The sequence below is a fragment of the Oncorhynchus mykiss genome, chromosome 29, assembly GCF_057628025.1.
Source record: "Oncorhynchus mykiss isolate SJ-2025 chromosome 29, ASM5762802v1, whole genome shotgun sequence".
In the NCBI taxonomy this organism is placed as follows: Eukaryota; Metazoa; Chordata; class Actinopteri; order Salmoniformes; family Salmonidae; genus Oncorhynchus; species Oncorhynchus mykiss.
In genome coordinates this window covers 29,067,902-29,212,080 of record NC_143050.1, presented here as the reverse complement: position 1 = coordinate 29,212,080, position 144,179 = coordinate 29,067,902, and the positions used below count along the sequence as shown (strand labels likewise).

General features: G+C 43.5%; 2 protein-coding genes across 13 annotated transcripts; one reads left to right on the top strand and one right to left on the bottom strand.

The window, feature by feature from the left end:
• The first annotated feature begins 23,367 nt into the window (after positions 1-23,367).
• Positions 23,368-122,303, top strand: LOC110509751 (uncharacterized). 12 transcript variants are annotated; one of them, XM_090226972.1, is made up of 43 exons: positions 23,368-24,002; positions 81,820-81,921; positions 83,920-84,018; positions 86,141-86,239; positions 89,129-89,227; positions 89,645-89,830; positions 90,223-90,321; positions 90,476-90,574; positions 90,685-90,783; positions 91,176-91,373; positions 91,644-91,742; positions 91,924-92,022; positions 92,320-92,418; positions 93,045-93,242; positions 93,469-93,567; positions 93,860-93,958; positions 94,124-94,321; positions 94,809-94,907; positions 95,202-95,300; positions 95,812-95,910; positions 96,098-96,190; positions 96,345-96,417; positions 96,607-96,627; positions 97,871-97,994; positions 98,133-98,196; positions 98,298-98,410; positions 98,839-99,063; positions 99,307-99,461; positions 99,653-99,864; positions 100,730-100,934; positions 101,899-101,995; positions 102,280-102,508; positions 102,661-102,789; positions 104,003-104,122; positions 109,274-109,358; positions 110,907-110,981; positions 112,757-112,888; positions 113,000-113,155; positions 117,162-117,234; positions 117,466-117,622; positions 117,983-118,069; positions 118,228-118,319; positions 118,743-122,303. In XM_090226972.1, exons 1-42 carry the CDS (start codon positions 23,877-23,879, stop codon positions 118,294-118,296), a joined length of 5,088 nt encoding a protein of 1,695 aa, XP_090083098.1. In that variant the 5' UTR covers positions 23,368-23,876; the 3' UTR covers positions 118,297-118,319; positions 118,743-122,303. The 12 variants fall into 12 exon arrangements, with proteins under 12 accessions (XP_090083098.1, XP_090083094.1, XP_090083097.1 ...); XM_090226968.1 differs by having other exon boundaries at positions 116,583-117,234; XM_090226971.1 differs by having other exon boundaries at positions 93,857-93,958.
• Positions 122,304-125,437: 3,134 nt separating this feature from the next.
• On the bottom strand, positions 125,438-126,605 carry LOC110509752 (nodal homolog). The gene is made up of 2 exons (XM_021590836.3): positions 125,833-126,605; positions 125,438-125,692 (listed from the first exon to the last, which is right to left on the bottom strand). The coding sequence occupies exons 1-2, from the start codon at positions 126,580-126,582 to the stop codon at positions 125,540-125,542; spliced, it is 903 nt and encodes a 300-aa protein (XP_021446511.3). The 5' UTR covers positions 126,583-126,605; the 3' UTR covers positions 125,438-125,539.
• Between the last annotated feature and the right edge of the window lie 17,574 nt (positions 126,606-144,179).

Genomic DNA, 144,179 nt, shown 5'->3' with positions numbered 1-144,179 from the left:
TGGCTAAAATGTTATAGTCAACATTTAGCAGGCTAATTGGACGATATTATACACAGTCAAGAGGGTCTTTGTTTTTTTTAAGAATAAGACAAATGGTTGCCTGAGTGAGAGTCTGTACATTTACAAATGCTTCATTATACATTTAAATTAGAATAAGGGCTATTTTGGATATAAAATTTATATAAAACTCTGCCGAATAGCCGTCAGGCCCTGAGCTTCTCCCAGATTGAAGGGATTTGAGTGCATTAGACAATTCTTCAACAGTGATCGGCTGCTCTAATTCTTTAAACAAAATCCCGGCTGACTGAAGGCACAGCAAGTGAGAGGAAGAAATCATCCAATTCCAATGTATCCGCTTTACTTTCAGAAGTATATAGAGACTGGTAAAATCTCTTGAACTCATCATTGATCCCCCTAAGGTCTAATGATATCCCAGACGATGTACGAATTTTAGGAATCTGAAATGATGTTGATAGTTGACGTAATTTGTGAGCTAATAATTTACTGGCTTTATCCCCTTGTTCATTGTAAGTGCTCCTAGACTTGACAAGCAGTTCAGTAACCTGTTCTGTTAATAATGTTAATAATGTTAATAATGTTAATAATGTGTCAAATTCCTTATAAATATCCGGGGATGGTGAAATGGCATAAATGTCATCTAATTGGTCAATACAGCGTGTTGCAGTGTGTACAGCCTATCCCTTTTCAGTTTGTTCTCATGTGCGGTGTAGGAAATATTTTCACCTCTGATATAAGCTTTCAAAGTTTCCCAGAGAGCAGACGCAGAGATGTTTGGGGTTCTGGTTGTAATCATGAAAAAGTTGATTTGACTCAAAACAAAATTGACAAAGTGTTCATTACTGAGCAGTTGAGTATTTAGCCACCAAGGCGGTCGCAGATTGTCAACATTTTGAAAGGCTACTTCCATAGTAACAGGGGCGTGGTCAGATACAACAATTGGATTATATGAACATGAAGATATGGAATGGAGGATCCATAGTAACAGGGGCGTGGTCAGATACAAAAATTGGATTATATGAACATGAAGATATGGAATGGAGGAGCCTGGCATCTACATGGAAGTAGTCTATACGCGTAAAAGTGTGGTGAACCGATGAGAAAAAAAAGAGTATGCTTTTCCAGGTGGATTAAACATTCTCCAAGGATCTGAGACTTTATTCAGACATAAAAGTTCGGACAATTCTAGCTGAGGTTGATAAGGTGGTCGGTTTAGTGGAGGATCGATCCAAATGTGGGTCTAACCAACAGTTAAAGTCACCACCTACGATCAACATATGGGAAGACATATCTGGGAGTGTAGAGAAAAAAACTATTTGAAAAAAATCCACATTGCCCCAATTAGGAGCATAATTATTAACAAGAAGTACCTTCATATTGAGCATCCTATCACTGACAGTGATGTATCTACCATGGAGATCTGCGATCACATTAGAACATGTAAAAGGTACCGATCTGTGAAGTAAGATAGCCACCCCTCTTACCTTACTCCGAAATGAGGAATGGAACACCTGACCCACCCATCTGCACCTAAGACTTGAGTGTTGTGATACCTTCAGATGAGTTTCTTGGAGAAAAAATGATGTGAGCTTTCAATTAATGAAGGTGGTGTAGCACCTTACTACGTTTAACTGGGTAATTTATGCTCCTGCAATTCCAAGTAAGAAAATGAAAACCATTCCCTCCAGTAGGATGGGCTACACTAGTCATGTCTTAAAGGACAAGGTACAATGTAAACTAAAGATCTTAGTTGAACCTAAAAGAGCAAATGTAAAAAATAAAGACAAGCGACGAAGCACAAAAAACACATAAAAACTATATACAAATAAAGAGGGAAAAACACCTCCCCTCACAACCTCCCTTGCTGAAGCATCTCCCCAACTGAGATGCAAGCAAAACCCTAAATACAAAAAAAGTTTAGAGCAAAACATGATAACTCCTACTCTGTGCTACCTGAGATTTGTGACCATTTAACCAGAGTAAACCAAACCAGCAGAGTCTAAGAAAAACTAACCTCGGTTAAGAGAGGTTTAACTGCAATACAGATGGTAAAACCACGACTGAACCATGAAAACAGACAGATATTGGCATTAGAGGTGGCAACCTGGGTTGGAAAATGAAAAAAGAAAAAAAAGAATGACATTCAAATGTTGATGAACCCAGCAAAGTTGGCTTTGCTAGCTAACCAGTCGGCCTGCTAAGAAGACCAGCTAACCAACCATTTGTTCCACACCATGCTGTACAACAACCACTTTAACGTTTTTGTTGATGAAATCGTCCGCTAAAGCTGGGTCCTCGAATCTGTGCGTTGAGCCGTCCGGTAAAGACAGTCTCAGAACCGCAGTCAGAACGATCTTCTTAACCTTAATCAGTCAATCTTCAAGACAGGTCACTCAACCGAGACTTCTCTTTTCTGTGTCATGGAGGCTCTCCGCACTGCCAAAGCTGACTCTCTCCTCTGTTCTTATCCTCCTAGATCTATCCGCGGCCTTCGACACCGTGAACCATTAGATCCTTCTCTCCACGCTCTCAGGCTAGGTGTCTCAGGCTGCACACTCCCTGTATCCTAACTGGCAGTTCGCTCCTACCAAGTGACGTGGAGAGGATCTTTATCTGCACCACGTACTCTCACTACTGGTTTCCCCCAGGGTTCTAGGCCCTCTCCTCTTCTCTCTATACACCAAATCACTCGGCTCTGTCATATCCTCACATGGTCTCTCCTATCATTGCTATGCAGATGACACTCAACTACTTTTATCATTCGCCCCTTCTGTTACCCAGGTGCTGTCATGTATCTCTGCGTGCCTGGCAGATATCTCAACTTGAATGTCAGACCGCCACCTCATGCTCAACCTCGATAAGACGGAACTGCTCTTCCTCCCTCAAAGACCTCTCCATCCTGGTTGACAACTCCATAGTGTCGCCCTCCCAGAGTGCAAAGAACCTTGGTGTGACCCTGGAAAACACCCTGTCGTTCTCTGCAAACATCAAAGCAATAACCCACTCCTACAGGGTCATGCTCTACAACATCCATAGAGTACGACCCTACCTCACACATGTAGCAGCGCAGATCCTAATCCAGGCCCATGTCCTCTCCCGTCTGGACTACTGCAACTCGCTGCCTGCCTGGTTTTTAACCTTCCCAAGTTCTCTCATGTCACCCTGCTCCTCCGCACACTCCGCTGGCTTCCAGTCGAAGCTCGCATCCACTACAAGACCATGGAGCTTACCTACAGAACAGCAAGAGGAACTGCCCCCCCCCCCCCCCCCCCCCCCCCCTACCTTCAGGCTATGCTCAAACCCTACACCCCAACCCGAGCACTCAATTCTGTCACTTCAGATCTATTGGCGCGCCCACCCGTATGGGAGGGCAGCTCCCACTCAGCACAGTCCAAGCTCTTTTCTGTCCTGGCACCCTCATTCTGGAGCTGAAGCTAGGACAACAGAGTCCCTGCCCATGTTCTGAAAACATCTAAAACCCTACCTCTTCAAACAGTATCTTAAATAATCCTCCTTCTCACCTCAACCTCAGCACTTGCATTTCACCCCTCCCCCCTACTGTACATTGAACCTTTATCTCATTTGAAACAGATGCAAATGCTTCATCATGTCAACAAGGCAGTCGGAATGTGGGGATGAGGCGAGTTGGGACTGTGTATGATTGACTATGTCAATGACGTGTCAGTGCTGGGTGGTACTAGTTCAAGTGTGTCTGTACTTCCACCTGTTGTTGAACTTCCTCCACATAATGTATCTGTTTCCTGATTTACATAACTGCCACTCTGCTCTTCCTGTAGCCTGATGGCATCTGTTCCTCTCAGATGAATGGTGTAATGTCTTACTGGGCAAGAAACAGATGTGCAAAGGGTTAAAGATATGATCAATTTACATTCAGGTATCCCTGATAATTGTGTAGATTAGTTTGAACATGTTCCTATTCTGTGCAGTTTTTAATATATAATAATGTTTTTGAATATATCAAATAAATGTATTATATTACAGCATTACCATTTTATGCTGGTGTGTGGTTCTGTGCAGGTTACATCATTCCAGCTATCAGGCAGTTGAGAGGCTTTTTTGGGGGGATATGGAGGAAGAAATAGGCACAACCACAAGGGATCACTGTATTACTGAGTTGTTGGGCAACATCATTGTTTGATTGTCGGTACCTTTTTTGCCCAGTTGATGTGGATAAATGATTGTATGAGCAAGAGAAGCAACAAATAAAAAAGCATTGTTTTTATTGTCCCCCACAGAGCATAGGTGCAGTGAAGTGTGTTGTTTTACACGGTCAGCCATAGTAGTACAGCAGGGTTAAGTGCCTTGCACAAGGGCACACCGGCAGATGTTTCACCTTGTTGGCTCAGATATTCAAACCAGCCACCTTTTGGTTACTGGTCCAACGCTCTGAACGCTAGGCTATCTGCACACAGGTAGATGTCTCACACAGGTTCAGTAGAAAATGGAGAAGGGTAATGGTAACGACAGGGGTGTTCTCTAACAACTAGTTTGGGATCTGAAACACAGTATAGTTAATTAAACTGTCTGATGTCTCATGACACCTGTGTGTTTGTGCTTATTCTGTTCGTCATGTAGAAGTGACCACAGGGGATGTACTGATCTTTCACTCACACTTGTGTATTTCCAGAGTCGAACAAAGAAACGTAAACAGTTTTTTTTGCTTAACCACAATTAAACCCCAAAAAGCTTTCAGCACATCTCATATGAAGCACATCTCTGACAAAAGACTTCTCCGAAAAATTGTCTGCAGGATGTTTCTTGCAGAAGTGTGAGTGCAGTGTGGTTGTGGTCAAGAGCTAGAGCAGGCCAAGAATAGCTACAAGGCTGTGACTGGTGGGCCTTCCCAGAAATTCTGGTCTTCCCATGAACCGTTATACCTGTTAATGGTATGTGTAATTACTTTTTTAACACATTCATTTGGTGTTAAATCACCTATCACCATAGAATGAATGCTTTATATCACTCAGTTATCTCAATTTGCAAATCTCATACCTACTTCTTCACATTTCAACCCACCACTTTCTTTCTTCTATATTTTCAGTAAACAGTAATGAGGCTGGTATAAAGGGGCCTTCAAGGACCAGATAGGCCTACCTCCAAACTAGTTAACCCAAATCAAATATACCCAGATAGAGACCCATTTCTTAAAATGTCCATAGATAACCATAGACAACCACAGACAACAATATATTGTATAGACGATAGGTCTGCCCCTCTACCAGCGGTTTCTGGCAGTTTATACGTATTTCATTTTGTCCAATGAGAAGGGGTTTATTAGGTCTATGAGTCCATGTATTGATTTTGAGATCCTGATTTTCAAATGATGGCCGCTGAAATTAGCATTGTATCATTGTTGTTTAGGTTCCTGGAAATTACAGGGCCCCTAAATGTGGAAACTGAAATGTTAGGTGGAACATCAAGACTTGGGAACTCATTTGTTCAACTGCTGAATAAATCCACAATGGTAAAGGTTGCCTAGAAATATTCTTGGTCTCCCCCAACAGTGATCAATCAATTGTCTCTTTTCGATATACATTAGCCACCTGAATGTGTCAAACCAAGAGGTTGAATGCAATAAATCATCTTTGACAAGTTAAAGTGCCTCCTCCATCTATCACTTTACTGTTCGTCTATAGTTTTCATAAGCCGTATTGAGGGTTCATTGCATGGGCAGCAATTTAGTGGATAATGAAAAAAGAAATGTTATTCAATGTGACTTCAGACCTGCCCAGAGTCACCATATCCTCTTTGGGCTGTCCTGTGTCCTAAGCACAGATCTGCTCTCAAGTTAGAATCTCAATAGTTGATGGCAGAAAGTGGAAAATATGTCTCCGTTATTTATTTCCATCAATATATTAAGAGTGCATAGTGTCTATTTTATGTTGACATGTTAACTGAAATGCTTTGTTTAAGATATCGTCCTGTTTTCCATGTTAAAGTTATGGTCAGTGTTGCAGTTAGAAAATGCTATGCAGGAATGTATTACATCATGTCAAACAACATTAGTTGTGGAATGATATTGGAGATATCTTTCATACACCGTTTCTTTCATACACAATTTGTCATAACAGGAGTTTGGACCTCAGGACCGGTCCATGCCGTTCTGCCGACCTAGGCAAGACCAAATAATTGTGGCCCCGCAAAAATAGAGTAGTTCCAGGAAGCAAAAAGACTCTGAAAAGAGGTCTAAAATATGTACAGTGCATTCGGAAAGTGTTCAGACGCCTTCACTTTTTCCACATTTTCTTAAGTTACAGCCTCATTCTAAAATTGATTTAAAAAAAATCCTCATCAATCTTGCAAATGTATTAAATAGAAGAATAGAAACTCCTTATAAGTATTCAGACCCTTTCTAATGAGACTCGAAATTGAGCTCAGGTTCATCCTGTTTCCATTGAGCATCCTTGAGATGTTTCTACAACTTGATTTGAGTCCACCTATGGTAAATTCAATTGATAGGGCATGATTTGGAAAGGCACACACCTCTCTACATATGGTCTCACAGTTGACAATGCCTGACAAAGCCATGAGGTCGAAGGAATTGTCCATAGAGATCCGAGGCAGGATTGTTTCGAGGCACTGATCTGGGGAAAACTACTACAAAAATGTCTGCAGCATTGAAGGTACCCAAAGAACACAGCAGCCTCCAACATTCTTAAATGGAAGAAGTCTGGAACCACCAAGACTCCTCCTAGAGCTAAACACCAGCCAAACTGAGCAATCGGGGGAGAAGGGCATTGGTCAGGGAGGTGACCAAGAACCCAATGGTCAATCTGACAGAGCTCCAGAGTTCGTCTGTGGAGATCGGAGGACTTTCCAGAAGGACAACCATCTCTGCAGCACTCCACCAATCAGGCCTTTATAGTAGAGTGGCCAGACGGAAGCCACTCCTCAGTAAAAGGCTCATGACAGCCCGCTTGGAGTTTGCCAAAGGCACCTAAAGGACTCTCAGACCATGAGTAACAAGATTCTCTGGTCTGATGAAACCAAGATTGAACTCTTTGGTCTGAATGCCAAGCGTCACGTCTAGAGGAATCCTGACACCATCCCTACGATGAAGCATGGTGGTGGCAGCATCATGTTGTTAGGATGTTTTTCAGTGGCATGGACTGGGAGACTAGTCAGGATCGAGGCAAAGAACAGAACAGAACAGAGCAAAGTACAGAGAGATCTTTGATGAAAAGCTGCTCCAGAGCGCTCAGGACCTCAGACTAGGTCGAAGGTTCAATTTCCAACAGGACAACGACCCTAAGCACACAGCCAAGACAATGCAGGAGTGGCTTCGGACAAGTCTCTGAATGTCCTTGAGAGGCCCAGCCAGATCCTGGACTCAAGTCTGAACATCTCTGGAGAGACCTGATAGAGCTCCCCAAATACAGGTGTGCCAAGCTTGTAGCATCATACCCAAGACGACTTGAGGCTGAAATGGCTGCCAAAAGTGCTTCCTCAAAGCACCGAGTAAAGGGTCTGAATACCTTTTTATGCCATTGAGTTATTGTGTGTAGATTGATGAGGGAAAAAAGTTTGAATCCATTTTATAATAAGGCTGTAACGTAACAAAATGTATAGAAAGTCAAGGGGTCTAAACACTTTCCGAATGCACTGTAGCTATGCCTGCCTGTTGTAGTATGCTGTGAGTCAAAAGAAGGCACTGTAGCTATGCCTGCCTGCTGTGGTATGCTGTGAGTCAAAAGAAGGCACTGTAGCTATGCCTGCCTGCTGTGGTATGCTGTGAGTCAAAAGAAGGCACTGTAGCTATGCCTGCCTGCTGTGGTATGCTGTGAGTCAAAAGAAGGCACTGTAGCTATGCCTGCCTGCTGTAGTATGCTGTGAGTCAAAAGAAGGCACTGTAGCTATGCCTGTAGCTATGCCTGCCTGTTGTGTAGTATGCTGTGAGTCAAAATAAGGCACTGTAGCTATGCCTGTAGCTATGCCTGCCTGCTGTGGTATGCTGTGAGTCAAATGAAGGCACTGTAGCTATGCCTGTAGCTATGCCTGCCTGTTGTGTAGTATGCTGTGAGTCAAAATAAGGCACTGTAGCTATGCCTGTAGCTATGCCTGCCTGCTGTGGTATGCTGTGAGTCAAATGAAGGCACTGTAGCTATGCCTGCCTGTTGTAGTATGTTGTGAGTCAAATGAAGGCACTGAGTGCGACTTCTACAAAGACCACCACACCTTATAAAGAAAGTCTGTTCCAGTGTTTGCCAATTCACATTGTTCTGGTATGAGTTCAAGAAGTGGAACAATACTGAAGTAGATCTGAGATGTGCTATTCTACAGAATGGATAAAGAGACAATCTTCTTAAAAAATAGTGATTCTCAAAGACAATGTGAGCAGTGAGTGACTGTTTTACTGTACTCCAAAGCACTTGTTTAGTTAGCATTACACAGACTGCACCTTTTCCCTAGGATTTCATTCATTGACTTCATATTACCTTCACAGTTCACAAACAGATCTCCTTGGCAAACCGAGTCTGTGCAAAAGGAAGGGAAATACCTCACTCTTTGATGTGAGGCCAAACATGGCAACTTTTACCTGAACAATGATGCCTCACACTTTATAAAACACTCCTACAGTACACACACAATGTCTGTATGGGGAGAGTGGTGTAAGAGGAGCTGTTGATGAAGAGGAGCAGTACTGGAGATATCTTCATCACATGTGCTGTAGAGATGGTAGTAAAGGATGAAGATATTGTGACCGCACAGCCTCAGTTTACCCATAGATGTTGAGGAGGACTAGATCCTATAAATTGCTCAGACATTTTAACACGACAATACTCTGTTAGTCTGTTACTGTATTACAAGAGTGATAAATTACTAATGGACATATTTCAATATTTTATTTATTTCAGTTGTAAATCCTCCTGGAACCACCATTCCCTCCCCAGCTTTCAGTTCTATCCCTCCTGGAGAGGAGATGACAGTCAGCAATACAACAACCCACGCAGAAGGTGAGCAACATTAGTTTACAGTGTATGATTCTGTTGCTAGTTAATGTACAGGTATTGATTAGTTGCTAAAATATCTCAACTCCTTAACTCTTCGTATTTTGATGGTCACTCTCAGTAAGGGCTACTTGCATGAACATTCTAGCTACAGTATCATTCAGTAACCATCTTTCAGTCTGCGTCCTTTTACTCATTCCGCTATCTGGGTCTGTGCTGTGTGTCCTCCGAAGCAAGCGTGGTGCCTTCAGACAGGCCTACTCATATCCCACTGATATTTTGTTCCAAGGGCTACTTTAAATTGCCAAATTCTCTCTCTCTATCTCTCGAAGGGTTTCAAGGCTGGCCTGCAAATACTGGTTAAGAATTGTATCTTTATTTTAAACTACCATTATGTTTCCAATATTTATGCACATCAATAAAACTGAGTGTACAAAACCTTAGGAACACCTTCCTAATATTGAGTTGCATCCCCCTTTTGTCCTCAGAACAGCCTCAATTCGTCGGGGCATGGATTCTACGAGGTGTCGAAAGCGTTCCACAGGGTTGCTGGCCCATGTTGACTCCAATGCCTCCCATAGTTGTGTCAAGTTGGCTGGTACTGGATCTTTACCCCGAATGGCTCGTTCCATCACAATCCCACAGATAATCAATTGGATTGAGATCTGGTGACTGGGCAGGCCACAGCAGTAAGCTGAATTCACTGTCATGTTTGTGGGACCATTGCTGGACAATCCTTGCCTTGTGGCATGGGGGATTATAGCCTTGTGGCATGGGGCATTATCCTGTTGAAATATTCATTTGCAGATGGATACACTGCTGCCATGAAGGGATGCACCTGATTGGAAATAATGTTCAGACATCCTGTGGCATTCAAACGTTGCTCCACCTTTATCAAGGTGCCCAATGTGTGCCATAATAAACACACCCCAAACCATCACACCACCAGCAGCCAGCAATGTTGACACACAGCATGATGAAGGAATGCATGTACTCATGTGGTTTTCTCCCAGTAGTGTGAAGCAGGAACCGGGATTCATCAGACCAGACAATGTTTTTCCAAATCTCCTGTGTCCAGTGTTTTTGTTCCTTAGCCCACTGCAATGGCAGATTCTTGTTGTTTTTTTTTGCTGAAAGAAGTGATTCTCTCTAAGGTCATCGGCTGTCATACCCCATTACTGTCAAGCTACAACGAGTTGTGCATTCTTTTATGGGACTTTGGGCACCAATGTTGTACTGGACTGTCAGTTGACTAACTGTAGCCCGTCTGTTGCTCTGCACAATTCGTGTCAGGCTCCTTTGTCCTCTTTCATCAATGACCTGTTTTAACCACTGAGCTGCCATTGGCCGGATGTCCTTTGGGTAGTAGACCCTTCTTGATACACATAGGAAACTGTTGAGTGTGTAGAACCCAGCAGCGTTGCAGTTCTTGACACACACAACCTAGTGTGCCTGGCACCTACTACCATACACCGTTCAAAGGCACTTCAATATTTTGTCTTGCCCATTCACCCTCTGAATGGCACACATACACAATCCATGTCTCAAGGCTTAAAAAAGATTATTTAAGCTGTCTCCTCCCCTTCATCTACACATCAGTAAGGGATCATAGCCTTCACCTGGATTCACCTGCTCAGTCTACAGTATGTCATGGAAATAAAGTTTTGTACGCTCAGTGTCTATCCGTCTGAATGCACTGCATTGTCTCGACAGAAGCCCACCTGTGCAGGAAGACAACACCCCAACTTGTGTCTGTGAGTATGAGGGCTGACTAAACCACTTTTCTTTGATCAGTGTTTTATATTCAATCATTCTCTCATTTGAAACAGATTCTGTCAACACAAGACCAAGGGACAGAGGTGGAAAAAGTACTCAAAAGTCATACTTCAACGTAAAGATACCTTCATGGAAAATGATACAGGTAAAAGTGAAAGTCACCCAGTAAAATACTACTTGAGTAAAAGTTGAAAAGTATTTGGTTTTAAATGTACTTAAGCATCAACAGTAAATAGAACTGATAAAATGTACTTAAGTATCAAAAGTAAAAGTAAAAGTATGAATAATTTCAAATTATATTATGCCAACCAGACAGCATAACTTCCTTATTTTTTGTTTTTTATTTATGAATAGCCAGGGGTACACTACAACCATCTGACATTAATTTACAAACAAAGCATGTGTTTAGTGAGTCTGCCAGATCAGAGGCAGTAGGGATGACCTGGGATGTTCTCTTAATAAGCGTGTGAATTGGACCATTTTCCTGTCAAAATCTAACAAGTATTTTTGGGTGTCAAGGAAAATGTATGAAGTAAAAAGTACATTATTTTCTTTAGGAATGTAGTGAAATAAAAATAAAAGTTGTCAAAAATATAAATAGGAAAGTACAGATACTCCCAAAAACGACTTAAGTAGTACTTTAAAGTATTTTTACTTAAGTACTTTACACCACTGCCAAGGGATGAGGTGAGTTGGATTGAATAAGTGCAGTGTGAAGTAGGCTAATATGCACTTGACTTCCACTTTCAATAATACGGTTTGAACTTTGAATTTTACTCCCCATGCCACATACATTGATCAGATCACAAAATCTAGCAATATACTGCCAATGTCAACCCCAGCTGCACATAGCTCAAAGTGACTTGCGTTCTCTCTTACAGGAAGAGGACACTAGTCTGCAATATGCTACAGCGACATCTACCAGTGACCGAGCAAGTCTGCATTGTACTACTGTGACATTTACCGGTAACCAAGCTGGACCTGGGCGCCCCAAGATCAAGTTTGCAATGACTGGAGACTACGCCCTCTTAGCAGAATAATAGAAGAAAGACAGTCTGTCTTGTAGAAAAGTTTTGTTTTTCTCATAGTTAACTTACAGTATGTGTCTTACCTTCCACCCGTTGATGCACTTAAAAAAAATAATCACCCTGCTTGATTTACATATCTTCTGCTCTGTGGACACCATGTCTTCCTGTAGTCTGTTAACATCAGTTCCTCTCAGATTCTCTTACTGGGCTATAAATAGATGTGCAGAGGTTTTAGGATAAGATTAATTTCAACAGGTATACTTGATAAATGTGTAAATGAACAGCTTTCTTGATTTATAAGTCAATATGTCATTTATAAGTTGTGTGTGTAAAATGAGATAAAACTACAGAGATGAAAATGTTTTAAAAATATATTGATTCCGTTTCTCTCTTAATAAACTCTTAATAAACCACTTCACTAACTGTTAGAGGAAAGCAATACAAAAGGACTCTTGATTTGCAAGCTAACATGGAGGTTCTGTTTGGAACTCGTTCTTCACCTATGCATTTTCCCATCATTTATGTGCAAAGCTTTAACTAGAGGCAAATTAAACCCAAATTAGAATTGCATTAATGCAATCACATTTCAAGTAGATCATTCACATTGGAATCCTTTCAAAATAATTTCCAATTACAAATGGTTTCTGCTAGTTACAGTAGGCCTGATTCGGCCCAAAGTAATCTCAGAAACACAGAACCAAATGTCACATTTACATAACTCTCATATCCCATATGCTCCTGACAGACGTATCATTTTTTGTCACAGACTTTAGGAGAGACTATGTCACACCCTGATCTGTTTCACCTTGTGCTTGTCTCCACTCCCCTCCAGGTGTCGCCCATTTTCCCCATTATCCCATGTGCATTTATACCTGTGTTTTCTGTCTGTCTGTTACCAGCTTGTCTTATCATGCCTACTAGTGTGTTTCCCCCCGTGCGCCTGTTGCTCTCTAGCCCTTGTTTTTCTAGGTTTTCCGGTTTTGACCACCCTGCCTGCCATTCTGTACCTGTCTGACTCTGCCCTGGATTACGGACCTCTGCCTGCCCCCTGCCCTCGACCTGTCTTTTACCTGCCCCCTGTTTGGTCAATAAACATCTGTGATTCCAACTGTCTGCATCTGGGTCTTACCCCGAGTTGTGATAGACTAGGCCCAACCAGATCAGTCTTTGTCTAAACCTGCACTTGGACCATGTTACAGCTATAGGTATGATAGTTTTATATGAAATGAAGCACCATCACAAGAGGGTGATAGGTGGGAGCTATTGTTTTACCATTAAAGGAGACACAATACATTTGATCAGTGTTTCACCCTTGTACTACTGTGGCGTTGTCTGAGTCAGCCAAATGCTCTTGGGTATATTTATTAATAAAAGCATGTTTGAGAGCATGTCTCACATTCGTCCTGAAAGCATCTCTCATTTCCATATATCCTGTTTCACTTCTCTCTCTGAGTTATTTATAACAGGTGACAGGTTTGGAACCTTAAAACAACTCTTAACCATGATCCAATTAATGTGCTTGTGCCTTGTGTTAGCTATGTATTATCAGTAATAATAACATTATCGTACCCTATAATCAAATGTCAAATCATTTACTTTCACAACTATTTATTTGATTGTACTTTTGGCTGGAATAACAATGATCTATAGTATCTCTTGAACTACAATTAAACAGATGCAGGTACAGTATGTTTCTCTTGAATATTCTTTCTCTTCGTTGTTTTGTCTTTAAGCATTAGGAATGCTTTCTGTGTGATTTGAATAGGCTACAGTAATAAAAGACTGAGATGAGTATTAAGCACAAAAGAATGGAAATAATAGATTTATACTATACTTTACTCAGTACTTTGTTGAAGCCCCTTTGGCAGCGATTACACCCTCAAGTCTTCTTGGGTATGACGCTACAAACTTGGCACACCTTTATTTGGGGAGTGTCTCCCATTATTCTCTGCATATTCTCTCAAGCTCTGTCAGGTTGGATGGGGAGCGTCACTGCACAGCTATTTTCAGGTCTCTCCAGAGATGGTCGATCCGGGTTCAAGTTCAGGCTCTGGCTGGGCCACTGAAGGACTTTCAGAGACTTGTCCCGAAGCCACTCCTGCGTTTTCTTGGCTGTGTGCTTGGAGTCGTTGTCCTGTTGGAAAGGGAACCTTCACCCCAGTCTGAGGTCCAGAGTGCTCTGTAGCAGGTTTTCATTGAGGACCTCTCTGTACTTTGCTCAGTTCATCTTTCCCTCGATCCTGACTACTGCCGCTGAAAACCATCCCCACAGCATGATGCTGCCACCCTTCCCCAGATCTGTTTCTCAACACAATCCTGTCTCGGAGGTCTACGGACAATTCCTTCGACCTCATGGCTTGGTTTTTGCTCTGACATGCACTGTCAACAGTGGGACCTTATTTAGACAGGTGTGTGTCTTTCCAAATCAAGTTGTAGAAACATTTCAAGGATGAGAAATGGAAACAGGATGCACTTGAGCTCAATTTCAAATATCATAGCAAATAAGGTATTTATGTTTTTATTTTTTATAAATTTGAAAACATTTCTAAAAACCTGTTTTCCCTTTGTCCTTATGAGGTATTGTGTGTAGATTTATTTTATTTATTTAACTTGGCAAGTCAGTTAAGAACAAATTCTTATTTACAATGACGGCCTTGGAACAGTGGGTTAACTGCCTTGTTCAGGGGCAGAACGACAGATTTTTACCTTGGCAGTTCGGGGATTTGATTTAGCAACCTTTCGGTTGCTGGCCCAATGCTCTAACAACTAGGCTACCTGCCGCCCCAATGAGGATAATTTCTTATTTAATCAATTTTAGAATAAGACTGTAACATAAGTAAAAAGTCAAGGGGTCTGAATACTTTCCGAATGCACAGTATACGTGTTTGGTCCCATATTTCTGGCTCGCAATCACTTCATCAAGCTAGTGACTATAATATTGTTGGATGCATTTGCTGTTTGTTCTGGTTGTGTTTCAGATTAATAGAAATGTATGGTAAATAATGTTGTGTAATTGTGTCATTTTGTAGTCACTTTCATTGTAAATAAGAATAGAATGTGTCAAAACCCTTCTACATTAATGTGGATGCTACTATGATTATGGATAATCCTGAAAGAATTGTGAATAATCATGAGTGAGAAAGTTACAGACGCACAAATATCATACCGCCAAGACATGCTAACCTCTCACCATTACAATGACAGGGTAGGTTAGCCTTTATGTGTCTGTAACTTTCTCACTCATCATTATTCATGATTGATTTAGGATTATCCAAAAAGTATAAAGGCAAAAGAAGACAAACGCTTCACTGTCCCAATAATTATGGAGCGCACTGTATATGGTGAGATGTTTACCACAATCCATGTTAACATAAAATGTATATGATTCTGTCTTTACAGCCAGTGACACAACAAATCCTGCAGAATCTCAACAGGAAAAGAGGACAGTAGAGGTAAACCAAAACCACGCTGCCTTGCGCTCTCCATCTACTTTGCCACTATCTAGTGATGTTTCGGTTTTCTGCGCGTTGCGTATACAGTACAGGGAGCTGGCACACAACACACACAGTGTACAAAACATTAAGAACACCTTCCTAATTATTGAGTTGCATCTCCCCCTTTTTCCCTCAGAAGAGCCTCAATTCATCGGGGCATGGACTCTACAAGGTGTCGAAAGCATTCCACAGGGATGCTGGCTCATGTTAACTCCAATGCTTCCAACAGTTGTGTCAAGTTGGCTGGATGTTCTTTGAGTGGTGGACAATTCTTGAGACACACGGGAAACGGTTGACCATGAAAAGCCCAGCAGCGTTGCAGTTCTTGACACAAATCGGTGTGCCTGTCACCTACTACCATACCCCCCCATTCAAAGGCAATTAAATATTTTGTCTTGCCCATTCACCCTCTGAATGGCACACATACACAATCCATGTCTTAATTGTATTTCACCTTGATTCACCTGGAGAGTCCATGTCATGGAAAGAGCAGGTGTCTTTAATGTTTTGTGCAGTCAGTGTATAACTACATTATAAATTGAAGGCAGTAAGAATTGTGCTTTCTTGCAAGAATCTGATTATTTGATGTTTCCATTTCAATTATGATGTGCCTTCTTCCCTATGTTTCAAAAATGGAAAAGTGAAGATGAATTGTGCTATGCCACTGTGTCCCATGCTGGTGCTCCTTCATCCCACTTGGTCAAGTTTGAGCAAGGACATGATGAGTATGCCACAGTAGTCATACACTGACCAGCACATGCCTTCCTAAACAGACATGAAATGATATATTGTTCAATGGATAGATGGTTTATATTTTTTAAACATCCCTATTTTCTTCCCAAGTAATATGTCACATGAATACATTTCTAATGGTCTTGTGATCAGCCAATTTGTCATAATAAAGTCGTTGTGTTCCACCATCTGCTTAATTGCTGTTTGTGTTGTGCGAACCTGTCAGTCCCAGACTACATGCGGGAAACTAACATACTGTGGCGCAAAACACTTCTTGCTGCCCAAGCAGGCACTCACCTTTTTCCTACCTGCGGAATGCTTGAAAGGTAAGCCATTTAACAATAATAAAATAATGGAAGGCAATTTACTCTCTCGTATCTTAACACATTTTTAAATAACTAAATTAAAGAAGCATGTTGCAGCTGAGTTTATCATCGTCACGAGTTTAGGTCTACAGAACTCCATGTGCACGGTCAGTGGGTAAAATGGCAACGTTTGTTTTCTGTGTGGCTGTTACAAACTTTATTATCTCGGCTTATAAGTAGAAGACACTTTTATACCACTGGATGGCAATGGTGAATCATGTTTTGGAACAATTGTAAGAGCTCCTCGTGCGTTGATTTTTCTGCAATAATCGTGATTTGAAGGCTACCTATGCCATTTTGATTTGGATTCCACCTGCCAGCCAGCGGTTTGGTGTAGCTGGCCTGGCCTTATCTTGTGTTTTTACTGAAAGTTTTATTGTGGACTACATATTCAGCGAGGACGGCGTCTATTCGTTCTGTTTTCACTCAGTCAGACCTACTATAGTTTTTGTCACGGAGATCTGTAAACATGTTCTTTGTCTGCAGTCTGCGCTAATGAAGTAGCTTGAAAATTCAGTAGTCTTATTGTCTTCGATTAAAATGCATCATGTCATCATCAAAAACAATTGATATAGCATTCACCAACATTTCAGTAGGTGGCAGTATTATACATAACGTATTTTAGAAAACCAGGTACAGTATTTGCAAATATATTATACATTCACATAGTGGTATTGACATGTTTAACACATGGGGGGAAACAACATTAATTGTAACCTGTCCAATCAGTAACAATGGAATATTGTCTACATAGGTCTATGTGCTTTGTTTGTAATTTCCCATTTATGCCATTTAGTAGACACTTTTAATTTATACAATCCAGTCCCCCCCAGTGGGATTCAAACCCACAGCCCTTGACATTGCAAATGCAATGCTCCACAGACTGAGCCCACAGGACTTGGCATTTGAAATAAACATGGAATAATGCCCATATATTCCTGGGGCGATCAAAACCATATTGAAGGATGGACTATTTTTTTGTGTGTTTAATGCCTCCAGTTGAAGAGGGACCATTACCATCAGTCAAAACAAAGCTGTCAATCACGCCAAAGCAATTTCCCTTCCCTATTCAGTGCCAGTAGTGGCAGGTGGAGTTGGTACTGTTTTGATTGACACATGAAGAAGTGATACACATACACTCCCTTACGTATTGATTTGGACAGTGAAGCTACATTTTTTTATTTGGCTCTATACTCCAGCATTTTGGATCAGACAGCCAAAATCAGGTGACAGTATGAGGCGACAGTATATAATGTCACCTTTTATTTGAGGGTTTTTTCATACATATGTGTTTTACTGTTTAGAAATTAAAGCACTTTATGTATCTAGTCCCCCAATTTCAAGTCAAATCAAATTGAATTGGCCACATACACGTGGTTAGCAGATGTTAATGCAAGTGTAGCAAAATGCTTGTGCTTCTAGTTCCGACCGTGCAGTAAAATCACACAAGTGTAAAGGAATGAATAAGAATATGTACATATAAATATATGGATGAGGTCCCCTTGAACTTTGCGACCTTTTGCCACATTTCAGGCTTCAAACATAAAGATATAAAACTGTATTTTTTTGTGAAGAATCAACAACAAGTGGGACACAATCATGAAGTGGAACGACATTTATTGGATATTTCAAACTTTTTTAACAAATCAAAAATGGAAAAATTGGGCGTGCAAAATTATTCAGCCCCTTTACTTTCAGTGCAGCAAACTCTCTCTAGAAGTTCAGTGAGGATCTCTGAATGATCCAATGTTGACCTAAATGACTAATGATGATAAATACAATCCACCTGTGTGTAATCAAGTCTCCGTATGAATGCACCTGCACTGTGATAGTCTCAGAGGTCCGTTAAAAGCGCAGAGAGCATCATGAAGAACAAGGAACACACCAGGCAGGTCCGAGATACTGTTGTGAAGAAGTTTAAAGCCGGATTTGGATACAAAAAGATTTCCCAAGCTTTAAGCATCCCAAGGTGCACTGTGCAAGCGATAATATTGAAATGGAAGGAGTATCAGACCACTGCAAATCTACCAAGACCTGGCCGTCCCTCTAAACTTTCAGCTCATACAAGGAGAAGACTGATCAGAGATGCAGCCAAGAGGCCCATGATCACTCTGGATGAACTGCAGAGATCTACAGCTGAGGTGGGAGACTCTGTCCATAGGACAACAATCATATATTGCACAAATCTGGCCTTTATGGAAGAGTGGCAAGAAGAAAGCCATTTCTTAAAGATATCCATAAAAAGTGTTGTTTAAAGTTTGCCACAAGCCACCTGGGAGACACACCAAACATGTGGAAGAAGGTGCTCTGGTCAGATGAAACCAAAATTGAACTTTTTGGCAACAATGCAAAACGTTATGTTTGGCGTAAAAGCAACACAGCTCATCACCCTGAACATACCATCCCCACTGTCAAACATGGTGGTGGCAGCATCATGGTTTGGGCCTGCTTTTCTTCAGCAGGGAGAGGGAAGATGGTTAAAATTGATGGGAAGATGGATGGAGCCAAATACAGGACCATTCTGGAAGAAAACCTGATGGAGTCTGCAAAAGACCTGAGACTGGGACGGAGATTTGTCTTCCAACAAGACAATGATCCAAAACACATAAAGCAAAATCTACAATGGAATGGTTCAAAAATAAACATATCCAGGTGTTAGAATGGCCAAGTCAAAGTCCAGACCTGAATCCAATCGAGAATCTGTGGAAAGAACTGAAAACTGCTGTTCACAAATGCTCTCCATCCAACCTCACTGAGCTCAAGCTGTTTTGCAAGGGGGAATGGGAAAAAATGTCAGTCTCTCGATGTGCAAAACTGATAGAGACATACCCCAAGCGACTTACAGCTGTAATCGCAGCAAAAGGTGGCGCTACAAAGTATTAACTTAAGGGGGCTGAATAATTTTGCACGCCCAATTTTTCAGTTTTTGATTTGTTAAAAAAGTTTGAAAAATCCAATAAATGTCGTTCCGCTTCATGATTGTGTCCCACTTGTTGTTGATTCTTCACAAAAAAATACAGTTTTATATCTTTATGTTTGAAGCCTGAAATGTGGCAAAAGGTCGCAAAGTTCAAGGGGGCCGAATACTTTCGCAAGGCACTGTATTTACTAATCAGAATACTATTATGTTGCTGTATATGTATGAGTTTTCTTTCTTGATCCTAGTACTGAATATGTGTGTGAATGTGGTCAAGAGTTAGAACAATGACTGTCTGTTCCTTGGTAGAAATGAATGAACGATATCTTCAGACTGGCTAGAATGCTTATTTACACGAGAAGACCTTGGCTCGTAAATTATATTAAATTGGTAGGGAGACGGATGTGGGAAGGCTTGAGATACAGCCTTTGTACTGGAACGGAGATGGCATGGGTTGGTGCTGAAACTAATGACGTCATTTTCAGTTTATAACCTGTGGTAAACTGTATCGTATTCAGTACTCTCGTGAATAAACTCTGCTGATTGACTTTAAGACAGGGCTCTGTCCATTATTATAGAATAAGGGTCTTACAAATCCTTATGAATTGACAGAGTGTTTAATTTTAATTGGGTATTAAAACATAGAGCAATTTAATTCCTGTAACATACCCCCAATGTTACACACTGTTAAAGTTACAGAGGGGAATGATATTGCATTTGGAAAGTATTCAGACCCCTTGACTTTTTCCATATTTTGTTACGTTACAGCCCATTTCTAAAATTGATTAAATCGTTTTTTTCCCCTTATCAATCTACACACAATACTTCATAATGGCAAAGCAAAAACAGTTTTTTTTTAAATTTTGGCAAATGTATTCAAACTAAAAATCTTAAATATCAATTTACCTAAGTATTCAGACCCTTTACTCAGTACTTTGTTGAAGCACCTTTGCCAGTGATTACAGCCTTGGGTCTTCTTGGGTATGATGCTAAAAGCTAGGCACACCTGTATTTGGGGAGTTTCTCCCATGCTTCTCTGCAGATCCTCTCAAGCTCTGTCCGATTGGATGGGGAGCGTCGCTGCACAGCTATTCTCAGGTCTCTCCAGCGATGTTTGATCGGGTTCAAGTCCGGGCTCTGGCTGGGCCACTGAAGGACATTCAGAGACCTGTCCCGATGCCACTAATGGTTTATCTTGGCTGTGTGCTTAGGGTAATTGTCCTGTTGGAAGGTGAACCTTCGCCCAAGTCTGAGGTCCTGAGCGCTCTGGAGCAGGTTTTCATCAATGATCTCTCTGTACTTTCTTCTGTTCATCTTTGCCTCGGTCCTGACTAGTCCCCCAGTCCCTGCCGCTGAAGAATATCCCCACAGCAATATGTTACCAATATGCTACCACCACCGTGCCAGGTTTCCTCCAGGCGTGATGCTTGGAATTCAGGCCAAAGAGTTCAATCTGGGTTTAAAAAGATCAAATAATATTTTTTTCTCATGGTCTGAGAGTCTTTAGGTGCCTTTCGGGCAGACTCTAAGCGAACTGTCATGTGCCTTTTACTGAGGAGTGGCTTCCGTCTGGCCAGTCAACAATAAAGGCCTGATTGGTGGAGTGCTGCAGAGATGGTTGTCCTTCTGGAAGGTTCTCCCATCTCCACAGAGCATCTCTGGAGTTCTGTCAGAGTGACCATCGGGTTCTTGGTCACCCCCCTGATGCCCTTCTCCCCCGATTGCTCAGTTTGACTGGGCGGCCAGCTCTAGGAAGAGTCTTTGGTTGTTCCAAACTTCTTACTTTTAAGAATGATGGCCACTGTGTTTTTAGGGACCTTCAAAGCTGCATAACTTTTTCGGAAGCCTTCCCCAGATTTGTGCCTTGAAACAATCCTGTCTCGGAGCTCTATGGACTATTCCTTCGACTTCATGACTTGGTTTTTGATCTGACATGCATTGTCAACTGTGGGACGTTATATAGACAGGTATGTGCCTTTCCAAATCACGTCCAATCAATTTAATTTACCACAGGTGGACTCCAATCAAGTTGTAGAAACATCTCAAGGATGGTCAATGGAAACAGGACGTACCTGAGCTCAATTTCGAGTCTCATAGCAAAGGGTCTGAATACTTATGTAAATTAGGTATCTCTTTTTTTATTTTTAACACATTTGCTAAATTTTCTAACCTGTTTTTGCTTTGTCATTATGGGGTATTGTGTGGAGAGTGATGAGGAAAAATATGTATTTAATATGTTTTAGAATAAGGCTGCTTTCCGGATGCACTGTCTTGGCTCATGGCAACCGTAAATAAATATGACTGATGCGTTTCTAGTCACGTGGCTGCTGTCTTAAGGCTACATACCTTGCACTACAAAATCACATTTCTGTAGGAATGGTAGAGAGACACACCTATCATTATGTCAGTGTAATTCCTTCCTCTATGTCTCTGACATTGAGAAGGATCCCACTTATATGGCTGAGATGAAGTGACTAAAATAGAATTTAATGGAGCGACTAGAATACTCCTGTCATATCCATTTTTGCCCTTCCTCTCTTTTCCCTCGATGCTTGTGTGTGGATCTTATATGTTTTGGAGTGATTCAGCATTTGTTCTACAGTGAAAAGGAGCGGGAGAAGACAGGGAGGCATGATAGGAGGTAGATCTAACAGGATATCTCCTTTGTCATTTGCGGAGGGAATGAGAGAATGAGAGACAGAAAGATACACTACATGAACATCTCATTCCAAAATCATGCCCACTAAAATGGAGTTGGTCCGCCCTTTGCTGCTGTAACAGCCTCCACTATTCTATGATGGCTTTCCATTAGATGTTGGAAGATTGCTGAGGGGACTTGCTTCCATTTAGCCACAAGAGCATTAGTGAGGTTGGGCACTGATGTTGGGCGATTGGGCCTGGCTCGAAGTCGGTGTTCCAATACATCCCGAAGGTGTTCAATAGAGTTGAAGTCAGGGCTCTGTGCCATTTCTGTAAAGCCCGGGGGTATTGTCATGGTGAAACAGGAAAGGAACTTCCCTAAACTGCTGCCACAAATTTGAAAGCACAGAATCATCTTGAATGTCATTGTATGCTGTAGTGCTAAGGGGCCTAGCTAGAACCATGAAAAGCAGCCCCAGACCATTCATCCTCCTCCACCAAACATTACGGTTGGCACTATGCATTGGGACAGGTAGTGTTCTCCTTTCATCCGCCAAACCCAGATTTGTCTGTCAGACTGCCAGATGGTGAAGCGTGATTCATCACTCCAGAGAACGTGTTTCCACTGCTCCAGAATCCAATGATGGCGAGCTTTCCACCACTCCAGCCGACGGTTGGCATTGCGCACGATGATCTTAGGCTTGTGTGCGGCTGCTCGGCCATGGAAACCCATTTCATGAAGCTACAGTTCTTGTGCTGACGTTGCAACCGAGGTCAGGCGATTTTTACGCACTACTAGCTTCAGCAGTCGGCGATCCCGTTCAGTGAGCTTGTGTGGCCTACCACTTCACGGCTGAACCGTAGTTGCTCCTAGACATTTCCACTTCACAATAACAACACTTGCAGTTGACCGGAGCAGCTCTAGCAGGGCAGAAATTTTATGAACTGACTTGTTGGAAAGGTGACATCCTGTGACGGTGCCACGTTGAAAGTCACTGAGCTCTTCAGTAAGGCCATTCTACGGCCAATGTTTTCTATTGAGATTTCATGGCTGTGTGCTCGATGTTATACACCCGTCAGCAACGGGTGTGGCTGAAGAAGCCAAATCCACTAATTTGAAGGGGTGTCCACATACCTTTGGCCGTGTAGTGTAGAAGGGAGAGACACCTATTGCAGTGAGCAGGTGTGGTTGGTTGCTTGTTTCTTTTTCTCTCTGTCTCTCTCTCTCTCGCTCTTTCTCACTCTCCTCCTTTCTCATGCTCTGTTGCTTTTAGATCTACTGGGAAAGATGGAGGGAATCATGCATGTTTTTGATGCATTTCAGTCTTGTCTGTTGCTGACTGTAAAAAAATTATAGAGCCAGATGATTTATCTATGGTGAATACAGCCTCATCTCACTGCTTGTGTACTAGTTAATGTCAATAAATCACTGAGAGAAATGCAGAGAAAAGATTGTCATCATATTGAATACTCCAAGATATATATATATACATATAGAATAGCCTAAAGAGCAATACAAATCTGTACATACAGTATATGTAGAATTACTCAATGTCTGCTCTATAGCAGACATGCTGTCCTTTGCCTTTGAGGGAATTGTGGAATCGTGGAAGTGGCAAAAAGAAGCAAGATGTGACAAAGAATAATTTGAAGGAATCTGCAGCTTGTGCGGGGGGAGGGGAGGCAGCTCAGTGCAACACAGCCTGACTGGATGAGTAGCAACAGCAGCAGCAGCAATAGCACTAGCAGCATCTCCTTTGTGGCTTTCTGGGGGGCTCGGTCACTAGAGCACCGCGCTCCCGCTCACAGACACACAGGCGCTCCCAGCGCCACCGTCACACACACGTAGTGGCAGTGGCAGTCGTCGTCAGAGCCGGGGCAGGGACAGGGACTGCTACCTTGACGACTGGAGCTACGGCGACAGCAGCTGCGGCACCATGGCGCAAGCCGCCAAGCAGCTCCGTAAGAACAAGGACCTAGCGGAGCTCGCCGCTCAGGAGCTGAAGGATAAGGAGGAGGAGAAGAACAAGAAGAGGAATCGATCGAGGGACCGCAGACGCAAGGTATGGCTGTTTGAGGATGGTGTCGATTTCTCTCCGTCCCTGTTTCTGTTGTCTCTGTCTCTCTATATCATTTTCTCATTCTCTGGACCTGTCTCCTTCCCTCCTTTGTGCAGGAATGGGTTTGGGATGCTTAACGCATGTACAATTACACACACAGTCACAGGCACAGCCGCCGCGTGTTAACCAGTTATGCACAGATGCTCATACACAGGTTGTGTTCGTTCAGTCAGACAATTAGCTGTGGGGGATGGAGGGTGGTATTGCTGGTCGTGTAGATGAGTGTGGGGGTGGTTGGGGGTCTGGTCTAAAAGGAGCCACTGATTAACCTGCCCTGCCCGCTTCTCCTGGGGAGAGTGTTATGCTCTTTACTCTGGTCTTTTCCCCATTTCTCTTAATAAGAGGAGGGAGTCACAGAGTGGCGGGGGCAGTTTGGGGAGGCAGGCAGTCAGGCATCCTCTCCTCCATCTCCCTCCACCCCTCCCTTCTCCTAATCTCCTGTCTGTGTCGTTAAGTGTCCGGCTGCTGCTGGCTGGGTTTAATCGGCTGCCCTTTCAGGCTCTATTGTTTTCCCTTCCTGTGGACCTGCTGTAGTACGTGCCACACATCTCTGAGAGGCTGGCTTTTGCAGTCACTCTACTAGATGAGTGTGGGAGACAGTGTTCATCAATCATCTGCTGCAAGGGAGTTAGTGATCTCTGCTCTCCTTCCCCTATGGGCTAAACTCAATATTCCTGCTATAGAGAACAGCCTGTTTTAATGTTAGCCTCTCAGCTCTACCTGTGGGATTGAGGGTTAAAGGAATGTTCTCCAGTAGGGTGCAGTGCAGCTGCCTGTATCTCTTGAGTGTTCTGTGCTGTAGGCTACAGTGGTATTTCCACCTGCTCCTTGCATTTCCATGGCTCATTCGGTTCATTTCCTTGGGTAATGAAGGTGACATGACACCTCCCTGTCGATGGCTTGTGTCTATCATAAGACAACGTGTGGGTCCATGTGTAGAGTGGTGGTGGTGGTGGTGGGGGGGGGGGGGGGGGGGATCTTGGTGCAGTCAGAGGACGGTGAGAGAATGAGACGGAACAGAGAGAGAGAAATGGAGGAAGGGAGAGATGGCATAAGGAGAGGAGAGAGCCCCGTAGCTCCATGTGACTGTTGTTATCACCGTGGCAAACAGGCTCAGTAATGTCAGGGGTGGCCATGGCGTCTCACGGGAAGGATATCCTGTTCACAACATCTGTCATATGCCAGCTTTTTATCTCTGACCTCCGTATCAACACCATCGGAATGAGAGACAGAGAGAGAGGGAGAGAGTGTGAGACAGAGAATGAGGATGCATCTGCAATACCAATTAACAGCAACTGTTGGCTGCTCTCATTTCAATGCCACACACACATTTGAAAACATCATGTTGCTTGCTGTATGCCAAGGTTGGCATTGGAATAAGGTTGAGACAGCGGCGTAATGAATGAATGATTGTCCTTCCATATTGTGATGAACTCCCCTGTCAGTAGTTGGTATGTGTAAAGAAAAGGTATCTGCGCTACAATATCTTCATGCATATCTTTCTAATCACAATTTAGTGCTTTATAAATGTGAGTGAGGGTTTGAGCTTGGCTCAGAATAGTGGTGAAGATATGATCAAGTACTGTTTCATCGATGATAATGGGCCAGATGCATTTCCATAAGTTGCGTCAAGCAACTGCTTTTCTGCTCCAGCGCTTCTTAGACATATTACACTGTCTCTTCTCTCCCATTCCGTTGGACTGAGGCTTTCCATGCCATTGTGTGAAGCCTGCTATCAAGAGGGAGAGAGGGCCATAATGTTCCTTAAATGTTTATTGGTTTCATTGGATATAAATCATGCCCAGCTGCCCAGCGTGTCCTTACTCCCCTCGTGTCCTAAGAAAAAGGTCACGTACTACACTATATTTGGTTTTATTTTTAAAAACTAGCATCAATCCTGTAACATACGCCTACTATATTTGTAATGATCTTTGATATGATTTTATACTGTCCATAAACATGAATGAATTTGATATATCCTATAAAATTGCATGATACAGAAAAATGATAATCTATGTTTTTATACTAGGGATGCTGTGTGTGTGTGTGTGTGTGTGTGTGTGTGTCCGTACATGAAATTATATGGCTTCAGGGTATCTCGTTCCTCTTTTGTGTAACCTCCTAGTTGCAGACCTCTAATGATAAAACCATTACAATGTGAGCTCAGAGGCATTCACTTTCTCTAGTATTGCCTTGAGGATGAGCTCTTCTGTCATAGGTGGAGGCACGAATACAAATGACCAAATGAATGATTCAGTGGTCAGGGATGTGCATATATGTCTTAGACTTGTGAGTGGGATTCCAAACATCATTTTTAGAAGCCTCGCTGAAACTGCTATGAACTGCTTGCATTCGACTGTGCTATATCTGCGTGTACCAATTAGCCTTTGGGCTGTAGCATGGGGCGCTGATAAAAGAAGTGTATCACTCACTACAGAGCTGGTAGTTGTAATCCACAAGGCTCACTTACTAATAACCACGCATTGGGCTATTTAACCTAGACCGGTTGGTACTGCAGAGGCTGTGTGTAAAAACGCTGCCCTAGATTCGGTCTTCCTGCTGAGATGAGGTATTGAAAGAGTGGCAACGTATGTACGTGAGTATGTTTACTTGCGCCTACGTATGTGTGGGGCGCAAACAGAAGTGTCCCAGATTCCGAGGGACCTGTATGTGCATGTGTTTGCTTGCGTGCGTGTTGTGCGCTCGCGCATGCGTGTCCGTGCGTCTCAGAGGAGCAGGCAGGAGGAGGCGAGGTCGGGCTGACGTGTAAGCACTCTCATCCCAGCCACCATTCTCTAAGCCATGAGTTTCACTGCACCAGAGCCATGCTGGAGGAACGTTCTGGAACAGGAACATGTACAGTCTGCTGTCGTTATGGCAGGTACCTGCTGTGTGAAGCAGATGCCACTAGAGGCAGCAGTCAGAGAGAGAGAGAGAGAGAGCTAGGGCTGAAATGAGAGTTCAGAGGGTTGTATGAAATATTACAACAAGAGGTTATTCTCAGTGCAGGCTTCTGATAGTAATATAACTAGTCTCATGACTCGTTTAGTACCAGCCAATGCATTGCCGAAAATTAAATTACGATCTTAAGTACCAGTTTGTTAAAAGGCATCTGGGCCTTAACATGGCCTAACATGTCACTGAACACAGACCATTGTTCTCAATGTGGCGTAAGGACCTATTCCATCTCATCTATCATACCTTTACCTGCAACCCTCATGGTAGAGGAAGATGATGTTTACTGGGATCTGGGGCCAAATCTATCAAACACAACAGATCTTGTTCTGCTGACAGAGGGCTAGGCTAATTTCCAGCTGCAGTCAGAATTATTTTTGCTCTAATTGTTGTTGTGAAGAGTGACATTTAAAGATATGAAAAAACATAGCTGACAAAAAAAAAAGATTCTAGATTGCACTACTGTTTTTGGGCCAATGTATGTGTATCGATGTGCATGGGTCTGTGTGACTGTGTGTTGTTGTGTACTGTATGTCCGTACTGCATGTGCGTGAGTTTGTACTTGCACACAAACAGTAGCTGGCCCAGAATCCCTGATGTCAGGCCTTGGATGTGGTTCCCCATGGCAACTGACGGTGGTGTTGTTTGCGATACCAGAATTTTGACTTCGATACCTACCGGATTTAATCGATGATCTGTAGATCGTCAGGCTGGATATATGCCTTCCCAAAACCAATTTTGTTGGGGGGGGGGGGGTGTGTTACAGGCTGCCCAATCAGAAAGAATTCTATGAAGGTCTCGAAATTGTGTTGTCAAACTGTAATGATTCCTTGGTGAAGGAAATAATTTTCAATACTGATTTCTGCAAACCCACGTGCTCTGACGCCAAATGATTAAAGATCCCTCCTGGGTATGTGAAACAGTGCAAAATACGGTTGACTTAATATTGGTGTCTGATAAATCTATAATATCGCAAAGTGTAGTGATAGTCTCAGCGATCATTTTATTACATTTTGCACAAGGAGGGTTGTTAAATATATATTTAACCTTCAAAAAACTGTTAGAATCAGAGGACAAAAAAATACTTTGTAGAAATATTTAGGGAGCAAGTGGTTCAAATTGACTGGTCACCTGTGTTCAACAGTGTAGGGGTAGACAGTGCCTGGGAAGCCTTTCAATTTATATTCCATGATGTGGTGAATGTGATGGCTCCCATTAGAAGGGTCAGAGTAAAGCAGAGATCTAGCCCTTGGTTTAATCATGAGATTCTAGAATCTTCAGTATTAAAAACAAGGAATAAGGCCTTTAAGAAATGTTAAGAACTCTCAAGCGCAGCCTGATTTTCTCCTATATAAACGTCACAGAAATGAAGCACAGAGCAGGATGGATGAAGCTAAGAGTGGTTAATTTGCTGATAAAATCACTGAGAACAAAAATGACCCTAAAAAGCTTTGGAAATCATTTAAGGAAATAGGCTGGTTTTTGGAACAAAACTACTTCCATGAATTTGTTATGGTTACCTTTAGACTAGTCCCGTGACACTTGTGGGGATTGTAGAGCAAAACGGAGAACACCATCATGTCCGCGAGATTCTCCCCTTTCCATAGCAATCGACAATTTCGTGGGAAGACCGATTTTCTGCATATGTCATAGTCTGACAAACACCGCTATAGCTCGGTCAGCTTCCACCGCAAATGCGGAAGGCCGACATAGGCGGATGAGGTGGATTGGGACACAGCCCATATCTTTATCTTAAACTGACAGATTTTGATGGGGATTTTTTATTATGTTACTTAGATTGACACACGGTCAATAGACTCCAAGGATTATTAAGAAAGTAATGACATCATTCACAAGGCAGAACTTGGCTGTGTAATCGGACTTTGTGTGGCTATGGAATCTTGTTTAAACCAGACGGGAGGCGAGGAAGACAAAGAAGTGAATGAGTTTTTGGTGACGAGGGAGATGAAGTGAATTAAGAACATTTTTGGTGTCAGTCAAATCAAATCAAATTGATTTATATAGCTCTTCGTACATCAGCTGATATCTCAAAGTGCTGTACAGAAACCCAGCCTAAAACCCCAAACAGCAAGCAATGCAGGTGCAGAAGCACGGTGGCTAGGAAAAACTCCCTAGAAAGGCCAAATTCTAGGAAGAAACCTAGAGGAACCAGGCTATGAGGGGTGGCCAGTCCTCTTCTGGCTGTGCCGGGTGGAGATTATAACAGAACATGGCCAAGATGTTCAAATGTTCATAAATGACCAGCATGGTCAAATAATAATAATCACAGTAGTTGTTGCAGCAAGTCAGCACTTCAGGAGTAAATGTCAGTTGGCTTTTCATAGCCGATCATTAAGAGTATCTCTACCACTCCTGCTGTCTCTAGAGAGTTGAAAACAGCAGGTCTGGGACAGGTAGCACGTCCGGTGAACAGGTCAGGATTCCATAGCCGCAGGCAGAGCAGTTGTAACTGGAGCAGCAGCACGGCCAGGTGGACTGGGGACAGCAAGGAGTCATCAGGCCAGGTAGTCCTGAGGCATGGTCCTAGGGCTCAGGTCCTCCGAGAGAGAGAAAGAAAGAGAGAATTAGAGAGAGCATACTTAAATTCACACAGGACACCGGATAAGACGGGAGAAGTACTCCAGATATAACAAACTGACCCTAGCCCCCCGACACATAAACTACTGCAGCATAAATACTGGAGGTTGAGACAGGAGGGGTCAGGAGACACTGTGGCCCCATCCGATGATACCCCCGGACAGGGCCAAACAGGAAGGACATAACTCCACCCACTTTGCCAAAGCACAGCCCCCACACCATTAGAGGGATATCTTCAACCACCAACTTACCATCCTGAGACAAGGCCGAGTATAGCCCACAAAGATCTCCGCCACAGCACAACCCAAGGGGGGGCGCCAACCCAGACAAGAAGATCACATCAGTGATCCAACCCACTCAAGTGACGCACCCCTCCTAGGGACGGCATGAAAGAGCACCAGTAAGCCAGTGACTCAGCCCCTTTTTAATAGGGTTAGAGGCAGAGAATCCCAGTGGAAAGAGGGGAACCGGCCAGGCAGAGACAGCAAGGGCGGTTCGTTGCTCCAGAGCATTTACGTTCACCTTCACACTCCTGGGCCAGACTACACGCAATCATATGACCCACTGAAGAGATGAGTCTTCAGTAAAGACTTAAAGGTTGAGACAGAGTTTGCATCTCTCACGTGGGTAGGCAGACCATTCCATAAAAATTGAGCTCTGTATGAGAAAGCCCTGCCTCCAGCTGTTTGCTTAGAAATTCTAGGGACAATTAGGAGGCCTGCGTCTTGTGTACGTGTAGGTATGTACGTTAGGACCAAATCAGAGACATAGGTAGGAGCAAGCCCATGTAATGCTTTGTAGGTTAGCAGTAAAACCTTGAAATCACCCCTTGCCTTGACAGGAAGCCAGCGTAGGAAGGCTAGCACTGGAGTAATATAGTCAGGATTCTAGCAGCCGTATTTAGCACTAACTGAAGTTTATTTAGTGCTTTATCCGGGTAGCCGGAAAGTAGAGCATTGCAGTAGTCTAACCTAGAAGTAACAAAAGCATGGATGAATTTTTCTGCATCATTTTTGGACAGAAAGTTTCAGATTTTTTGCAATGTTACGTAGAAAAAGCTGTCCTTGAAATGGTCTTGATATGTTCGTCAAAAGAGAGATCTGGGCCCAGAGTAACATTGAGGTCCTACACAGTTTTATTTGAGACAACTGTACAACCCTTAAGATTAATTGTCAGATTCAACAGAAGATCTCTTTGTTTCTTGGGACCTAGAACAAGCATATCTGTTTTGTCCGAGTTTAAAAGTAGAACGTGCAACCATCCACTTCCTTATGTCTGAAACACAGGCTTCTAGCGAGGGCAATTTGGGGTCTTCACCATGTTTCATTGAAATGTACAGCTGTGTGTCATCCGCATAGCAGTGAAAGTTAACATTATGTTTTCGAATGACATCCCCAAGAGGTAAAATATATAGTGATGACAATAGTGGTCCTAAAACGGAACCTTGAGGAACACCGAAAATTACAGTTGATTTGTCAGAGGACGAACAATTCACAGAGACAAACTGATATCTTTCTGACAGCTAAGATCTAAACCAGGCAAGAACTTGTCCGTGTAGAACAATTTGGGTTTCCAATCTCTCCAAAAGAATGTGGTGATCGATGGTATCAAAATTAGCACTAAGAGTCATCTAGGAAGACGAGGACAGATGCAGAGCCTCGGTCTGATGCCATTAAAAGGTCATTTACCACCTTCACAAGTGCAGTCTCAGTGCTATGATGGGGTCTAAAACCAGACTGAAGCATTTCGTATACATTGTTTGTCTTCAGGGCGGCAGTGAGTTGCTGCGCAACAGCCTTTTCTAAATTTTTTGAGAGGAATGGAAGATTCGATATAGGCCAATAGTTTTTTATATTTTCTGGGTCAAGGTTTGGCTTTTTCAAGAGAGGCTTTATTACTGCCACTTTTAGTGAGTTTAGTACACATCCGGTGGATAGAGAGCCGTTTATTATGTTCAACATAGGAGGGCCAAGCACAGGAAGCAGCTCTTTCAGTAGTTTAGTTGGAATAGGGTCCAGTATGCAGCTTGACGGTTTAGAGGCCATGATTATTTTCATCATTGTGTCAAGAGATAAGTGTTTTAGTACTATGAGTGTCTCTCTTGATCCTTGGTCCTGGCAGAGTTGTGCAGACTCAGGAAAACTGAGCTTTGAAGGAATAAGACGATTTAAAAAGGAGTCCGTAATTTGCTTTCTAATAAATTTGATATTTTCCTTAAAGTAGTTCATGACTTTATTATTGCTGAAGTGTAAGCCATCCTCACTTGGGGAATGCTGCTTTTTAGTTAGCTTTGCGACAGTATCAAAAATACATTTTGGATTGTTGTTATTTTCCTCAATTAAGTTGGAAAAATAGGATGATCGAGCAGCAGTGAGGGCTCTTCGATACTGCACGGTACTGTCTTTCCAAGCTAGTCGGAGGACTTCCAGTTTGGTGTGGCGCCATTTCCGTTCCAATTTTCTGGAAGCTTGCTTCAGAGCTCGGGTATTTTCCGTATACCAGGGTATTGCGCAAGGTTAAATTGAGTTCCTCAGTTAGGTGGTTAACTGAGTTTTGTCCTCTGACGTCCTTGGGTAGGCAGAGGGAGTCTGGAAGGGCATCAAGGAATCTTTGTGTTGTCTGTGAATTTATAGCACGACTTTTGATGCTCCTTGGATGGGGTCTGAGCAGATTATTTGTTGCAATTGCAAACATAATAAAATGGTGGTCCGATAGTCCAGGATTATGAGGAAAAACATTAAGATCCACAACATTTATTCCATGGGACAAAACTAGGTCCAGAGTATGACTGTGACAGTGAGTAGGTCCAGAGACATGTTGGACAAAACCCACTGAGTCGAGGATGTCTCTGGAAGCCTTTTGGAGTGGGTCTGTGGACTTTTCCATGCGAATATTAAAGTCACCAAAAATTAGAACATTATCTGCTATGACTACAAGGTCCGATAGGAATTCAGGGAATTCAATGAGGAACACTGTATATGGCACAGGAGGCCTGTAAACAGTAGCTATAAAAAGTGATTGAGTAGGCTGCATAGATTTCATGACTAGAAGCTCAAAAGACGAAAACGTCTTTTTTTTTTTGTAAATTGAAATTTGCTCTCGTAAATGTTAGCAACACCTCCTCCGCCTTTGTGGGATGCACGGGGGAGATGGTCTTTTTGAAATCAGAATATTTTTATTTAAGCTTAGCATATTATCACAAACAAAGTGCTAAGGTAATGAATTTGAAATTTGCTTCAGTTGTAAGCTGTATGCCGGTAGCTTCCAGTTTGAATTCCAGCAATTCAAACTGGATGCTACCAGCATCATCTTGCATTGTAACAGTGTTCTAGCCTGTATTGACATTGTTTTTCATTTCAATATTTCTACATGCCGTTTTGCATTATTCAAGTGTGTTAACTTCTGTGCAGCATGAGTGGGGAGCTAACAATGCAGCCCAGACAGCTGTACCAATGATTGAGTAAGTGGAGCATGCAATTTGCTCTTTCCACTATAAAGGGGCTGCGCTGATAGACAGACTTCATCTTCTCAATCTCATGAGACACATTTGACAGAAGTACCGAACGTAAAAAAAAAAAATGTTTATCGAAAAATCACCAAAGTTTCAGTTTTGGGTATTCCGTGCAACTGTGTTATTGACTTGTTTATTGTTTACTCCATGTGTAATTCTGTGTTGTTGTCTGTTCACACTGCTATGCTTTATCTTGGCCAGGTCGCAGTTGTAAATGAGAACTTGTTCTCAACTAGCCTACCTGGTTAAATAAAGGTGAAATAAAATTAAAATAAAAATAAAAAACACTAACTGAAGGTGTGAAGGGCAGATAGAAACAGAGGATTGATCTGCCAAGTCTTGCTGGGCAGGTTGTAGCGCTACTGAATTCTTTTGAACTTAACAACATTATTTGGGGTATTAAAAGTGCTATAGAGAAAATTTTACAGAACAAGGCTGTGTCAGGAACAAACTGTTGACAGAAATGCACCTAGTCCCAAGCTCACGATGTGTATAAATTAATCGAATGGAATATAAACTACTGGTCTGGTAGCAGATCAATTAGCAAGTTAGCTAAATTCTCTGTTGTGTTCGTTGTCATGGTAAATATTATGTACGGCTTGACAACGTGTAAAAATGATTGGCTAAAGCACATACAGATCTGCAAACAGATCTGCTAATAAACTATTGCATGTCAAATTAACGGATAGTACAATGTTAATTTTTACAAAATACATTTACATTTGATGCACCGTAAAGTCAGTATTTTTGGTGTTTTCCTGCCACATACGGTAGAAGTGGGTGGGCTAAAGGATGACATCTTTTACATCTCCTTAGGTATACAGTTACCATAACACTTCAACTGGAGAGCCATGATTATGAGGTCTTAGAGGGTCCTCTTTACCTTCAGGAAGTGCCAAGAGCTTAACTGGCTGGATTAGTAATAAAGTAAAGGAGGGGGGGCCCTTTATGAAAGAGCACTTTTAAGAAGCTGAAAACTGAAGCTGTACTTCTGATCACGGCACTGTGACTCAGCTGAAAAAGTAGGTTGTCTTGATTGTGCTATATCTGTGCTGTCCTCTGAAAGGCATACTCAACATACTGTATGTGGCGTAGGTAAGAATTCATGTGATCCCGAAATATACTGATTTACACAAGTTACTGTGGAGAGGGAGACGTAGAGAGGGAGAAAGGGGGATGGTGGGGGGAGTGGTGTGGAGGGCAGATGAGAGGTGAGAAGGGTGGATGCCCAGCCTAGGGACCTCTTCCACATGTTTTCATCTTCAGCTGGACTCACAGCTGTCGCAACCCCAGGGTTCTCACTGCATAGAGTGTGCGTGTGTGCGTGTGTGTGTGTGAATCTCAAAACATGTCTGTCTACATGATGTGTGTCTGTTTGTAGTGACATAACATTGTGTTTTTGCGCGTATTGTCTGGAATGGTTCCTATGTGTCTGGGACCAGTCCTGTTTTGGATAGACGTCATGTCTCTGACTTGTCTCAGTGCAGGGTAATTGGATGAAGTGACGAAAGGAGATCCACTGCAGCTCCTAAATAAAGACCAAAGCACTCTGTATTGGCTCATCAAAAATCAATAGCTTCATTAGAACTTCAGGAACTTTGTCTGAGCAAATGTTATACCTCAGCCCAAAGTGTGGCCCGCTGCCAGCAGACACACTGCCAACCCGAGGCCCAGATGTAAGGGGGTGAGGCTGGGGAAGGGGGGCTGGTGTCCTCCACAGCATCTGTTTGTCTCTAAGGTTTCCTCTCCCCACTCACCTCCACCTCACTGTAGTATTTTAGGGACTATTGGCTTCTCTGTGGCCATCTCTCCAGCCCACTGGTCTGAAAGGGACTGGATGGAGTGAGAGCACTGGGATGGGAAATATGTACCTGTAGGACGGACGGAGAGGAGAATACCAGGGACGTGGGCCCTAGCTCTTGTGTTTTCCATGTGTGAAATCAGGGAGCCAATCTGCCAATGTCACTCAGATAAATATTTTCCTATCGGATAACCCACCAATCAAACAGCTCTTCTATCAGCCCGCCCGTTAATCAGAACATCGCCTCTCTAGAGGAACAAGCCAATCAGAGCCACTCTAGTGCAGGGGAGGAGTAATGGCAGTAAATTTTATCTGCACATTCTATTTTGACCTTGGGTCAAGAGGCAGGCATCTGAAGTGACTTATGTGCTCTCACCCGCCTGACGTATCGGGGTGGGGAGGGGGTGGGGGGAGGGGGTGATGAAGACACATGATGACATAACATGTGACACATCAAGACACAAATGCTACGCACCAACCATGCAGAGATTGGGTGCAGACAGTTTGCACAAAAACACACAGCGGCTACAACTGGTGACAGCGGCTCCATAGTCTTTTAATTGACTTTAATTTCTTCTAACATACTGCTACTACAAGATAAATGAGCTCCTCACAGATTGGGGTTGTTTTCATCTGATCACACACAGTGTTTGTCTCAATTACCATTCCCCCAGTCTGCTGCAGGAGCTGGCCATTAGACCTAAGGCTGGAAATGTACCAGGGACCTCACGATACCATATTATCACGATACTTTGGTCCCGATATGATATGTATTGCCATTCTCACAATCCTATATGTATTGTGATTCGATGCTGTGATTTTATTTCGATTCAATGTTCCAAATGTCATGATTTTAGCCTGAGGGGGAGGTTTGTGACCCCCATACATATCTTTCCCCTTTTTCCTCTCTCTACTCTACCGATGTGACTATTGAAAATCCCTTTGTTAACATTGAGAGAGAGTCTGGTGACATCAAAAGATGAGAAACGGAACCATATTTCGGTAATCCAACCAGTTGAAAATATGCTTTGGTACACATGAATATGAGTATGATCTCAGATCAGTTGTTGTCTGAGACATTATTACTAATGACAGGTTGACACAAACTGTAGCTTGGAAAGTCGACACATTCTAATCAGATTCACATGGAATTGTTGTGCAATTTAAATGTTTAAATATTAAACTATTTGTGAACAAATTAAATGTAATTTTAGCTTCTTAAATGAGAGAATGGTTTGTCATAGAGAAACTCTGCTCACTCAGAGGCCCCGTCCAAGTGAACAGACGTTGGTTGTAAAACTATGAAACACGGCCTTCTTTCACCACTATATAAACTCGTTGTCGAAAATGTAACTTCCTGTTCCAAGGACGTGAGGACTTACCATCCCCACGTTGAAAGGACAAAAACCACCTACAGAACTAAGCCAACCTCAGCAAGAACCTAACGAAATTGGCATCGAATTTCAATGTGAAGGTGACGACCTACACTCCGGAAGGATGAATTTCGACTATACCAGCCAGAATATAGCATGAGCTTAAAGTATGGCAACTTGGTATGAACTTTGAACTCTTATTCATTCCAGAAGAGATACCTCCTAGCCTTTGAGTTAGCAGCAGTCGCTGTAAACGTGGGCTAGGAAAGGACGGACAACGTATACAGTCTAACACACACAACGATACTACAAAGTATCCGTCCTACCACCAGACATTCTTCAAAGGACAACCCGACCTCCCATCTACGACCAACCGATCGAAGCGCAGCTCAGAGTAAATATTTATTGCATTTCCCCTAACCCTTCCCAAATAGTCGGTTATTTAGAATGCATAATACTCTGTATTTACGATATAGTAGCTGCCTACGGCCCGATAGAGACATAGCTTCTCCCTTTGTTCATCAGTCTTCCTGCTCTTTCATTCAAAACCCCACCCACTTTCCTTGTGTAACCAGCCTTCATATCTGTTCCGTCCGCTAGGGACGTTTTCCTTTGACATAAAGTGTAATCAATGTATAATACATTCTGTGTATATGTAATTCTGTGTGATTATTTAGGTATTTAGTAAATAAATAATTCAACCACATTTTGTATTGCTGATTCAACTTGTTAGACAGAGTTCGTGAAGATACCCAAGAATTTACAACTTTCAGATGAGACTGAGAATAAAGTGACGATTAAATATGGACTGCTATTGATGTAAAAGATGACGAGGTCTTTAAGAGTTTATTCGGAAGATAACAGCTCTATAAACATTATTTCGTGGTGCCCTGACTTTCTAGTTAGTTACATTTGCCTGATTAGGTTAATCAGGTAATGTTATTTACAGAGAAATTATTTTATAGAATAGCATGTCATATCACTTAATCCGGCATAGCCCAAGACACAACACAAACATATTGCTCTCCATATGTCTGCTGCAGAGGGACAAGAGAGAGGCATGCGAAAAATGAGTTATCAGTCATAGAATCAAAAGTTATCCAAAAAAATGGTCTACCTATTTAAAAAGAAGACGGAGAACAACCTATGACAGAAAAATACTGGACTTTTGGTGCCAGTACAGCCAACTAGTGCAAAAATAATATTGCAATATTGTCAAAACGATATGTTACAATATATCGTCAAAAAGAGTTGGGAACTATTGCCCTTGGGAGGAGGATTCAATTGGTATCCTTAGAAAGGGCCTATACATTGGGGAAGATCGTTGAGAGGAGATGGCTGCTCTAGCAGGAAATATTGTTGAGGGGCAAAACATACTGTAGCAAAGGCATATGGGAGATGGTTTAGGCTGATACACTGTAGCAATGTTGAAGTGGAGATAATAGCTGAGGGATAGAGGTGTGTGTATACAGTAATGTCCTTGCAGTGATAGTAGAGGGTATGTGTGCAGTGCACTTTAAGTGATCATGTCTGCATCGCTGTGCTGCTCTGTAGTGTTGCTGCTGTGTTATTGATTGATGTGTTTGATCAGGGTGAGGCAGATCCATCAGCTGGCTCCGTGTTAGAGCAGGGCCCAGGGACGAGTTTTACAAGCACGTGCCCACACCTGCACACAACTCTCTGTCGGTCCTTGTCTCCCATCTGTCACTCGCTCCTTTCATTCCCTGCCCTCCTCATCCTTATTGCCCAACCCTCTAACATCCCTCTCTTCCCTTACCCTCTTCTGCCAACCAACTCTCCATCCCTCTCTTCCCTTACCCTCTTCTGCCAACCAACTCTCCATCCCTCTCTTCCCTTACCCTCTTCTGCCAACCAACTCTCCATCCCTCTCTTCCCTTACCCTCTTCTGCCAACCAACTCTCCATCCCTCTCTTCCCTTACCGTCTTCTGCCAACCAACTCTCCATCCTTCTCTTCCCTTACCCTCTTCTGCCAACCAACTCTCCATCCCTCTCTCCTTCCTCCTTCCGCATCATTCCCTCTTCAATTTCTCACATGAATTTCCTCTCCTCGCTTCTCCCTCAACCTCTTCTCCTCTCCAGCCTCTTTTCCTCAATCCCCTCTCTCCCATTCCTCTCTCCTCCCCATGACCCTAGCTCTGCACTCTGGCTAAGAGTACTGTGATTAGGGCCCTATAAAATCAGTGTTCACTCCAATGATGTTAAGTATTTGGTTGTAATATCATCACCTCTTGAAGAGCATAGTCAGAACTACACATTTCAGATTATTCCATGCAAAATAATTGTCAAATTTACCTCTATCATCAGAGTTATACAACAAGTAACAGCTTTCATGATCAGTAAACGTCTACTGATCATGTCATTTGAGATATGTGAGGGTAGCCTGACGATATCTCTCAATATTGGCCACCATTAATTGGACATTTGATCTATCCTCTAATGGAGTTACAGGGACTCCTGCAGGCACCTCTCTTGCACACCTAGCAACACACACACACACACACACACACACAGCTGCCTGGCACCTCTGGTAAATACAGAAAAGCCCCATCTGTGTGTTCCAGTCTTTTGCAATCAAAGTAGGTCAGTGTCAATACCATTCAAATGAACTGCAATTAAGCACAGGGATATAAACAGGCATATGAACATACATTATGGTAATCAATGACCTAATGGTGGAGTCAACAACAACACAATAAGCATTTATAGCGATAGTCAAGCTAAAGTATCAAATGTTATCCCTCACTCCTCCACGTCCATCAGCGAGAGTGAGAGAGAAAAATGGAGGATAATGGAGAAAGGGGTGAGAGGATAATGGAGAAAGGGGTGAGAGGATAATGGAGAAAGGGGTGAAAGGATGATGGAAGCACAGCCCCTCGGTCTGCTTTTCGTTTTTCCCTTCCCTTCCACTGTTTCAAATTCAATTAGGGATGAAGTATTTATATGGGTGCAGTGTGCATTTTTCAGTCCTCTAAACAGCTGAGAGAGAGAGAGAGAGACAGAGAGGAAGAGGGAATGAGAGAGGAAGAGGGAATGAGAGAGGAAGAGGGAACGAGAGAGAGAGCAGGGGTTGACAGTGACATATCTGGGATGTAGAACAGTTGGTTGCTCTCTTTTCATTCTTTGTTTATGTGCTACAGGCACAATAACACACAAGCGCACAGATTGGAAACACTCATAGGCACAGAGAAAAAGAGAGGGAGAGAAACAAAAGAGGGGAAGGAAGTGAGAAATGAGTGAGACTATGGATAGACTGATAGGCGGGTCTGTCTCCCCAGCAGCGTACCTTTGCCATTCCAGTTCAGGTACCTGTGGGGAATGCTGATTAACACTCTACCGTGCCAGCCAACGGGATGTGAGATGATAACTATGTAACAATTGCCATGCTTGGTTGGAACTAAACTCAACAAAAAAAGAAACGTCCTCTCACTGTCAACCGTTTATTTTTCAGCAAACTTAACATGTGTAAATATTTGTATGAACATAACTAGATTCAACAGCTGAGACATAAACTGAACCAGTTCCACAGACATGTGACTAACACAAATTGAATAATGTGTCCCTGAACAACGGGGGGAGTCAAAATCAAAAGTAACATTCTGCAAGTTCCCAGACATTTCACATGGAGGAAAATGGCCCTAGCCCTCACCCTCTGATCCAACAGGTCCCAGACGTGCTCAATTGGATTAAGATCCGGGCTCTTCGAAGGCCATGGCAGAACACTGACATTCCTGTCTTGCAAGAAATCGCGCACAGAACGAGCAGTATGGCTGGTGGCATTGTCATGCTGGAGGGTCATGTCAGGATGAGCCTGCAGGAAGGGTACCACATGAGGGAGGAGGATGTCTTCCCTGTAACACACACTGCAATGACAACAAGCTCAGTCCGTTGATGCTGTGACACACCGCCTCAGACCATGATGGACCCTCCACCTCCAAATCGATCCCGCTCCAGAGTACAGGCCTCAGTGTAACGCTCATTCCTTCGACGATAAACGCAAATCCGACCATCACCCCTGGTGAGACAAAACCACAACTCGTCAGTGAAGAGCACTTTTACCAGTCCTGTCTGGTCCAGCGACGGTGGGTTTGTGCCCATAGGCGGCGTTGTTGCCGGTGGTGGTTGGTGAGGATATCTGCCTTACAACAGGCCTACAAACCCTCAGTCCAGCCTCTCTCAGCCTATTGCGGACAGTCTGAGCACTGATGAAGGGATTGTGCCTTCCTGGTGTAACTCGGGCAGTTGTTGTTGCCATCCTGTACCTGTCCCGCAGGTGTGATGTTCGGATGTACCGATCCTGTGCAGGTGTTGTTACACGTGGTCTGCCACTGCGAGAACGATCAGCTGTCCGTCCTGTCTCCCTGTAGCGCTGTCTTAGGCGACTCACAGTACGGACATTGCAATTTGTTGCCCTGGCCACATCTGCAGTCCTCATGCCTCCTTGCAGCATGCCTAAGGCACATTCACGCAGATGAGCAGAGACTTTGGGCATCTTCCTTTTGGTGTTTTTCAGAGTCCATAGAAAGGCCTCTTTAGTGTCCTAAGGTGACTGTGACCTAATTGCTTAAGCTGTTAGTGTCTTAATGATCGTTCCACAAGTGAATGTTCATCAATTGTTTATGGTTCATTGAACAAGCATGGGAAACAGTGTTTAAACCCTTTACAATGAAGATCTGTGGAGTTATTTGTATTTTTACGAATTATCTTTGAAAGAGTTTATATGCTGAGTTTATATGTAAATCAAGTTGGCACTCCTCTGGCAGGAAGCTGGGTCTTCTCCACCATTTGCTTGGCTTGACCCAAAAATTTTATTTATTTATATAAAATGAATTAAACTGTCATCAATCTACACACAATACCCCATAATGACAAAGCAAAACAGGTTTTTTGAAATGATTGGAAATGTACAAAAACATAACTTTTACATAAGTATTTAGACCCTTTACTCAGTACTTTGTTCAAGCACCTTTGGCAGCGAGTACATCCTTGAGCCTTCTTGGGTATGACGCTAAAAGCTTGGCACACCTGTATTTGCGGAGTTTATCACATGATTCTCTGCAGATCCTCTCAAGCTCTGTCAGGTTAGATGGGGAGTGTCGCTGCACAGCTATTTTAGGTATTTCCAGAGATGTCCGATCGGGTTCATGTCCGGAATCTGTCTGGGCCTCTCAAGGACATTCGGAGACTTGTTCCGAAGCCACTCCTGCATTATCTTGGCTGTGTGCTTAGGGTTGTTGTCCTGTGGAAAGGTGAACCTTCGCCCCAGTCTGAGGTCCTGAGTGCTCTGGAGCGGGTTTTTATCAAGGAGCTCTCTGTACTTTGCTCCGTTCATCTTTCCCTCGATCCTGACTAGTCTCCCAGTCCCTGCCATTGAAAAACATCTCCACAGCATGATGCTGCTACCACCATGCTTTACCGTAGGGATGGTGCCTGGTTTCCTCCAGACCTGACGCTTGACATTCAGGCCAAAGAGTTCAATCTTGGTTTCATCAGACCAGAGAATTTTGCACCTTTAGGTGCCCTTTGGAAAATGCCAAGCGGGCTGTCAGGTGCCTTTTAATGAGGAGTGGCTTACATCTGGATACTCTACCATAAAGGCCTGATTGGTAGAGTGCTGCAGAGATGGTTGTCCTTCTGGAAGGTTCTCCAATCTCCACAGAGGAACTCTGGAGCTCTGTCAGAGTGACCATCGAGTTCTTGGTCACCTCACTGACCAAGGCACTTCTCCCCCGATTGCTCAGTTTTGCCGGGTGGCTAGCTCTAGGAAGAGTCTTAGTTGTTCCTGTCACGATCGTTGGAATGAATGAATCGCCGGGGACTCCGGACCGTAGATTGTCGCAGAAGGCTCCGGACTGGGAACCCCCCCTGGAGGCTCCGGACTGGGAACCCTCACAAGAGGCCCTGGACTAGGGGTCGTCGCAGGAAGCCTGGTACGTGGGGCCGGCACTGGTGGTACCGGACTGGTGACACGCACTTCAGGGCGAGTGCGAGGAGCTAGCACAGGACGTACTGGGCTGTGGAGGCGTACATCAGGGCGAGTGCGGGGAGCAGGCACAGGACGTACCGGACTGGGGACACGTACTTCAGGGCAAGTACGAGGAGGAGACACAGGACGTACCGGACTGGGGAGGCGCACTGGAAGCCTGATGTGTGGGACAGGCACAGATTGCACCGGACTGGTAACACGCTCCTCCAAACGCCTATGTTGCCGCATACTCCTCACCATCTCCATTCTCCGGTATCCCCCCTCGCACTGTTCTATTGACTCCCATGCGGGCTCTGGCACTCTCTCGGGGTCAACCGACCACCTCTCTACCTCCTCCCAGGTTGTCTCTGGTTCACACCTCGGCACCGCCGACCACCCCGTGTGCCACCCCCCAAAAAAATATTGGGGCTGTCATTGTGGCCGCGAACCCCGGCGTCGTCGCTGTTGCTCCTTCGCTGCTTCCACCAGCTTCCATGGCAGGCTTCTGTCTCCTGCCATGATTTCGTCCCACGTTCAGTGTGTCCTCCACTCCTGGCTTTCCTCCCAGTCCCAGGATCCCTGCTCCTCCTGGGCACGCTGCTTGGTCCGTGGGTGGTGGGATCTTCTGTCACGATCGTCGATGGAAGGATCGGACCAAGGCGCAGCGCACTTAGAGTTCCACATGTTTAATAAATATGCAACTCACCAAAAACAATACAGAAGAAAACGAAACGTGACATTCTGGGCTGCTCACAGGCAGCTACACAAAAACAAGATCCCACAAACAACAGGTGGGAAAAGGCTGCCTAAGTATGATCCCCAATCAGATACAACGATAGACAGCTGTCTTTGATTGGGAACCATACCCGACCAACAAAGAAATAGGAAACATAGATTACCCACCCTAGTCACACCGTGACCTAATCAAATAGAGAATTAAAAGGATCTTTAAGGTCAGGGCGTGACAGTTCCAAACCTCTTCCATTTAAGAATGATGGCGGCCACTGTGTTCTTGGGGACCTTCAATGTTGCAGAAATGTTTTTTTACACTTCCCCAGATCTGTGCCTCGACACAATCCTGTCTCGAAGCTCTATGGACAATCACTTCGACCTCATGGCTTGGTTTTTGATCTGACATGCACTGCGAACTATCAGACCTTTTATAGACAGGTGTGTACCTTTCCAAATCATGTCCAATTAATTGAATTTGACACAGGTTGACTCCAATCAAGTTGTAGAAACATCTCAAGGATGATAAATGGAAATAGGCTGCAACTGAGCTCAATTTCGAGTCTCATAGCAAAGAATCTGAATACTTATGTAAATAAGGTACTTCTGTTTTTATATTTGATACATTTGCAAAAATTTCTTAACCTGTTTTCGCTTTGTCATTATGGGGTATTATGTGTAGATTGAAGAGGATTTTTTTGTATTTAATTAATGTTAGTATAAGGCTGTATCCTAACAAAATGTGGAAAAAGTAAAGGGGTCTTAATACTTTCCGTATGCACTGTATAGGTCTAAAAAGGGCCTAAATTGGCCACTTTCAACATGGTTTAAAAAAATGGTTTGCCATACAAATGTAAAAAGCATGTAAAACATCCTTCCTCCCAATAAAGTTTGAGCGATTCCCAATGCAAATGTAGGAAGACAGTCTGACCATGGATGTCGATATTGCCAGGGGGTTGCTGTGTGTGTGTGTGTGTGTGTAGGCTATTGTAATTGTGTGTGACTCTGAGGTTGTGCCAATGTGCTGTTATCAACTGGTTAAGTTGTACGCGTGCACTGCACTGTACCAAATGTTAATGTCAGCGTGGTGTGCACATTCTGCATCATTAACTGATCTGGACATGTTTCTCAGTGGAAAGGCTAAGTATGCTACCTCTACCCTCCCCTGCCTCTGCTCCTGCATTTGATAATGACATCGACTGTCGTCCAAGGTTATCGTTTACCTCATTTGCTGGTCATTCTCAGGACCATCATCTTTTGAACGAGGTGTATCTGATTTGAACCAAAGGGACTTGACGCTAGTGAGTCAAGCGACCTTCCCATGCACCGTGAGTGTATCCCCATTCATCAGTCTTTCCTTGCACATGCCCATGCCTATCTGCTGTCTGAGAGAGACACAGCAGCTGGTGAGGGAGAATGGGAGAGGCAGAGGGAAAGAGAGGGCTGGGTTTTGTATAGGGTAAAGATGATAAGAAGTGAGATGGATCCTTTTTTGAGTCACATTAACAGTAGTGTCTGGATCTCTGAGGGGATAGTAAAAACGAGTGAGTCAGCGGGCTAGAGGGGGTTGAATTTAGGGGTGGTAGAAATGCAAAATCTGAAAACTTGGTAGTGTGAAGTGTAGGGGAGGTTGGGTCAGGGAAGAGACCGTGTGAAGGAGGAGAGGGGAAGGTACTGGGGGTTTCGGAGGTGGAGGGGTTGTATATCACAGGCTGTCAGTGTTGATGTGCCATCCCTTCCCACTAAGGTGAACGTCTCCTCTTTCATGTGACTCTGTGATTTCAACCATCTCAGTTCCTCACCATCTCCCTCCCTCTGTATCTCGCTTTCTCTGCCTCTCTCTCCTCCCCCGCCCTCGGCATCTCCATCTCATTCTTCTCTCTCCCTGTCTCACTGCTGTGTGTATTAATCATTGTTAATGTGTGTGGCAGACTCTGTCATGCAGTGTGACTAACAGTGGGAACACACTCCCTGTCCCAGCTGCCCCAGCCCTCTCTCAGCTCTCATCTCCCTCAGCGGGCTGTTTACTGATGGGACCTGGGTTAGCCACCCTGCTCCAGGCCACAGAGGACCAACAGTCCCCACACCATAGAGTCCCCACACCATAGAGTCCCCACATCTTAGAGTCCTCATACAGCCCATACAGCCCATACAGCCCATACTCATAGGCTCATAGGGCAGCATCTCATGACAACTATCTGCCTCAGCTCCCCCTCTCTCTATGTTAACATCACGCTCGCGTAGCCCAAGAAGGACCTTGCCTGGGAACTCGTCTCGTTACAGGCATTATGACAAAACAACTGGAAGATTCTGGCTCTTGCTCAATTTCAATGTTTTTCCCACAAACACATGTGGACGCACATTAATTGAATTTCGTAGATGGACACATACTGTAATAGTGAATCGTGGTATCTGACTCAGTTGGTTTGGGTCAGTGACAGGGCAGTGCTGGCCTGGCACCAGTAGCCCTTGTGGAGGTGGGAGCAAGGTGAGGTCCTTTCCCAACATGACACCACACCTGTCCATTGACTAGCAGTGACCGCCGGCTAGCAGTGCATGAGAGCAAACGAACTGACAGGAAAGATATGATTCTACACGTTTTAAGTGTAGTTTCAGCATCTGCAAATCACAAAAATATGTTTAATTCTGTACAGGATATCAGATCAGTATCAGTAGCTGGTTGATGTATTCAATGATTTATGGTGACTGAATGAGAAGGATACATTTTGCGGCATGATATGTCAGCTTGTCTATCTGGCCTATATTCTTTGGACTGAGTATCCAGTTTGTTACAGCATTTTATTTATCTGTTATTTTACCAGGTAAGTTGACTGAGAACACATTCTCATTTGCAGCAACGACCTGGGGAATAGTTAAAGGGGATGAATGAGCCAATTATAAACTGGGGATTATTAGATGACCGTGATGGTTTGAGGGCCAGATTGGGAATTTAGCCAGGACACCGGGGTTAACACCGCTACTCTTACGATAAGTGCCATGGGATCTTTAATGACCTCAGAGAGTCAGGACACCAATTTAACGTCCCATCCGAAAGACGGCACCCTACACAGGGCAGTGTCCCCAATCACTGGCCTGGGGCATTGGGATATTTTTTAGACCAGAGGAAAGAGTGCCTCCTACTGGCCCTCCAACAGCATCTGGTCTCCCATCCAGGAACTGACCAGGACCAACCCTGCTTAGAAGCAAGCCAGCAGTGGAATGCCGGGTGGTATGCTGCTAACATATGCAGCATGTGTCATGGAGGGTGGGGGTGCTGAGCTCTCAACATGTCATCAAATGATACTTTTTATGTCACAATGCTGTTGCTCTTGTTAAATGAGTTGCATGATTTTTGTCATGCACAAATATTACCGATGTCTTGGCTGTGATTCTGTGTTTGCTATACTGCAGTCTACAGCGAGAGACGAGCTGGATTACCATAAACATTTTTGTCTGGATTATAATAATCTGCGTGTCACTGTGATTGTCTCAGTGGCTGGTTAGGCCTGGGGGTGTTTGGCTGCTTTAAACACTAGTTTAATGAGTTTAGATCAAACCCCTTATTTAGTATTCCACAGTGCCTCTCTGACTCACTGCTGCTAGGCCACGTTTATGGAAATTGCCCCATTCAGCCCCAGAGAAAGGCCACTAGTGATATTTTACGGCAGTTTAGAAAAGCGACGCAGAGTATATGAATTACCCTTTGGGCCTTGAGGCTCATCGCTGACCCTGTCATCAGCAATCTATCTGATGGATGTGACCATAAACACCCCACCCCCCCCCCCCCCCATACCTGACAATAATGCTGACTCAGAGCGGCTATCGACGGGCACGGGCAACTTATTGAAAGTCTGCTGGAATCCACACAAAGCAGGAGGGATTTGGACTGTAGATAAGACATCATTCTACGTGGAAAGTGACATGGTCTACTTACTGGTTTGTGTGCTCTTTTGTAGTGTCATTTGGGAGGGGGTTGCAGATTGTGGGGGTGGGGTGGAGGTTGGCTTGCTGCACTGATCTTGTCCTCTGCCCCACCTTGCGGTCTCCCCCGGTCTCCCCACTCCTTCACCCTAACCCCTACCTCCCCTTTCCCTCTTTCAGCATGACCGTGAGCTGTAAGACGACACCCACTGAGTGATTAGCAATGACTGCTGTCACAAACACAGACAGATGTAGTGTGTTACACACACACACACAAGCCACAGGCATATTCCCAGGAGGGCTCCAGTCTCTTGCTGTCATATGTGATCAAAGCTTTAAGAGCCTTGGTCTCAGTGAGTGAATATTCACTGTGCAGGGTTCTCATTCCACATCTGTCACTCCCTAGCTCCTTCTCTCCCTCTCACCCTCTTCTCATTCCACCCCCTGGCTCTTATTCCTCTCTTTAATATGACACTGTGTTTCTCTCTATACCCAGCAGGTTGGCCAACTCATTGCCCTGCACTTCTTTTCCTCTCCTCTGTCTTTTCCACACTCCCTCACTCCTCCTGCTCTGCCCCCATTTGTGCTCCATCGATCACGCCTCCCTGCGATCCCTTCTTCCACCTGGTTTGTGAAGGCGTTAACAAGGCTATTCCTCCTCCTGGGCCCTGCAGCAAGAGCAGGGCTGCAAAGGCTTCAGGAAGATGGGGGTTAAGGGAGGGGGAAAGACTATGTGTGTAGAGGAAGGGAGGATGGGTAGTGTGTACTTTGTGTGCGTGATGCGCCTATAAGCGATTGTGTGAGCGATTTGTTGTATGTGGTATATGTGTATTGCGTTGTATAGGTCTAGTGTTGGTGGTGGGATGACACGTGTGTGCAGGTGTGTGATTGGAAGTCTGTATTTCCTGCAGTGAAGAACATGTGTCATGTCTTGGGAGTGCCTGGTGGCAACAGGGCTAAGATGGTGTGTGTGTGTGTGTGTGTGTATTTTGTGGGTGTGTGTGTGTCTGTCAGCCTTAGAGCACTCTGCAGTCTTGACTTCTGACTGGGATGATTTGGTACTCAGTCAGTCAACGTCAGAACAGGACAGTACAGAAGCGCGTGCCCCACTGTTCTGCCTCTTTCCCCTCGACTTGTACCGAAATGACATATGACATGTAACATCCCACAGTGACCTTACCAAACAAAGTACAGTATTTCAAACACCTTGACTTTTTCCACATTTTGTTATTTTACAGCCTTATTGTAAAATGGATAAAAAATATAAAAACTCCTCATTAATCTACACACAATACCCCCATAATCACAAAGCGAAAAGTTTTTTTGAATTTTTTGCAAATGTATTTAAAAAAACAACTGATACCTTATTTACATAGGTATTCAGACCCTTTGATATGAGACACGGATTTGAGCTCAGGTGCATCCTGTTTCCATTTCTCTTCCTTGAGATGTTTGTACAACTTGATTGGAGTCCGCCTCTGTTAAATTCAATTGATTGGACATGATTTGAAAAGGCACACACCTGTCCATATAAGGTCCCACAGTTCACAGTGCATGTCAGAGCAAAAACCAAGCCATGTGATCAAAGTAATTGCCCGTAGAGCTCTGAGACAGGATTGTGTTGAGTCACAGATCTGGGGAAGTGTACCAAAAAATGTCTGCTGCATTGAAGGTCCCCAAGAACACAGTGGCCTCAATCATTCTTAAATGGAAGAGGTTTGGAACCACCAAGACTCTTCCTAGAGCTGGACGCCCAGCCAAACTGAGCAATTAAGGGAGAAGGGCCTTGGTCAGGGAGGTGACCAAGAACCCAATGGTCACTCTGACAGAGATCTAGAGTTCCTCTGTGGAGATTGGAGAACCTTCCAGAAGGACAACCATCTCTGCAGTACTCCACCAATCAGGCCTGTATGTAGAGTGGCCAGACTGAAGCCACTCCTCAGTAAAAGGCACCTGACAGCCCGCTTGGAGTTTGCCAAAAGCACCTAAAAGACTTCCAGGCGAAGGTTCACTTTCCAACAAGACAACGACCCTAAGCATACAGCCAAGACGTGTGGCTTCGGGCCAAGTCTCTGAATGTCCTTGAGTGGCCCAGTATTGGTGACTAAACAAAATGTTCTCATGGTATTTCACAGAAAACTTAGATTTTGCATGGATGACTGAACTCATTTACAGCAACAACCTGGGGAATAGTTACAAGAAAGATGAATGAGCCAATTGTATGTTGGGGATGGTATGAGGGCCTGATTGGGGAATTAGCCAGAATTAACACCCCTCTTACAATAAGTGCCATGAGATTGTTAGTGACCACAGAGAGTCAGGACACCCGTTTAACATCCCATCTGAAAGACAGCACCCTACACTGGGCAATGTCCCCAATCAATGCCCTGGGATTGGGGACACCACTTCAAATAGCATCTGGTCTCCCATCCAGGGACCAACCCTGCTTAGCTTCAAAGCCAACAGTGGGATGAGGGTGGTATGCTACAGATAGAGGAGGGGATGATGACCTAACACCTCTGAAAAGAGTAGTGTGACAGAATTGTCTGTGGGGAGACCGGCGCAGAACTGCTGCAGACGTGTGTGTTTGTGAGTGTATGTGAAGGGAATAGACTCGAGAGAATGGGGGGGGGAGCACATATGTTACCATGACCTCTTCATTATTAATGACCTTATGTCAGGCAAAGTGCTGTTAATGCCTCCTCACCAGCCCAAACTGGCAGAGATAAGTGAGTGTAGTTGTTCCCACTCCCAATGATGGCAAAGAAAGAAACCTTATTATAACTTGTCCCAATTTCATTTATATAAGCGAAGTCACAATTGGCCCTGGCTGTCCTCTTTAGTTTGTGTTTAAGAAATGACCTTGAGTCCTCTGCCCCTTTCATCTACACATCAAAAGTTCCTCTCTCTACATTTTAGCCATTTAGCAAACACTCTTTTAGAAGCCTAAGTGGTATTGTTTAATAGTTTACTCAAATTGGGGGATGGGTGGTAGGATTTGCTGGGAATAGTAAAGGAATATTCTAAAAAAAAGTATGTATGTATGTATGTATGTATGTATGTGAATGTTTATGTATGCATATGCATATGTGTGGGTATGTATGTATATGGATATATATATTATCCCAAAAAAGAAATGGGGGATTGGGAATGATGCCGACAATTACATTGATGGAAGCAACAATCTTTCTGCAATATTAAACTGACCCAACCCTAAAAACAAATGATGAAATAAAACACTCTAACCAGAGCGATTTACGGGAGCAATTGGGGTTAAGTGCCTTGCTCAAGAGCACAACAAACTTCTCACCTGGTTGGCTTGGGGATTCCAGCCAGCGGCCTTTCAGTTACTGGCCCAATACTCTTAACCGCTAGGCTACCTTCCATCTATTTATTTTCTTTCTGCCCTCTTCCTCTCCTATTGTCCTCTCCTTTAGTTTCCTCTTCTGTCATTAGCTATTGCACCTAACCTCTACCTCTCTCTTTCCCATTCTCCACCATCTCCAACTGCATAACTCCCCCTTCTTCATATATTTTCTCTTTACCTCCCTCTCTCACTCTCTCTACCGCCTGTCATGGTGATGATGTGTTGACCCTGTGGGAGCTGGTGGAGTCATTGACCGTGTGGTGCTGAGTGCTCTGTAGGACCTGCTGCCACGCGACTCTCAGACACACAGACTCCATCTCCTCTACTCCTAGCACCTGCTCCAGCACAGGTTAACCAGTCTTACTTTAGAGCCGACACAGACTCCATCTCCTCTACTCCTAGCACCTGTTCCAGCACAGGTTAACCAGTCTTACTTTAGAGCCGACACAGACTCCATCTCCTCTACTCCTAGCACCTGCTCCAGCACAGGTTAACCAGTCTTACTTTAGAGCCGACACAGACTCCATCTCCTCTACTCCTAGAACCTGCTCCAGCACAGGTTAACCAGTCTTACTTTAGAGCCGACACAGACTCCATCTTCTCTACTCCTAGCACCCGCTCCAGCACAGGTTAACCAGTCTTACTTTAGAGCCGACACAGACTCCATCTCCTCTACTCCTAGCACCTGCTCCAGCACAGGTTAACCAGTCTTACTATAGAGCCGACACAGACTACATGCACATTACATTTTAGAGTGTTTTTTTAGTACAGTGCGCCAGAGTTTATACACAGCTGCACACAATATAATTTTTTTTTATGGCCTCATGTTATTTTACCTTTGCCTATAAACAGAAGATTCTAAGATATTTGTTGAATTGCCAGAATTTCACATGTAGCCATTATAAAGGAGACAAAGCCCAGGGTTTGTGTAGTATCTGTCAGCGAAGATAAGCTATGTACTGAAATGCTGGATCATGCCCTGCACTAATCGCCAGAGAGGTGAGGGAGCCAAGCATCGACATAGAGTGATGTCATAAAGAGACTCAAAGGAGCTCTACCCAGCATGCTCAGCGACCGAAGCTCCTGCAGTACTCATGAATATTGAAAGGAAATGGAGAGAGAGAGAGAGAGAGCAGGGAGATAGGGGAAGAGAGAGAGATATGGAGAGCAAGGGAGATGGGTAGGGTCAGAAAGAGTCAGGGAGGGGGAGAAACGGGGGGTGGGGTAGAGGAGAATAGGAGGGGGAAAGGAAAAATGGGGAGAGAGAAGAAGGAAATATAGAGAGTGAAAGGGAGAGAGACAGGGAGTGGCATATACTGAGGTAGAGGGAGAGAAGGGGGCACAAAAAAATATGAATGTTGATGTGGAACTCAGACTGCTGTAATTGAATTTTAAAATCCCTTTTATTTGATCAACACCCTATACTGCAGTACCAGTGTTTTCCACAAGAACATAGAGTAGCCAGCCAAATAGAAAAGTAGCCAGCCAGGCGCTGAAGGAGCTCTATTTTGGTGGCCTCTAGTACATTCAATAATAAGAAGAGACTTACTTGGGCCAAGAAACACGAGCAATGGACATTAGACCGATGGAAATCTGTCCTTTGGTCTGATGAGTCCATCTGGTTCCATCTGAAATACATAGCGAAATGATTAAATACTTGATTGAGTTTACCTCCCAGAATGGATTTTTTTTTTGTGCTATTGTGTAGAAAGACATGACTTTACCATTTAAATGAATGATAATGTATGACAGTGTATTGTTACTTGTTTTGGATAACCTCTAGTTCCAGGGATATATTATCAGGACTATTTTCTAAGTAAGAGAACTTAAAAACCTTTTGAACATTTAACCTGTCTTCTCTTGAGATGAATCTTATTTACAGTTTTACTGCAAGGTATCAATTGTCACAATTTATATATTTTATTAAAACAGAACATTTAACTAAATGACCTACATTATCTTGAAAGATAAGTTAGTCTTAAGTATTATATCGTTCTGATTTTAATTTTTTGAAATCATTAGGTATGGCCCTATAAAATACATAACATTTTTTGTCTGATTCTGATTTGTTCTTTCCCAAATTCTGTTTTGTCAAATTTGTTTTTGAAGGTTTCGGTTTATCCTTTTTTTTCAGGTTTTTACTTTAAAAATCCCTCTTTTTTTAATAGAAAAACAACTCAATTGGAAGTCCACAACAATGCTTTAACCACATAAGGAGACCACTTTTGAGATCTGGGGAAAAATCGGAGAAATTTGAAACGCTTTAATTCACGTGTGCACCTACAGTTGCACCATGCTCAAAGGGATCAGTGTCTGCTTTTTTCAATTAAATATATACAGTACCAGTCAAAAGTTTGGACACACCTACTCATTCAAGGGTTTTTCTTTATATTGACTATTTTCTTCATTGTAGAAAAATAGTGAAGACATAAAAACTATGAAATAACACATGTAGCAACCAAAAAAGTGTTAAACAAATCAAAATATATTTGAGATTCTTCAAAGTTGCCACCCTTTGCCTTGATGACAGCTTTGCACACTCTTGGCATTCTCTCAGCCAGCTTCATGAGTTAGTCACCTGGAATGCATTTCAATTAACAAGTGTGCCTAGTTAAAAGTTATTTTGTGGAATTTCTTTCCTTCTCAATGTTTTTAGCCAATCAGTTGTGTTGTGACAAGGTAGGGGAGGTATATAGAAGATAGCCCTATTTGGTAAAAGACCAAGTCCATATTATGGCAAGAACAGCTCAAATAAGCAAAGAGAAATGACAGTCCATCATTACATGAAGGTCTTTGACCTTTTTTTGTGCAGTTGCAAAAACCATCAAGCGCTATGAGAAAACTGGCTCTCATGAGGACCTCCGCAGGAAAGGAAGACCTAGAGTTACCTCTGCTGCAGAGGATAAGTTCATGAGCGTTACCAGCCTCAGAAATTGCAGACCAAATAAATGCTTCAGAGAGTTCAAACAACAGACACATCTCAACATCAACTTTTCAGAGGAGACTGTGTGAATTAGGCCTTCTTGGTCAAATTGCTGCAAAGAAGACACTACTAAAGGACACCAATAATAAGAAGAGACTTGCTTGGGCCAAGAAACACGAGCAATGGACATTAGACCGATGGAAATCTGTCCTTTGGTCTGATGAGTCCAAATTTGAGATTTTTGGTCCCAACCGCTGTGTCTTTGTGAGACGCAGAGTAGGTGAACGGATGATCTCCGCGTGTGTGGTTCCCACCATGAAGCATGGAGGAGGAGGTGTGATGGTGTGTGGGTGCTTTGCTGGTGACACTGTTCAAGGCACACTTAACCGGCATGACTATCACAGGATTCTGCAGCAATACGCCATCCCATCTGGTTTGAGCTTAGTGGGACTATCATTTGTTTTTCAACAGGACAATGACCCAACATACCTTCAGGCTGTGTAAGGGCTATTTGACCAATAAGGAGAGTGATGGAGTGCTGATGACCTGGCCTCCACAATCACCAATCTCAACCCAATTGAGATGGTTTGGGATGAGTTGGACCACAGAGTGAAGGAAAAGCAGCCAACAAGTGCTCAGCATATGTGGGAACAACTCCAAGACTGTTGGAAAAGCAATCCAGGCGAAGCTGGTTGAGAATGTCAAGAGTGTGCAAAGCTGTCATCGGGGCAAAGGATGGCTACTTTGAAGAATCTCAAATCTTAAATATATTTTGATTTGTTTTGCACTTTTTTTGGTTACTACATGATTCCATATGTGTTATTTAATAGTTTTAATGTCTTCGCCTTTATTACTACAATGGGAAAACCCCTTGAATGAGTAGTGGGTCCAAAGACAACTACTAATTGGTGCCGTTCTTTGAAAGGCATGGAAAAACCTCCCTGATCTTTGTGGTTATATCTGCTTGAAATTCACTACTCTATTGAGGGACCTTATTATACGTGTGTGTGTGTGTGTGTGTGTGTGTGTGTGCGTTATAGAGATGGGGTAGTTATTCAAAAATCATGTTAACCACTATTATTGAACACTGAATGAATCCATGCAACTTATTATGCAATTTTTGCCACATTTTTACTCCTGAAGTTATTTCTGCTTGCCGTAACAAAGTGGTTGAATACTTATTGACTCAAAACATTTCAACTTTAATTCATTTGTACCATGAGGCGGGACAGACGGCAGACTGCATTTCCCTGTCATCCCTCGCTTTGTCTTACATGCACCTATCCTATCAATGGATTGCTAGAAGATGCATATCGTTCATTCTAGAGGTAGAGGGCTTGACAGACTAGCAACTTGAAACTTTGAAATTTAAAAGTTACCTCGTTAATATGAAGTGGAAAAAGTAGCCGGCTGAAAATGAGTCTATAACCAGCTGATTAGCCAACGGTCGGCTCTAATGGAAAACACTGCAGGACATCACATCAACATTCAGCCCTCAGACGTCGAGCTCACGTGTTCCAGCCTTTAAGATAAACAAGGTTAAATGGGTTTAAAAGGAAAGCTCCAGAGCCCCCTCATCATTAACAGAGCACAACCCTTTGCTATATATAGCCTAATGTTACCTAGCAAACATTAAACCTGGTTGGTTAGCTACCTGCAGATTCACGCAGGGTATTAACCTTTCTGATCTCCCCATCCCGGATCCGGGATCGTGAATACAGACTCAAGCTCATTACCATAACGCAACGTTAACTATTCATGAAAATCGCAAATGAAATGAAATAAATATGCCATCTCTCAAGCTTAGCCTTTTGTAAACAACACTGTCATCTCAGATTTTCAAAATATGCTTCTCAACCATAGGAAAACAATCATTTGTGTAAAAGTAGCTAGCTAGCGTAGCATTTAGCGTTAGCATTAGCGTTAGCATCCAGCACGCAACATTTCAACAAAAACATAAAAGCCTTCAAATAAAATCATTTACCTTTGAAGAACTTCAGATGTTTTCAATGAGGAGACTCTCAGATAGCAGATGCTCAGTTTTTCCAAAAATATTCTTTGTGTATTAGAAATAGCTCCGTTTTGTACATCACATTTGGCTACCAAAAAAACCCGAAAATTCAGTCCTCAAAACGCGAACTTTTTTCCAAATTAACTCCATAATATCGACTGAAAATATGGCAAACGTTGTTTAGAATCAATCCTCAAGGTGTTTTTCCACATATCTCTTCGATGATATATTGTTCGTGGAAGTGTGCTTTCTCTCCTGAATCCCAGGAGAAAATGCCTGCACCTGAAGATTACGCACAAATTTAGACAAAGGACACCGGGCGGACCCCTGGAAAATGTAGTCTCTTATGGCCAATCTTCCAATGATATGCCTACAAATACGTCACAATGCTGCCGAAATATTGGGGAAACGGCAGAAGGTCTAAGCTTATTCCTGTCGCATTCACAGCCATATAAGGAGACATTAGAAAACAGAGCTTCAGAAATTCTGCTCATTTCCTGTTTGATGTATCATCTTGGTTTCGCCTGTAGAATGAGTTCTGGGGCACTTACAGACAAAATCTTTGCAGATTCTGAAACTTCAGAGTGTTTTCTTTCCAAAAATATGCATAGTCGATCATCTTTTCGTGACAAAATATTGCGCTTAAAACGGGAACGTTTTTTATCCAAAAATGAAATAGCGCCCCTAGAGATGCAACTGGTTAATGTCATGAGTTTGGATTATGGTTAATTATTTACCTAGCTACTGTTAGCAAGCTACATGTCTCAACAAAAGACTCCACTATGCAAGTAACCATTTCAATAGAATGTCACTGCGAAAACTGTTGATAGCCAGAGCAAATTTACCAGCTACGTCGATCTACTCCAATTTCAGAGCACTCTCGTCTGAGTGTACCGGAGCGCAGAATAACTGACGAATCTACGAACGCTCAATATGGCCGGTGTCAGTAAACGTTGCCAAAAAAGCGTAAATTGTTGCCAGCAGCATAGTTGCAGTAACCGTCGCTCAGGATAACATAAAAACAATGGTCAGTGAGCTGTTCTCTCATTTGTGTCTGGAAGTAGCTAGCAAGCTAGCCAACGTTAGCTTGGGTGCTTAACTGCTGTTGTTAGGACGGAACGCTCGGATCAACCCTTAAAGAGATGGATGGGGCTAAAGCTTAAGAGGGTGTGAACGATGCTGAATGGGTGTAGACGAAGAAGAGCTCTCCAGTAGGTACTAAAACATTCAAAGGCCATTTTCTCAAAAGCGAGATTACAAGTTTATCAACTCTCAAAGCAGAATCATTACATTACATAGAACCATGACTACATAGAACTATATTCCACATCAGGTAACTGATGCAAGCAGTAGAATCCGATTTTAAAAACAGATAAAAATACACATTATGGAACAGCGGGGACTGTGAAGCAACACAAACATAGACACATGCATACACACACGATAACATACACACTATACACACACGTACACATGGATTTTGTGTTGTAGATATGTGGTAGTAGAGTAGGGGGCCTGAGGGCACACACTTAATGTGTTGTGAAAGCTGTTGTGAATGTCTTGTAATGTTTTACAAAAAATTGTATAACCACCTTAATTTTGCTGGACCCCAGGAAGAGTAGATGCTGCCTTGGCAACAGCTAATAGGGATCCATAACAAATAGAAAGTACCAGGTCGCTATTACTGAAACTATATTTCGGCCCTAGAATGAAAAGCCTGGAAGAGAAACCCAACCCCAAGGCCAAAAACCAGCTGGTTGGTAGCGTAAACAGCCCTATCAGTCTTGGACATTGCATTAAGAGATGAGCTAGGACAATGCTAGGATCCAGGTGCACCAGATGCCTATTGGTGGCTATCGATCCGCCATTGGAGGTCAGCTGCCCGTTTTATCAATTGGCAGCTTGTACAGAGATCACCAGAAGTGGGAAGCACCTGGACCAAGCAACTCGGCCCACCTCGTTGACTTCGCCCCTTCCAGAGAGCCCACGTGCGACACCTAGACACATGCTGTGTACATCGCCTTCTTCCCAACTGTTATGAACTCCCCCAGTTCTAGGGTCTTGAATGACAGCTGCAGCCCCTCATAGAGAGAGGTGGTAAAGAGGAGAGAGAAGGAATGTGATCTGCAGGTTTCTTCCATGAAGCCATTAGGGGAATATGGGATGGTTAAAGAGGGAGAGGGAATCTGATACAGTCTGAGTGGAAGTTAGGGGAGCTGAGAGAATACAATGGTTTTGATTTATACAGTGCACAGTGACTAGACATGGGTACAGATGTAGGATCTTAATTTGAGCCAGTTTGCTGCAGCAGGATAATAATCCTGCATCAACGGGAAATGTGAATTATTATGTGTATTATAATTAATGTAGGGGTCGATCAATTAATTTGTACATTGTAAAATGTCAGATTTGAATATCCCTCACTAAAAATATATCAACCCCTACAAACATTTTCATTAATTATAATTCACATAACAATTCACATTTCCTCTAATAATTCACATTTCCTGTAGCTGCTGTGAGAAATGTGTGTGTATTTGTGTGTATCTATTGGCATTATTCATCTGTATATATGTCTTATAGGCATCGTGATATGTGAACAGTAGTACACACTACGTGCATGCGTTTGAGTATGTTTAAGACAGAGAGAGAAATAGTGAGAGATAAAAAAGTAACTATGCTTTGATTGTAATGGAGTGCAGAGGCAGTGGCCTGACAGACACTATAAATATTTCAGGGCCTCCGTTTTAGCACGAGGGAGAAGAGACAACAGGAAGCTCCTTATTTGGATGTGGCTCATTATTTATTCATGAGAAGGGAGTGATTTTGTGGCTTTTTGGCATGCTCCTCTTCATGTTCAAATAGTTGGAATACAGAGAGGGAACATATGGATGTCTGTGTGTGTACAGCATGTGAGTGTGTCCGTCCGTGTAAGTGCATATGTATGACCGTGTGTGTCTGTGTGTCTGTGTGTTCAAGTGCCTCATTCCAACACATGTACGTGACCTCTGATACTCTTGCTGTCTATCAATATTTGATCAACTCCCACTCTTGAGCGCCTCCTGGGCTAGTTATTGATTTCTCATTCTCTAGGCCATGACTCCATCTTGCCAGTCATGCAGATGGGATGCAATGCTTTCAGGAACATTTTCTCCCAAAACAAAAATGTGGGAAGTAACAAATCAGAGGTTAATCTATCTCTACACACCATTTGCAGAAAATACTCATCTCAATGCCAGGTTTACCAGCATAGGGATGGAGAGAGATGCAGAGAGGAAACTATTACCTCCTAGGGGATGTTTTTCAATTAGAAGTCTCACGATGAAAGGAAATAGAAATGTGCTGAATGGAAGGAGTGAAGAATGACTGGAGGAACCAGACCAGAGATGATAAGAATAGTGCTGATAATTATAGATGGGAGTCTAGTGTATTTATAACGGCGCACAATGACCTTCCAGATCCAGCAATTGTTTTAGCAGAGTGTATCTCTGTTTCCTCCTTCTATTGCTGAGCTCCAATTGGCTACTGTGCTGTAGCTAACCCTGACTGTCCAGGGACCTGTGAGACTGCTACCACTCAAAACCCCATCGCCCAGTCTACTGCTAACTGAGCCTCATCATTGTGTGTGTGTGTGTGTGTGTGTGTGTGTGTGTGTGTGTGTGTGTGTGTGTGTGTGTGTGTGTGTGTGTGTGACGTAGAAGTGGGTCTTTGAGTAAACCCAGGAGGGTTCATTACTGTGATCCATCTCTCTCTGATCCTACTGGTGCTTACGTTAAAACCCGCATGACCTCTGTGTCGCTATTTTTAGTGTTTTTATGTGTGCCTGTGTTGGTGTACAGTAGGTGTCTTCAGGGGAAGGTATTTGTGTGTGAATGTGTGCATGCATGTTACTAGATGTCAGAACATTCACAGCTTTCACAGTTTCTGCCAAATGTGCCAGACCTGGGTTGGAGCAGGGACAACATACTACTACTATACATCAATCATAGACTGTAACAAATCCCAGTCAAGAACAGCACAGTACCTCCAGATACAAGCCCCTCATCCTTAAATCATTATGGGTTTGGTTGATTCTCTAATTGGCTTGCCCTCTCCACTCTGCTCTTTTCTGTGGAGATGTAGGTGCAGTGGCATCTGCCCTACATGCTTTGTCTGTCTGCCTGCCTGTCCCACTCTCTCTGCTGTGTAAGTGGAACTGAGCTGAGAGAAGCTGAAGTATGTCCATCTATTCAACGTTACCGAATTCTTGACCTGATAACCAGGCATCTACCTCTGTGTTACTCCATTCCAAAGACATGTTCACTGCTGTCTGTAATCTTCTCTAAACCATGTGATCCTAGAAGGCTGCTCTCAGTTTCAGGCTTTTTCTCCAGTTGAAGATTTGCTGACAACAGGTCAGCTGTGATAGAAATACATACAAAAGATCTGTCTGAGATCCTGAAAGTCAATCTATTTATCTCATACCTTTTCTTAACTAATTCTACACTCTCAGAAATAAATGTATAGAATTGTACTTAGAGGTACAAGCGTTTATCACGCTTGCCCTGTAAGGCACGTCCATTGTACCATTTGTTATAGGCATATAATTGTACCCTTGCATTTTGAGCCAAAATGTACAAATTTGCCTTTTTAGGGTACTACCACATTGACAAAGCAGTTTTTTCCATTTATGTGGCAAAAATGTACCTATTCTCTATACCAAGTCCCTCGTGTACATGCCTCTCTACCCCCAATCCGGGGGTAGCCCCGACCAGGACTGGGACCTGGACCCAAGCTAACAGCTTAACCATTACGCCAAGAGGTCCGTACCTCTTGACAAGGTCACTTAGGTTTGGGTTAAGGACGCTACAATATTAATTACAGCACTTTATGGTCACATGCTCTTATGTCAGCTTTTATAAAGACTTCAGAACAGCGTAAATGCTCAAACTTGAACAATAATAACCATAGACCACTTAAACTGGTATAGAACTAACCCGGAAGCCACACCCCCGCTGAGCTACGCCTCCAATGATTGTACCTTTCAAAATATTGGGTACCAAAATGTACCATTATAGTAAATGATTTGCACATGTACCCTAAAAGGTACCGAACTATACCATGTGAAATCATGTGTACCTCTCAAGGTACATTATAAGTATTTCCATATGTTAGTACCCCAGGGAACACAATACTGTGCCTTAACTGCACCCTTTGTTCTGAGAGTGTACAGTTGAAGTTTAAATATAAAGTGGAGCTCTAAGTTGTATTGAGGAAGTATTTCTAAGTGATGTGAGGACACTGAATCTAAATCCTGTCACTACAGTAACGACTTCTGACCACTCTTCTGTCAAAGGCTTTTGTCATCCCAGACCGAGACAGTGTTTCAGCTATCAAATTGCTGAACTTTTCCTATAATCTTGACTGTTATGATTAGTGGGCTAAGCTAGCTGAACGGATAGTTTTGACTCCCCCAGGGGATCTTGTATAGCAGTGGGGACGCTCCACACTGGACCGGCTCCAACGACTGGCCAAGGAAACGCATGACTCTCACTTTTAGAAAAATAAAGAATGACTCTTACGTTATAGAAACAGCTACGATTACCAACTATATTTACAGTATACAAAATCGCATTCCGGTTTCTGTATCATCTCATTTTCCATCCTCTCCACTTCTTCAGTTACCCACCTGTGATTATGTGTCATGGAGCTTGTTCCTCCTAATGTCTATATTTACGTCTTGTGGAATATTTTGTCTTTGAATGTAATGTGTTTATTAGTAAGTGTGGAATTGCAGTTGTCTTTTTTTGTCGTTGCCATGGTGTGTTTTGCGGAAGGCGTACTTTCTGTTGATTTATTGCAGCATAGCTTTTATTTGGATATAGCACTTTGTTTTTGTATTCGTGTGTTTTGGCTCAAATGTGGCTGTGTGTGTTTTAGTCTTTAGTCTTTTAGTTGAAATGAGTGTTAGCGTGCAGTCTCCCTGTGTGTTTGGCTCTGTTTTCACTGGGTTGACTGTGGCTTAGGAGAGCAGAGCTCCGGTCTTCCTGGGCTGTGGTCGCCCGCCTGTCTTTGTCGAGTTAGACATGGCTCCATGTTGGAGCTGGAGCTCTAGATTGACCCTGATGGTGTGTGTCATACGTGTGTGCTGTTGTAGTCCTTGTAGTCCTAGTCCTAGTCCATTGGATATGCCGCATCGGGGGTATCCCAGTGTCTGCTTATTTTCATACTCATCTTAGGCTACATGCCTTTTGTGTACATGAAGTTCCTTCTAAAGCCACCCTTTGTGTGGCTGCAAATTGTATGTAGGACTGTGTGTTCATGATTATTTGCGCATGTTTTTCGGCTGTGCGTTTTCTTTGCCAAGGTGGATGGGTTTCTTTTCTTTGCCAAGGTGGATGGGTTACATTAGCAGGCTCTGTGTCTTGTTCTAGGGAGTCTTCCAAGCTTATGAATTGTGTATACCTGTCTTTATTGTGTTTGTGTTACGTAACAGGTGGTCTTGTTCTAGGATTGTGTGTGTGTACTGTACACTGTATTTGGAAGCGTCTGCTTTTTGTATCCACACAGTTTGAGTACAGTTAGATGCACAAGGATGTACAGTGGGGCAAAAAAGTATTTAGTCAGCCACCAATTGTGCAAGTTCTCCCACTTAAAAAGATGAGAGAGGACTGTAATTTTCATCATAGGTACACTTCAACTATGACAGACAAAATGAGAAAAAAATCCAGAAAATCACATTGTAGGATTTTTTATGAATTTATTTGCAAATTATGGTGGAAAATAAGTATTTGGTCAATAACAATAGTTTATCTCAATACTTTGTTATATACCCTTTGTTGGCAATGACAGAGGTCAAACGTTTTCTGTAAGTCTTCACAAGGTTTTCACACACTGTTGCTGGTATTTTGGCCCATTCCTCCATGCAAATCTCCTCTAGAGCAGTGACGTCATTTCCGGTCACGACTTGCAGACTTGTTTTTGAGTTGCTGTGCGTTTGTTGCCAACCTGTTTTGCTACCTGACAAATTTACGGTTTTTACTTTTTAATTACCGTTTATATTTTTGTTTTTTCCTACTCAACTTTTTCACTCCGGACGCTTTATCTGGACACGGTTCGTCAGGACCTCCAACAGCCGAAGCTAAGTAGTAACATTAACATGATGCCTTCTAATTGCAGTCGCTGTACTCGCCTTACGGCGAGGATAGCTGTGCTACAAGCCCAGCTTCAGACGCAATCGCTAGGCAAGGGTAATTTCAGTGTAGGAAAGGATGAAACAGCGTCTGTGCCACCAGTAAGTACAGATAGTAGTATAAATCCCCTGGCACAGTCCCCGCAGCCGGACAACTTTCTCACGGTTTCTGGAAGGAAATGCTGTAGGAACGCTCAACCGGTGTCGCTCATTCAGCCGACAGAAACTTTCAACCGGTTTTCCCCATTAAGCAGCGGGTCGGAGTCAGAGGCCGAGTCTTCTCTGGTCTCTACTCCTCCCGTTACGGGGTCTGAGACGCCGAAGCTTCCCACCATTAGCTCTGACAAATTGAAAACTCTAGTCATTGGCGACTCCATTACCCACAGTATTAGACTTGAGAATCATCCAGCGATTATACACTGTTTACCGGGGGGCAGGGCTTCCGACGTTAAGGCTAATCTGAAGATGGTGCTGGCTAAAGCTAAAACTGGCGAGTGTAGAGAGTATAGAGATATTGTTATCCACGTTGGCACCAACGATGTTAGGATGAAACAGTCAGAGATCACCAAGCGCAACATAGCTTCTGCGTGTAAATCAGCTAGAAAGTAATGTCTCTGGCCCCCTCCCAGTTAGGGGGAGTGATGAGCTCTACAGCAGAGTCTCACAACTCAATCGCTGGTTGAAAACTGTTTTCTGCCCCTCCCAAAAGATAGAATTTGTAGATAATTGGCCCTCTTTCTGGGACTCACCCACAAACAGGACCAAGCCTGACCTGCTGAGGAGTGACGGACTCCATCCTAGCTGGAGGGGTGCTCTCATTTTATCTACCAACATAGACAGGGCTCTAACTCCTCTAGCTCCACAATGAAATAGGGTGCAGGCCAGGCAGCAGGCTGTTAGCCAGCCTGCCAGCATAGTGGAGTCTGCCACTAGCACAGTCAGTGTAGTCAGCTCAGCTATCACCATTGAGACCGTGTCTGTGCCTCGACCTAGGTTGGGCAAAACTAAACATGGCGGTGTTCGCCTTAGCAATCTCACTAGGATAAAGACCACCTCCATTCCTGTCATTATTGAAAGAGATCATGATACCTCACATCTCAAAATAGGGCTACTTAATGTTAGATCCCTTACTTCAAAGGCAATTATAGTCAATGAACTAATCACTGATCATAATCTTGATGTGATTGGCCTGACTGAAACATGGCTTAAGCCTGATGAATTTACTGTGTTAAATGAGGCCTCACCTCCTGGTTACACTAGTGACCATATCCCCCGTGCATCCCGCAAAGGCGGAGGTGTTGCTAACATTTACGATAGCAAATTTCAATTTACAAAAAAAAAATGACGTTTTCGTCTTTTGAGCTTCTAGTCATGAAATCTATGCAGCCTACTCAATCACTTTTTATAGCTACTGTTTACAGGCCTCCTGGGCCATATACAGCATTCCTCACTGAGATCCCTGAATTCCTATCGGACCTTGTAGTCATAGCGGATAATATTCTAATCTTTGGTGATTTTAATATTCACATGGAAAAGTCCACAGACCCACTCCAAAAGGCTTTCGGAGCCATCATCGACTCAGTGGGTTTTGTCCAACATGTCTCTGGACCCACTCACTGTCACAGTCATACGCTGGACCTAGTTTTGTCCCATGGAATAAATGTTGTGGATCTTAATGTTTTTCCTCATAATCCTGGACTATCGGACCACCATTTTATTACGTTTGCAATTGCAACAAATAATCTGCTCAGACCCCAACCAAGGATCATCAAAAGTCGTGCTATAAATTCACAGACAACACAAAGATTCCTTGATGTCCTTCCAGATTCCCTCTGTCTACCCAAGGACGCCAGAGGACAAAAATCAGTTAACCACCTAACTGAGGAACTCAACTTAACCTTGCGCAATACCCTAGATGCAGTTGCACCCCTAAAAACTAAAAACATTTCTCATAAGAAACTAGCTTCCTGGTACACAGAAAATACCCGAGCTCTGAAGCAAGCTTCCAGAAAATTGGAACGGAAATGGCGCCACACCAAACTGGAAGTCTTCCGACTAGCTTGGAAAGACAGTACTGTGCAGTACCGAAGAGCCCTTACTGCTGCTCGATCATCCTATTTTTCTAACTTAATTGAGGAAAATAAGAACAATCCGAAATTCCTTTTTGATACTGTCGCAAAGCTAACTAAAAAGCAGCATTCCCCAAGAGAGGATGACTTTCACTTTAGCAGTGATAAATTCATGAACTTCTTTGAGGAAAAGATTATGATTATTAGAAAGCAAATTACGGACTCTTCCTTAAATCTGCGTATTCCTTCAAAGCTCAGTTGTCCTGAGTCTGCACAACTCTGCCAGGACCTAGGATCAAGAGAGACACTCAAGTGTTTTAGTACTATATCTCTTGACACAATGATGAAAATAATCATGGCCTCTAAACCTTCAAGCTGCATACTGGACCCTATTCCAACTAAACTACTGAAAGAGCTGCTTCCTGTGCTTGGCCCTCCTATGTTGAACATAATAAACGGCTCTCTATCCACCGGATGTGTACCAAACTCACTAAAAGTGGCAGTAATAAAGCCTCTCTTGAAAAAGCCAAACCTTGACCCAGAAAATATAAAAAACTATCGGCCTATATCGAATCTTCCATTCTTCTCAAAAATTTTAGAAAAGGCTGTTGCGCAACAACTCACTGCCTTCCTGAAGACAAACAATGTATACGAAATGCTTCAGTCTGGTTTTAGACCCCATCATAGCACTGAGACGGCACTTGTGAAGGTGGTAAATGACATTTTAATGGCATCGGACCGAGGCTCTGCATCTGTCCTCGTGCTCCTAGACCTTAGTGCTGCTTTTGATACCATCGATCACCACATTCTTTTGGAGAGATTGGAAACCCAAATTGGTCTACACGGACAAGTTCTGGCCTGGTTTAGATCTTATCTGTCGGAAAGATATCAGTTTGTCTCTGTGAATGGTCTGTCCTCTGACAAATCAACTGTAAATTTCGGTGTTCCTCAAGGTTCCGTTTTAGGACCACTATTGTTTTCACTATATATTTTACCTCTTGGGGATGTTATTCGAAAACATAATGTTAACTTTCACTGCTATGCGGATGACACACAGCTGTACATTTCAATTAAACATGGTGAAGCCCCAAAATTGCCCTTGCTAGAAGAATGTGTTTCAGACATAAGGAAGTGGATGGCTGCAAACTTTCTACTTTTAAACTCGGACAAAACAGAGATGCTTGTTCTAGGTCCCAAGAAACAAAGAGATCTTCTGTTGAATCTGACAATTAATCTTAATGGTTGTACAGTCGTCTCAAATAAAACTGTGAAGGACCTCGGCGTTACTCTGGACCCTGATCTCTCTTTTGAAGAACATATCAAGACCATTTCAAGGACAGCTTTTTTCCATCTACGTAACATTGAAAAAATCAGGAACTTTCTGTCCAAAAATGATGCAGAAAAATTAATCCATGCTTTTGTCACTTCCAGGTTAGACTACTGCAATGCTCTACTTTCCGGCTACCCGGATAAAGCACTAAATAAACTTCAGTTAGTGCTAAATACGGCTGCAAGAATCCTGACTAGAACCAAAAAATTTGATCATATTACTCCAGTGCTAGCCTCTCTACACTGGCTTCCTGTCAAAGCAAGGGCTGATTTCAAGGTTTTACTGCTAACCTACAAAGCATTACATGGGCTTGCTCCTATCTATCTCTCTGATTTGGTCCTGCCGTACATACCTACACGTACGCTACGGTCACAAGACGCAGGCCTCCTAATTGTCCCTAGAATTTTTAAGCAAACAGCTGGAGGCAGGGCTTTCTCCTATAGAGCTCCATTTTTATGGAACGGTCTGCCTACCCATGTCAGAGACGCAAACTCGGTCTCAACCTTTAAGTCTCTACTGAAGACTCATCTCTTCAGTGGGTCATATGATTGAGTGTAGTCTGGCCCAGGAGTGGGAGGGTGAACGGAAAGGCTCTGGAGCAATGAACCACCCTTGCTGTCTCTGCCTGGCCGGTTCCCCTCTTTCCACTGGGATTCTCTGCCTCTAACCCTATTACAGGGGCTGAGTCACTGGCTTTACTGGGGCTCTCTCATGCCGTCCCTGGAGGGGGTGCGTCACCTGAGTGGGTTGAGTCACTGATGTGGTCATCCTGTCTGGGTTGCCCCCCCCCCCCCCCCCTTAAGTTGTGCCGTGGCGGAGGTCTTTGTGGGCTATACTCAGCCTTGTCTCAGGATGGTAAGTTGGTGGTTGAAGATATCCCTCTAGTGGTGTGGGGGCTGTGCTTTGGCAAAGTGGGTGGGGTTATATCCTTCCTGTTTGGCCCTGTCCGGGGGTGTCCTCGGAGTGGGCCACAGTGTCTCCTGACCCCTCCTGTCTCAGCCTCCAGTATTTATGCTGCAGTAGTTTATGTGTCGGGGGGCTAGGGTCAGTTTGTTATATCTGGAGTACTTCTCCTGTCCTATTCGGTGTCCTGTGTGAATCTAAGTGTGCGTTCTCTAATTCTCTCCTCTCTTTCTCTCTCTCGGAGGACCTGAGCCCTAGGACCATGCCCCAGGACTACCTGACATGATGACTCCTTGCTGTCCCCAGTCCACCTGGCTGTGCTGCTGCTCCAGTTTCAACTGTTCTGCCTTATTATTATTCGACCATGCTGATCATTTATGAACATTTGAACATCTTGGCCATGTTCTGTTATAATCTCCACCCGGCACAGCCAGAAGAGGACTGGCCATCCCACATATGCTCTCTCTAATTCTCTCTTTCTTTCTCTCTCTCGGAGGACCTGAGCCCTAGGTCCATGCCCCAGGAATACCTGACATGATGACTCCTTGCTGTCCCCAGTCCACCTGACTGTGCTGCTGCTCCAGTTTCAACTATTCTGCCTTATTATTATTCGACCATGCTGTTCATTTATGAACATTTGAACATCTTGACCATGTTTTGTTATAATCTCCACCCGGCACAGCCAGAAGAGGACTGGCCACCCCACATAGCCTGGTTCCTCTCTAGGTTTCTTCCTAGGTTTTGGCCTTTCTAGGGAGTTTTTCCTAGCCACCGTGCTTCTTCACCTGCATTGCTTGCTGTTTGGGGTTTTAGGCTGGGTTTCTGTACAGCACTTTGAGATATCAGCTGATGTACGAAGGGCTATATAAAATAAATTTGATTGATTGATTGATTGATTGATATTTTGGGGCTGTTGCTGGGCAACACGGACTTTCAACTCCCTCCAAATATTTTTTATGGGGTTGAGATCTGGAGACTGGCTAGGCCACTCCAGGACCTTGGAATGCTTCTTACGAAGCCACTCCTTCGTTGCCCAGGTGGTGTGTTTGGGATCATTGTCATGCTGAAAGACCCAGCCATGTTTCATCTTCAATGCCCTTGCTGATGGAAGGAGGTTTTCACTCAAAATCTCACGATACATGGCCCCATTCATTCTTTCCTTTACACGGATCAGTCGTCCTGGTCCCTTTGCAGAAAAACAGCCTCTAAGCATGATGTTTCCACCCCCATGCTTCACAGTCGGTATGGTGTTCTTTGGATGCAACTCAGCATTCTCATCCAAACATGACGAGTTGAGTTTTTACCAAAAAGTTCTATTTTGGTTTCATCTGACCATATGACATTCTCCCAATCTTCTTCTGGATCATCCAAATGCTCTCTAGCAAACTTCAGACGGGCCTGGACATGTACTGGCTTAAGCAGGGGGACAGGTCTGGCACTGCAGGATTTGAGTCCCTGGCGGCGTAGTGTGTTACTGATGGTAGGCTTTGTTACTTTGGTCCCAGCTCTCTGCAGGTCATTCACTAGCTCCCCCCGTGTGGTTCTGGGATTTTTGCTCACCGTCCTTGTGATCATTTTGACCCCACGGGGTGAGATATTGCGTGGAACCCCAGATCGAGGGAGATTATCAGTGGTCTTGTATGTCTTCCATTTCCTAATAATTGCTCCCACAGTTGATTTCTTCAAACCAAGCTGCTTATCTATTGCAGATTCAGTCTTCCCAGCCTGGTGCAGGTCTACAATTTTGTTTCTGGTGTCCTTTGACAGCTCTTTGGTCTTGGCCATAGTGGAGTTTGGAGTGTGACTGTTTGAGGTTGTGGACAGGTGTCTTTTATACTGATAACAAGTTCAAACAGGTGCCATTAATACAGGTAACGAGTGGAGGACAGAGGAGCCCTTAAAGAAGAAGTTACAGGTCTGTGAGAGCCAGAAATCTTGCTTGTTTGTAGGTGACCAAATACTTATATTCCACCATAATTTGCAAATAAATTCATTAAAAATCGTAGAATGTGATTTTCTGGATTTTTTTTCTCATTTTGTCTATCGTAGTTGAAGTGTACCTATGATGAACTTGCACAATTGGTGGCTGACTAAATACTTTTTTGCCCCACTGTATGTGTGTATTTATTTATCTTTCCATACACGCTTCATCTATATGTGCTCAGACTCCCTTGTGTCGGCCGGTATGGTGCATTTGTACTTTAAACTTGGGTTTATGGGTGTGTTAGTTCTTATGCTCGTGTGTTTCTGTTTGTCAGTAAATCACATTACAGTAACAGGCTTTGACTTCGTCTACTGACTTCAAGACTAATATGTAGTCTGCCGTGCGGTCTGCATGTGTGCATCTGCATACCGTATCTGTGTCACATTAACAGGCCTTGTCTTCGTGTTGATGTGTCTTCTAGGCTCATGTGGTTCAGCGCCGGCTTGGTCATCAGGACAGTAGTGTGAGCTCTGAGAGGTCGACCAGTCGAGCCCGGGGAATATGGTACTATGACTACAGAGTAAATATCATCTGAAACACACGCCGTGTACTTCAACACTTTCTCTCTACATGTCTCTATGGCAGCTCTATGTAGCCGTGGTTTATGTCCTTGCATCTCCTTGGGGATCTTCCCCTCATGGCTTCTTGAGCTCTCTGTACGACTTCTGTGCTGTCGTCGTTGTGATGTGGCAAGTCAGTGCAGTCAGGTTTGGTGGTGTTTTGCAATACCGTGTATCTATCTTCACCGCTTTCCTCTCTTTACCGACTTGTATGTAGTACTTGTTTGTCTTTGTGTGTTTGGTGGACAATATTTGTGACTGTGAGTTTGCAAGAGTAACGTGGCGTCTTTATTGGTGCACATGTGTGCATTCTTCACCGTGCGTGGCAACTCTGGATGTCTGTTTATGAACTGTTTATGAGCTGTTTATGAACTGTTTATGAGCGTGTGTGCTGTCCCGTCTACCACTCTGTGTTTTTATGTCCGTCTATAATATGTATGAGTCTGTTTGAGTCAAAGAGAAGAATGTATCAATATCTGACATTGACTGGTCCTTTTAGGGTAAGATATCTGTATTTCTTTTAAGAACCCCACTCACTGCAGTGTACACATCTTTCCATCCACTCACCTTGAATCACATCATTTTTCCCCCTTCCAAATGGACGTAATCCATTACAATCCAGTAGAGGCCTGTACATGCACATTCCCTCTGGAAACAAATGTAGCTTTTAGAAGAAATGGCCTTGGGAGAGCAGACAGGTTTTATGTACTGCACGTGTATAGCCTACACATGCACACACACAGCCTCAGCCATACACTACAGAGCACTGTGATAGCGCTGAGTGCGCCTGTCCTCTGGGAGTTTAGTCATCTGGAGAGAAGCAAGCCGGAAAACACAGCGATATGATACATTATTAGATTCCTCCACAGATATGAGATTAAAGGCTTTAATTTCTCAACCCTCCTCTCTTCCACTGGCCGTGTCAATGGAGGAATGCTTGTGACACATGTACGTCACGCCATACTGCAGCATGCCATGATGACACAGCATCACATCAATATGACACGAGAGGGACAGATACACACACTGATATGAGGGAAGGAAGGGGGAGAAGGAGGGAGGGAAGAGCGAGATGAACACGCACCAGACGGAGGGTGTGAGAGAATGAGGCGGGGAGCCTGCCTTGCAAGGGACGAAGAGGGGATCTGGAGAGGGAGGAACAGAGAGTGCAAGAAGGATAATGAGATAAAGAGAGAGAGGGCGGGGGGAACGTGAGTGATGGGAAGGGGGCATGCTGAGTGTAAATCACCATGTTTGGCTTGAGGATCTGATTACTGGATACAATTGACGCATTGACTTCACATGGCGATTACAAATGAATAGACAGGGCTGGGATGGATTGCTTTAAATTGACCACATATTACAGACAGAGGGATGGAGAGGGGGATGGAGAGAGAGGGAGGAGAAGGAAAATCAATTGTGCCTCGTAGCGAGTCAGCACAATCTAACATAAAATGTAATTTCAAAGATATTCTGCAGTCATTTCCATCTCTACACACACACACACACACACACACACACACACACACACACACACACACACACACACACACACACAATCAAGAATGTTGATCGACTGCCTCTACCCTCAGACAATCAAGTTAAGAAACACACATTGAAGATCATAGATGCACTCATCAATCCATTTCAGAGACTGACTGAGGGGAGGTGGCGGCTGGAGACGTTATTCTCACCATTCTGCTCACATATGGCCCACTATATCCAACATGTCAACAAAGCTGTGAAATCCTAGAACAAAATGGCCAAAGGCCACAGAACGAAAATAGGAGCATAAACATGCTCAACACTCGCTGACAAGTCGGTGCGGGAACTCAGAGCTGCAGCAAGAGGCTTTGCATGTGAAAACATCCTACAAGTAGTATAATATTGGTTTCTTACAGGGGACTCAATGGCACCAGTCTTCCAATTGTCCGCCGTCAACTCACAGCAAAGAGGGTGGGGTCTAAGATGCGAAGGCAACTGAGACAGACAAAGTGAAAAATACATAGATCATATACCTCTCAGGATATCCCTTAGTTACTGCAGGTCAGAATGAAATAATATAGAAATATTTCAGTGATCCCTACAAAGGTGGAACTGGTACTGTTCATGTGTATCAGATATGAATCCAATATATATTTATACTTCCTGTTTGACATGAATCAGAGATTTCTTTCAGCACTCGTGTGTGCTTAATGCATAGTTTTTGTGTGATTAATGCATAGCTTATGTGTGAGGGAGAGGAATGATCTCGGTATTAACAGCTTATCTAACACATTGCCTGAGACTGAATACAAATACACACACACTGTTAGCATAAGGCTGGCGAAACCTCAGCCTGGACACATCAGCCATACATCGCTGAGGGAGAGAGTGAGTGGGGAAAAAGAGCAGCTTTACACCCCTTCCCACTGGGATCACACACAGGAGGAGATCAAAGGAGAGAGGGAGAGAAATAGAGAGTTAAGACCGCAAGGTAAGAGAGAGGTAAAGAAAGAGAGAGGCACAGTTGAATTCAGAAGTTTACATACACTTAGGTTGGAGTCATTAAAACTTGTTTTTCAACCACTCCACAAATTTCTTGTTAGCAAACTATAGTTTTGGCAAGTCGGTTAGGACATCTACTGTGTGCATGACACAAGTCATTTTTACAACAAACCGTTTACAGACCAATTATTTCACTTATAATTCACTGTATCACAATTCCAGTGGGTCAGAAGTTTACATACACTATGTTGACTGTGCCTTTAAACAGCTTGAAATTCCAGAAAATTATGTCATGGGTTTAGAAGCTTCTGATAGGCTAATTGACAACATTTGAGTCAATTGGAGTGTAATGTACCTGTCAATGTACCTGTAGATGTATTTCAAGGCCTCCCTAACCATGGTTACACATCAATTAAAAACACAACACCAAATCTTCCTCCACATGAACTAAACACAACAGCCTATGAATACCCCATATACTCATAAACAGATCAATGTTGTTAACCATTTTGTAATAGGCAAACTCAACCCTCAGTCTCGCTGCAAACATCCCCTCCATCCCCACACAAAATGAAGCAAAGAACAACACCCCTTCGACTGAACCTGTACTTCGGCCCAAATATAAATTGTTGGGAAGAGAAAACCTCTCCCAGAGCTGAGAACCAGGTAGTGATCAGGTCAGTCATCCCAACCAACCTGGGACACTGTAAAAACAGATGTGCCAGAGTTTCAGACTCAGCACAGAAAGGACACCCTTCCCCAGCAGTAGGATCCAGGTGTACCAGATACATATTGGTGGCTATAGCTCCAGCTGTCCTCTTTTCATTATGCAGCGTGTATACAGACCGCCAACAGCCTTTTGGGAAGGTCCCTGGACCAAACACACCCACCCACCTCTGCGATTTGTCCTCTTCCAGGGAAGAAGCACGGGACACTTTTACACAGATTTTGTACATGGCCTTCTTTCCCACCGCCTTGAACTCCCCCATCTCCGGGGATTCGAAGAAAAGCAGCACCCCCACGTCCTCCTCTAATGCCCCCGCCACAGCACTAACATTCAGCGCAGGGAACACATAATCCAGACCCTCCGTCCACAGATCAGAATTGGAAGTGTCAGTCACGTACTGGCAAGGAATTACAGACCTCAGCTACAACCTTCCTCAGTAGGCGAGATGATCGGATCCCCGCTCTTTCTCCCAGCTCCTCCAACGATCTGCTCCTACTGCACATCAGATGACCCAGCTTGGTAGACCCCACACATGAACGTAGGCTGGCTGAGCCCATAGCACGGGACTGGATGGCACATTGTTGTAAAAAAGAGTCTCTTCAAAAAAGCCCCATCACTGGTGGTGTGCCGGCCTTACTGGACTTGACAAAAACTCTCCAAGCCTGCATAACAGACTCATAAAATGGAGTCAAGCCAGACAAATCACCCCCCTCCAGCTTTAAGAGGAAAATATGCTTGTCTAAGCCCAAACAGCCCGCTCTCATCATCAATGCATAGGCTTTGTCGACCCATCTAGAACCGTCACAGTACAACAGTCTCTGGGCTGCTTGAAGCCGGAAAGCCATGATCCTGGAAGAAATGTCCACCAAACCTTGCCCACCCTCGTGCAGTGGCAGGTACAGGGCCAAAGCTTTAATCAAATGTTGTCCAGACCAAAATAAATTGACATGGGTCCTCTGAAGCTCTTGCATCAGACCCCCCTGTGGCTGTAAAATCATTAGGCAGTGACACAGGGTAGAGGCAGCTAGATTATTGGCTACCAACACCCTTCCCCTATAAGACAGCTGGGGTAGCAACCATTTCCAGCTTGACAATCTGGCACACATTTTCTCCACTACAACCTCCGAGTTCTTTTTCTGAAAGACATTGGGACCTAGAAAACCCCACAAAATTCTTCATTCCATCTCTGCCCCACTGAATCCCCCTGGTAACCGTGGAGCAGACCCCTTCTGAAGCTGACCTGCCCACAGCGATTCACTCTTTTTCCAATTGAATCTAGCTGAGGAGGCCCCCCCATATACCGTTAAAGCATTTGAGAGAACCTTAATATCCTCACCCCTGTAATAAAACAGTCACCTCATCTGCATATGCAGACAGTGCTATCGTGGGACCCTTCATTAACCGTGGCACAGAGAAACCAGTAAGCCTCGCTCTTAAAAAACAAAGCATTGGTTCAATTTCAAGACAATATAACTGCCCTGGAATTGGGCATCCCTGCCTGATAGCCCTCTGGACGGAGATGGGGCAACTCATAACTGAGTGATGTGGACAGCTCCTGCACAGTACCAAGCAACTCTCTGCTCAAGGCCCAATTGAGGAAATCCATGTAGCAACTGTTCAGCACCCAGAGAATCACAATCCTGCGGCAGAGTAGAACTCCACGGCATGTTGGCGCATTTCACTGTCATCCGTGGTCACCTTCCCATCAGGGAGACGAAGGCAGACCATCTGTTTGTGTTGCAATATCGATTACCTAGGTTTTTTAAGAAGAACTCTAGGAGCATCCATATCCTTGAGGGTAGAAAAGCGAGACCTAATCATGGCACCATTAAGTCTTTCATGTAGAAACAACCTCAGTTCATGTCTCTTGTCCTGTAAGTTCATGACTTGTCCAGGGCCATTCTGAGTGAACAACTTCAATTCAACTGATTTGATGTCCTGTTCAAGGGCCCTGATAGTCTCTTTAACTTCAATATGAGACAGAGCAGTATACTGTTAACAAAACAATCGTTTTTGGGCCTTCCCAACCTCCCACCATTGTCTCAAGGACTCAAAATTCTATTTTGTAACCCTCCATTTTCCCAAAACAACAAAAATCTTTCACAAAACATGACATCATGTAACAATTTAACATTAAAATACCAATAAGGTGAAGACCTTCATGGACAGGACAAGTGAATATCAACAGACACATGATGGTGATCAGAAAAACCCACAGGAGTAATGTCACACCTTCCAACCCTACTACAGTATTGCTCAGATACATACAACCTGTCTAACCTTCCAACCCTACTACAGTATTTCTCAGATACATACAACCTGTCTAACCTTGCAGCACTGACACAACCTTCCTTAACTTTTAACCATGTGTACTGCCTAACTTTTACATTCCTTACTCTCCACACATCAGAAAGCTCAAACTCAGTTAATAGACCAGACAGGCAAGTAGCTGACCGCAGGTGAGGTTCTTCAGCAGTGCGGTCAACAATAAAATCTATTGTACAATTCCTGTCCCCCCCCCTAAAACCATACATCGCTCTTGGTCGTACTGTCTTAAGATTTATTCGTTTATTTGATTAAATACAGCAATATGCTCATTAGGAGCATAAACATGAGAATTAAAAACACAACATCCGCTTGACCAATAAAACCTGACCCTTGACAATCTCTGTTGTAGACACCACAGTCACACCTAAGCCTGAGGAAAACAAAATTGCCACCCCAGCACTGAAATTAGTACCATGACTGAGTATAGGCTGCCCCTCCCACCACATACCCCAGTCAACCTCATTAGCCTCATCACTATGTGTCTCCTGTAGAAAAACTTCATTAAGCCTTTTCTGTTTTATTACTTCTAATACCCAAGCCCTCTTATTCCTGTCCCTTCCCCTATTAGTATTGAGAGATCCTACCCTTAGTACCTCCATGTAGAAAAGAGAAAGGAAAAGCAGAAGAAAGAAACCAGACAAAGAGAAAAAAACGCCCTACGAGGCATGATCATCATCGTTTTAATTTTCTCTTAACCTTACCACGTTTCCCACTACCCTTTGCTGCTGTGACAGCAGTAACAATTTTCCTCAAGCGAAAACGCTTCTTCTCACTGAACTGGTCTAACCCCAACGTCTTCTGGAACATCACAGTGGACCTCACAAACTTATCAACGTCAAAATAATTTGCCAATTTTACAGATTTCCCGGAAGTCTGATCCACGAACCCATTTACCTCCTCTAGATTGTAAATTGAGTCGTCGACCAGCTGCTATAATATCAAGAGATATCCATATCCTTCTCCTGATCCTCCTCAACTGAGGCCACAGACCCCTGACTCCCCTTAGCCACATCCCTCTCAACACTCCCCACTTTCACCCCATCACTCGTAGTGGGCATCTCCTCCAATACCTGGGAGACTAGCCCCACCTGAATCCCCTCCTGTTCCCCGTTACTCGTAGTGGGCATCTCCTCCACTACCTGGGAGACTAACTCCACATGAACCCCCTCCTGTACCCCATTACTTGTAGTGGGCATCTCCTCCACTACCTGGGAGACTAACTCCACATGAACCCCCTCCTGTACCCCGTTACTCGTAGTGGGCATCTCCACTACTACAGTGCCTTGCAAAAGTATTCGGCCCCCTTGAACTTTGCGACCTTTTGCCACATTTCAGGCTTCAAACATAAAGATATAAAACTGTATTTTTTTGTGAAGAATCAACAACAAGTGGGACACAATCATGAAGTGGAACGACATTTATTGGATATTTCAAACTTTTTTAACAAATCAAAAACTTAAAAATTGGGCGTGCAAAATTATTCAGCCCCCTTAAGTTAATACTTTGTAGCGCCACCTTTTGCTGCGATTACAGCTGTAAGTCGCTTGGGGTATGTCTCTATCAGTTTTGCACATCGAGAGACTGAATTTTTTCCCATTCCTCCTTGCAAAACAGCTCGATCTCAGTGAGGTTGGATGGAGAGCATTTGTGAACAGCAGTTTTCAGTTCTTTCCACAGATTCTCGATTGGATTCAGGTCTGGACTTTGACTTGGCCATTCTAACACCTGGATATGTTTATTTTTGAACCATTCCATTGTAGATTTTGCTTTATGTTTTGGATCATTGTCTTGTTGGAAGACAAATCTCCATCCCAGTCTCAGGTCTTTTGCAGACTCCATCAGGTTTTCTTCCAGAATGGTCCTGTATTTGGCTCCATCCATCTTCCCATCAATTTTAACCATCTTCCCTGTCCCTGCTGAAGAAAAGCAGGCCCAAACCATGATGCTGCCACCACCATGTTTGACAGTGGGGATGGTGTGTTCAGCTGTGTTGCTTTTACGCCAAACATAACGTTTTGCATTGTTGCCAAAAGGTTCAATTTTGGTTTCATCTGACCAGAGCACCTTCTTCCACATGTTTGGTGTGTCTCCCAGGTGGCTTGTGGCAAACTTTAAACAACACTTTTTATGGATATCTTTAAGAAATGGCTTTCTTCTTGCCACTCTTCCATAAAGGCCAGATTTGTGCAATATACGATTGTTGTCCTATGGACAGAGTCTCCCACCTCAGCTGTAGATCTCTGCAGTTCATCCAGAGTGATCATGGGCCTCTTGGCTGCATCTCTGATCAGTCTTCTCCTTGTATGAGCTGAAAGTTTAGAGGGACGGCCAGGTCTTGGTAGATTTGCAGTGGTCTGATACTCCTTCCATTTCAATATTATCGCTTGCACAGTGCTCCTTGGGATGTTTAAAGCTTGGGAAATCTTTTTGTATCCAAATCCGGCTTTAAACTTCTTCACAACAGTATCTCGGATCTTCCTGGTGTGTTCCTTGTTCTTCATGATGCTCTCTGCGCTTTTAACGGACCTCTGAGACTATCACAGTGCAGGTGCATTTATACGGAGACTTGATTACACACAGGTGGATTGTATTTATCATCATTAGTCATTTAGGTCAACATTGGATCATTCAGAGATCCTCACTGAACTTCTGGAGAGAGTTTGCTGCACTGAAAGTAAAGGGGCTGAATCATTTTGCACGCCCAATTTTTCAGTTTTTGATTTGTTAAAAAAGTTTGAAATATCCAATAAATGTCGTTCCACTTCATGATTGTGTCCCACTTGTTGTTGATTCTTCACAAAAAAATACATTTTTATATCTTTATGTTTGAAGCCTGAAATGTGGCAAAAGGTCGCAAAGTTCAAGGGGGCCGAATACTTTCGCAAGGCACTGTACCTGGGAGACTAACTCCACATGAACCCCCTCCTGTACCCCATCACTCATTCTGGGCATGTCCTCACCAGTCTGAGGAAATTGCTCCCCAGATCCGTCCTTACCACCTACAACAATATTTTTCTGCTGCATAGTACAACTTGCCACTCCGTACAAGTTGCAACTCCAACACGGACAACGTGTTCCTCAGCAACAGGTGCTTGTGGCTGCTCTACCACTGTCGGCCCACCTACAACAGTTGGCCCAGGCGTTACGAGGACCACCTGCGCCCCTCCCTCGGCCTTCTCCCCTTTCGGGCAAGAATGTCACTTTTGGCCAACATCCCTACACTTAAAACACTGCTGACTACCCGTACTAGCATAAGCCATACAGTCTGTTGTCATACTTTACTTTAAACGATAACCCCAAAGTCTGCTCTGGTGAGCCAAAAAACATACACACCTGTCGCCGAAACGACTTAACCTGTTTCAAAGCCGGGTGTTTGCAACCCAACGGGACAATCTTACTTGAACTTGCAAACTTCCCAAACCGCAATAACTCGCTGTAGCAGCTCATGTACAGCTCATTGGGCTGTACATTCGAAATCGTTACCTTTGTTGGCGTACAAAAAAACGGCGTAACCTGGATAAACATTCCTTTAAGAAGTACACCATGCTCAACCATCCAATCAACAAGACGCTCTTTTCTAAGAAAAACCACCACGGCTTTATTCATCCATGACGCATAAGCAACATTCTCATATCCTACCTTCTCTCCTACGGTGACCAGAAACTCCTCCACAGTGACAGTAGCTTCAGTAACACGCCTAAAGCCGTGCCAAAGTGACAGAGACGGTGTCCCCATGTGGGTCGCCATCCCCGCCAAAGCCTGGTCAATTTCAACAAGAAAAACGTTATACTTAATTCTACCACAACAAATAAAAAAATAAAAAATCACGCATAGAAAAAGGAAAACCACCAAGAAAAGCAAAAGAAGAAGGAAAAAACAGACGCTCTATAATTCCCAGCATGCACCACACACAGAGAGCGAGAGAGAGAGAGAGACTGTCCAGTTTACAGTAGATATTACAGTGAAAACAGACCATGCTATTGTTTGAGGAGAGTGCACAACAACAAAACAATTTTATCACGGCTGCTGGTTTGATACATTCAAGTCTGAAGGTAAGTAATGTACATACATTCAGTAATTTTGCTCTGATTTGTCATCTTGAGGGTCCCAGAGATAAAAGGTAGCATAGTTTTGTTTGATAAAATAAATGTTTATATTCAAATGTAGGAACTGGGTTCTACAGTTTGAACCCCTGCTGTCTCTGGCCCCCCACCCATCCTGCCCAGCCGTCTAGATGTGTGAAGGTTAGTGTCTTTTCTGTAGGGACGCTAAAATATCCATCATGTATGACATTGCTGGGAGTGTGTAAACAAAAAAAAATATGTGGAAAAACTCCTGGCAGACTTGATGCAAAATATAGTGTATTATCTTTTAGCAGATCTAATGTGTTATATTTTCCTACATTAATTTCACATTTCCACAAACTTAAGTGTTTCCTTCCAAATGGTATCAATAATATGCAAGAGGGAGAGAGATGGATAGGGAGAGAGTAATAGGGAAAGAGGTATAGAAAGGGAGTGTACAGTTGAAGTCAAAAGTTTACATACTCAGGTTGGAGTCATTAAAACTTGTTTTTCAACCACTCCACAAATGTCTTGTTAACAAACTATAGTTTTGGCAAGTCGGTTAGGGCATCTACTTTGTCCATGACACAAGTAATTTTTCCAACAATTGTTTACAGACAAATGATTTAACTTATAATTCACTGTATCACAATTCCAGTGGGTCAGACGTTTATACACACTGAGCTGACTGTGACTTTAAACAGCTTGAACATTTCCAGAAGATGATGTCATGGCATTAGAAGCTTCTGAGAGGCTAAGTGACATCATTTGAGTCAATTGGAGGTTTACCTGTGGATGTGTTTCAAGGCCTCCCTTCAAACTCAGTGGCTCTTTGCAAGACATCATGGGAAAATCAAAAGAAATCAGCCAAAAATTGTAGACCTCCACAAGTCTGGTTCATCCTTGGGAGCAATTTCCAAATGCCTGAAGGTGCCATGTTCATCTGTACAAACAATAGTACGCAGGTATAAACACCATGGGACCACGCAGCCGTCACATCGCTCAGGAAGGAGACACGTTTTGTCTCCTAGAAATGAATGTACTTTGGTGCAAAAAGCGCAAATCAATCCCAGAACAACAGCAAAGGACCTTGTGAAGATGCTGGAGGAAACAAGTACAAATGTATCTATATCCACAGTAAAATGAGTCCTATATCGACATAACCTGAGAGGCCTCTCAGCAAGGAAGAAGCCACTGCTCCAAAACCGCCATAAAAAAGCCAGACTACGGTTTGCAACTGCAAATGGGGACAAAGATCGTACTTTTTGTCCTCTGGTCTGATGAATCAATAACTGTTTGGTCATATCGACCATCGTTATGTTTGGAGGAAAAAGGGGGAGGCTTGCAAGCCAAAGAACACCATCCCAACCGTGAAGCACGGGGGTGGCAGCATTATGTTGTGGGGGTGCTTTGCTTTAGGAGGGACTGGTGCACTTCACAAAATAGATGGCATCATGAGGTAGGAAAATGATGTGGACATATTGAAGCATCATCTCAAGACATCATCAGTCGCAAATGGGTCAACAAAGGACAACAAAGTCAAGGTATTGGAGTGGCCATTACAAAGCCCTGACCTCAATCCTATACAAAATTTGTGGGCAGAACTGAAAAAGTGTGTGCGAGCAAGGATGCCTACAAACCTGACTCAGTTACACCAGCTCTGTCAGGAGGAATGGGCCAAAATTCACCCAACTTATTATGGGAAGCTTGTGGAAGGCTACCCGAAACGTTTGACCCAAGTTAAACAATTTAAAGGCAATGCTACCAAATACTAATTGAGTGTATGTAAACTTCTGACCCACTGGGAATGTGATGAAAGAAACAAAAGCTGAAATAAACAATTCTCTCTACTATCATTCTGACATTTCACATTCTAAAATAAAGTGGTGATCCTAACTGACCTAAAACAGAGAATTTTTACTAGGATTAAATTTCAGGAATTGTGAAAAACTGAGTTTAAATGGCTAAGGTGACTAAGGTGTACGTAAACTTCCAAATTCAACTGTTTATATAGACAGAGATGTAAATAGAAAGATGTAGAAAGATATAAAGAGAGGGGGGAGTGGTAGAGAGAGATGTATATAGAGAGATGTAAAGAGGTAGAGAGAGCAAAAGAGAGAGAGAGGGGAGAGTGGTATAGAGGTAGAGAAATGGGGTATGCAAAGGGCATAGTACATTTAGGCCCTTGGGGAATATTGATTGGAAAGAGAAGTAGAGAGCATAGGAAAATGTATTCTATGTGGGAAGCAAATATAAGAGTTATAGGCCTGTCTGATCAAATCTGAGGGACATTGATTTGTGAGAATACACCATACAAATAGGAAATGGGAGAAGATAAACCCGCAGGTCTGTCGAGTCTAAATTGTACAAGACATCCCGTACTGTAAGAAAAAGGACATACTGTATCAGTTTAATATAGCAATCTTACTTGAGAATTCACCTCCTACATAATATGTATCATTGCATATGACTAGTGTGTGGGTGGAGGTGAGTAGGCATACTGTATGGAATTGTCATAATATTTGTTCTCAAGGCAGAGATTGCATGCTGGACTACAGTACTAGGCAGCCATGTTACAATCTCCCTTTCTGTCTGATCATGGTGGCAGAGGTGAACACATCGCTTTTACAGAGGCCTCAGAAGTCAGTCAGCATGCAGGGATGGAGTCAGCGTGTGCTCGGCTATGTATAGCTACCAAACTCCTAGTGAGGGGGAGGCTCACCAGTTTGTGCTGTCAGACATTTTTTGACTATCAGACAGTGGGATTGTGAGCAGTTTAGTAGAGTATGCTGATTTTGAAGAATGACAACCAGACTGTAATAGACATTTCAGTGGGATCTATTCTAACTGAAGAAAAAACAAACATTTCTGTCCCTCTCGCTTCTCTCTCTCTATCTCTCTCTTTCTCTTACTGTTTGTCTTTGTCTCTATCTCTGTCTCTGTCTGTGCTCTCCTTCCCTCCAGGCGGATGCTGTCACCAGTTTCCTCCGTGCAGCCCGTTCAGGGAACCTTGACAAGGCTCTTGACCACATCAAGAATGGAATAGACATCAACACATCAAATCAGGTACGTCAGAGAGTCCTCAAGGTCACAGTCTGGTACACTACCTCTGGACCACAGAGTTTGTCTCGTAAAACATTTATTATTTCAGACTTTATTAAGATTAAATTATAGATGTATTTTTTAAAGATGGCATTATTTGGTTTCGGCCAATCAGATCTATTAACAGTCAAGTCTAGCCTAGATAAACTGTTGTTTCAAGGATCAGAGAGAGTGTGTGTGTGTGTGTGTGTGTGTGTGTGGATGCATAACCATGTTCCCACATTGTCCCCTGTGTCCTGCCACTCTAGCTGTGTTTACTGCGCACTAATGCCAGTCATTCACAACCTTAATGAGAAAATATGAATAATTAGCCATACAGCCAGACCCTCTCTCGATTCCTCCCTGCTCCTCTCCTATCCTACCCTTTATCTGTTCCATTGCACCTTGTTGCATCATGACAGAAGCACAACGCTTAAAGGTGTACTATGCAGAAATCACTTTGCCATTTCCTGGTTGCTAAAATTCTAATAGTTTGCCTAATTTCTGTTTATGTGACAAAACAAGCAAGTATAGTACAGAGAATCATTATACCATCTAAACAGCTGTAAAATATACTTTCCTTAACCAAAACACATGCATTTTCAGCTGTTTGAAGCTGGTGTACATAACCGAAAGTAAAATACACAAAAATGAAACGGATGGGAAGCATAGAAATAGTGCAAAGGGAATAGATCTACCGCTTCCTAGACTTGCTTTCAATGAGAATGACAGATCTATAACAAAAAGCTCTATGTCAATTTGGTCAGGTGGCTGAAAAAGTTACATATTGTAGTTTTAAATAACGTCAAATTCACATGCAAAGAATGGCTGAGGTGCATGCATTTTTTGTTTCTGACTCATCTCAAGTGGCAAGTTTTGTAACACATACATGTATGCCAGCCTATTTATGAGTGGACGCTTAAGTGGAAGGGACTCAGTTGTTGTATTTTTCATTAGTAGTTTGGTGAAAGGAAGGTAGTTCAGTTTGTACACAAGCACTGGCAGAGAGCCCATGCTCTGGACAGCTCGGGGAATGCACACCCACTCTGTAAGCCTACAATCTGCTACTGCAACCCCTCAGCACCATTCACAGAAACAACCATGGCACCAAGCTGTCAATGTTTTGAAACTAATACCACTATCTCTACACCAAGTAATACTACCACTATAATAATTCTACTACTGGCTAAGGATCAGAGGTAGAGCTATGATACAAATGAGGATGCATGCTTTAGTGTGCCTTCAATGCACATGCTGCATGTGTCTATATGTGGGGATGTGACGTTGTAAAACATGTTTTCTATATGTGTTCAAGTTCGGATTGGGGTTGAAGTAGAGCAAAGAGCTATGATAATTGTTGGAGCTACTGCTGTTCTACAAAATACTATGAGTCAGGGTTTTATATATGAAGTCAGTCTGTCAACCTACCCCTGCCTGATTGACAAACCAGCAAACTCCTGCCAGCTCACACATACACATTTGTGTGTATGTGCGTGTGCATGCACGCGTGTGTTGCCCCCGTGTGTGTGTGTCTCCCCTCAGTGTGTGCATGCACTGCAGATGTAGTACGTTATTCATGTGATTGGGTGACACTGCAGTATGAGGGCGGGACCAGTGTGGTTTACAGAGTCGCCCTGTGGCCAGTCACGGTACTGCAGGCTGGCAGAGCAGAGACAGGCCCTGACTTTACTCTTAGTCCGTCTGATTCTGCAGCTGTATGCCCTGACAGCCTGAGACAAATCCATGTCTGCTTCCTTTGAGACCCGATTGTTTCAGTCTTAAGGTTGTTTATCTTCAGAAATATTTTTGTTCTGCTTGTTATTTTTTCTCTGCTTGTTATTTTTAGTGTGTCTACTGTTTAGGAATCCATGTGATGAATGGACTAAAAGGCAGACAGATTCTATTGGGGCTCGTTCTGATGGCTGACGATTTTGTCTGATGGTTCTGTGTGGTCAATACTAATCTTCACTGCGGTCTCTGCAGAATGGGCTCAACGGTTTGCATCTGGCCTCGAAAGAAGGCCACGTCAAGATGGTCCTGGGGCTACTACACGCAGGCATTGTCTTGGAGACCACCACTAAGGTACTACTCACACGCTACTCACTGCTTACCATGACTCTACTCACATACCACAGATGCATAAGACCTACCTCTGCCTTATGCTTGAGATATTCACCAGCTATAACAGACTGTTTACAGACAGAATCCACTATATACAGTGCCTTCAAAAAGTATTAATTCCCCTTGACTTTTTCCTCATTTTGTTGTGTTACAGCCTGAATTTAAAATCGATTCATTTTAGATTTTTGTTCGCTGTCCTACACACAATGTGGAATTATGTTTACATCTTTTTTTTAACAAACTCATGAAAAAGTATTCAACCCCCTTTGTTAAGGCAAGTCTAAATAAGTTCAGGAATAAATCTGTGCTTAGCAAGTCACATAATAAGTTGCATGGACTTACTCTGTGTGCATTAATAGTGTTTAACATGTTTTTTGAATGACTACCTCTACTCTGTACCCCACACATACAAGAATCTGTAAGGTCCCTGAGTCGAGTAGATTCAACCACAATCCACAAACCACAAACCACTTTTTTTAAAGCAGACATTGAATATCCCTTTGCGCATTGTGAAGTTATTAATTACACTTTGGATGATATATCAATACACCCAGTCACTACAAAGATACAGGCATCCTTCCTAACTCATTTCCCGGAGAGGAAGGAAACCGGTCAGGGATTTCACCATGAGGCCAATGGTGACTTTAAAACAAGTTACAGAGTTTATTGGGCGTGATAGGAGAAAACTGAGGATGGATAAACAACATTGTAGTTACTCCACAATACTAACTGAATTGACTGAGTGAAAAGAAGTAAGCCTGTACAGAATACAAATATTCCAAAAACATGCATCCTGTTTGCAACAAGGCACTAAAGAAATACTGCAAAAAAATGTGGCAAAGCAATTCACTTTTTGTTCTGTATACAAAGTGTTGTGTTGGGGGAAAATCCAACACATTACTAACTACCACTCCATATTTTCAAGCATAGTGGTGGCTGCATCATGTTATGGGTATTGCTTGTAATCGTTAAAGGACTGGAGAGTTTTTCAGGATAAAAATTAAACGGAATGGAGCTAAGCACAGGCAAAATCCTAGAGGGAAACCTGGTTCAGTCTGTTTTCCACCAGACACTGGGAGATTAATTCACCTTTCTACAGGACAATAACCCAAAACACAAGGCCAAGAGTTGCTTACCAAATGTTCCAGAGTGGCCGAGTTACAGTTTTGACTTACATCTGCTTGACAATCTATGGCAAAACCTGAAAATGGTTGTCTAGCAATGATCAGCAACCAATTTGACAGAGCTAATATAATTTTTTAAAGAATACAGGTGAAATGGTGCACAATCCAGGTTTGGAAGCTCTTAGAGACTCACCCAGAAAGACTCACAGCTGTAATCACTACTAAATGTGATTGAATCAGGGGGTTTATTTTCATTAATTTTTTACAGATGTTAGCATTTTTCTTCCTCTTTAGATATTACAGAGTATTTTGTGTAGGTTATTGACATTAAAGGACAAATCAATCAATTTTTTAAAATGTAGGTAAATCAAGTGGTGTGAATACTTATTCATCTCATTTGATAGGCCTACAAACGGATGTATCTAATTTAATCTATTCAATATCAATCTATTAAGTCATAAGTCAGTCCCTCCAGAATTCAGCGATTCTGCGATCCCAATTTTCTTTGCAAAATCAACAATTCTCTGCATATTATGCGAGGGCTTGCAAATTTGACAAATTACCACACTTTTTCCACATAAAACAGTAAAATCATTGCAATATTATCGAATAAAACTGACCCATCACCGCAGTACAAAAAGAGGGCTTGCAACTTCAACTAATCACCACAGATTTACCGCATAATATGGTTGAATCAATCGACACGTCAACAAACTTTTTCCTTTGTCAGCGGATTTTCACAACAAAATGTCAGAATTGCCGCAGCAAAATCAAGCCTTTTGCCCGCAAATATAATAAAAAAATCCCCACAAAATCCTTAAGGGACTGATAAGTCATAACTCATTATTTCTTAGCACTGTATCCTTATCAAAGCTTTTTAAGTAGAGATTTGGGTCATAAGGCTGAACTCAGACTGCTCTCTGTCTCTCTCTCTGTGTGTGTTTGTGTGTCACCTCCAGAAAGGGAACACTGCCCTCCATATCGCTGCGTTGGCAGGCCAGGAGAAAGTGGTGGCTGAGCTCGTCAACTATGGAGCCAACGTCAATTCCCAGTCCCAGGTGAGTCATCAGTGACATTATACTGCTTCTTACTGTTATTCAGGAGGTTGGGGGGGGGGGGGGGGGTGAGTGTAGTGTGTGTGTGTGTGTGTGTGCGCGCGCGTGTGTGTGTTGATGGTAGCTAGGGCTGTTACGGGGACCATATTACCGCCACACCGGCAGTCACGAGTCATGACCACTGCGAATTCCACGACCGTTTAGTCATGGTAGTTAGTCTTCTTCAAGCTCTGATGCTGCTGATGGTCATTAGTAGCCTACCAAACTTCATAACTTCCTGGTACTCAGCACTCTATTGTCCCTCCGATCACTCTGACATTAATGCAGATGTATTGAAAATCTAATGAAACACTTCATGAGAGCTCATGTTGCGCAACATTTCTGTAGGCTATGCAATTGCGTGAGAACACAGTTTTGATGGCCTCTATTAAAAAGAGGAGGGTCCCATCAGCTTTCTATAGACTAGGACTACTATATTTCATTCTCAACTTTCCAAATATTAAGCACATTGCTTCGCTTTACAACAGGAGTATATCCTACCTGGCTGGCATAAAAATGGGAAAAGTGGGAAAAGTGTCCATTTGCTACTAATGACATGTATTTTTTTCCCCCTGTTCCAAGACAGGTGCATGATAATGGTCGATTCTAAATCAAAACTAATTTCACACATATGATTTAGTATATGTAAATACAAGGTTACATAGGCTAATATTGTCACCCATCAGACTACTATCACTTGTGAATTCTGTATTATTATTTGTGAATGATGCCCAGCGTGTGCAGTAAGAAAAGAAACAGCGCATGCCTTTTTTGTGTGTGCAACTTTTTCAAATCGTAGGCACACATCTCATGTAGCTTAGCCCATAGGCCTATATGTTTTTGATAAGGTTTGTATCACAACTAAAGTAGCCAAATAACTTCTTAAAATGAAGCACATGCATTATTTTTTACAACCGATGTAGAGCCTAACTGGCATGCATAGGCGGCGAGTGAGTTTCAAGTTTGGAGAATATCATTTTCACCATAAAAATTGCACCTTTTTAACAAAGCATTACTTGCATAATCTCATTTGCAGTCCTTTTTGACAGTCGTCTTTTCCCGCTAACTGATTGCTTGCATTTTGCAAAATTGTGCGCATTTCTGCGCTTAGAATGTGAAGAAATAGACTAATAGTTTATTAACATTTTAAGCTAAAGTTTGTGATCTGTTGCATCAACCTCATTGCTATTGAAAGGTTTTTTGATGCGAGTATGTTTGAATATCATTTTCTCGCACAGAAAGACAAGTTCACCAATAGAATAGATCAACTTTTGTACTATGGGGGATAGTAGATTGACATAGGCTAGTGCTTTTGCTGTTTGTTAGGCCTTACTCATCTACTCATGTTGGTTGATGAAAAGCACGTGGACAGTTCCTCTAACATCTTCACTATGCGTCTCAGAATTCACTAAGAGGGACGCGAGCAGTTGCGTCCCCGATGTGTCTGTCTTCACTTGTAGCCTACTTCGGAGTTGAGATGCCTGTGAGAAGAACCCGATCACATAAGGGGCATTGGCTAATAAGAATTGAGATATCTGAGAGAGCCATGCGAGTGAAAGGTGCAGAGCACGCCGATTGGTAGCCGGGAGAAGGGAAATATAATTATTACATTCAGCCCAAAGGCACAGGGGCCATTTTGGCCGCAAAAGGCGTAGATTTTTTAGGGGGAATTACGGCTACCGGGAAATTTGAGGCCTGATGAGAATATTATGAAGTGCTTGTCAAATTGTGAATGAGAGCCTGTCGAAGTGTGTGTGCAGCCTGCACAACAAACAAAGCAGAGCTCATGCCTTTCATGCAACTTTTTAAAAATCATCATTAGAGTCGCATCATGCAGCCATAAAATATAGCCCAACGTTTGTATCACAACTAAAGTTGCATCAATAATTCTAAATGAAGCATATAGGACGACCGGTTTCTTTGTTGACCACTCAGCACAGAGTAGCTGCATGTGCAGCTTTCTATGTAATCCAGCTATGTTCAATTGTATTCTTCATACTATAAAATAATGCCACGGATTTCTAAGCTTATCTTGTCTGCTAATTGAACTAGTGTAGCCCACAGCCATTTGGCATAGCCAGATCAGGACCTACCATAAGGACAACTCAGAGTATGCTATTCTGTTCTTCTGAAATAGACTACATTTTCTTCATAACATGTTCCTTTAGACCTGTCTATAATAAATAGTGGATTTATTTTACTTCACTACATTCCTAAGGAAAATAGTGTACTTTTTACTCCATACATTTTGACTGATACCCAAAAGTACTCGTTACATTTTGAATGCATAGCAGAGCAGGAAAATTGTCTAATTCACACACTTATCAAGAGAACATCCCTGGTCACCCCTACTACCTCTGATCTGGCGAACTCACTAAGCCCAAGCTTTGTTTGTAAATTATGTCTAAGTGTTGGAGTGTATCCCTGGCTATCTGTAAATAAAAAATACAAAACATTTGCCGTCTGGTTTGCTTAATATAAGGAATTCAAAATGATTTATACTTTTACTTTTACTTGTGATACTTAAGTATATTTTAGCAATTCAATTTACTTTTGATACTTAAGTATATTTGAAACCAAATACTTTTATACTTTTACTCAAGTAGTATTTTACTGGGTGACTTTCACTTTCGATTAAGGTATCTATACTTTTATGACAATTGGGTACTTTTTCCACCACAAGTGGCTTGTAGGATATGCATGGAAGCCAGGAGATGCTAAACTTGTTTATGTTAATTAACGGTCAATTACTGTGAGACTGGCAATTATTTTCTTGACAATCGCCGGCAGACAAAATTTCATGACCTCCAAAGCCCTACTGGTAACCATGCATCATGTACCTCTTCTTTACAGAAAGGCTTCAGCCCCCTCTACATGGCTGCACAAGAGAACCACTTAGAGGTCGTTAAGTTCCTGTTAGAGAATGGAGCCAATCAGAGCCTTCCAACAGAGGTGAGTAAAGGCCTACAGTCATGCCTTCTCAGATTGCATTAGTCCACTAGACAAATGTTACATTAACTTTCTCTCCTCTTTCCATTACAGTAATCTCAATTTACAATGTATCACATTTTCCTTTCCTCTTGTCCTCTGCCCCTATCTTCATTTTCTTCTGCTCTCTCTTCCTCTCCCTCTACTTACCCTTCTCTCAACCCTTGCATTATCACTTGGCTTGTCTCCCTTTTTCTCCCACTCCCTTGCACCCTATCGTTGACATTCCTTACCTCCTTCTCCCTCCTCTCCTCTTCTTTCTCCCTCGCTACCTCTCCCTCTGTCCTTCCCTCTCCTCCTTTCTCCCTTCTGACCTTACTCCCTGGCCACCCCTCCCTCTCTCCAACATTCTACCTCCATCTCTCTTCCCCTGTCTGTCAGGATGGGTTCACGCCGCTGGCGGTGGCTCTCCAGCAGGGTCATGAGAACGTGGTGGCCCTGCTCATCAACTACGGCACCAAGGGCAAGGTCCGTCTTCCCGCTTTGCACATTGCTGCACGCAACGACGACACACGCACTGCCGCAGTACTGTTGCAGAATGACCCTAACCCCGACGTCCTCAGCAAGGTAGTGTGTGTGTGTGTGTGTGTGTGTGTGTGTGTGTGTGTGTGTGTGTGTGTGAATGATGACTTATTAAGCCTTAATATGCTGGTGTCATTAGCTGATGTCATCAGTCAAAACACTGTTGTGCTGACTTGCAGAAAAGCAATAGCATCAAAGGTGATTATCTGCATTGCTTGCTGTTTGGTGTTTTAGGCTGGGTTTCTGTATAGCACTTTGTGACATCTGATGATGTAAAAAGGGCTCTATAAATACATTTGATTAAACAAAAAAGCTTCAAATAAACAAAAAAGCTTTCAACAAAGGCCACCTGCAACCATGGATGATGAAAATAAGATGTTACTATTTTCTCTCTCTCTCACAACTCTCTCTCGCTCTCTCTCTCGCTCTGTCTGTAGACTGGCTTCACTCCTCTCCACATCGCGGCTCACTATGAGAACCTGAGTGTGGCCCAACTGCTAATTAACAGAGGAGCCAATGTCAACTATACTCCCAAGGTCAGTCCATTAAACCTCACCTATACTGTACCTACTGTATCTGCCTTAATCGTGACATAGATATTGTAGATATCATAGTCCCTCAAAGACCCCATTTCCTAACAGAAGAGTCTTTGATTCAATTGATTTAGAAATTGTTCTTCCCCTCTCTCAGAATGGTATCACCCCCGTGCACATAGCTTCTAGGAGGGGTAATGCGATCATGGTTCGGCTTTTGCTGGACAGAGGGGCCCAGATAGATGCCATGACCAAGGTACTGTAACCCACCCTTTCTCCTCTTCCTCTTCCTCCTCCTCATCCACCCCTTTCTGCCATTTGACTTGAAAACTGTTTAACCCTACCTGGCTTCTTCACTCTCTTTAGGATGAGCTGACCCCTTTGCACTGTGCGGCCAGGAACGGTCACGTGAGGATCATCGATCTACTGCTGGACCAGGGGGCTCCCATCCAGGCCAAGACCAAGGTCAGCCACGGGCCTCTTGGAGTCCACTATGGGGAAAATAAAGGGCCATACTTTACGTCCACTTTGGCACAATATCACACCATTAACACCACTTTGGCACAATATCACACCATTAACACCACTTTGGCACAATATCACACCATTAACACCACTTTGGCACAATATCACACCATTAACACCACTTTGGCACAATATCACACCATTAACACCACTTTGGCACAATATCACACACACTTGCATTTTCAGCAGTAACCAATGCCAAATGATTCTCTGCCAGCAGCACAGAGGCGTGACTTATTTCAGTATTATTAATTTATCAATTTTTCCCTACTCAAAGGTCTTACACTGCTCTTCTCCTTTCTATCTCCCGGTCCTATCTCTCTCCCCTCCAGAATGGCCTGTCCCCCATCCACATGGCGGCCCAGGGTGACCACATGGATTGTGTGAGGCAGCTCCTTCAGTACAACGCTGAGATCGATGACATCACGCTGGACCACCTGACCCCTCTACACGTGGCGGCCCACTGTGGTCACCACCGCATGGCCAAAGTACTGCTGGACAAGGGGGCCAAGGCCAACGCACGCGCACTGGTCAGCAGCTCTTAAGTGTCCTTCTATTTCTCTATACTGGTGTTAAGGGTGAGGTGTACTGTAGCTGTCCATTGGTCAGGTATACTGAGCTTTTATAACTGGGTCACGTTCAGTAGGCACAAACAGTAGAAAACATTATGAAATATGAATGATGGTTGTTATTGGACAAGTTCAGGCAGGACCGTCTCCATTTCTAAATGCTTTCTCCCATTTTGTGCGTACCGAACATAACTCTACGCTGAATTAGTCAAATGTTGTGACTTTGTTCAGAATGGGTTCACTCCCCTCCACATTGCCTGTAAGAAGAACCACATGCGCTCCATGGACCTGCTTCTGAAACACTCTGCCTCCCTGGAGGCCGTCACAGAGGTGAGATAACACTCTTTTGAAGAGCAATGGATTTGGTGCACTACTGTTTCTAATTGTTGTAATAGTTTGCTGCCAGTTATGCCATTACAAAAGGTCTGAAAGTGAGAATGTAGGCTTAATGGAGGTGGATTTATATAACACCTTCTCTCTCTTCATGTGCCCCCCCCCTCCCCTTACATAGTCTGGTCTGACCCCCCTGCATGTAGCAGCCTTCATGGGCCACCTGAACATTGTGAAGAACCTGCTCCACAGAGGTGCTTCTCCCAATGCCTCCAATGTGGTGAGAGGCCACCCCTTTATAACCTTTATTATTGACACGGAGGTGAAATATCCAGCGCTCTCTGATGGACTTATCTTATTCTTATGTTGAAATGAACACCAGCAAAAGGTTATGATGGACAGGTATCTGGTCCATGCATTCATATGGATTGGATGACTAAAGCCTGTTCTCTGTGTGTATAATGTGATATTTTAGTTGATGTGTGTGTGTTATTGATGTTGCATGGCCTAGTCCTGTGTTTAATGTCAGAGTGGTTGTGACAGGCTATGTGACCTCTGACCTGTGTTTGTGTAACAGAAAGTGGAGACGCCCCTCCACATGGCTTCCAGGGCAGGCCACTGTGAGGTGGCTCAGTTCCTGCTGCAGAACACAGCCCAGGTGGATGCCAAGGCTAAGGTACGGTACGCACTCTCAAATACACATCTATGAGCATTCAGCATGTTTTACTACAAACTCTGTCCTGGTTGGAATACACATTCAAAACCACCAGCACATGGTACATGTCAGGGGAGCATATTTGGTTTTAGAAGTGTGTGGGGGGGGGACATAATTATAAGTTGGATAAACACTCCAAGCAGCCTACCCAACTGGTCGGAGGTGTCCACATGGGGGGGACATAATATAAGTTGGATAAACACTCCAAGCAGCCTTCCCAACTGGTCGGAGGTGTCCACATGGGGGGGGACAAAAATGCAATTTCAGAATGTGGGTGGGACATGTCCCCCCCTCCCCAGTGAAAGTGTATGCTGTTGTTACTGTTACATGCTGTTACTGTTGCATGCTGTTACTGTTACATTTATGCTGTTGTTGTAAAGATAGTAACTGAAGAGAAGAATATATATACATATATTTAAATTCTTCAGTTACTATCTTTACAACAGCATACACTGCACAAATACCTTAATGTTACTGCTAGCTAAATACAATTGGCTACACGTATTTCATTCCAATCTCTGTTTTTCCTCACTATATCTCTCTCTCTCTCTCTCTCTCTCTCTCTCTCTCTCTCTCTCTCTCTCTAGGATGACCAGACCCCTCTGCACTGTGCGGCCCGTATGGGACATAAGGAGCTGGTCAAACTGCTCCTGGAGCACAAGGCCAATCCTGACTCGGCTACCACCGCTGGCCACACCCCCTTACACATCGCCGCCCGTGAGGGACACGCCCACACCACCCGGATTCTCCTGGACGGGGCGGCCCAACAAACCAAGATGACAAAGGTTCTCCTTTGATTTACCGACTTTTCTTTCTCTCGCTCTCTCGCTCTCTCTCGCTCTCTCTCTCTCTCTCTCTCTCTTTTCCTCACCCTCTCTCTCTTTCTATCTCTATCTCTCTCTAACCCAATTTTTCTCTGAAGTTCGTTCCTCTCACTCCTAATCCCTTCACACCTCACCTCTTTTAGTTATCCTGCTCATGCTGAATCTGTGTGTTTGTGTGTCCAAGCAGAAAGGCTTCACTCCTCTCCATGTGGCCTGTAAGTACGGCAAGGTGGACGTGGTCGAGCTGCTGCTGGAGAGAGGAGCCAACCCCAACGCGGCTGGAAAGGTAGAAAAACACACTGCAACACAACACGGACTGTCATGTGCTTTTTTATCTGTGCTAGGCATACTTCTCAGTACTGTGACCCACCTAAAAACTATGGAACTCTCCTGTGGCCCGACTAACAAATAAACCTTGTATTCTAAGTACTGACCGGCATTTATCACAGCCCAAAAGGAATCAGCATGTCCCACCATTTTAGACATCATTTTTCATTTTAAACATGCGCCCACAAAGGCAGACTGATATTCTGTGGTTTAGATAGCTAGTGACAGTAAGTGTGTGTGTGTCCAAGCAGAACGGCCTGACTCCTCTACACGTGGCCGTCCATCACAACAACCTGGACGTGGTCAAGCTGCTGGTCAGCAAGGGAGGCAACGCACACAGCACTGCCCGGGTAAGAGGAACGATGTGACACACATGCCGCTCACACATAGCGGTACTAGTATATCCCCCTTCCAGGTTCATTGGTAACTAGTGTAAACTATGATGAATACGACCCACCAATTGATGATCCAGTGTATTACCCCCAACCCTGCTGACTCCCTGTGTCTGTCTCTAGAACGGCTACACTCCTCTGCACATTGCAGCCAAGCAGAACCAGATGGAGGCGGCCGGCTGCCTGCTGCAGTATGGAGCCTCTGCCAACGCGGAGTCCCTCCAGGGGGTCACACCCCTCCATCTGGCCTCACAGGAGGGCCAGCCAGACATGGTGGCCCTGCTCATCTCCAAACAGGCCAACGTCAACCTGGGGAACAAGGTAGTGGACTGGAGAGAGGAACAATACATCTCAGGAGGGTTTGAGGCGTTCAGGGATAGCTAGCTGAGTTGTACAGGGTTTGAGGCAAGCTTTCAGGGATAGCTAGCTGAGTTGTACAGGGTTTGAGGCAAGCTTTCAGGGATAGCTAGCTGAGTTGTACAGGGTTTGAGGCGTTCAGGGATAGCTAGCTGAGTTGTACAGGGTTTGAGGCGTTCAGGGATAGCTAGCTGAGTTGTACAGGGTTTGAGGCAAGCTTTCAGGGATAGCTAGCTAAGTTGTACAGGTTTTGATAGACCCATGGTAAGATAAAGTGTTGAGGGCTACAGGGCAAGATGTTTCAATCACTGGGTCAAACCGGTAACCGAAATTACCTACTAGTATGCGTGTTTTGACGGTGCACTGTGACTTAGACTGACTCAGAGCTGGTTAGTGAACAGACTGACCAGCAGCCTACTGTATTCCTCCTGTTCCCTCCCGTGTCTCTCAGAATGGACTGACCCCTCTGCACCTGGTGGCCCAGGAAGGTCACGTAGGGATAGCAGACACCCTGGTCAAACAGGGGGCATCAGTCTACGCAGCCTCACGGGTAAGACATGCTGCATGATGTCAACCACAAACCTCAGAATACAGTGTAGAAAACAGAAACGTGTAATGTACACTTTTCTGTTATATTCAGTGCGGTTCAGTATAAGCAGTACGATGCACCACATGCTATGACGACATGCCATTTCCAATACCTTCATACAGCATCCACACTCTCTCAAATTTCAATAATATTTTACTGGCAGGACTGTTCAAGGTACAACAGAGCCACCAAGCTGTTTATAATGAGGCCACTGAAACACAGCCAACCCCCCCCCCCTCTCCATCTCTCTTTCAGATGGGCTACACAGCGCTTCATGTGGCCTGTCACTATGGCAACATCAAGATGGTGAAGTTTCTCCTGCAGCAGCAGGCTCATGTGAACAGCAAGACCAGAGTGAGAAGCTGCCGCTGCTACTCTCCTCCCTACACGTGGCCTCTATTAGTGTGGCTCTGCCCTGTCTCACGTCACCGCCGCCTTCAGGCTGCTGTCACATCACTCCCATTACATTAGTTTGGACATGGAATTTCTATTGAATAATGGCATGTCAATGTCAGCAGTCTTGGTAAGAGGGTTGCATTTACCTGAACACCTTTTTCCCGTCTCTCTCTGTCTCTCTCACTCTGTCTCTCTCACTCTGTCTCTGTCTCTCTGTCTCTCTCTGTCTCTCTCTCTCTGTCTCTCTCACTCTGTCTCTCTCTCGCTGTCTCTCTCTGTCTCTCTCTGTCTCTCTCTGTCTCTCTCTGTCTCTCTCTGTCTCTGTCTCTGTCTCTCTCTGTCTCTCTCTGTCTCTCTCTGTCTCTCTCTGTCTCTCTCTGTCTCTGTCTCTCTCTGTCCCTGTCTCTCTCTCTCTCTCTCTCTCTCTCTCTCTCTCTCTCTCTCTCTCTCTCTCCACCCCACTCTCTAGGTGGGTTACACTCCCCTGCACCAGGCCGCCCAGCAGGGTCATACTGACATAGTCACCCTGCTGCTCAAACACGGAGCCCAGCCCAACGAGATCACCACTGTAAGCACATCCTTCCAGTACACACTTCTCCTCTAGTTCTGCTCTTCCCTTACTCTCTTCTCTTCTCTTCACCTGTTCTTTATCTGTTTGCTTTCCTCGACTCATTTCTTCCCTCACGCTTACATCTAAAGCCTTCGTCTGGCGTCTGATCTGTGTATCTCCTGTCTGTCTCTGTTCTCTGTGGTAGAATGGGACCTCTCCTCTGGGCATTGCCAAACGACTTGGTTACATCTCTGTCATTGATGTGCTGAAGTTGGTCACCGAGGAGGCCGTTTCCGTGGTGAGCAGCACTTCTGGTTCACATGGTTATGAGTATCTGTGTGTGGTGTGAAACTCTGAGCTACAGCACAGTATCATGTTGACTGGAATTACATATTTGAGCATGTCAGTTGATATCACTCATTTCTCTCTCCTTCTCTTGACGTTTTTCACAGATCACCACAGAGAAACATCGGATGAGTTTCCCTGAGACAGTAGATGAGATATTGGATGTTTCAGAGGATGAGGGTAGGTTGGGGCACTCAAGACACGTTCATTTTTAGCGTTTAAGTCTTTCTGTAAAAAATAGTACTACTGCCTGTCCTGTGTTTTGGTTGTGATAGTCAGCCCAGGTCCAGTGTCATGGAAGAGGACTGAAGTCTCTGTTTGAACCTAGATGACGAGCCTAAACAATGCCTTTTCCATTTGTTTTTGTAGGTGTCGCAGCGCTAACGTTAGGTAGGACTGTGTCTTTACCTCTGCTTTGTCCGGTCGTTCGGTGGCTCGTAAAATTGCGCCTCCATTGCAAGGACTTTCTCATTCTCTAATCCCCTTTACAACCGTCTCTCTCACTCAATAATGTTTCCTGCTATCCTCTTCTCTACATCCACCCAGTAGCTCTCTCTCTCTCTCTCTCTCTCTCTCTCTCTCTCTCTCTCTCTCTCTCTCTCTCTCTGTCTGTCTGTCTCTCTGTCTCTCTGTCTCTCTCTGTCTGCTCAATGTGAACGACCATGTCAGTGTTTCATTGGCATGTGATGTGGTCATGACATTTTCCTTTACCAGTGTTAACAACATCTGTCCATGGACTCATCATTGACAGGACTACATCAGAATTTAGAAAGTAGAAATACTGTAGAGCAAGAGAAAAATAGAACAGGAAAAAAATGTTCTGCCACTGAGGGATCCAGTCCTGCGGTGCTTAATTGATCAACAGACTAATTACACAGATACAACTCCAGCTGAGAAGCACTCAAAGATCAGCGCAAACACAGTGACTGTGTACACCCATATGTAACTGCTTGTAGTTACAGTAACCAAGGCAATTCTCTCCCATACGGAACTCTCTAACGGGCATGCTCACTATGCTGTGACCAGGTGCCATGCTATGTACCATGCAGTGTGTGTTCTATTCTGTGTTGTCAATCGTACTGTTTTTTCCATTGGTCTCCATTGGTTGTTGTCAGTTTGACTCCATTCCGATCCGAAACTGCTTGGGGATGTGACTATATATGGTAATGGTAGGTGGAAAATGAAACAGTCTAGACCACATGTGTCAAACTCATTCTACGGAGGGCTGATTGTCTGCGGGTTTTCACTCGTCCCTTGGACTCGATTGAGGAATTAAGGTCACTGATTGGTGGGGAAGTCTCCTCACATGGTTGTCTGGGTCTTAACTGAAAGGAAAAGCCAAAAACCAGCCGCCACTAGCCCCTCCATGGAATGAGTTTGACATCCCTGGTCTAGACCTATCAAGTCATTTTTCTCTTTTCTCTTTCTCTCTCCTTTCTGCGCCTTTGTTTTTTGTTCTCTCTCTCTCTCTCTCTCTCTCTCTCTCTCTCTCTCTCTCTCTCTCTCTCTCTCTCTCTCTCTCTCTCTCTCTCTCTCTCTCTCTCTCTCTCTCTCTCTCTCTCTCTCTCTCTCTCTCTCTCTCTCTCTCTCTCTCTCTCTCTCCATTCCTCTGTCGTCGCTCTGTGCTCTGCAGGTGATGAGTTGCTGGGGATGGATGGTGCTCGGTACCTGAAGCTTGACGACCTCAAGGACCAGGATGATGATTTCCTGTCCCCTAAGAAGACCCTGAGAGACTTTGAGGGCGGCCTGGGCACCACGTAAGTGACAGCGCCAGGGTCGAACTGAACACTTTGTGTGTCAGAGTCCAGTCATCTGAGGATAATGTGAGGGAAATGATTTTCCACCACATTACTATTTGGCCCTCTCACTTTTTTATTTTTATTTTTGTGGCGCAGGCCCTACTCTCCTGCAATTCCCAGAATCCCATGCGTGTCCCCTGAAACTGTCCTGCTTGAGGGGGTAAGGTTCAAGGATTTATTCATTTATCTCATCAAATGCAATTGTCAATGCTGATGATTAGATTGTGCTCTATCTTTCTTCCTCTCCCTCTCCCTCCACAGCACACCCCTGTCCCCTTGCCTAAGGAGTATGATGAGGACTCTCTGATCCCCAGCAGTCCTGCTACAGAGACCTCCGACAATGTTAGCCCAGTGGCCAGCCCCTTACACACAGGGTCAGTTTACTACCTCCACAACCCTGTTCCTGGAGAGCTACCCTCCTGTAGGTTTGTCGCTCCAACCCCAGTTGTAACTAACCTGGTTCAGCTTATCAACCAGCTAATTATTACAATCAGGTGAGCTGGATTAGGATTGGAGTGAAAACCTACAGGACGGTAGCTCTCCAGGAACAGGGTTGGAGAGCCCTGCTCTACAATGCTTACGCACTGCAATACCTACACACCCTATTATACACAATGCCAAGACATTACATAATGAATCGGCATCTTATTTCCTATTTCTTCCATTCAGTGTGATTACAGTTCTTTAACGAGGTCACTATGACCGTTTGTGATTGAATTTGACCAGGATGAACTTGAGTTGAGCACGGTTGGATAGTTATTCTCTCAATAATTAATGGTGGTTCTCATTGGTTGCCGGTCAGGTTCCTGGTCAGTTTCATGGTGGATGCCCGGGGGGGCTCCATGCGTGGCAGCAGACACCACGGGCTGCGTGTCATCATCCCCCCTCGGACCTGTGCTGCCCCCACCCGCATCACCTGTCGTCTGGTCAAACCCCAGAAACTCAACACCCCACCCCCGCTGGTAGAGGGAGAGGGCCTGGCCAGCCGTATCATCTCCCTGGGGCCCTCCAGTATGCAGTTCCTAGGGTGAGTACGGGCGTGTGCCCGCTTGCGTGCGTGCTTGCATGTGTGTGTCTGTATCTCTGTATGTCTGCTTGTTTGTCAACCTGTATTTGATTGGGCAGTGAGGACCTTGCATTTCTCTTATTACCCAGTGGCAGTGATAGTGGTGATTGTAACAGTGTAGGAGCAATCGTACAGTAATCGTAATAGATTCCAATAGTAACAGCATGTATAGCATTCTGATGTAGAGTGGTAATATCTCTATAGGCCAGTGATAGTGGAGATTCCCCACTTCGCTTCTCTGGGTCGAGGGGACCGGGAGCTGGTGGTTCTGCGCAGTGAGAACGGCTCTGTCTGGAAGGAGCATCGCAATCGCTATGGCGACGAGGTGCTGGAGACCATTTTGAATGGCATGGATGAAGGTCAGTGTAACGATGATAAATGTCACCCCTCTACAGTAGAGCCGTGTTTATGTACTGTTATGTCTAAGGCCTCGTATGTAAGCGACAGTATATCATTTTACTGTAACAACGATGTTATACACACAAAAATATATGTAACTCATTAACATAATCCTTACCCCTTTCTCTCTGCCGCCCCTCTCCTTCCTCAGACCTGGAGAGTCATGAGGACTTGGAGAAGAAGAGAATCCGCCGCATCATCTCCACGGACTTCCCCCTCTACTTCGCTGTGGTGTCCCGCGTCCAGCAGGAGAGCGACCTGATTGGCCCAGAGGGCGGTCAGCTGGCCAGCATGCTGGTCCCTCATGTCCAAGCCATCTTCCCTGAGACAGCGGTCACCAAGAAAGTTCGACTGGGGCTGCAGGTGAGGAAGAGGAGAAGGACGAGGACGAGAGGGGGAGATGCCTGCAGAGCGATGCCTTACCTTACCTACTGGGTTATGTAAATAGAAAGGCAGTTTTTCATGTTGGCTCCCTAGGAGTGAATATGCTTTCTGCACTGCTCTTCCAAAGACCTAGGGCTGTATTCAATCAACTTTGATTGAATGGGACATTTTGTCAGGTAGCTGCTCTGTTCAGCTCACTCAATCAGTGCTGTCTGCCCTGCCAATCATGCAAGTTTGGCACCGCAGCAACAATGGAGCTGGCTAATGCATAACACTGACTACAGCATATAGTAACTGGCAGTCAGGAGTGCTGACTACCTCCATATATTTTTCCACGACCAAAGATTGTGTTGTTTTACTTCTTACTGCGTCCATTTGTCCCATATCTCCTCATTATAATTTTGAAATGTCTGTTGTCCTTTGATTTAGATGTTTTGTATGTATGAATGTGTTTGCTTTGTTTCACTATTGTCTTTTTAGTTTTCTCCCAACTTTCATCATACTTCAGTTCCCTGAGCTAAATTAACTGATATTCAAATGCGCATGTCACTTGGTTTGGTTTTACGTGCATGATTGTTTATCCATCTGTTAGAGGTATGTTCAGGTAGGCCTATGTATTATGTTGTAACAACATGTTTTTTTGTCTTAATAATAGTTTGTTGACTATGTTCCAGAGGGCGAGTAATGTGAGAAAAAGTTAAGGGTTTTCTGTTGTATTTTTACCTTACGTTATTGTTCTTATTTTTGTCTCCCCTTTTAATACATCACTTGTCCTTTCTTCTCTCTATCCCTTTCTCTTTTCTTTCACTCTTTCTCATCTCCCGTCTCTCCTCTCCCTCTTCAGGCTCAGCCTATCCCAGACGAGCTTCTGACTCGACAGCTTGGTAACCAAGCGACCTTCAGCCCAGTGGTCACGGTCGAGCCACGACGACGCAAGTTCCACCGGCCAATAGGATTACGCATCCCGCTGCCCCCGTCTTGGAGGGAGAGTTCACGTGACGCTGGGGAGGGGGACACCACCAGCCTGCGCCTCCTCTGCAGTGTCATTGGTACGGGCATGCATGGAGTTTACTTTATGTCCTTGACATCTGGTTCATGGCAAATAGCATTAATTGTCAACATAAGTGAGTGTTAGGACAGGGGTGAAGGGGACAGAACTAGTGCTGAAAGCTCCACACAGTAGTGAGTAAACCGGTAGTACAGAAGGGGGCTAATCACACACCCCTGGGGTGTTCAGGATCAGCGTTGCGGAGGTGTTGTTCCCAACCCTCACCGGCCTCGACCGGAGCATGGGGGGGTCTCAAGCAGTGAAATTATTACTAGTGTGATCATTTTTTAATTATGCCCAGATCATGAGGCCACTTGATGATGTGAGGCCTGAGGCAACTGCCTAATGGTAAGTCAGCCACTTTGTGTAATTTAGCCTATTAAACACAAAAATTATGTTTCAAGTGAGAATTAATGCCAAAAAATACAGGAAATTATTGCCTACACCCAAATGTTTTTGAGCAAAAAAGTAGTGTGTAGTTCCAGTTGGTAGCTACACCACTACATGGCTAAAAAGTAATTAACTACTGAAAACACTACTTAGATTTGAATTTAGTTTAACTACCACCAAGCTACTGCAAAATGTAGTTACATTTCTAGTTGAACTACATGTAGTTCACTATTCCCCAACACTGATTCTCACATAAGTATTCCTCTTGCCCAAGTGGGATACCACAGTGTGTAGTGTAATGGCTATTCATTGTCCGTGTATCTGTTGGGGCGGTATGTCAATTGTAGGAGGTCTACGGTGTCTGGTAAGGTGAAGGTGATATGGCACTGGACTAGCCTCTCAAAGCACTTCATGATGACTGACGTGAGTTCTACGGGGACGATAGCATCACGTGCCCAGACAATCTTGAATGAAAGAGAGTTGGGAAAAGTAACAGGCCATTGAGGGGAAAGACAGAGATTGAGAAAGTGGAAGTGTATAAAAAAAGAGAGATGAAACAGCCCCTTGTCTCCCAGGTGGAACAGCACCAGCCCAGTGGGAGGACATCACTGGCACCACCAAGCTGATGTACACCAACAACTGCGCCAACTTCACCACCAACGTCTCTGCAAGGTGAGTCCTAATTCACACCCTCCTTTAGATGTTATACAAAATGTATGAGGAAGAACACCAGTATACTAATTTACCCTGTGCATAATAACCATTTGCAACCTCATCCTGTGCCAAACCATATTGAGTTCCATCCGCTTACACTATGCTACAGTCTTTAATCCATTAACTGTACACTTCGACAGATAAAACAGATGCACACACACAAACAGCCACCATCTCTATCAACTATCCCTCAACCTTCTCTGTGCGTCATCTCTCCCCCTCTCCTCTCCTCCTCTCCCCAGGTTCTGGCTGGCAGACTGCCCACGCACAGCTGAGGTGGTGACCTTCGCCAACCTGCTGTACCGGGAGCTGATGGCCGTGCCCTACATGGCCAAGTTTGTAATATTTGCCAAAATGAACGAGGCACGCGAGGGCCGCCTACGCTGCTACTGCATGACCGACGACAAGATGGACAAAACCCTGGAGCTGCACGAGAACTTCAGCGAGGTGGCCCGGAGCAGGGATATAGAGGTCAGCAGGGGTCAGGGGGCGAGGGGTTTAGTGTGTGTTTCAGTAGGTTCTACTGTCTTTAAATATGTTCACATAACTCAGACATTTGTGTGAATAATCCATGGAAGTCAATGGAGGATTTTTTTCTCTCGTGACTCTGTCGCCCCCCTCAGGTGATGGAGGGCATGCCTCTGCACCTGGAGTGCTCTGGGAACCTGGTGCCTGTGAGGAAGGCCACTCAGCAGGCACGCAGCTTCAGCTTCCAAGCCTTCAGAGATAACAGACTGCCCGTCTCTGTCAAGGTCTGTCTCCCTCTCATTGTCTATCTCTATTTTTGCACTGAATTGTGATTCAGTCGATTTAATTGAAGTGTCAGTCTGTCAAGCTGTCTGTTGGTGTATTTGACATGTTATTCAGGCAGGTTTTGCGTTGAATCGACCGTCGGTCAGTCGACAGTCGGTTGGTCTTTTCGATCCGGTCTACATGTCTGTGTGTCTGACTGACTATCGGTGTTTCTGATATGTCGGTGTGTGTCTGTCATTTTCTTTCAGACATGTTTGTGTGTTCATCTATCTGTCCGTCTATCTCTTTAACTTTATATATGCTCATTACAATTGTTGTGTTCCTTCTCCCATCTCTATCACTCCCATCTCTCCATCTGTTTCAAATCTTGTCCTTTTTTTGTAGATCTGTTCAGCCTATCTTTCTATCTTCCTTTACCTGTGTGTGCATACCTGAGTTGCAGACAACACTTCTCTTTCACAGACCACCTGTCTATCTGTCTGTGTGTGTGTCTGTACGTGTCTGTCTATACATCTTGTCTGCCTAACCATATGTATGTCTGTTTGTCTACCCATATCTGTCTGTGTTTTCTGTCTGTCTGTGTGGCTTTTGAGTGTGTGTGACGTGCGCTTCCATCTTAGTCAGTCTCAGACGAGTGCCTTGTGAAGTATTCTCCATCGTGGTGTACCTGCCGACTCTACCTAGCTGTAACTGTGTGCACGTCCTTTAGCTCTTTCACCTTCTTGCCTGCCTGCCAATCTTGTGGCCTGCCTGTCTGTATGTCTGTCTCACTGTCTCTCTTTCTCTCTCTCACGGTCACTCTGTTACTGTCTGATCTGACAGACGCCCAGGTAATTGTGCAGGTAAATCTCTCTCTCTCTCTCGCCTGCCTATGGACTGCTTCCATCTCTTCCCTCTGTGTTTCTGCTCGACAGACCACCACTCTGCAGGTTATCTAATTCCCCCTTTTCTCTCTTCTTCTTCTTCTTCTTCCCTCTCTCTCTTTTTCATTACATTTCACCCTATCCTCTTTATCCTTCATATCTGTTCTGCTTACCTCTTCTTACCTTTGTCATTCTCTCGTGTCTCTCTTCCTCGAGTCCACCTCTTCTGGTCTTCCTGTTCCTCTTTTTCGGCTGTCTTTCTCTTTCTTTCCCTTGTATCTCCTCTCTCTCTCTCTCTCTCTCTCTCTCTCTCTCTCTCTCTCTCTCTCTCTCTCTCTGTGTCTATCAGGTCAGAGACAGCAATAAGGAAGCCTCTGGGTTCCTTTCTTTCCTGCGGAAGTCTACCAAGTATGAGGATGCACAGCACGTGCTGTGTAACCTCAACATCACCATGCCTCCCTGTGTCAAGGTACACACTCATGAATGCACACACACAAACACACACGCACACACACTCCAACTCACTCTCTCACGTTCCGAACTCCCACATAGTGAAACCATATTTTCACATGTATTAAATTTAGAGTTCACATGTTTACACCACCTTTTCACATGTGAGGAGAATAACATGTTTTCACCTCACATGTGAATTGCAATTTTACATGTGAAATTTGCTGTTTCACATGTTAAAACGTGTCACGTTCTGACCTTTTTTTCCCTTTATTTTGTCTTTATTTAGTGTGGTCAGGGCGTGAGTTGGGGTGGGCAGTCTGTGTGTTTTTCTATGTTGGGGTTTTGAGTTCAGCCTAGTATGGTTCTCAATCAGAGGCAAGTGTCGTTAGTTGTCTCTGATTGAGAATCATACTTAGGTAGCCTGGGTTTCACTTTTGAGTTGTGGGCGTTTGTTTCCATGTGAGTGTTTGTTGCCACACGGTACTGTTTTGGTTTAGTTCGTTTCACGTTTATTGTTTTGTAGTGTTCAGTTTATGTCTTTAAATAAACGTTATGGACACTTACAACGCTGCGCATTTGTCCTCCGATCCTTCTCGCTTCTCCTCCTCAGAAGAGGAGGAATGACGTTACAAAACGTTAATGTGAAAATCAGATATGCAGTTTCACAAAATATAACTTTTGGAATTTGCAGGTTCACATGTAATAAACCTGTGAAATTCTCACTTTCACATGTGGAATTGCATTTTCACTTGTGAAAAACATTCACCTGAAAATTACATTTGCGTTTCGCATGTAAGAAATGTTACATTCCCCAGCTAGAAAACCCAAAATGTCACTCAAACAGAAGGGGGAACTAACAAAGCGTCACTGACCAACAAAAACAAAACGGGTGCGGTTTTAGGAGAGGTTCTGACAGGCACAAGTCCACTGAAAGTTAACTAGCAACAACAACTGGAACCTAAAAGATACCCAGTGCAGTCACTAAATATGCTTCAAAGTAATACATTCTTCAAAGTATTTTTATTTAAGTCGTTTTTTGGGTTATCTGTACTTTATTATTTATATTTTGGACAACTTTTACTTTTTCTTCACTACATTCCTAAATATTTTTTCTTACTCAATACGTTTTCCCTATCACCCAAAAGTACTCGGGACAGGAAAATGGTCCAATTCACACACTTATCAAGAGAACATCCCTGGTCATCTCGTCTGCCTCTGATTTGTCGGACTCACTAAACACAAGGGATGCTCGTTTGTAAACTATGTTCGAGTGTTGGTGTGCCCCTGGCAAATTAAAAACCACTAAATTGGTGCCATCTGGTATGCTTAATTTAAGGAATTAGAAATTATTTTAACTTTTACTATTACAATTGATATTTAAGTATATTTTTGTAAATACATTTACTTTTTATAAAGTATGTTTAAAACCAAATACTTGTACTCAAGTAGTATTCAACTGGGTGACTTTCAATTTTGCTTGAGTCATTTTCTATTAAGGTATCTTTACTTTTACTCAAGTATGACAATTGGGTACTTTCTCCACCTCTGAAGAAGGAGCAAACAACAGGAAAACCCACACCAAACTCAAAGACAGAAGAAAACCAATAAGTGGATCCAAATGAAAGCAGGGAAGATCAGACAAAGGATTGCTTGTCTAGAACTCAAAATGGGGCACGCCAACTAAAGGTGTTAACTCTCTGTATCTATCAAGACCGCTGGAGCACTGGGCCAGCCACTCTTAAATATCACCTGGGCTAGCACAGGTGAAACACCTTCCCATTAACGAGATGGCAACCATCACAGGTGTAACACATACTGACTAACGAGGTGACACCAATCAGTGCGCCCCACATGCTAACGAGCTATACGTGCTAAAGTCCAACTCAAAGCATAAATGGAAAAACCAATACTCCACATTTAGTGATATCAAATTTGCCGTTTCACATGTAAGAAAACTCCACATTTACTCCAATGTATGTAAAAAAGGTAAATGTAAATAGACGCTGTATAGCCTAAAATGTCATTTTGATATCATGGATGGTCAGCCCTTGCATCCATAACATAGTACCGGTATATGGATTTGAGATTGGTTGCATTTCACCAGCCCATTCCCTCACCTTTTTACCAAAACTGTGGCTGGGAAAACACTGTGTTAATGATTCAGTTAAGGCAATGTTTCCCAAACTCAGGACCACAAGGGGTGCTCGTTTTTTTTTTTTTTGTCCTAACACTACACAGCTGATTCAAATAATCAAAGCTTGATGATTAGTTGATTATTTGAATCAGCTGTGTAGTGCTAGGGCAAAAACTCAAATGTACACCGAGTTTGGGAAACACGGAATTAACCATTTCCGCTTTACACACCTTTAATAGGGCAATAGTGTTATTATATGGTGAAATCCTCTAGTGAATGAGTTACTTTGGTGCCATTTATATCAAGCAAAACTTCTGAAGTTGAGAACAAAATTCTTACTATTGCAAACAAAAATAATGATATTGAAAGCAAAACATAAATACAAAAGTATTGATATGAAAAATAAATATTGCAAGGAAATAATTTATAAATGCGAGAGCAAATTGCAAATGGACGCATTTTTGTTTGGTTATGTTAGCCCGGCCTTTGCTTTCGCAGCCTTTTTTTTACAGTTGCTCATTTTGGCACATTCATTCCAGAAACAGAGCACCCTGCATCCCACTGCTGTTTTGCCTCTGAAGCTAAGCAAGGTTGGTCCTGGTTGTTTTGTATGGGTAGGACTACCAAGGTACAGAAAAATTACAAAATGAGACGACATAAACCAGTGGTTCTCAATCCTCTCCTCTGAGACCCCCAGCCGGTTCATGTATTTGATCTATTTCAGAACACCTGGTTCAACTTGTCAACTAATCATCAAGCCCTTGACTAGGTGAATCAGGTGAACTAGTTCAGGGCTAAAACAATATTGTGAAACGTCTGGGGGTCCCCAAGGAGAGGTTGGAGAACCACTGACCTAAACCGGAACAACCATCTCAGTAATGGGTGCAATAAGTCTGACTGCTAACAGATTGGATTTGTTTAGAAAAATGTATGTTATTTATCTTTGTGTAGCATAAAATCTACCTCCAAAAAGCATGCAGGAAAATATGATAATTTTGGGTTTTTGAGAGTGTGTGATTATTGTACCTTTTATATTCAGAATATTGGGTACAAAATTTTACCATTTATACTAGATTATCTGCACATGTACCCTAAAAGGTACCAAACAATACCATTTGAAATCATATGTGTACCTCTGAAGGTATTTTATATTTTTGTACCACTAGGAACAATGCAATATACCCTGACCATACCCCTTTTTCTAAGAGTGTAAAGTCATTCATTTTATGGAAATTATGAATGGGGTGTTTTTATGCTTTAATGTTGCTATTGATTGATTGGTTCTCAGTCGACAAAGGGTGTTGCAATATCTCCTGGGAAGCTCTGTCTGCATCCTTCTCAGCTGATCCATGATCAGTTGAACTTCGAAGGCTTAAAAAAGACCAACATTAAATACAGACTGTAAAAGATACCGTATCTAAAAAGAGACTAGTCAGACTATTGATTGGCGGTTCAAAAGCAAAGATGAACTGAATATTTTTATGTCCCATTGCTAATTCAAGCAAAATAGTTGATCTCAAATACAGTTTTGTTTCCACTAAGACAGTACAATGTAATAGTCACAAAAGCAGCACAAGAAACCACATGCAAACATTTCCTTAGACAACCTTGGGAGAAATGCATGTACACTGAACAAAAATAAAAATGCAACATGCAACAATTTCTAAGATTTAACTGAGTTATAGTTTGCATAAGGAAATCAGTTAATTGAAATAAATTAACTAGGCCCTAATTTATGGATTTCACATGACTGGGGATACAGATGTGCATCTGTTGGTCATAATTCCTTTAAACAAAAAGGTAGGGGCGTGGATCAGAAAACCACTCAGTATCTGGTGTGACCACCATTTTCCGTATGCAGCACAACACATCTCCTTCACATAGAGTTGATTAGGCTGTTGATTGTGGCCTGTGGATTGTGGCCACTTCTCTTCAATGGCTATGCGAAGTTGCTGGATAATGGCGGGAACTGGAACACGCTGTCTTACACGTTGATCCAGAGCATCCCAAACATGCTCAATGGGTGACATGTCTGGTGAGTATGCAGGCCATGGAAGAACTGGGACATTTTCAGCTTCTAGGAATTGTGTACAGATCCTTGCAACATGGGGCCGTGTCTTATCATGCTGAAACATGAGGTGGCGAATGAATGGGACGACAATGGACCTCAGGATCTTGTCATGGTATCTCTGAATTCAAATTGCCATTGGGAAAAAAATGCAATTGTGTTCGTTGTCCGTAGCTTATACCTGCCCATACCATAACCCCACGGCCAACATGGGGTATAAAGCCGGACTACAGACAGATCAAGACCCTGGTGAGGACCACGAGCACGCAGATTATCTTCCCTGAGAAGGTTCCTGACAGTTTGTGCAGAAATTCTTTGGTTGTGCAAATCCACAGTTTCCTCAACTGTCCGGATGACTGGTCTTAGACATCCCGCAGGTGAAGCTGGATTGTGGCGGTCCAGGGCTGGTGTGGTTACATGTGATCTGTGGTTGTGAGGCTGGTTGGACATGCTGTCAAATTCTCTAAAACGACATTGGACGCGGCTTATGGTAGAGAAAGGAACATTCAATTCTCTGGCAACCGCTCTGGTGTACATTCCTGCAGTCAACATGCCAATTGCATGCTCTTTCAAAACTTGAGACATCTGTGGCATTGTGTGACAAAACTACACCTTTTAGAGTGGGCTTGTATTGTCCCCAGCACAAGGTGCACCTGTGTAATGATCATGCTGTTTAATCAGCTTCTTGGTATGCCACACCTGTCAGTTGGATTATCTTGTCAAAGGTGAAATGCTCAATACCAGAGATGTAAACAAATTTCAGCACAACATTTCTGAGAAATAAGCTTTTTGTGCGTATGGAAATTTTCTTGGATCTTTTATTTCAGCTCATAAAACATGGGACCAACACTGCATGTTGCGTTCACATTTCATATTTTTGTTCAGTATGTTTCATAGATAGCAGTACCCATATCTAGTCAGTGATGTGTTTTTTTTTGTTACTGTGTCCATTGTGTGTGGTCCAGGTTGTTGGGAGTGAGGAACGGAGGCGAACTCTGACCCCGTTGGCCCTGAGGGAGCGCTACAACGCTCTGAACGAGCCCGGTCTGGGTAAGTCTTGTCATGCCTTTTCAGAAGCCCTCTCCCTAATATACAGAAGGAGACAGGGCTTGAATGTTTCACCCCTACTCCCCTGCTTCCCAATCTATTACGCATGAGCCTTGGATGCAACACAGTGCTCTACTGAGCCCCATAATACACAGCAGTGCGATGATGGCGCCATATTGGTTATGTGCCAAAGATTAGCTAATACCTAGACATCCAAACAGCTCTATGGACTTAATCGCTTCCAGAGTCCTGGTAACATTAGTACTGAATTACCTGTTATGGTTTGCATGGCGCTGGTGCTGGTTGCTCCACTGCGAGTCCTGTTAGCATGGCGGATATTTAGCATTTAGCTTAGCGCTGGGAATGGGCAGGTCCTTGCAGTGGAGCCAGACAGAGGAGCCCTCTGATTGGCCCATGGTAGATGAGCCAAGATGGGAAGGAGTGCTCATTGGTTACATGGTGAAGATGAGAGCTGGGCCTTTTCTGTCTATCTGAGCACGGCGCTGCTACCTTGCACCTCAGTTCTCTATGGTTATGTTGTTCTAACAGAAGGGACTGGTGTCTGAATGAATTTCTTCTCTACCTACCTCTAACCTACCCTGCCTATAGTCTGCTAACACATAAGGATTGTATGTGCAAAAACACAATACTCTGGGTAATACATATTCCCTTCAACAGACCAGTGCTTTTTGTCAAGGTAAGTTTGCTATTATCTCTTTTAATAGCAACTGATTTTAGTGGGTTTGATATATTGGATAATGTCCTGTATTGAGTAACTTGAACAAATCTGTAAAAAACGAGACCTTTTTTGTGCCGTACTGTTTGCACCACTTACACAGTGTCAGTCGTGTAGTTGTGATTGAGTCCTACATTTAACCCTTACACAGTGTCAGTCGTGTAGTTATGATTGAGTCCTACATTTAAACCTTACACAGTGCTCAGTCGTGTAGTTGTGATTGAGTCCTACATTTAACCCTTACATAGTGCTCAGTCGTATAGTTGTGATTGAGTCCTACATTTAACCCTTACACAGTGCTCAGTCGTGTAGTTGTGAGTGAGTCCTACATTTAACCCTTACACAGTGCTCAGTTGTGTAGTTGTGATTGAGTCCTACATTTAACCCTTACACATTGCTCAGTCGTGTAGTTGTGATTGAGTCCTACATTTAACCCTTACACAGTGCTCAGTCGTGTAGTTGTGATTGAGTCCTACATTTAACCCTTACACAGTACTCAGTCGTGTAGTTGTGATTGAGTCCTACATTTAACCCTTACACAGTACTCAGTCGTGTAGTTGTGATTGAGTCCTACATTTAACCCTTACACAGTACTCAGTCGTGTAGTTGTGATTGAGTCCTACATTTAACCCTTACACAGTACTCAGTCGTGTAGTTGTGATTGAGTCCTACATTTAACCCTTACACAGTACTCAGTCGTGTAGTTGTGAGTGAGTCCTACATTTAACCCTTACACAGTACTCAGTCGTGTAGTTGTGATTGAGTCCTACATTTAAAGTAGATTTAAAGTTCTGAAGTTATCTTTTTTTCCTCAGCTACAGTCAATGTCATGGAGAGGACCGAGCTCAAGATCTCCCTAATATCCGAACAGCTGGGATTGAGCTGGGCAGGTCAGTGCTCCTGTACAGGGCTGTTACTCCCATGTGGCTCAGTTGGTAGAGCATGCCGCTTCCAATGCCAGGGTTGAGGGTTTGATTCCCACAGGGGACCATTATGGAAAAGTATGAAAATGTATCCACTCACTACTATAAGTTGCTTTGGAAAAGAGCCTCGACTAAATTACTCAAATGTAATAATGTACAGTGGGGCAAAAGAGTATTTAGTCAGCCACCAATTGTGCAAGTTCTCCCACTTAAAAAGATGAGAAAAAAAATCCAGAAAATCACATTGTATGATTTTTAATGAATTTATTTGCAAATTATGGTGGAAAATAAGTATTTGGTCACCTACAAACAAGCAAGATTTCTGGCTCTCACAGACCTGTAACTTCTCCACTCGTTACCTGTATTAATGGCACCTGTTTGAATTTGTTATCAGTATAAAAGACACCTGTCCACAACCTCAAACAGTCACACTCCAAACTCCACTATGGCCAAGACCAAAAAGCTGTCAAAGGACACCAGAAACAAAATTGTAGACCTGCACCAGGCTGGGAAGACTGAATCTGCAATAGGTAAGCAGCTTTGTTTGAAGAAATCAACTGTGGGAGCAATTATTAGGCAATGGAAGACATACAAGACCACTGATAATCTCCCTCGATCTGGGGCTCCACGCAATATCTCACCCTGTGGGGTCAAAATTATCACAAGAACGTTGAGCAAAAATCCCAGAACCATACGGGGGAACCTAGTGAATGACCTGCAGAGAGCTGGGACCAAAGTAACAAAGCCTACCTTCAGTAAAACACTATGCCGCCAGGGACTCAAATCCTGCAGTGCCAGACGTGTCCCCCTGCTTAAGCCAGTACATGTCCAGGCCCGTCTGAAGTTTGCTAGAGAGCATTTGGATGATCCAGAAGAAGATTGGGAGAATGTCATATGGTCAGATGAAACCAAAATATAACTTTTTGGTAAAAACTCAACTCGTCGTGTTTGGAGGACAAAGAATGCTGAGTTGCATCCAAAGAACACCATATCTACTGTGAAGCAGGGGGGTGGAAACATCATGCTTTGGGGCTGTTTTTCTCCAAAGGGACCAGGACGACTGATCCGTGTAAAGGAAAGAATGAATGGGACCATGTATTGTGAGATTTTGAGTGAAAACCTCCTTCCATCAGCAAGGGCATTGAAGATGAAACGTGGCTGGGTCTTTCAGCATGACAATGATACCAAACACACTGCCGGGGCAACAAAGGAGTGGCTTTGTAAGAAGCATTTCAAGGTCCTGGAGTGGCCTAGCCAGTCTCCAGATCTCAACCCCATAGAAAATCTTTGGAGGGAGTTGAAAGTCCGTGATGCCCAGCAACAGCCCCAAAACATCACTGCTCTAGAGGAGATCTGCATGGAGGAAGGGGCCAAAATACCAGCAACAGTGTGTGAAAACCTTGTGAAGACTTACAGAAAACGTTTGACCTCTGTCATTGCCAACAAAGGGTATTTAACAAAGTATTGAGATAAACTTTTGTTATTGACCAAATACTTATTTTCCACCATAATTTGCAAATAAATTCATTAAAAATCCTACAATGTGATTTTCTGGATTATTTTTCTAAATTTGTCTGTCATGGTTGAAGTGTACCTATGATGAAAATTACAGGCCTCTCTCATCTTTTTAAGTGGGAGAACTTGCACAATTGGTGGCTGACTAAATACTTTTTTGCCCCACTGTATGTATAGTCTACTTAGTTACGTATTTGATATACTGAATACAATTTTCTCTCTCTCAGAGTTGGCACGGGAGCTGCATTTTGGTGTGGATGACATTAACAGAATCAGGGTGGAGAATCCTAACTCCCTCCTGGACCAGAGTTCAGCCCTGCTCAATCTGTGGGTTGGCCGGGAGGGCAAGAGGGCCAAGAGTGAGTGTCTGTCTGTCTGTCTGTCTGTGTTACTACAGTCCCCCACCTCTTCATTCCTTAACTTATTTTCCGACCCCTCTCTCTCCTCTCCTTCCTCTTTCCTTCTGTCAGTGGAGAGTATATATGTAGCTTTGAAGAACATTGACCGTTCAGACATTGTGAGTTCCGTGGAGGGCCAGCCACAGGCAGGGGCCGGGGCCTCAGAGGAGGGGGCCTGCAGACTGGTTGACCACGACTCCACCATGCTCTCCCCCAGTGTTATCAATGGTAAGAGACACATACAGAGAGGTGTGCGTACACATATACACACACACACACACACACAGGGGCGCAACTTTGGTTTTAGAAATAGGGGGTGGGACAATTTTTTTTTAATCCCACCAATCAATGGAATCAATAGTATGTATATACCACAATTGCCCCTGGTAATGAAAGGGGTTAAAACAAGATCAATGAAAAGACCATTACTCTTCCCAAGTGTATGGGTAACACAGACGGAACCATATCTCTGTTGCTCTACAAGAGATCACGGACACAGGTCATCCACAAGTTATTAGGCATCCAATTTTCAGAAGAGGTAAGTGGGCTGCATGGTTGATTGCTGCGGATGATTCTCAAGGGATTTTGATTAGGGTCTGAGAAATGATGCCATTTCCATCATAAACCAGTGATATGTCAGCATCTAAGCATTTCCTTACTGCATTTTGCTGACAGACATCGTTTCAGTTTTACTGTTCTGACACCTCATGCTTTAGACCTGAACATAATGGTCTCACATGACATTATACTTGAAGACAGATGTTTTTTGAATTTGCACAGTCCTATACATTGAGTTAATGAGGATAGGCTAAAATATACATCTTAACTGTGTTTGGGTTTAAGCCTGGTATATGGATGAGTTGGATATGCGTGGATGTGTGTGTGTGTGTGTGTGTGTGTCTGGGATGAACACTCCCCTCCTAAGTGGCACTAGTACACAGTTTGTGTGCTCTGAGCCTCCATACCTTGTTCCTTTGTTACTCCCCTCTTGTCTCTCCTAGATCTATCCCCCTCTTGCTCTTTCTCTCTGTGTCTGTGACATGTCATCTCTGCTGCCCAGCCGCCTTCCTCCTCACAGCTCTTCCTCTTCGACCTCTGACCTCATATCGACCTCATGTTGACCTCCTGGGCCTCTCCTCTCTCCTGTCATCTTATTTTCCCGCGTTCCCGTGTTCAGTCCAGCGGGAGCCTCACCTCCTCTCTCGAAGTAGCTCTGTGTCAATGCATGTGCATGCTGCCTGCCTCGCTGTACCTCTATGTGGCTCGCATCAGGGAAAGTGTCTTTCTCTAGGTCTGGGAGGGTCAGTGTTGATGGCGGGTGGGGTGGAAGAGTATCAAAATAAAGGCATTGCTGTCCAAATAAAGGTTTGCTGTTTTGGTATAAGAACTGTGTATTTGCATGGCATGCTTTCTCTATGACTATTTCTCTATGTGTATTTTACTTTCTTTTCTTTCTCTGTTTTGTCAAACTTGTTTTAAATGCAGTATTAACACCTTCAATCTCAGTCGTTTTCTGTTAACTCTATGGTGTTGGTTGTATGCTAGGGTGAAACCCATGGTTGACTGCACAGCACATAATGTTCTCAAAATAATGTAGCCGGGACATGACAGCTTTGTCCTTAAGACAACGTTGTCATAATGTTACCGATACATTGTTAGAATGTTATGTGCTCGCTGGTGTGTTCTGCGGTGGTGGAGTGTGTGAGTCTGGGGGTGTGTGTGTGTTCCCATGTACAGTGACCCTGTGAACTGTGGGTGTGTTTTCATGTGTCTCAGTTTGTTTGCGTGTGTGTTGTACATAAGTGGATAGTGTGTGTGTGTGTGTGTGTGTGTGTGTGTGTGTGTGTGTGTGTGTCTTTGCAGATGTACAATCTATGTAGATTTGCTGTGCTTCACTATGTGTTTTGCCGCGTAAGTGTCTTTAAATTGGGAGGTACATTAAGGACTAACCAAGATAAACCATCATCACTCAGACTCAGTTCTCCATCATCCACCTCATTCAAAGTGCATCTCTACCCCTCGTTATCTTCACCTCTACCGTCTCTATACTGTACCATCTCTATACCATCCCAGAAACACACACACACAGACTGACACACTTTTACAGTTATACTATTGTCCGTAGGCATAAACACTGAAAGAAATGAAGCCACACTTCATTCAATATTCCATTGTCCGTGAACACTTGAGCTCCTTCACCGTATTACCACCTACAACACAGACAGGCTCTCAAAATAGAGATATACAAAGGTGAGACAGTGGAAGGCATTTTAAAGTGAGACTCAGTGAACTAACGTTGCCACGAGCAGCACCGCAGATAGTGAGATGAGTGAGATGCAAGGCTTGGCTCTCACACAGTCACACACGGTATCTGCGCATGTGCACGCTTCACTTCACTCTGTTACAGCGTGGGAGCCAGGGGACCAACACAGCCGAGAAGCTGAGCCTATGCCATATCGCTTAGTCTACCTTAAAGATAGACATAACAGAGAAAGACACACATGATGATGGGAGATGGACGGACAGACCGGTGGACAGACAGACAGTCAGGAACTTACAAGCAGATATGCAGGCTCTATTTACAGCTATGCCTAGAATTAGAAACGCACATAAAAGCATAGATCAATAGATCCAATTTCACAACATAAACCTGTTTTTGGTAGTAATATCGTGTGTGTGTGTGTGTGTGTGTGTGTGTGTGCGCGCGCGTGTGCGTTGAATTTGTGTGTCCTGTTTGAGTATGTAATGTGTGTGCGCTTGTGCATATGTTTGAGTTGAGTGCAAGTGCAAGCAACTTCCAATTTTCTCAGCAGAATTGGCAGCCTCCTGACCCCTCTCACTTGTGATCTGGTTTGGAACGATAATGGGATTTGTATCCTGATATCTCAATGATAATAGTATCACGATAATCCGTTTTTATCATGATAATAGACATTGAAAGGACACTTTATCAGACAATAAATCCTTTTTGAGGAAAGTGGATGGGTTTTTAATCTAAATGTTGTTGCCAACAGCCAATTTAGAGCAGTTGAAAATGATATTGCGATAACATGGACATAATGAAATTCAATATCGTAGGTATCGTTGAACACGTATATCATGGTAAATTGGTAGTATTGATTATCGTGCCAACCCAACTGACACCAAACACCCCACTCTCTTCCTATCTTGGATGACATTTTCAACCTTCTAACACTACCCCTTTCCCACAGACAATGGACAAGACTCCATTTCCAACCCCCTATTCCCTAACATAACACATGCTGCTCTTAGGGGAATGTTAAACTGCTTCCTTTCCACACCTTCTCTCCAACAGAACCACTGATGGATCACCAATAGATCAGTGGTCATCAAAATCAGTGTTTTTCATGGAAAGTCAGACAATGCAAAACTAAACCCTGGGAGAGTGACTAGATGTTTTCACTACTACCGATTCCAAGGAGGTGCCAGTGAGTGTGTGTGCCTCCTTGGAACTGGAAGTAGTGAAAACAAATCCAGTCACTTTCTCTTTCGACACTGGATAGAGCCGCTCTGTTTCCTGCAGAGAAACAGTCCCACTACACCCACATCCCTGTCTAACCCTCCCCTAACTCCCCCACCCCTGCACCTGCGTGGTGTTAGTCTCCCTCTCTCTTTTATCTCGCTTCCTTCCCAGGTTACGGACTTGTGCAGGAAGAGCTGCTCTCCCCAGCCTCCATGCAGTACAGTCTGCCCTCTCCGCTGGGAGCTGAGCCCTACTGGCAGGAGGTCTCCAGCCTGGAGTGTGCCCCCATCGCCACCACCGAAGAAGACACCCTGATGGAGATGTCAGACGTGCAGGTGTGGCCCTCGGGGGTCAGCCCCTCCCTGGTCACAGTGGAGGACTCGTCCCTGGATGGCAGCAGTCGGGCTGACGACTCAGAGGGGGCCACCCTGTCCCTGCCCTTCAGCCTGAGGCGCCCCAGCAGTGGGGCCAGTGGCTCCATCATGGAGCTGGAGGAGGAGGAAGAGGAGGAGGAGGAGGAAGGGGAAGTAGAGGAGGAGGCGCGGCAGGAGCTGGCGGACAGGGACAGGGTGAGGGCCAGCGGCGCCGTGCCAAAGGTCAACCTGAATGGCCAGCTGGGAGGTCAGAGGTCGGAGGGCAGGAGGGTGGAGGTAGCAGCATCAGTGGTGGGCAGCAGTGTGACTGGAGGAGGAGCGAGGGGAGGAGGAGGACTAAGACAGAGTTCAGAGGAAGGGCTTTCTGTTGTTGCAGGGCAGCAGGTTTATGCCCAGCTGTGTGAGATGTCAGGACTGAGCCGAGCAATGGAGCACAATGGAGACAACAGGTAAGACTCGGTCAGGGGCTCAGACTGGTCTAGCCAGACAGACCTTATTCTCTGTATGTGTGTACAGAATCCATACTCAAACGCAATCCATTGTGGCATTCTCTTTTTGTGTCTTTTATCTGTCTGTCTTGTTCTCTTTCCTACTCGTACCTCTGTCTCTGTCGCTCTGTCTGTCTGCTCCTCTTTCTTCTTTGTCTCTTTGTCCCTGTCTCCCTCTCCCCTCTCTCTCAGGGTGGTTGGGGGCGGTGCTTTCCAGCCGTACCTCCCCAACAAGGACTCCCTGCGCGGCTGGGCAGGGTCGCAGGCGCCCAGGCTGCCCCGGCAGAGTGTGGAGACGCTGATGATGTCACCAAGGTCTCGTGTACCCCAAGAGGCTCTGCTGACACCGGTGTGTGACTTGGGGGCATTCGGAGGTGCTGTGCAGGCACCTGTTTGGGACACAGCCCTTCGACAAGGTGTTGGGCTTCTCACCAAGAGGCAGGGCTCCAGGTTGTCATGCCTACCGACCACCTGCCGCTTCCTGTGCCTGGAGCAGGGACTTCCTGTCCATGCCTGCGATAGATAGGGCAATCTTTTAATTTGGTTTCAATCATAAAAATTCCAACCATCAAAACCCAAATGTTGACGTTATGGCACGTCATTATCTGAAATTGGCTTAATGGGGCAAAGTTGTGTTGTGTGGTTTGTAAACCTGTGTACTAATGTCATGTGGTTATTGTATGTGTTTTATCCTGATATTTTGACACAGATTGATGCTGATAAAGAGGACTATGCTGTTGAGTTCCTGGCTGAGGAGCAGTTGGTGGACGAACATGGAAACGTTGTCACTAGGGAGGTTAGTTTGTCCTCTTCTGCACGACTATTTCTCCCCTAATATAGACTCACACACTCACAAATAGATACATGGATGCACACACGCGCGCTCACAAATGCACGTTGCGCAGATCAGTGTTAACTCCTCTGTGTATTTTCTCCCTCACTGCTGTACTGTAGGTGGGGGTGGATGTGAGGAAGGGTGCTCAGTCAGTGAAGCGCACCAGTCTGCGGAGAGTAAAACACTGAAACACACATACCCAGTCCTCAAGGTATGGGACACATAAGCACATATTGCAGTACTTGGATAGATGCTTTTAGAAGTATCTATCAGACCCCTCAGAACCAGAGAAGGTTGAAGTAAAACTGGCTATTGTAAAGGACAAACCCCTGCACACTACTCCACTTGCAATAATGTTATAAAAGTGAAAGATGAAAGAATCTTTGTTTGCCAGCTCTCATCAGAGCATGGATGGTGTACATTACATTTCGTCCCTTTTGAATGGGAATACATCTCTGGTTATCTTTAAGTGTTGTTCATTTTTTATGTAATCAACTGGGGAAAAAATGCTTTCATATATTGTTTCTTCCTCGTGTATGTATATACCTCTGTCCCTTTCTTTAAATGTGATGAGATTGTAATAGTTGAAAATAATTCCCTTTTTACTGAAATCATTTTTTTCTCTGTACCGTAGAACCGGACATCCACTGCCAAACCATCCTCCACAAACAAAACGCCAGGTGACAGAGGACAACAGGGAGGAGACTAGAGAAGACTGAAGGACTAAGATCAGCAAACAACAAATACAAACACAACATCATCTGCAGAATGACCCTGGATCGCCACAACAAGAAGAAACGAGAAGGAGATCTACTTGTAGTTTTGTAACATAAAACAAAGATACTTAACTAGAGTAGGGCATGATTTTTTTCTATAAAACGTCATAAAATCCAACCAGAAAAAAAAGCAACAAAAAAGTGCTTCCTGTCAACTGTAATTGCATGATTGACTGCTGGTGCATGACCATTGACCTTTGAACTGTCATTATCTACAAACTCAATTGGTACAAGTTATGGGGCCGACCCAGGACTGACTGGGTCAGGGACGAGTTTAAGGACCTCCCACCCCCCCGCCCAAAAGGATTGGTTGGTGTTAGCAAGTTGAGTCTGGTAACACTACTGCCAAAAAAGCTAATATTGTTTCCGTCTTCAGATTGCTATGATACAGTCAATCCAATGCTGAGCTTACCAATGCTCCTTTCACTTTCACCCTATTTCCTTGTTATTCTATGTGATATATGCACTATGCTCTGTGGATGTGTGTCTGTGTGTGTATGTGTGTGTATTTCTACCGCATGTGTTCTCTCGCTTCTGGCTTGGCACTGAGCCGTGTCCTGATTGGTCAGTGCTCCTGTGATGTCACGGTGTGCTCAATGTGGGAATGAGAAACTCACCGTGCTCCCCTACTCGGGAGCGTCTGTCTGTGTGTGACGTCTTTCCTTTGTGAACGCGCTTCTCGTGTTCCTTTAGCTCTGTTCACCCCAGTTCCACTTTGTCTGGCTTTGATAGGGACTAGCTTCCTCCCCCTGTTTTAGGAGGGTGTGCTTTATTCAGACAATGGGAATGTTTTTCCAGATGGGAACAAAAAAAAAGTTTGTCGCTTGATAGCATTGCGTGGCAGCCAGTGTATTCTAACATTAATGTCCAACAACACATCCCAGATTTACGGTAGCATGGGGTCCCCTTCCCCTCCTATCCCCCCTCTGCCATGTTGACACCACACTCCTCTCCATCAACTCCTGTAGCTCCAACTTAAATCTCTACCCAATCAGCTTCAGCCACCGCACTCTCTCATCTTCTCTCCGTTTGCTGTGGCTATAGCACCTCACGACATCTCCCTTTTGTGGTTCACATTCAATTGTGCTTTTGATTTGAGGGGGTGAAGCAGACGGGATTAATGATCAGTGTGGATATTCATATTCATGGGAAAGAGATGGAGGTAAATGTGAAGGTTTAGATGGAATGCTAGAGACTAGCATAGCTAAGCAAGTAAGGACAGACTTGACAGATAGCACTGTGATCGCCCAATTTAACACTGACCCATGAGCCCATGTACCCTGTACTGTGAACTTATAGACACACACACACACACCACATAAATGCATACACACACACAAACTCACACATATCCTTAATACACACATGCACACGCACATACAGTAATTCATTTATTGTGCCCTAGTTGTTATGAGAAGCCTGGTCGGACTCAGATTATGTACTTTGGTGTCTGCCACAGCAATAATATCAGACAAGAAGGGATATATATATATATATGTGTGTGTGTGTACAGTGGGAGGGTGGGTGTTCTGTATCTGCACATTATGGTAGCATTTAAAGCATTTCTCTCTCTGAAATTGGTGCAGACAAATCAGAAGCATGCATGTATACAAAAGGTACAATCCAAGACGGTATACAAACAGTTTTCCCCTCACAAATGTGATCCTTTCAAAGCATTCACGATTGAAATTTCGTAATGGTAGCTCCTCTGTTCCTCTGACCTTCATGTTGTTGTATTAGCATGGTGGCACTGCCACCTGGTGTTACAAAGAGGTATCACAGACTAGATAACTGGATTAGCGCAGCAGCAGCTGGGGGGCAATATAGTAAAGGTTTCGGGAAAGGATTTGGTCCAGCACTTAACGTAGCAGATATTACCCAGGATATGCTAACTTCATACATTGAATCTTAGGAATGGATCTCTCATGGTAGCATTTATTTACTATATATGTATGTAGTGTGGTTGGAGTGAATGTGACTGAATGATTTAGTGAATAGATTAGTAACACGTCACCGACACGTATTCCCTGCCAATCAGTGCACATTAAAACCTCATCTGTTATGCCACATATATCACATATCACTTATCATTCACTCTTATTCCACTCAGGTTTCAGTTCTAGCAGGATCCAAGTTTTGCCCTGTTTTTGAGTTCAGAGCCCTCTGTAGAAAGAGAACCATGGGTGTCAACATGAGTGCTGCGGAATCAGTTTGGGTGTGTGTGTGTGTGTGTGTGTGAGAGAGAGAGAATGTGGTGGAGGGGTCATTGGTAACAGGTGAGGTGTAATTATAAAAGGGTAGCCTTTAGTTAGTATGTTGGTGAATTCGCTAGGTGAAAGGTCCGTGGTCTTTAAGCCTCACCTCTCCAGGTCACCTAATTTATCTTAAAACAGCAGTGTAGCTGATTGACTTATGTTGCTGCTTTGGGTCTGAATAGGCTAATGACGAAGAAAAGTGAGACTCTCAATCAGCAATTGATAAGTCAATCAACCTATCAATCAGGTTTTCCACAAGAACAAGACACTGATACCTGATATGGATGAGATATAGAGACCATAGTCCTGAAAGGTATATTCAAATGGATGTACAGCATGTTTGATTAATCTCAGATGAAGGGGATCTGTGTATGTGGGTTTAGAGGTTGACAAGATCAAACTGAAAGTTGAGCCGGTCCACAAGCCTTTGCACTGTGAGAACTGTAGACTCCGCCAGTATGTGTGTGCATGTGTGTGTGCTTGTGGTGTTCAGAAGGTTGAGGAGGAGAGATGGACATGGTTTTAAAACTTGGGACACAACATGAAGACATGGAAATGATCATGTATTTTAAAGAGTATTTTAAAATTACTGTTGCAAAGAATAGAGATCACCTATAATCCTTTAGAATGGAAACGTGACAATATTAACGCAATATGATATTACTCTATACTAAGGAATGCAACTGCACACATGCACAGAAAATGTTTTTATGAAAATATATGTATAAATATATGACAAAATATATTTCATTAGAATGCTATGCACCCTTATAGAGTTGTTATGGATGTTCTTTAAGCATATTAACTAGACTATAGTATAGGTAAACGGCCACATCGTGGGGAATGTAGAGGCTTTGTAGGTATTTCAAATTGTTTTATTTTCTTTTTTTTATTGTCATGGAGAGAGGAAAAACAAACGTGAATATGTATTCAAGCCTTTGTTTCAATCAGATTTGATTCTGACATGAAGATATGTATAGGTCATCTACTCTGTACACCAGCTCCAACCATTTACAGAAATGAATAAAGATGTGAACATACCTGATGTGTTCTCTTACACATTTTGATGTGTTTGAGAATCAAATGTAAATTGATGTACGTTTGTAAATGTAAATTGTAAATCTATATGTATGTGTATAAAGGTAAGTACATTGGTGCAAAACAGTTATCGGGCAGAGTGGTTCTTATCCTTTGTTTCAAAGACTTAGGCCTACGTATTAAGGCTATCCATGTACTCTCACAGGAATATTTAAAACCTATATTTTTTAACAATCATAATTCTATCATTCAGTTTACATTAAGTTATTTAGGCTAAAACTACAACTCCCTGTGAACTCTCCCTTATTTGGTTTATGCAGGGTGACGTCCAGTTTTTTTCTGCGGTACTTTCAACGTTGTTTTGAGGAGCACTTACGCAAAATTATTTTGTATTGGAGGCACGTGGAGGGCAAGGTGATCCGAAAAGATGGAATGAGGAGAAAAACTGACCTTTAAATGTGAAATTTGCGCACTGTCTGTCATCTGCTATACGTTTGGTCTTGTTCAAAGGGCATGGTTTACAGCTGTTTGGTTTGTATTCGTAGTTTAAAGGATGTCTTCGGGGGTACTGGGAGTCAAACGACTAGTCAGGCTATCCCGACCACCCGCCCTGTCATCAACGATGTGGCCCTCGTGCCTCAAGATTATTCTACAACACCAGGAGGGACACTCTGCAGTATGACCCCTGGAGGTATGTGAAACTCAATCATAATAATAGCCTTATAGTAAATACAATAATATATATTATTTTAATAATAGTCATCATCGTCGTAACAATGTAGCGAATGGCGGGACAGGGAAGTGAACCCTGATCAATGGCGTGAAAGACAAATACCCAATGCATCGCGTCAATAGGGTTTACTCACTTGTTGAAATGAAGCGGAAACAATGTTGATTCAACCAGTGTGGCTCATAATGGGAAGGCATGTCCCATGCTTCGACTACTCAGTGGTCTAATGGCCACACGGACGCCATCCCACTTCTGACACCAGTGTAGCGAACCCAGGTTGTTATCGTGAAAAGCAAACACCCTACACATCATGCCAATAATTAACTCACTTGTTGGACATTGTAACATAGCTCATATAGGGATGATCGCTACAATAATAATAGGCCTAATTTAACATGTTTATTCTTTATCATTATTATTATTAATATCTGGTGCTTATTTGCCTTCATCTACCCTGTTTGTAATCTCTCTTACTGCCAATCGACCTCCACCAAACCCACCCAGGCACCCGAATCATCTACGACAGGAAGTTCCTCCTTGAGTGTCGAACCGCCCCTCTGGAGCGCACCACTCCCTGCCGCCCTGATATCCCAGGGGTAACCAGCCCCCTCTCAAACAACACAACCACTGACACAGCCCACCCTAAACAGACCCCCCAACAACCTAATTCCACCACCAGACAAGAGTGCAGGTAAAGGTCTGGTGTGTGAGTGTGTGCGCATGCATACACGTGTTATATATTAGTGTCTATAATTTTTATGACTGTTTTCAATTTTCCTGCACTGTTTTCATCTTGTTTTTTTGCAGGGAAGGATGCTCAATTTGAAATGGACATTTAGCCATTTGATGGATCTGCTGGAGTATTGCAGCCTTGAGGATAACAAGGAACGTGTGTTTTACTGTGTGTTTTAAGCTGTCTCCTTCGTTTAATGAACACTGCATTATAAAAGGGAAGAAGAGACTGCCTCCTAGTGCTGCATTATTTATCTGCAGGCATAAATCAAATCGCTCAGGAAAAGAAAACACGAACATGCAATATTTCCTCACTCCTTCGTCCATTGATTTAATGTTATTTACTCATTGTCCTGTCTGAAGGATAAAGCCTTTGGATTATGTTTTAGTGTTCTCCAATAGAATGTTGTATCCCCCAATGGCATTCTCAGAATTTGTTGCGGTTAAGTATTGGTGCAGGCCAGGGGTGGTCAACTTTGATGGTGGAGGGGGCTACAAAAATCGGGACTCATCATGGGGGGGACACAGTGGCTCACGGGTCTGCATACCCACACATTCAGTTAGAGCCGGCCCAAGCAGAGTTTGTTGTATCCCTTCCATCCTCCCTGTTTGTTTCAGTTCTAAAGCAAGTTAGCTGCAATTCTTCACATTTTGCCATGGGGCAGAGAGAAAAATGAGCAGTTTACAGCTAATTTCCTACAATTCTACACATTTTGTCATGGGGCAGAGAGAAAAATGAGCAGTTTTACAGCTAATTTCCTACAATTCTACACATTTTGCCATGGGGCAGAGAGAAAAATGAGCAGTTTTACAGCTAATTTCCTACAATTCTACACATTTTGCCATGGGGCAGAGAGAAAAATTAGCAGTTTTACAGCTAATTTCCTACAATTCTACACATGTTGCCATGGGGCAGAGATAAAAATGAGCAGTTTTACAGCTAATTTCCTACAATTCTACACATTTTGCCATGGGGCAGAGAGAACAATGAGCAGTTTTACAGCTAATTTCCTTCAATTCTACACATTTTGCCATAGGGTGGAGACAAACGTTTACAGTTTTTAATATGATATCTGATGATCAATGGGAGCCCCCTGGTCGGTAATTCGATCATGATTACTACAAGTTTAGATCTACCATTCTAACTCTCAACAGTAAGTTGAGAACCTAAGTTAGTTCCTAAAAATGTATTCGTAGGCCTACAAAAGGGCCTGTTGCCCATCCCTGGTGTAGGCTAATGTGTTGATTGAAAAACTAGGGCTACATTCTGCTTCATATTTTTTCCAGAGGAACTGAAGCTGAGTAATAACATAAAAAAAAATCTTTGTCATCCATTTTTTTATTTCATCCTTGCGTGTTCTCTCTACTATTAAGTGTTGAGAGAATATACTGTACCATAGAAGCAGACTGCAATTAATTGAGGATGTATTAAACAAACATACTTCGGTCCTTTAAAAAAATACATTACTCTTATGAAATATTTACATTTTAAAATAATACTGTATCAACACTGGGTCATACAGAGGAATTAAAGCACTTAAGGGGTCTGCGTTGTCCTTGTATCGGCTTTTGTCTTAATCATTAGTCCTTATACATTATACATGTATACGGGTATTATAAGTCATTCTTTTTATCCTTTTTTGACGATTCTCTTGATCTTTTTCAGTGCTTGTGTTCAGTCTGCTTCAGTGTCCAGTACAACCATAGTGTAGCATGGCTGAAAGCAGTAGCTGCCTTTGTAGAAAAGCCTTGAGCTTTGAGACTACACTCACAGAGTAAGCCCACACCTTTGCACCTCAACTTTCTTCCTGAGGCACATTGAGAGCAGAAGCTGGGACAGAGTGGTGTTTACCTGGGATGGAAAGTGCCTATGGGGTGTCCATGTTGGCACACAGGCTGATTAGTGGCAACCACACTCCTCCACCACCATACCCTCAAAGTGCCGCGTCTCCACCTCACTGTTCTCATAGTACAGCATGGACAGAGGGGCCAGGCGGGTGGGCACACAGAACGGGCATGGGACCCTGTCTGGGTGGTGAAGTTTCAGCAGACTCTGGAGAGAAAAGAGAGAGATGTTAATGCAAGTGAAATCATAAACTAAGGGGGAAAGGCAATATTGTAATATGAAACAAATCAAAGGCTCTATTTCAAGCATTATTTTCAGCAGTGATCATGTAGTGTTGGCAGTTTTACCTGCATGTAAGCATGGTTGGTGGGGGTGAAGGTCTCGTCCACTGGGGTAGGGCAGCTGCCCTCACAGCGGTAGGCATTGTAGCGCTTGGGGTAAACAATCCACTCGTTCCAGCCAATCTGGTCAAAGTCCACCCACATGTCCACCTTCCTGCACAACGGGTCCTTCCTCTCCTCCATGGGGGCCACACCAGGGGCCACCCCAGCCACTCCTGCTCTCTGGTGGTACCCATGCCTTTTCCTTCGACTGGTTCCTTTTCCGCCCTCTACCTCTACGCTGGCAGCAGGGTCGGCCCCAGCTCTAGCTCGCTCCCAGTCCAGAGTGACGTACTTGGAGTGCTCAGCGGTGTGGATGAGGGTGGGTGCCCGCTTCTCTGCCTGGTGCTTGGAGAAGACCACCACCATGACCCGGTCGGCTGTGGGGTGCAGGACCCTCTCTTGTCCCTCCTCCTCCTCTCTCTCCACTGGCCTGCGCACTTCCTGGCCAGGTGCGGAGCCTCTCTGGTGCAGCCAGTAGTAGTGGAGCAGGGCGGTGACGTTGAACACCCTCCAGTTGGATGTGGAGGTCAGAGAGCTTGGCTCTGCCTTCAGGTGGCCCAGGAAGAGGCTCTCCTTTGGGCATGGCGGGCTGGAGTAGGAGCATCTCTGGGAGTGGTACATGTCCACAGTGACACGCTTAGAGGCAGAGAATGCAGGCAGGCGGATCCGCAGCTCGGAGCGCTGGACCTTGTCACTTGCAGAGATGGAGGACATGTCAAAGGTGACAGACCACCTCCCACCGATCTGGTGACAACCTGGGGAGATAACATAGAAAATCAGTTCGCAATGCATGATGCAGAGGGCAGACTAGGATTATGAAAGTGTGCAATCATCTCTCTTTCACCTCTGTGACTATCAGACTATGTCCCATTCATTACAATCACAGATGGTGTCACATGCCTTTTATTGTTGCCCACAGCGAGCAAGTAAAATGCGTGCCACAAGACAGCTTTCACACGTCCTCTTTTGACATGCGATGAGCAGTTGATCAAGTAGAATGTTGTTACTGTCACACTGTGTATTGCTCCGCGCCTGACACTGTTATAACAGACAGCCTGGGGCTAGTATACACACTTTTAAATAATACCCGCTGAAATGATGCATATGGAAGGCTCTTCACAATAAACATTGTATAAGGTGTCCAAGTGCTAAAATAATTACTATGTTTACTGAGGGCGAATTTAATTATGCAAACATAATAGTTCAAATATGACTTCACATTGAATTAGTGTGTCCAATTATGTTGCGTAAAAGTGCTTTCACACATCTCCAAAACATCATCGAATTAATTGTAAACAGAAAAAAATCCACGATATAAACTAAGTGTTTTGTAAAATAAAAATACTCACTTTTGGCAACCAGACTGAGTACGTAGTCAGAGTCGTGAAGGCGGGGGTTGTCATCGTTGTTGGTCCGGGCGGCGCTAACAGTTGGCGTCCTGGCGGTGTCTCCCTCGAGTAGAGTCCGGTAGAGCTGCATCATGTAGAGTGGGAACCTGTTCGAGTGACGAACAGGGTGCCTGTGACCTCCGCTTGGCGGGGGAAACCTACGAATCCCGTGGAAGAAAGCCTCACGGTTCCCTGAGAAATTCTTTGCTCCAACCACACAGATCGAGTCCACCAGAAGCGCCAAGAAGAAAGCCAGAGTGAGTCCTTCCATAATTCCAAGTTATTGTAATGTACTATTTTCCTGTAAAATTGAAGCCAGTGAAGCTCTTGTTGTGAGAGACAGATAGATCGGGTAGAGCTCCTTCTCCCGTTGTGAATACCTCAGGTGAGATGCTGTCTGCTGGAGTGAGAACACTTATAACAACCCTGTGTCTTTCTTCAAGAGTTCTGTCGTGCCTCGGGCTTTTGAAGTGAATGTGTGATCCACGGGAGAACAGAGAGTTCAAAGGCCAAGGTCGTTGTGTAGGCAATCGAAACCAACGGCTCTTTGGAGTAGGCTAGGTGTTAACTTGAATACCACTGCACTGAATGTTATGTATCAGAGATCTCTTTGATAAGGAACCACGATAAAATTAGTTAAGCAGATTAGTAGCTGAACATTGCGCTTTGATGAATGGGAAGGAGGAATGAACAGCACACGATTTAATCACTCCAATGCCCTTTTTATTAGATGGGTCATAAGAAGAGGAAGTCATCTCTTTATCACCTAGGTAAGAAATCTAGAAAGCTGACCCAACTTCTCTTTACGAAAATGAAATGTCAGTGCTCAGATTGTATAGGCCTAAAATGTTTGATAATTCTTTATAACCACAGTATTTATAACTTATTTTATACCATCACGGATAACAAATAATTGTATGAGCCTTCTCGCAAGACAATGAAACAGTCTTATCAACCTTATAATCACACACATTACAGCTTTCTGTTTGTTCCTTTTACATTGCAATGACATGCTAGTGACGAAATGGAATTGGCCCATTTATTTTTAGAAGGCTTGTGCAGTCTCCTTGTGTTAAGCATCTCTTGGATATTATCTGTATAGGTGTAGGCTAGAGATTATTTGCTGTATGATAGATACTCTCTGAAGAGGGACTAGCTAGGCTACGGTTAAATAAATGTTTAAAGAAATATATATATTTTAAATACAGGGATTCATAGACTTCTAACTAGCCTACTTCTTTCTTAGAAGAATCTAAAGAAAGACACAGCAAAGTAGGTGTATGGGAACTATTTGATGACAAAAAGGTGTGAAAGAAGGCTTATGATGATGGTGCACGATATTTGGTGGAGCTTGCACTTTTAAATGCTTTGAAGAGTAATCTTCAAAAGATATTTGAACTCTACCATAAACAATACATTTATTATTTCCATAGAAAGTATTTTATTGGAACGAAAGTAAAGTAATTGCAACAACTCTGATTGGGAAAACAGAATCAGGCTTTAGGGTGTTTAGCTGCATATTTTATTTGTACCTAATATATTTGATATTGGAATTTTATGGAAATAAATGTAACCTTTTGGAAATTGTATTTTTTAAATTAATATCTGGCACATTGACCAGATAAAACATAAATTAACAATGTTTTAGCAATTGTATTCAATAGCTTACAATGTATTAGTACAATGTATTAGCTATTGACAATGTATTAACAATTAATACAATTAAGAAGGTATTAGCTATTGCATTCAATACAACTAACAATTAACAATTAATATATTTAACCATACATTAGCTATTAACATTATATTAGCTATTGTATTCAATAGCTTGTTAGGCTACAGATTTAATTTAATTTTATGGAAATGTTGTTCTTTATTAACATTTGGCATATAAACCAGATAACACATTAATTAAGATTACAAATGTATTTTGTATAGCTTGTCTTGTGTTGCACTATATCAAATCAATTATATTTCCGGGCAAAGAACAATCTGCAATAGTTGATAGGCTACTACTGTTCAGTGGACATTTCCAATTGAAGTGAATCAAATTATTCAACCACGGACAATAAAAAAAGATTTTAGGTCTAATTGTGATACAGGTATGGACTGAGCCAAGGCTACAATAAAATGATACAATTAGCTCAATAAATAATGTTTAGGCAGTTTTATGAGATCTACCGTGAGCCTATTGTTTCAACTTAGGCCCACCTCATGCACAGGCCGGCACATGTAGCCAACACCCTGATCTGGACAGGTTTGGCTTTGGATCCCTTTATTATCGGATCCATCCAGCAGGGGGAAATGTGTGTCTAAGAATCAACAATCTAATGAGCAGTCAGTCGCTAAACTGAAATAACTGTTCTTTTCATATTGGAATCTTAATGAGTTTTTACTAGGCATTATTAGTCCTCTCTGATGGCGTGAGTTAATTTATAGAGCGAGAGAAAGAGATCTGTGTGTGTGTTTATTGGAAGTAGTGAGGGGTTCAGGGGGATTATGAAAACTTCTACAGTGCTATAATGTGCGCTGGTGAACTGACCAACGCTTATTTAAAATGGGTTCGATTGCCATCAACAGGACCAATTGTGTTCAGCATTAGTACTGTTGGTGAGTGTGCAGCAGTGTATAGGGGCCTCTAGGAGACCATTACCATCAGCTCCATGAAGGGCTCATATTGGACATGTAAAGGCAATGTGAGGCAGAGAGGGACACCTCATTCTGTGTCAGTGACTTGAGCTCCAGACTGATTGCCTAATTAATTGGCAGGGATGTTGATCGCTGTGAATTAGTTAGCAAAATAGATGAGCCCCAAGCAACAGCAATGAAACCCATATGGGGGTGTGGGAGTGTGTGTTGAGGGAGGGGGGAACAAGCCCAGACTCTTGTGCTTCTAAGGAGAAAAGAAGCGTGTGTGTCTGTGTTAGAGCCGGCTAGCAAACAAAGAGGCTGTCAAATATTAAAGGGCTTTCCAGTGGCCCCTGCGTCAATAGAATAATGGAGATAATTATCCCCGGTGCGGAGGAGAGCCGCCAATTGAAACAGGGCCCTTTGATAGGAACTTTAATTCAGTATTGCAGCTATTTGATTAAGATTCAGTTGGAATGGAGCGGTGTGTGAGTGTGTGTCCGCGTGCGTGCGTGTGCGTACGTGTGTGTGTGTGTCAGCCCCAGTCTTTAGGTCCTATTAAAATAATCCCGGCTACGTTACTGTTGCTCACCGTAATGCATTTAATAGACAGAATTATGCATCTTTTTAAATACAGAATGTCTATGATATTTATGGTTCACGTACTCTGGTCAATTGTCCAAGGTCAAGGGTCAATGTGTAGGCTAAATTCAAATTGCCCGTAGTTCATGTAATAGATTTACGTTGACACTGACATATAATATTCATTACTATCACTAATGGTTCCTCTAGTTATTAACTGAGCTACTATCACGGTGCCTCATGTCATGACTCTGTAGAGAGCTGAAATTCAAGAGCTGAGACACATGTCTGTCCTCGACCCCAGAGAACATAATGTCTTTCTTTGACTTAGAACCATTGTAAAGGCTACAGATTTCTCTATATGTAGTTTGCAAACAGGGTGCTGAAAGCTTTGCCCTTTACTTAGTGACTCAGATAGCACCCACTCTCCTCGATGCCCAGTGTGCCCATTCTCAGTCCTAACAGTCCTGCCAATCGCCCTCGCTTAATGACTCAACAACCTTTCACGGCATCAGACACAGTCTATAACTCCCATGTTTAATTGCTAAATCGTAATTATTTCACCACTATGGCCTATTTATTGCCTTACGTCCCTAATCTTACTTCATTTGCACACACTCTATATAGACTTTTTCTATTGTGTTATTGACTGTACGTTTGTTTGTCCCATGTGTAACTCTGTGTTGTTCTTTGTGTCGACACTGCTTTGCTTTATCTCGACCAGGTCGCAGTTGTAAATGAGAACTTGTTCTCAACTGGCCTACGTGGTTAAATAAAGGTGAAATAAATAAAAAATATAACCCATAATCTATAGCCCCCAGAATGCACAATTTACTTGTATAGGACTGGGAGGAATATGATGATTGTAGCAGTACAACAGCTGATAGTGTCTGCAGTCTGGCCAAAGGCTGATATGTGGTGTTTAGAGTGTCTGGTGCTTCTTTCAGACTCTGGTCGGAATCAAAACGTGTTACTCACTACTCTATCTGTTTGGAGGGCTTTAGAGCAACCACCCTCAGCCGTGTGGTTAGTGTAGCTCTTTCTAGACAGGCTAACAGTGTTCTGAACAAACTAGTCTGGAATAACTTGACTCATGTCAATCTTATTTATGCTTACTTTAGTCATACCCAGGCCACCAGATGTTAAATGGTATGACATTATGACTGCATATCTGTGACCTCACAGACTCTTTGTCCACAAGACAGAGTTGTTGTCAATACCATCTCCAGTCATGAATGACATTTGAATTAATTATGAAGTGAGTAAGATGAAATAATGGTGATAATATACACTGAGTGTACAAAACATTAAGGACACCTGCTCTTTCCATGACATAGACTGACCAGGAGAATCCAGGTGAAAGCTACGATCCCTTATTGATGTAATTTGTTGAATCCACTTTAATCATTTTAGTTGAAGGAGAGGGGACAGGTAGAATGATTTTTAAGCCTTGAGACAATTGAGACATGGATTGTGTGTGTGCCATTCAGAGGGTGAATGGACAATACATAATATTTATGTGCTTTTGAACAGGGTATGGTAGTAGGTGTCAGGCCCAACGTTTTGTGTCAAGAACTGCAACACTGCTGGGTTTTTCATGCTCAACAGTTTCCCGTGTGTATCAAGAATGGTCCAACACCCAAAGGACATGTAGCCAACTTTACACAACTGTGGGAAGCATTGGAGTTAACCTGTGCCAGCATCCCTGTGGAAAACTTTTGTCACTTTGTAGAGTACTTGCCTGACAAATTGAGGCTGTTCTGAGGGCAAAGTCACACATTTGATGACTTGAAACTCGACTTGATAGAAAATAAAATAACTTGAGACTTGACTTGGACTTAGAGCCTCAAAACTCGGTATTCGACTTTGACTTAAGACTGATGACTTTAAATTGTGTTTTGTAACATTATGTAACATTATGTCACTTATTTTGTGGCACAGTCTGTGGATCAATGTCCGCGAAGGCCGAGACCTTAGCCACAACATCGCCCGTGCAAAAAATAAAACGTGCAATAGATTGGCTAGTGAAGTGCACAGTTTGCTGATTGGACCAGCAAACTGTCAATCAACACAGATCAGATGAGTTTTGGAACAGATTGCTGATTCTTTTGGAGAGCTATAGAATCGTAAGCACAAATTGTAGGGAGAGATGATTGCCAGAATTAATAAATATGCAGCTCCAAAAATGTTTGATGTTCAAGAATATGAACTGTTTACGTTGCTCACCAGCTCACCAGCAATGAGGCATCAAGCAACAATTACGAGCACAGGCCTACTGGTCTTTTAGGAGGCCTATGTCAAAATTGCTTGAAATTGATCATTATTTATGAAGTTTGCATTTGGAATATGTTGTTTAAATGATTTATTACTGTGGGCGTCTCCACTTGCTCTCCAAACGTCAGCCAATGGAGAGCGATATGTTCTCTTGTTTAAATGCGTGTTGTTGCTTTCTTTCACACGTTTAAATGCATTGGCTACATGGTAAATATATACTGTATACCATCTAATCCTAATTGCTAGCAGTCAATCATTACATCCACGTAACGTTTATTCCAACACTTAGACATTTCTGTTTCATGTTCGATACAATGGATCACCAAGACCAGTACATCAATCAACACTGAGCACATCAACCTGCCTTGCATTCTGCTGATGTCACGCACTTGCACCTGCTACAAGGACCCTATTTTACAATTACATCATCAATTACATTTTGTAGACAAAATAATGAAAGGGGTTGTCTGGTAGCCTCAATAAATAGACAAAAATGTGTAGTTGAACAAGTCATTGCATGCATAGATATTTGTTTTTACTTGACTTGTGACTTAACTTGAGAACTTGTGACCAAACTTGACTTGCTCTTAGAATGTACAACTTGGACTCGACCCATTCTACTTGGGACTCGATTTGAGACTCGTATCCTGTGACTTGAGACTTGCTTGTGACTTGAATAATAGTAACTTGGTCCCACTTCTGTTACATTTATAATTGTCTAGGGGTGGATCGGACATTATACATTTTTTCCATTATGTTCCATAGAGAACAGAGAACACGGTTCTGAGAAAACACAGCAGGAATGCGACAATCTTAGGGAGGAAATTGCAGGAAAATAATAGGTGTGAGAAATAGGTGTTCTTCTCCTACAGTACATCCAGAATCCTATGGACCATAATTATGGGTAATTACAAGTATTGACAGATGGTATTGTAAGGCAGTGGTATTATTATCTTTGTACTCTTTTAATTTATTTAAAATACAACGTTGATGAAAATGTCATGCTGCTCTCCAAACTTGTCACGCCCTGACCTTAGAGATCCTTTTTATGTCTCTATTTGGTTTGGTCGGGGTGGGTATTCTATGTTCTATTATTTTTATTTCTATGTTTTGGCCGGGTAGGGTTCTCAATCAGGGACAGCTGTCTGTCATTGTCTCTGATTGAGAACCATACTTAGGTAGCCCTTTTCCCACCTGTCTTTGTGGGAAGTTGACTTTGTTTATGGCACATAGCCTTTAGCGTCACGGTTTGTTTTTGTAGTGTTTATTGTTTTTTTTGGGCATCTTTTCTAAATAAAAGAATAAAAGAACCGCTGCACCTTGGTCCAGTTCTTTCAACGACCATGACAAAACTACTGCTGGTTAGAAGTTGATCATAGCAGATCTATGCATTTTCAACCTGGACTCAAGGGTAGACATAACATAGTAAATGTAAATCCGGGACTCTCCAATTAGTATCATATGTTATGTTTCTTATGTTATGTATTCATTTGTGGGTGTCCATTACCCATTTCATATGATATGTTGCGAATTACAATTCATATGATATGCTAGAAATTGCTATTTGTTTTGACATATGTTGGCTAGGTGGCTAATGCAAACATTAGCTAGGTGGCTTAAGTTAACTAGGCTCGGGGTCAGGGTTAAGGTTATGGTTTGGACTTCAAATCAAAGGTTATTTGTCACTGAATACAACACCTTACCGTGAAATGCTTACTTACAAGCCCTTAACCAACAATGCAGTTCAAGAAATAGAGTTAAGAAAATATTTACTAAATAAACTAAAGTTAAAAAAATCTAATCAATCAAATAGTAATACAATAAATGTTCATAACAATAACGAGGCTATATACAGGTCAATGTGCGGGGTACAGGTTAGCCGAGGTAAATTGTAAAGTGACTATGCATAGATAATAAACAGCGAGTAGCAGCAGTGTAAAAACAAAGGGGGGGAGTCAATGTAAATAGTCCAGGTGGCCATTTCATTAGTTGAGTTGTTCAGCAGTCTTATGGCTAAATAAGTAGAAGCTGTTAAGGAGCCTTTTGTTCCTAGATTTGGCGCTTCGGTACTGCTTGCCGTGGGCTAGCAGAGAGAACAGTCTATGACTTGTGTGACTGGAGTCTTTGAAGATTTTTTGGGCCTTACTCTGACACCGCCGAGTATATAGGTCCTGGATGTCAGGAAGCTTGGCCCCAGTGATGTACTAGGCCATACGCACTACTCTCTGTAGCGCCTTCTGGTCAGATGCCGAGCAGTTGCCATACCAGGCGGTAATGTAACCAGTCCGTATGCTCTCCAATGGTGCAGCTGTATAATTTTTTGAGGATCTGGGGACCAATGCCAAATCTTTTCAGTCTCCTGAGGGGGAAAGGTGTTTTCATGCCCTCTTCACAACTGTCTTGGTGTGTTTGGACCATGATAGTTTGTTGGTGATGTGGACAACAAGGAACTTGAAACACTCAACCCACTCCACTTCAGTCCCGTCGATGTTAATGGGGGCCTCATGGCTACCAATGTGAGTGCTACGGGGCAGAAGTCATTTAGGCAGGTTACCTTCTCTGTCTTTGGCACAGGGACTATGGTGGTATTCTTGAAGCATGTAGGTATTATAGACTTGGTCAGGGATGTTGAAGATGTCAGTGAAGACACTTGCCAGTTGGTCCTGGTAATCTGTATGGCCCCACAGCCTTGTGAATGTTGACCTGTTCACTGCTCCCAAGTGGCGCAGTGAACTAAGGCACTGCATATCAGTGCAAGAGGTGTAACTACAGTCCCTGGTTCAAATCCAGGCTGTTTCACATCTGGCTGTGTTTGGGAGTACCATAGGGTGGTGCACAATTGGCCCAGCGTCATCTGGGTTTGGCCCGGGGTAGGCTGTCATTGTAAGTAAGAATTTGTTCTTAACTGAAATTAAAATAAAAACATTGGCTACAGAGAGTGTGATCACGCAGTTGTCTGGAACAGCTGGTGCTTGTATGCTTCAGTGTTGCTTGCCTCAAAGCGAGTATAAAATGCATTTAGCTCGTCTGGTAGGCTCGCGTCACTGTGCAGCTCGCGGCTTGATTTCCCTTTGTAGTCCATAATAGTTTGCAAGCCCTGCCACATCCGACGTACGTCAGAGCCAGTGTATTGACGCTTTGCATGTTTGATGGTTCGTTGGAATGCAAAGCGTCCGGATTAGTGTCCTGCTCCTTGAAAGCGGCAGATCTAGCCATTAGCTCGGTCACTTAGGTTAGGAGAAGGGGAAGGGTTAGCTAACATGCTAAGTAGTTGCAAAGTACACTACATGACCCAAAGTATCTGGACACCTGCTCGTCAAACATCTCATTCCAAAATCATGGGCATTAATATGGAGTTGGTCCCCCCTTTGCTGCTCTAATAGCCTCCACTTTTTTGGAAACGCTTTCCACTAGATGTTGGAACATTGCTGCGGGGACTTGCTTCCATTCAGCCACGAGCGCTGAGGTCGGGCACTGATGTTGGGCGATTAGGCCTGGCTCAAAGGGGTTCAATGAGGTTGTGGTTAGGGCTCTGTGCAGGCCACTCAAGTTCTTCCACACCGATCTTGATAAATAATTTCTGTATGGACCTCGCTTTGTGCACAGGGGCATTGTCATGCTGAAACAGGAAAGGGCCTTCCCTAAACTGTTGCCACAAAGTTGGAAGCACAGAATCGTCTAGAATGTCATGCTGTAGCGTTAAGATTTCCCTTCACTGGAACTAAGGGGCCTAGCCCTGAAAAACATCCCCAGACCATTATTCCTCCTCCATCAAACTTTACAGTTGGCACTATGCATTGGGGCAGGTAGCGTTCTCCTGCCATCCACCAAACCCGGATTTGTCTGTCGGACTGCCAGATGACGAAACATGATTCATCAATCCAGAGAAAGCTTTTCCGCTACTCCAGAGTCTAATGGTTGCAAGCTTTACACCACTCCAGCCGACCCTTGGCATAGCGCATGGTGATCATAGGCTTGTGTGAGACTACTCAACCATGGAAACCCATGTCATGAAGCTTCCGATGAACAGTTCTTGTGCTGACGTTGCTTCCAGAGGCAGTTTGGAACTCGGTAGTGAGTGTTGCAACTGAGGACAGATGATTTTTACTCGCTACACGCTTCAGCACTCTGTGGTCCCATTCTGTGATCTTGTGTAGCCTACCACTTTGCTGCTGAGCCGTTGTTGCTCCTAGACATTTCCATTTTACAATAACAGCTCTTAGAGTTGTCCAGGGCAGCTCTAGCAGGGCAGAAATTTCATGAACTGACTTGTTGGAAAGGTGGCATCCTATGACGGTGCCACATTGAAAGTCACTGAGCTCTTCATTAAGGCCATTCTACTGCCAATGTTTCTCTATGGAGATTGTATGGCTGTGTGCTCGATGTTATACACCTGTCAGCAACAGGTGTGGATGGAATAGGCGAATCCTATAATTCGAAGGGGTGTCCACATACTTTCGGACATATTGTTTATCTAAAAAGTAGTAAGTAGTTGCAAAGTTGCTACTTAGCTAAAGTTGTGAGATACAAACATGGAACCTTTGGGTTGCTAGACATTCGCATTATACACCGACCCATCCAGCCCGACCAACCAACCTACTTTCGTTTTTGCCATGAAACAGGCAGCTCAACTGGGCTGCTGCTAATTTTGACAAGCAATTTGAAATAAATTAAACATATGGATTTTGTTTGGCATATTCTAACATCTCAACTAATGCCATTTACTAAAATGATCATGTGGTTTTCATTATCACACTTTTTTAAACAAATATTCAAGGCTGGTTGAAAACCACGAGGTGAACGTAAGCAAAACCGAACCTCATTAATCACATTTTCACTACTAATTGTGTATAAAATGGGAAATTACGAGAATTTAAATGTTGTTGACCTCTAAAACATCATTTTGTAATGACGAAATCAATCAAAGGTTACATTATAATTTTAGGGACTCTTGAAAAATATATGGCGGTTAAGTTGCCCCATTATAGGAATGCAATTCAGCCAAAGCTAGTTATAATGGACAATGGAGAAATATTGTAATATATTTTTTTGTCTGTGCAAATTGAAAAATATTTTCATGTACATATCAGTATTTATTGTCTGCCTGTTATCTTCAATATGTTTCATAATATTATTCAGTGTCATTCTACAGGTATTATGAGCATATAAACAGTAAACACATTATTTACATACAGTTGAAGTCAAAAGTTGATATACACTAAGGTTGGAGTGATTAAAACTTGCTTTTCAACCACTCCATGAATTTCTTGTTAACAAACTATAGTTTTGGCAAGTCAGTTAGGACATCTACTTTGTGCATGACACAAGTCATTTTCCAACAATTACAGACAGATTATTACACTTCTAATTCACTGTATCACAATTCCAGTGGGTCAGAAATTTACATACACTAAGTTGACTGTTCCTTTAAACAGCCTGGAAAATTCCAGAAAATGATGTCATGGCTTTTGAAGCTTCTGATAGGCTAATTTACATAATTTGAGTCAATTGGAGATGTACCTGTGAATGTATTTCAAGGCCTACCTTCAAACACAGTGCCTCTTTGCTTGACATCATGGGAAACTCAAAAGAAATCAGCTAAGACCTCCAGAATTTGGGACCACGCAGCCGTCATACAACTCAGGCAGGAGACGTGTTCTTTCTCCTAGAGATGAACGTACTTTGGTGTGAAAAGTGCAAATCAATCCCAGAACAACAGCAAAGGACCTTGTGAAGATGCTGGAGGAAATGGGTACAAAAGTATCTATATCCACAGTAAAACAAGTCCTATATCGACATAACCTGAAAGGCCGCTCAGCAAGGAAGAAGCCACTGCTCCAAAACCACCATAAAAAAGCCAGACTACGGTTTGCAACTGCACATGGGGACAAATATCGTACTTTTTGTAGAAATGTCCACTGGTCTGATGAAACAAAAATGGAACTGTTTGAACATAATGACCATTGTTACGTTTGGAGGAAAAAGCTTGCAAGCCGAAGAACACCATCCCAACCATGAAGCACGAGGGTGGCAGCATCATGTTGTGGGGATGGCAGCATCATGTTGTGGGGGTGCTTTGCTGAAAGAGTGTCTGGTGCACTTCGCAAAATAGATGTCATCATTAGGCAGGAAAATGATGTGGATATATTGAAGCAACATCTCAAGACATCAGTCAGGAGGTTAAAGCTTGGTCGCAAATGGGTCTTCCAAATGGACAATGACCCCAAGCATAGTTCCAAAGTTGTGTAAAAAAGGCTTAAGGACAACAAAGTCAAGGTATTGGAGTGGCCATCACAAAGCCCTGACCTCCATCCCATAGAAAATGTGTGGGCAGAACTGAAAAAGTGAGTAAGAGCAAGGAGGCCTACAAATCTGACTCAGTTACACCAGCTCTGTCAGGAGGAATGGGCCAAAATTCACCCAACTTATTGTGGGAAGCTTGTGGAAGGCTACCCAAAACGTTTGACCCAAGTTAAACAATTTAAAGGCAATGCTACCAAATACTAATTGAGTGTATGTAAACTTCTGACTCACTGGGAATGTGATGAAATATATAAAAGCTGAAGTAAATCATTCTCTCTACAATTATTCTGACATTTCACATTCTTAAAATTATGTGGTGATCCTAACTGACCTAAGACAGGGAATTTTTACTAGGATTAAATGTCAGGAATTGTGAAAAACTGAGTTTAAATGTAGTTGGCTAAGGTGTATGTAAACTTCCGACTTCAACTGTGTATTTTAATATTCATATTTTGACACGCAAATATATTGTATTTTATTCATTTTTATAGTCAGTCCTCATTTAACTAGGCTAGTCTTCAATTATAAGTAACTGACATAATGTTAATTAATGTTTCATTTTTTTGGATGATTTAAAAAGTCTATGCAAATTCCAATAGAAAATTAGTTTACCCTAATTGGGTAACTCAACCGCCTGGTTGAGATGTTTGCAATGCGTTATCTAGAACTTTCTATGTCATGTAAACTGTGTTAAGTAACCTTCTGTTTTATGTAACCATACCACACGTAAACATATCATTCTAATTTGAGTGTAATGGATTTACTATCTAAACGTCTAGTCTGAGATCCGGCTGGCATTTTCGATAAAGCAGCCTCATTTGTGCAGAGAATTACTCATCTCCCTGGCACTGTCAGTCAATGTCATCACATAGATCATTAATACCTGCATTAAACAATGTTCTGATGTGGAGCCACGGGTTCCAGGAGGATGGAGGACCACTACAGCCAGCAAGCCTGGCCATTCCTCTCCTATGACCACAGCTGCCCATCCCTCCAGCCCCACTACAGCCAGCACGCCTGGCCCCTCCTCTCCTATGACCACAGCTGCCCATCCCTCCAGCCCCATTACAGCCAGCAAGCCTGGACCCTCCTCTCTTCTGACCACAGCTGCCAATCCCTCCAGCCCCACTACAGCCAGCACGCCTGGCCCCTCCTCTCCTCTGACCACAGCTGCCCATCCCTTCAGCCCCACTACAGCCAGCACGCCTGGCCCCTCCTCTCCTCTGACCACAGCTGCCCATCCCTCCAGCCCCACTACAGCCAGCACGCCTGGCCCCTCCTCTCCTATGACCACAGCTGCCCAGCCCTCCAGCCCCACTACAGCCAGCACGCCTGGCCCCTCCTCTCCTATGACCACAGCTGCCCATCCCTCCAGCCCCACTACAGCCAGCAAGCCTGGCCCCTCCTCTCCTCTGACCACAGCTGCCCATCCCTCCAGCCCCACTACAGCCAGCACGCCTGGCCCCTCCTCTCCTATGACCACAGCTGCCCATCCCTCCAGCCCCACTACAGCCAGCAAGCCTGGCCCCTCCTCTCCTCTGACCACAGCTGCCCATCCCTCCAGCCCCACTACAACCAGCACGCCTGGCCCCTCCTCTCCTATGACCACAGTTGCCCATCCCTCCAGCCCCACTACAGCCAGCAAGCCTGGCCCCTCCTCTCCTATGACCACAGCTGCCCATCCCTCCAGCCCCACTACAGCCAGCAAGCCTGGACCCTCCTCTCTTCTGACCACAGCTGCCCATCCCTCCAGCCCCACTACAGCCTCTCTATGCAGTGATGGATGGATGTCCCTAAACACACACACTTTCAGCAACCGAGCAAACATGACAACTGCATCAGGCCACTTAACCCAGGACAATCACACAGCCATGATGGTTTAGCTCACCATCCTCTAGAGCCCTTGAGGTTTATTTTCAACATGAAATATAGCTACATCTTCCATTTCCATTAATTGTACATGTTGAAATGCTTCTGTTTCCCATCTAGCCAGAGTTTAGGCTGTCTCTTAGGAGAGAGTAGTGCATAGTAGTGTTCAGTACATTTGGAGCTTATGGCCCCTTTCTCTCTTATGCAAGCTGTCACATCTTTCTTTCCTCTTCATAATGATATCTCTCTCTCGCTCTCACTATCTCTCTTCTCTCTTCTCTTTTCTCTCTTCTCTCCTCTTTCTGTGAGTGACACCTGTCGCAAAAATTCTAACCAAGTGAGGGAGAAGAGACTTTCAATTTCTTCAATCATCCTTTAATATCGATTAATTATTGCATTAGTGGAGCTGGTCAACCACCCGTAGGTGAACGTTGAGAGCCCAAATAATACAGAAATGCAAGGGTTTTATATAGAAACCCCAAAACTGCATAGTCATGGTTGGTTCCACTCCTCCCCGGCAGATCGGGGCATCATAAGCTACCTTGTTTTCTTCTTGTGGCTATTGTATTGGGCGTGTGAGGTCACAGCGCACAAACAAGGGATAATGGCAGTTCGATTACTCCTTTAATAATTGTTAACTATTAATATTAAACAAAACAGGTAAATACGTTATTTTTCTCTCACACACCATTCCCCCTTTTTACAAGCCAGTACAGTCTCTTGTAGTATGGGGGTGATTGACAGAATGAGAGTGTTTCTCATGTGTCTGTGTTTTCTGCTTCTTTTTTACAAGCAGTTGGCCTCCTTGACAGCACAGTGTATAGTCACTGGTAAACAAGCACCCACACTCCCTGGGGATCCCTCTTTGAATCTCTCTGAGCTGACTTTCTAGTTATAAGAGCTCCCATGTGAGTCCTATCTGATTCCTGATTCAGATGACTCTCGTTGAACCAGGAATCACTTGAGCAGTTTGCCAATCGCTGTGTGCTGTTCGCGGTGTCGTATGGACCAATGAGTCATCGTGATTTTCGGAGGATCTTAGTTCTTTGTTTAATCTTTTTCCACACCGTGAAGAACTTTGCTGAACTCCTCAAGGTGTCTTTCCTGTTAAAATATGTGATGTAGAACTCTGTTCACGTAACTGATAGAACTGGCTGACAGTGATACAGGCCTTTTTTCCCGAGACATCGCCAAGTGGGCGACAGATGAGCATGAATAAAAAATGTCAGCACTATGACATTTGCGATGATGAGGATGGAGGATCTTGCCACCTCCACTCGTCTATTTTTCAGTCGTTCAAAAAGGCAAATAGGTATGTGATCTCCAGGCAAGGAACTCCGCACACCGCGGTTGAAGAAGATTGTTTGCTGGTGGGTATGTCTGGAAGTGTTGCCGAAAGTTTTTCTCCGTATGTCAGTCTTGGTTATGTCTCAAGACAAGGCTGTTACACAATCTTTTTAGGTTAGACAAGGATGACTACAACACGTTCAGTGCATTTAAAGTGTAGACAAATGCATGGTGTACTTTTCAGAAACACAACATATATGCTAGATAAGACTAAGTCCACTACTGCATGAGTGGACTCTGTAGTGAGAGGGATAGGTGCAACATCTAGAGAGCCAGGTGTTTGTTGGGTTTCTCCTTTGTTCAGATGAATCATCACTTCCCACCTGATGTCAAAGGTGTTTGTATCTGAAGAGTGCCATTTGATGTGTTGATGGGGCAAACATATACTACTAAAGTTCTACCTTCCTCCAAGCTTCCAAAGATGAAAGGACCCAGCCTATTTCAAGATCAAAGATATCTGCCTTTTATTCCAACACTTCCCATCCCAAAATGGAGAAACTTCCGTCTGAGAAAAAAAAAACTGTCCCTTTTGAACATTTTCAATACATATCAGCAAACGTGTGTGTGTGTGTGTGCCAAATCAAATGTTATTTGTCACATGCTTCGTAAACAACAGGTGTAGACTAACAGTGAAATGATTATTTACGGGCCCTTCCGAACAATGCAGAGAGAAAACAAGAGAAATAATAGAACAATAATAGCACGTGGAATAAATGCACAATGAGTAACGATAACTTGGCAATATACATGGGGTACTAGTATGAAGTCGACGTGCAGGGGTACGAGGTAATGGAGGTAGATTACATGTACGTATAAAGGGAAAGAGAAAGGGGGATACCTAGTCAGTTGTCCAACTAGATGTATTCCACTGAAATGTGTCTTCCATATAGGTAGGGATAAAGTGGCTAGTCAACCGGATAGATACTTCACAGTAACAGCAGCGTAGAGTCAATCAAATGTATTTATAAAGCCCTTCTTTATAAAGCCCTTCAGCTGATGTCACAAAGTGCTGTAGAGAAACCCAGCCTAAAACCCCAAACAGCAAGCAATGCAGGTGTAGAAGCACGGTGGCTAGGAAAAACTCCCTAGAAAGGCCGGAACCTAGGAAGAAACCTAGAGAGTAGCCAGGCAATGAGGGGTGGCCAGTCCTCTTCTGGCTGTGCCGGGTGAAGATTATAACAGAACATGGCCAAGATGTTCAAATGTTCATAGATGACCAGCAGGGTCAGATAATAATAATCACAGTGGGGGTCAATGCAGATAGTTAAATAGTTAACCAATAGCTACCTGGACTAACTATTTAGCAGTCTTATGGCCTGGCGGTAGAAGCTGTTCAGGGTCCTATTTGTTCCAGACTTGGTGCATCGGTACCGCTTGCTGTATGGTAGGAGAAATAACAGTCTATGACTTGGGTGGCTGGAGTATTGACACTTTTTAGGGCCTTCCTCTGACACCGCCTGGTATAGTGGTCCTGGATGGCACAGAGCTCAGCCCCAGTGATGTACTGCGCCATGCCCATTACCCTCTGTAGGGTCTTGCGGTCGGTTGCCATACCAAGTGGAGATGCAGCCAGTCCGAATGCTCTTAATAGTGCAGCTGTAGAACATTTTGAGGATCTGAGGGCTCATGAGAGAGAAGAGGCGTTGTTGTGCCCTCTTCACTGTGTCACTGTGTTGTGTTCACTGTGTTGGTATGTGTGGACCATGATAATTCTGAGGAACTTGAAGCTCTCAACCTGCTCCACTACAACCCCGTTGTTGTGTGGGTGTGGGTGTGTGCGTGAGTCCATGTGTCCATGCATGTGTGTGTGACAGAGAGATCCCCATAGAGCTTTGTTCCTCAATACAATGACCAGCCGCTGTGTCAGCACATCATGACACAATTCCAATATAAATATTATTTTCATTCGATTTTTGTTTG

Excerpts from the sequence above, each read along its gene's own strand:
- LOC110509751 (XM_090226964.1), top strand. The coding sequence starts at position 23,877 with ATGGCGCAAGCCGCCAAGCAGCTCCGTAAGAACAAGGACCTAGCGGAG. Across the intron at positions 90,784-91,175 it reads CCATCCAGGCCAAGACCAAG|AATGGCCTGTCCCCCATCCA; the intron begins GTCAGCCACGGG and ends TCTCCCCTCCAG. Across the intron at positions 93,959-94,123 it reads ACGCACACAGCACTGCCCGG|AACGGCTACACTCCTCTGCA; the intron begins GTAAGAGGAACG and ends GTCTGTCTCTAG.
- LOC110509752 (XM_021590836.3), bottom strand. The coding sequence starts at position 126,582 with ATGTCCTCCATCTCTGCAAGTGACAAGGTCCAGCGCTCCGAGCTGCGG. Across the intron at positions 125,693-125,832 it reads CCAACCATGCTTACATGCAG|AGTCTGCTGAAACTTCACCA; the intron begins GTAAAACTGCCA and ends TTTTCTCTCCAG.